General features: G+C 40.9%; 2 protein-coding genes across 2 annotated transcripts; one reads left to right on the top strand and one right to left on the bottom strand.

Annotated features, from left to right (window-relative positions):
- Positions 1-44,012: 44,012 nt before the first annotated feature.
- ndrg1.L (N-myc downstream regulated 1 L homeolog) lies at positions 44,013-73,966 on the top strand (the record flags this gene model as incomplete). The annotated part of the gene is given in 16 exon segments (NM_001094390.1): positions 44,013-44,206; positions 55,288-55,363; positions 55,646-55,681; positions 63,528-63,633; positions 63,981-64,101; positions 64,895-64,957; positions 65,857-65,917; positions 66,397-66,483; positions 66,720-66,776; positions 67,772-67,875; positions 68,114-68,170; positions 69,262-69,313; positions 70,470-70,517; positions 71,391-71,426; positions 71,520-71,571; positions 72,929-73,966. Coding segments are annotated over 15 exon segments (1,191 nt in total). The 3' UTR covers positions 73,174-73,966.
- Positions 73,967-76,406: 2,440 nt separating this feature from the next.
- Positions 76,407-123,172, bottom strand: ccn4.L (cellular communication network factor 4 L homeolog). Its single transcript, XM_018268275.2, has 5 exons — positions 122,855-123,172; positions 81,997-82,273; positions 79,906-80,163; positions 79,385-79,578; positions 76,407-77,697 (listed from the first exon to the last, which is right to left on the bottom strand). Exons 1-5 carry the CDS (start codon positions 122,900-122,902, stop codon positions 77,398-77,400), a joined length of 1,077 nt encoding a protein of 358 aa, XP_018123764.1. The 5' UTR covers positions 122,903-123,172; the 3' UTR covers positions 76,407-77,397.
- Positions 123,173-124,646: the final 1,474 nt, after the last annotated feature.

Below are 124,646 nucleotides of genomic sequence, written 5' to 3'. Positions count from 1 at the left end.
ACTTTTCCCTGCAGCACAGTCTTCAAGGGGTGTTTCTGGCACCACATATTCATCACCCCCCGTTGGACTTATTTGGCTGCCAGAAGAGATGTTTACAGGGGATGATGGGAGTTGTAGTTCATGCACAGACACGCATTCACCCTGTGGTTCCCCATGACATGTGCCTTTAGCATCCAGTTTGGCTTCAGCCCCCACTGTAACACCAGAAGGTGAAGCCCCCAGAGATGCAGAGCGCTGGTGTTTTCTGCTTTTGGGAAGAGGGGATTTAGTAGTCACCGCACCAGAACGCAAGGTACGAGTTTCCTCCTCAGCTGCTCCCGGGGTAAGTTCAGGCACTTTCTTTTGCCTCTGGGTGTTTCTTCCACTTCTTCTGGTTTCTGATGGTTCAGACTTTCTGTCTCCAGCAGTCTTTTTCTCTGCAGTTTGTTTGGCAGGGGCCTGGGCCTCCATCTCACCTGCCTCCACTTCCACTGCAGCACAATGGCCTCCACTCAACTGTGCAGGTTTCCCCACACCTTCTCCAACTGATCCAAACTCCAATGACTTGGAGTCAGAAGAACAATCCAAACTTTCCTCCAGGCTGGGCCCAAAAGCCTGAGCCTGGAGTACTGAAGCTGGCTCCACAGAGCCTCCTGGTCTTGGGCTAGTGCTGGTCATGCAGAGAGATCAGATTACACACCTGCTCTCTCTGATTGGTAGCATGAGATATGTACCTAATATATAGAGACAGAGACAAGAAGAAAGTGTTGGGTGGGTAGCACTAGTGGTGCTATGTCATTATTGCATTATTATTTTCGGACTATGGCATGTATCTATGTGGTTGCACAGAGCCCATTAGAGAGCAGGATTGGGGAGAAGCAGTATTTACTGCATTATTTTTGCCAGTTCATTAATAAGTTACAGATGTTCTTTTTATCTAAAGACCATCATGTAATTTTGGGACTGACCTGCATCAGAAATGGAGATGTTATTTAGTCAACCATAACGCCTGCACCATTACCCCAAATGTGCGATTCAGTCAATGATTCGGGGAGATTAATTCTCTGATTTGGGTTCTTTTCGTAGGCAACAGATTAAAAATAAAGGTACAGAGGTCATCACACATATAAAGTAGAATAAGGAGTTAAAGGAAAAGTAAAGCTCAACAAATGGGCTAGAAATGCTGCATATTGTGTTTTTGTGGTCTGTGCCAGCTCAAGGCAACCGCAGCCCGTTAGCAGGGAAGATCTGTGCCCCCAAATATGCCCCAGTATCCCCATATTCTGGGATGCTGTCACTTACTTGAGTTTAGGGGCCCACTCACAATATATATATATATATACATACAAATGTTTGCACTCTGAGCCATCTTTGGTTACTTTGGGTGCTGGGCCAAATACAGCATATATATTTCTCCAAAGGACAAGCACTCCTCTATATATATATATATATATATATATATATATATATATATATATATATATAATCTATAATGTGAATGTCGCAATACAATTAGTAATTAATTCAGATTCCCATTACATGGCAGAATATTTAACCATCCCTGTAGCATCAGCTTGTACGACAGATGAACCTCATTTTCTGCTGAATGATTTGTGACGACCCCCAAGCTTCGCCTCTCAGCAGCAGTCCAGAGAGCACACTGAGCATGTGCAGTGCCGCTGACGCACAAAAGATGGCTACACAAAACCCAAGACAGGGAGCTGCTGGGGGAAACTTTGAAGGCTTGGGTCATTACTGTTATAGGACTGCTGTAGGTTTGGGCAGTACAGTAAGTTTAATACTGCATTTCTAATCAAGGATTTGGTTGACCTTTAATACATTAACCTAACAATGTGCCTCAAACTCATACTAGGCTTTATCCTTGCTCAGAACGGGGTCACCTCTGCACCCACCTCTCCATGTGGACACCCTCGTAAACTGAAACCTTTGCGCCATTTTCCCCCTCTTCTATCCACTTTTTCACCCTTCTCGATTGCAAGCTCTTCTGCACCATGTACACTGCAACCTTTATCAATTTCAGGCCGAGTCCTGTTGCACGGCACTGATAAAGATAATGATAATAAGGGATATCTCGCTCAAGGTTACGTTACAGACGGGTTTGCTGCCCAGAAATCTGCCGACAGGCCGGACAATAAAACGGCATTTTATCAGCTCTGGGAAAATCTCTTTATGTTGCAAGAATTTTATAAGCAGGTTTGTTTGCTCCTGTGGAAGCAGCAGGTTTATCTGCCCCATTATTGTCGGGTTTAACCATTAACCTCAATGTGTCCATTCATTCCCACAAGCCTCCAATAGCCCCGGCGTTATCAGAACTTAATAAGTAACCAGCGCCCAATATGGGACAAATACACCTGTCAGGGACACTAAAAGGTTTATGAGAATATTGTGTTGCAGGGATGGGAGCCCTGAAAAAATGAGGTTACTGACACCCAGTGTTCTCTCTGCTGAATTTGAGCACCCAAAAAACAACCTGCAACTTATCCAGCAGAAAATGAGGTTGGTCTGTAATATAAGCTGATGCTACAGGTTTGCTGATTATTAAATTCTGATGCTAATTGCACTGGTTTCTGTGCTGCCATGTAGTAATTATCTGTATTAATTACTAATCAGCCTTATATTGTGACATTTCTATTCTATGTGTACTGTATATTGTGAGTGGGTCCCTAAGCTCAGTAAGTGACAGCAGCACAGAGCATGTGCAGTGAATCAGCAGAAAAGAAGATGGGGAGCTACTGGGGCATCTTTGGAGACACAGATCTTTACTGCTAAAGGGCCTTGGGCTGGTACAGAAGCACAAAACATCATTTCTACCTACTTCTTTAGTTAAGTTTTAGTTCTGCTTCAAGCCTTCCGAAGGGTCACCAACAATAGACAATAACTGATCCATTCCAATGGAAGCAGCCATGATTGATCAAGTGGTCAAATGTTCATGCAAGAATAACACCTTAATAAAAGATTCAGAATCCCAAAATATGAATTTGGTGCATCCCTAATCAGAGCACCCAAAGATGTACTGGGTCTAGGGTTGCCACCCGGCCGGTATTTTACAGGCCTAGCCGGTAAAACGCCTGCCCAGGCCTGGGCTGGTATTACAAATTACAAGTACATTGCCGGTAATTTGTAATACCCTTAAAGGAATTGTTCAGTGTAAAAATAAAAACTAGATAAATAGATGTGCAAAATAAAAAATGTTTCTAATATAGTTAGTTAGCCAAAAATGTAATATGTAAAGGCTGGAGTGATTGGATGTGTAACATAATAACCAGAACATTACTTCCTGCTTTTCAGCTCTCTTGCTTTCCACTGATTGGTTACCAGGCAGTAACCAATCAGAGACTTGAGGGGGGGCCACATGGGTCATGACTGTTGCTTTTGAATCTGAGCTGAATGCTGAGGATCAATTGCAAACTCACTGAACAGTTATGTCCCATATGGCCCCCTTCAAGTCGCTGACTAACTCAGAGTTAGAGAGCTGAAAAGCAGGAAGTAGTGTTCTGGCTATTATGTTACACATCCAGTCACTCCAGCCTTTATACATTACATTTTTGGCTAACTAACTATATTAGATACATTTTTTATTTTGCACGGCCTATCTATTTACCCAGTTTTTATTTTCACACTGAACTGTTCCTTTAAGAAAAAGCCATGGGCCCGCCCTCAATTTGCTCAGTACTTACCTTTTTTTCAGGTTTCTGTCCATCGTGTGTGTTGCTCCGCCCCTTTTGTGTCACTGTGCATGACTCTGCCCCCTTTATGTCATGCCCCACCCCTTTTTGTTCTCAGCCCCCCCCCCATTGGACGATAAAAATATTTAGAGACTAACTGGGTCAGACCCTCTTAAAGGGGTTGTTCACCTTCCAAACACTTTTTTGAGTTTGAGTTCCCCAGAAATAAAGACTTTTTTTCAATTAATTTCCATTATTTATTTTTTAAGTTTAAAGTTGAATGTTGGTGTCTCTGGTGTTTGAGTCTGACAGTTCAGTAATTCAGGTGCAGATTCTGAACTGTTGCAATTTTACAACATTGAGTTGATCCATTTCTCAGCAGCATCTCTGGAGTATTAGTAACTATTGTATCAATTCTAACAACTGTCTGTAATGAAACCCAGAGATTCTGCTCAGCAGGGACAAAGATAAGAAATGTATCAACTAAATGTATCAATTTAAAACAGTTCTAACTACCTTAGAAGGTGAAAAATGGCACTGTGACAAGGAAAATAATTGGAAAAAGACATTATTTCTGGTGATCTATCTGAAAACACCTAGTTGTTTGAAGGTGAACTACCCCTTTAAAGGAGAAGGAATAGCAGTTTACAATTGGGTTGCCAAAAGTTAGGCACCACCAAGTGACTATTTTTATTTTTACCTGACACCCCCAGGTCGGTGCTCCGATCAGCAGAAAACCTCACCAGCCCGGGGTTTTTCTAGGGAACACCACAGAGAGATCCTTTTCCTGCTTTATCGGTTTTCAAATTTCCCGGGGCAACTGCGAGAAGAAGCAGGAAGAGGATCTCTCCATGTTGGTCGCTAGAAGAACCACGGGCCGGTTCGGTTTGCTGCTGATAGGAGCGTCGGTCAGGGGTGTCAGGTAAGTAAAAGTACTTACTTGGGGGTGCCTAACTTTTGCCTCCCCCAAGTGTAAAATGTTATTCATTCTCCTTTAATGCACCACTGACAGTTTACATAGTCCCAAATCCATGATTATCGCCCCCCATATCATATAGGATAAGCCAAAATGGGAGGCGTTCCTAACCAAGAGTTGGCTTTGGCACCATATCTTAACCAACGGAAATACCACTTTGCCATTGGGATAAATGATCCAGCCAGGCTTCTGTCTTCCAGAGATATTGTTGGGCATGAGTTCAGCATGTGACCTTATTTTTAAATAAATCCCCATTCACCCTCTTAACCCGGCTCCACCTACAGTTTGACAGCAATTTTACAATAGTTGTTGTTTCAGAGAAAAAAAAAATGCAGATTGTTAACTGTGCCGTAAAAAAAGTGACAAACCCCTGGGGCAAACAGTAGTTTTCCATTGTAGGAAATGTACAGTATGTCTTACAGTGACATGTTTGTGTCGGGAAAGATCTGAGCGGATTTATTTTATGATAAATACATATTGTTAGATTACAATGCTCTGTAGTTTCAGGGTGCACCTCCTATCTCCTAAATCTTTAATCCTTTTAAGGGTAAACTATAGCCCCGTCTGACATAGGCTCATTATTAAGTTGGCTTATGTGGATAAATTGGATACATTCCTTCAACACTGACCCTTGTTTTGTATATACTGAGTAAAAGAAATCACTACAAGTATGCAAACACTAGTATGTGTATTTAAACTATGCAGCAAAAGCTATAAATACAAACCTGACACGCGGCTTTCATATTCAGGGTCCTGGGATCTTATGAATACCTTATTCAAATAGGTTAATATCTTGTGCCAGTAACCATTTAAGTGCCCCCTGTAACCTGCATCTTTGTACTGTTTTTTTTTTTGAGATTGAGGGTTTTTTTTCATTTTGGGATTTGTCTTTGCATGTGAAGCAATCAGTTCCTCTTTTTCTATTTGGCCATTTGTTGTAGTAATATAGAGATTGATGTGTCTGTCCCTTCTAAATGCTCTCTTCTCTCTTCCTATTAACCTCTGCAAATTTGAGATTTGAGACAAATAGATCAGTCCTCAAAGAGGAATTTCACAGTTTTTTCCAAGATTAATTAGAAACGTACATTAAACAATGAGACAATGTTATGGGCACTGTTACCCAGGTCTTCTATTTGCAATGCATTTATATATATATAGTAATACAGTATCATTTCTGCATGGCACCGGCTACTGGCACTTTACTCTCTATCCTGGTTATTATGTTTTTATTTCTAAAGCAAATATTAGTCTTTCAGGTATCGATGGGGAGATGGAAAGAGCGGCGGCAATACAAACAATTGCCCATTTCTGTACACAGAGTTGTATCACAGTCTGGATAGGAGGCCCGTCTTGATAATGTCAACACTGAGATTAAAGGTCAAAATCCCTGTACCTGAGACAGATTTCAGTGTATAAATGTGAGTGCTCAGCAGATAAATGAAGATAATAGAGGGAGACATGTCTGGATATTTTTCTCTCGCATGACAAGGGAAATAGATAGGCCTTAAAAACGTGAGCGACAGTCAAAACACTCAGCAATTGCCTGGGAGGGAGTAGTAAGGGGTAATGAGGGCCTCATAGGGCTTGCTAGTGACAGTAGGGCAAGATGTGACAGTTGCACAAGATGGTGCCAGAAGAGCAAGACCATTTAATTAAAGCAGGATGGTGACAGTTGGTCAAGGTGGTAAGTGCAGAAGAAGATTGTGGCCAAGATGGTATCAGCAGGTCAGTAGGGCAAGATGGTGACAGTAGGACACAATAATGACAGAAAGACATGACGGTAGCAGTAGGTTAAGATGGTGATAGTGGGACAAGAAGATTAGGCCAAGATGGTTACCACAGAGCAAGATTGTGACAGTAGGAAAAGATGGTGGCAGCAGAGCAAGATTGTGAAAGTATGCCAGGATGGTGACAGTTGGCCAGGATGCTGACAGAACAAGTAGGTGACAGTTGGCCAGGATGGTGACAGTTGGCCAGGATGGTGACAGCAGAGCACGATTATGAAAGTATGGCAATATGGTGACAGTAGGCCAAGATGGTGGCTGCAGAGCAAGACGGTGAAAGTAGAGCAAGTTTGTGAAAGTATGGCAAGAAGGTGACAGTAGGCCAGGATTCTGGCAGCAGAACAAGGTCATGAAAGTATGTGAAGATGTTGACAGTAGAACAAGATTACGACAGCAGGGCAAGATGGTACTTGTAACAATTTATATCATTGTTGCCCAAATTGCAGCTCTTCAGTTATTGTTGAATTACAAACACCCACCAGTACCAGAAGTCAATAAGTAGATGGTAAGAGTTGGAAAACACCTGGAGGACCATCAATGTAACAGTTCTACTTTCTATTTATAATGGTTCTTTGTAACAGACGGTCCCACCCGAGGAGTCCTGGTCAGTGTGGAATATTTATAAATGTAAAACAGATCTCTAGGTACAGGGGAGCCTTAGAAAGATATTTAGGAACCAATAATCATTGCCCTTCGTTACAAGATAAAAAAAAAAAAAGAAGCTGCGGGAAGTTGCAAAGACCAAGAAGATTCTCATGATTTATTGGATAAAGTTATTTTCCATGAGAAGTTACAACATATGCTCAGGCTTATTTACACTGACTGAAGCCTCGCGTCTCCAGTTACAGCTGCCTTAGAATTCATAGTTAAATCTGAAACATTCAAATCAAATCCTCAGACAAAAGATCCAGTAAATAAAACCTCATGACGGGACTCACGGCCCACTCACAGCCGACTCATGTGCGCCGGGGCCCAGTATGTGAATCGGCCTGTGTTGGGAATAACAAGGGGAAGTTGTCCATCCCGTTGATTAAAACAAGTGGAAACATTTTCCTTTCTTGCGAATCAAGGACTTTGTTTCAAGGGGAACTTCTCAAGTCATCTCAGTGACATATTCAAATGTGCCGAGTGTGCAGACATTTCATCTTGTTGGTTCTGGATGAGAATTCCTGTGTAGTTCTGCCTCGGAACAATGTTTAATGTTATGGAAGTTGCACCGATCTGGGAAAGGCTTTACCTTCAAGGGAAAAAAGATTCAAGGGCCACAAATAACCTGTGCAATATATTCTTTATAATACACAAGAGCCATGAATATCCTGCAAATTATATTCTTATAATACACAAAAGCCATGAATATCTTGTAAATTATATCCTTATAAACGGTGAGTTCTGATGTCATCAGTTATAAACGGTGAGTTCTGATGTCATTTTTGTCACATGACTCACTGAAACTTGTGTATTATAATAAATAAAGTACCCCCAGTTGCAAAATATGAGGATATTAGAAGTTACCTCTGAGATCCATGACCTGTATAAAAACACTCGGCCTTCGGCCTCGTACTTTTATATGGTCATGAAACTCCTCGGTAACTTATAATATCCTTATATTTTACAAGAGGGGGTACTTTATTCACTATATAATACACAAAAGCCATGAATATCTTGTAAATTATATCCTTATAAACGGTGAGTTCTGATGTCATCAGTTATAAACGGTGAGTTCTGATGTCATTTCTGTCACATGACTCACTGAAATTTGTGTATTATAATAAATAAAGTACCCCCAGTTGCAAAATATGAGGATATTAGAAGTCACCTCGGAGTTCCATGACCTGTATAAAAACACTCGGCTTTTGGCCTCGTACTTTTACATGAAACTCCTCGGTAACTTATAATATCCTTATTTTTTACAATAATCGGTACTTTATTCACTATATATAAACCGCTTTTAGTGATGTCATCAGTTATAAATGGATTCACATTTTTGTGAATTCGTGAAGTCAATGCGCTTTAAAAAAAATTCCACCGTTTTGTGAAAAAATTCTCGGATGGCAAAATGTGGAATTTCGCCGCAAATCCATGGCAGGTGAAAAAATTCGCCCATCACTAATTATAATAAATAAAGGGGTGAATTTACTAAGCGGCGAATATTTGCCAGCGACAGCTTCGCACCCATCGCTACACTTCGCCAGGCGAAAACTCGCAATCAAAGACAAGATGTGCTAGCGTTCAATTTTGTCTAGCGCAACTTAGTTAGAAGTCTTTGCTCAGGCTAATTTACATACGGTGGAAATTATTACAGTTGGACGTATATGTTGCAGCAAATACATTACATTACACAAGTCCAGGGAACCTTAATAAAATAAAATAAAGTTGTTATATTGCCCTACACATGAGCCCAGTGTATAGTTTATGTTCAATATGTCAGAAAATGTAGGGGGGAACCCGGGTACCCAAAAAAAACTTTTCAAAGACCGTTGCAGACTATCACTGAAAAAAAGGAAAAGACGCCAGCGTTTTTTGGGACTTAGAAACTAGGGATGAACCGAATCCACTATTTTGGATTCGGCGAACCCCCGAATCCTTCATGAAAGATTTGACCGAATACCAAACCGAATCTGAAACCTAATTTGCATATGCAAATTAGGGGTGGGAAGGGGAAACATTTTTTACTTCCTTGTTTTTTTTTTGACAAAAAGTCAAACCGAACCCTAATTTGCATATGCAAATTAGGGTTCGGTTCGGCAGGGCAGAAGGATTCGGCCGAATCCGAATCCTGCTGAAAAAGGCCGAATCCTGGATTCAGTGCATCCCTATTGGAAACTTTTTCCACTAAAAATATGATGTAAATAACAGAAGATTGAGGAAGATCTATATACACTCCAATTCACTTCCCCTGGTCTGAGCTGGCGAAGGCAAGTCTGGCGAAAGAGGTGACGTTCAGTAAAATCCGCATTTTAGTGATTTTGTGAAGTAACGTCAATTCGCCAGAGTGGAAATTCGCCTGGTGATAGAGTGTGAATGACCGAAGCGTCTGTCTCTTTCGCTAGCAAAGTTGCGCCAGTGCATGTTAGTAAATCGCCCAAGTGCCTGAGAACGGTAATGCTGGCGAATGGTCGCCGACGTTCGTCACTTCGCCCTTTACTAAATCTGCCCCACAGTGTCCCTTGTTGCAAAATATGAGGATATTAGAAGTAACCTCAGAGTTCCATGACCTGTATAAAAACACTCAGCCTTTTATATAGTCTAGGAGCCTAATACAGTCATATATATATATATATATATATATATATATATATATATATATATATATATATATATATATATATATATATATATAGTAAATAAAGTACCCCCTATTGTAACAGGCAATATACCCCCTATTGCCTGTTACAATAGGGGGTACTTTATTCACTATATATAGAGAGAGAGAGAGAGAGATAATATATATATATATAAAACAAGGGAAAGTTGTGCTCACCACTATTAGGCGGGGGTGCAATGAGGGTGTGACCACAAAATACATATAGTCAACTACAAGAGTCCTCTGCACTCAACCCATTATCAATATATTTAATATATTTAATGGGTTGAGTGCAGAGGACCTCCCAGCTATAGTCAGGTGATCCCACTGGTGTCTAATAAAAGGGCAGCCAAGTTTGGGAGGTTTACTTTGAAAGCAGCGAGTAAGTTGCAGGTAAAACTTAGTCCCTTTGTAAATTGTATAATGAAGCAATTGAATTCTTAATGAATCAGATGAAAATTAAGCGTAGGACTGGCCAGATATGGGATGACTTTGACGTAGTTGTTCAGCTTAAATATATTGTAATATATGGACAAACAATCCCTGTGTTGTTTAAAGGGTAAGGCATTTTTCAGTAGCTGTATGCACAAAATGTCTCTGTCTTATATATATATATATATATATATATATATATATATATATATATATAGACAGTATTAGGCTCCTAGAAATGGTCATTGCTACAAATTTCCCCTGTACGACCCTAAAGGCAGATGTTACAGTCATTTCCTCTCCAGAGAAGGTAATAAGGATATTTTATAGAGAGGAGAGTAAACTGGAGAGATCCGGTAAGACCTGAGTACATGTAACAAGGGAGGGCCCGGGGTCGCTGATGCAAGCGCTGTGTGTACGGTGGAAACGTGCGACAATCACAAGACTGAGTTTCATTCATGTTGTGCAGGAGAGAGTAAGTCTGTTTCATCAATGAGAGGAGAAGCCGTGACTAATGGGTGTGAGAGTGTGAGATGGGGCACGTCAGCCTGAAATGATACAAATTCTGAATAACTGAACACAACTTTATCATCATGATTTATAGGTGTCACTTATAGTCATTTATGGTGAAAACGCTCAGCTGAACCATGGACTGGTCTAAGGACAAATCTACAACTACATGAAATGCATTTCAGTACATTTTTAGTAAATTACAGAATGGCCAATTCTTAGTAACTTCTTACTTTGCCTTTATTTTTTAAATTTTTTTTGTAGTGTTTCAATTATTCGCCTTCTTCTTCTGACTCTTTCCAGCTTTCAAATGGGGGTCACTGACCCCATCTAAAATGCAAAGCTCTGTATTGTTATTGCTACTTTTTTTATTACTCATCTATCTATTCAGGCCTCTCCTATTCATATTCCAGTCTCATATTCAAATCAGTGCAGGGTTGCTAGGGGAATTTGGACCCTGGCAACCACATGGCTGAAATTGCAAACTGGAAAGCTGCTGAATAAACAACACAAATAATAAAAAATGAAAACCAATTGTCTCAGAATATTACTCTCTACATCATACAAACAGTTAATTTAAGGGCAACAACGCCTTTAAAGACGTTGTTCACCTTTAAATTAGCTTTTAGTAGGATGTAGAAAGTAATATTCTGAGACAATTTGCAATATGTTTTATTATTTGTGGTTTTTGAATTATTCAGCTTTTTATTCAGCAGCTCTCCAGTTTGTAATTTCAGCAATCTGGTTGCTAGGGTCCAAGTTACCCAGCAACCATGCATTGATTTGAATAAGGGACTGGGATATGAATAGGAAAGGCCTGAACTAAAAGTAGCAATAACAATACATTTGTAGCCTTACAGAGCATTTGTTTTTTTAGATGGAGTCAGTGACCCCCATTTGAAAGCTGAGAAGAGTCAGGAGAAGACGGCACATAATTAACTATAGAAAATTAAAAAATGAAGGACAACTGAAAAGTTGCTTAGAATTAGCCATTCTATAACATACGAAATGGAAACTCCACCAAAATGCATAAAAAAGTGCAATTCTAAGCAAATTTAATTTGAAAACCCCCCCATAAAACCCTGTAAATGAGCTGATACAGAAATATAGAATAGAGGAGACCTAAATCCCTGACTAGTGATGGTGAATCTGTCGCTTAGCTGAATAATTCGCAAAACGGCAAAAAAGTTTGTGAAGCACTGAAAATTCACGAAACGCATTGAAGTCAATGGGCCTCAAAATAATATAGACGTGCGTAAATTTTTGACACGAGCAACAATATTTATACGTGTGACTATTTTGTCCAAATGCATTAAAGTCAATGGGCGTCTGAATAATTTTTATGCGCTTGGCAATTTTGACATGCAACAATTTTTTTTGTTGCGGTAGGTTTTTTGGCTGCAAATTTTCAACACAGTTTCACGAAAATATTCGCGTTCGGCGAAACTTGGAAATTCGCCGTTAATCCCATGCCTGGCGATGTTATTCGCCCATCACTATCCCTGACATTTTATGGAGTTAAAAGGATGTCCCACCAGGGAAGCTATTAGAGAATTACATTCAGCAGGAGGTCAGGCAGTTTATATTGAGAGTATTTGCTCAGCACACAGGGAATAGAGAATAAACATTGGGCACTGAATGTAAATGGCTTTGTAGCTGAATGGCAGGGTTTAATGAGAGAGTCAACATGGGAGCTCTCAGCAAGCAATGCCAGATTCCATAGGGATAACGCAGGGCAGTAAAGAGAAGGTGGGACTGTATTGGGTGGGATTGTATTGGGTGGGACTGTATTGGGTGGGACTGTATTGGGTGGGATTGTATTGGGTGGGACTGTATTGGGTGGGACTGTATTGGGTGGGACTGTATTGGGTGGGACTGTATTGGGTGGGACTGTATTGGGTGGGACTGTATTGGGTGGGATTTTATTGGGTGGGACTGTATTGGGTGGGACTGTATTGGGTGGGACTGTATTGGGTTGGATTTTATTGGGTGGGATTGTATTGGGTGGGATTTTATTGGGTGGGACTGTATTGGGTGGGATTGTATTAAGTGGGACTGTATAAGGTGGGACTGTATTGGGTGGGACTGTAGTGAGTGAGACTGTATTGGGTGGGACTGTATTGGGTGGGACTGTATTGGGTGAGACTGTAGTGGGTGAGACTGTATTGGGTGGGACTGTATTGGGTAGGATTTTATTGGGTGGGACTGTATTGGGTGAGACTGTATTGGGTGGGATTTTATTGGGTGGGACTGTATTGGGTGGGATTTTATTGGGTGTTACTGTATTGGGTGGGACTGTATTGGGTGGGACTGTATTGGGTGAGACTGTATTGGGTGGGACTGTATTGGGTGGGACTGTATTGGGTGGGACTGTATTGGGTGGGACTGTATTGGGTGGGACTGTATTGGGTGGGACTGTATTGGGTGGGACTGTATTGGGTGGGACTGTATTGGGTGGGACTGTATTGGGTAGGATTGTATTAAGTGGGACTATAGAGCAGCAGCCGCCTCTCCGACATACCCACACATGAGTCAGCAGGACCAGCACGTAGCACACGGCTCCTCCAAAACAATAACCACGTGACACACCAGCAGTGACTATTAACTCTCACTATGGTATTGGCACAGGGATTCCACAACCTGCAGCTCTTTAACCCTCGCATTGTCAGCTAGAAGTTCAGTACAGGCTGCTGCTGGATTATATTGTAATGCTCCTGCCTTATTTGTGACATCTAATCCAGGGGCACAAGTACAAAACATCCTATTATAAGATGTTCACAGCCTTTATGATGTTTTCATCATGGGGGATGAAGTTTTCCTCAAAGGGTTTTCGCTCGAAAAATCGATCAATTTGAGCAATTCAAGCTTTTACCCGCTGAGAATTTGATGAATTTGAGTTTTTGGGTTTGTTAACCTCAAACTCGCTGATTCCAGTTTATTCTTAAATTATCTAATATTCAAGTTCATAGATCACATGACACAACACAACCTGTTCTTCCTCATCGTCTCGTACTGACACAGGAGCACCCAAACTCCGGGTGCAGGTGGGACACAACTTAATTTAAGGTATAGGGATCCCAATTATGGGAATAATAATAATAAATGCCACTGTTGCCCCAGCCAAAGTCTCTCACATTTTTGAAGGGGATGGGGGTAGAATATGACTCTGTCATAAGGCAAATTAACATGAATTTAACTTGAATCATTGGTTGCATGCAAAGTATTCCTATAGTCCTGCACCCTGTACACATAACAATAGCATAAAAGTGAATACAGTAGGGGTACATATAATTCATGTATAACTCAGCCTGTAGCCTTGTGTCTTTATATGGTCACAGAACAACCCCTCCGTGACTTCTAATATCCTTATCATTTACAGTAGGGGGTACATTATCCCTTATAATACACGAGTGATACTCAGAGTTCCCTGTATAACTCAGCCTTGTGTCTTTATATGGTCACAGAACAACCCTTCAGTGACTTCTAATATCCTTATCATTTACAGTAGGGGGTACATTATCCCTTATAATACACGAGTGATACTCAGAGTTCCCTGTATAACTCAGCCTGCAGCCTTGTGCCTTTAAATGGTCACAGAACCCCTCCGTGACTTCTAATATCCTTATCATTTACAGTAGGGGGTACATTATCCCTTATAATACACGAGTGATACTCAGAGTTCCCTGTATAACTCAGCCTGCAGCCTTGTGTCTTTATATGGTCACAGAACAACCCCTCAGTGACTTCTAATATCCTTATCATTTACAGTAGGGGGTACATTATCCCTTATAATACATGAGTGATACTCAGAGTTCCCTGTATAACTCAGCCTGCAGCCTTGTGCCTTTATATGGTCACAGAACAACCCCTCAGTGACTTCTAATATCCTTATCATTTACAGTAGGGGGTACATTATCCCTTATAATACATGAGTGATACTCAGAGTTCCCTGTATAACTCAGCCTGCAGCCTTGTGCCTTTATATGGTCACAGAACAACCCCTCAGTGACTTCTAATATCCTTATCATTTACAGTAGGGGGTACATTATCCCTTATAATACATGAGTGATATTCAGAGTTCCCTGTATAACTCAGCCTGCAGCCTTGTGCCTTTATATGGTCACAGAACAACCCCTCAGTGACTTCTAATATCCTTATCATTTACAGTAGGGTAGTACAGTACATTTATTATTACCTGAATCCTTAGTTCCATCCAGTGGGAACATGTTAGCGTCACTAGAGTCAGTCTCCTAAATCTGTAGAAACTGTGCACAAATCCTCCAGTAACCATGATGAATCACATCTTAGCTTGAGGGCTGATATCTTTTTATTTGTTATTGTGGAATTCAGAGTTTGCTTTGAACAAACATAAAGGCACCTGTATGATTCCCAGTGTTCCACTTTTAACAAATCTGTCTAAAACAATCTAGAACATTCCACAAGTGCAGAAGGTCATTTGGGTTCAAGTTAGCAAATGTTACACAAGTATCAACGTTCTTCTAAAGAAGAGGACTAATTTGTTCCATATATGGTTTCTAATGCTAATTATTCTTCTTGGGTGGAGTCCATGCAGATCATGACATCCAACTCAATGTATGAATTTTGCTCCACATGTATGTTGGACACAGTTGCATGATGGGACTGACACAATGAAGTTGCATGGAATTGTCTGCTGAACTGTGGCAGTAGAAGTCAACTTCCCCAATGAACAGTAGGGTTCTTCTTGTATCTCATGAGACATGTTGGACACGGTTGCATGATGGGACTGACACAATAACATTGCCTGGAATTATCTGCTGAACTGTGGCAGTAGAAGTCAACTTCCCTACGGTAGGGTTCTTCTTGTATCAAGTATCAAGGTTTAATAGACCCCTTAAAGGTATGGCAATCCAAATTATGGAGATTTAGAAAACACCAGGTCCCAAGTATTCTGGATAACAGGTCCCATACCTGTACCCAATATTTATAATCTGTGACTGAAGATGTCACTCCTATAAATGTCAGGGGCCCCAATCATTCCTCTTTCTTGTTTGTGGCTTTAGGAACACAACTCGTTGCACATCAAGACAGATCATTCCTCTGTTGGACAAAGTATCTGATCCCAGGCTCACACCTTCTGCAGGAATCTCCACTATGTACTGACATAGAACAGGTTTGGCCTCATCTGCATTTTTATTTCTATAGAGTATCAATGCAACAAGTGTAACAGTGTCAGTGACGTGTAGTGTGTGTGTGGTCTGTGTGTGTAGTATGTGAAGTGTGTGTAGTATGAAAAATTTGGTTGGCCGGGGCAGAAGGATTCCGCCAAATCCTGCTGAAAAAGACAGAATTCTGAGCCGAATCCTGGAGTCTGTGCATCCCTAGTTTTTTTGTTAACTATTGTTTATACTGTATGTATCATTCCTGGATGGATTGCTGATGTAAGCTCTTTTGGCGAGCCCAGATGTTAATGCTTTCAGAGAGTTTATATTAACAGGAACAGTTCCACTCCCACAAGAGCCCCGTGCAATGAGCCGCAGTTATCTCTGCTTAGTTATTCAAAATATTGTCTTAAACTCTTGGCAATACTCTCTGATTTGCTGCATTTCTCTGCCTAAAATGCCATTATTATTGAAAATAGTTCACAATAAATAGAGCCGTGCATTCAGCTGTAGCAGGAGGACGTTCGGTTACTTGTTTCCTACATTGAAGATCTTCCTTTATGCAGGAATGTTCCCAAAAAACAAGATAGGTGCCTAATTTGAGCTCCTAAGTAATGATAAAATCGCCTGGAGCAAACTTGTGCCAAATTTCTGTATTTCGGGGGCCGGCGAATAAATTCATGTAACACCCCCGTAAAATTCGGCAGTGTAAAAAAATTTGAACGCGAGAAAAGTCGGTCGCGTCAAAACTGTTGCGTGTCAACACTATTCGGACACCCATTGACTTTAACACTGGCATCAAAATTGACGCAGTCGTCAGTTTTAGAGTTTCGATAATTTTTCGCCGTTTTGCGAATTTCATGGGAAATTCACACATTTTTCGTCTGAGAAATTCGCCCATCACTACTCCCAAGTGGGGGGGGGGGCAGATCATTCTGAACCAACCATTTGACCCCCAGCCTATCACACCACATTGGGGTCCCCATAAAGATCCAACAGCCAGAGACACCATCCATGAAACAGGTTAGTAGAACTTCCAACTGACACACAAGGATATCGGGGCATCCAAGTGGCAGACAAGAGTAATTGCAGACACGTCTAAGGTCACTAATTTGGGTTTACCAATATACAGGCCACTTGTACTATTAGCGAGATTGGAAGGTGACCTAAGAGTACATGAAGATAATAGTCTTAGTCTACAGCACTCGTGGTATTAGCAACCAGTCATTGGTTTGAAGGACATAATGAAGGCTGAATAAGGGAAAGGCCAAAATAAGAAAAATACATCATACTATTAAGACAAGACTAAGGAAGGCATTGGCTGGACTCAGATCATGTACCAATAGGATTAAATATATTTAAATCTCAGCACAATTCGGTTTGTGTGAGAAATATGAGAGAAGCCTTTCCAAAAACAGTTCTCCATCTTCAAATCCCTCCCAAACTTATGTGCCTTGTCCCACTCTGACCCACACTTTTCCTGATCTCCACTCATTGTCCACCCATTCTCCTTTTTGTACCTTCCCTTATATAACTGCCTCTTCCCTACTCCTGCCCTGATCTAGGAGCTTCCTCCCCACTCCTTCCCTAAACTGGGTGTTTCCTCCCCACCCCTTCACTGATTTGGGTACTCCCTTCCCTGGTTTTAGTGCCAACTCCACTGATCTTAGGGTTTTTCTTTTCACTCATCACCTGATTTTAGTGCCTCCTCTCTGTTTTCAGTGCCTCCTCCAGGCTCCTCCCCTGAGCTCAGTGCATCCTCCCTGTTCTCAGTGCCTCCTCCATGCTCCTCCCCTGATCTCAGTGCCTCCTCCATGCTCCTCCCCTGATCTCAGTGCCTCCTCCATGCTCCTCCCCTGATCTCAGTGCCTCCTCCTTGCTCCTCCCCTGATCTTAGTGCCTCCTCCTTGCTCCTCCCATGATCTCAGTGCCTCCTCCATGCTCCTCCCCTGATCTCAGTGCCTCCTCCCTGATCTCAGTGCTTCCTCCATGCTCCTCCCTTGATCTCAGTGCCTCCTTCCCTGATCTCAGTGCCTCCTCCTTGCTCTTCTCCAATCTCTGTTCCTCTTCGCTTCTCCTCCCCCTCAACAACCCAACAATTAGCACTTCTGTTTAGCACTTTGTATGCAATAATTTAACAGCTTTATGGTTAATATGCTCCTTGATTGACAGCAACAACCCAATGTTAGTTTAAGTTTTAGTTTAGAAATGTGCAAAAGCGAAAACTATTTAAAACCCACAAAAGAATTGGAAATAACGAAGGTTAAAACACAAAGATAATTAAAAGTTAATAGAAGACGGAACATTCCCTTAAAATACTGCAGCACTGGAAATGAGCTCTTCAATTGCACCCAAAATAAACTGCAATGTGCCCTGTAAATACCACCTAATCCTGTGGCTCTTATCAGGAGGCAAAAATGACGACACAGCCAGTAGCTTTGTGTAATAATAGTAACTTGTTATTAGCGTGTGTAGCAAATTAACAATAAAATCTGTTCCAGCTTAAGTAAGTGTATTCCTTTTAAATATTAAGAATGTCAAGTGCAATGGGAACCCCGGGATCTCTTTGGCTCCTGTCTGCATTCCAGAGGTGCTCCAAGCTATCAGCATGTACAAGAATCCCATGGAGTTGAGATTTATAGAAACACAAGACTACGAGTGCAACACTTTTGTGTATTTATAATAATATGAGTGACAGCCAAGGCCCTGACCAGTAAGGAAAATAGTAAAAAAATACGTTAAGTTAGAGACTGTAGGCCAAGATGAAATACCTATTATCTTCCTATAATAAAAATAATACAATTTTGTGTATACATTTTTACATTATGATCTAAGGCTGATCCTACAAAAAAATAAAAGAAAAGAAACATCTACACAATGAGTCATTTTTGGACCATCTTTTGGGTACCTTCAATAACATTTGAATTTTTATGGAATGAGTGAGCAATGCCAACAAATCATTTATGGCAATATGTAAAAATGCCAAAGTACTGATTTATGTACAAATCTTAGATTTCAAAATAAAGTCTGAGTAACTTCACTTTGTTCCAATCATTTCCTTGTGTTGTGTTTAGTTCCCCGTGTGCCGTCACACTGGGAAATAATGGTTTCCATTCATGGTAACAGTTTTTCCTACAGATTAAATCTTCTTTATCTTCTTTTTTTCTGTGTCTCAAAGAAATTCTAAGTATAGAGTGCTTTAGTAAATGAGGTTAAACAAGCACAATTCATTGATTCCATCAACCCTTCGCTCAAAGAATTCCTAATGAGCTTCTAAAACTGCTTTCAGTTTGACTTCCTGACTCTCCAACACCCAATACACCAGTCTCAGCATGAACCTTGGACTAAATATATTAATAGCAGTAATATTTTATTGCTCACTCCAAAGGTAACCAACCCTTAAAATTGATCAGTTCAGGGAGCGTATTCCCACTCCCCCTGAATAACCCTTTCGGCAATGTCTACCGGGAAAGAGTTTATAGTGTGGTTCTCTTGTAAAATAAACATGGATATCATATTCCCATTAAGCTCCTTTTATCCATTGTAAACCTCTCGTATAACTCCACCATACACGTTATCAGCTTAGTTACTGTTTTCAGACTTCCTCTGGTTCCATTAAAGGGATACTGTCGTGGGAAAACATGTTTTTTTCAAAATGCACCAGTTAATAGTGCTGCTCCAGCAGACTTCTTTACTGAAATCTGTTTCTCAAAAGAGCAAACTGATTTTTTTAATATTTAATTTTGAAATCTGACATGGGGCTAGACATGTTGTTAGTTTCCCAGCTGCCCCCAATCACGTGACTTGTTCTCTGATAAACTTTAGTCACTCTTTACTGCTGTACTGCAAGTTGGAGTGATATCACCCCCCTCCCTTTTCCCCCCAGCAGCCAAACAAATGAACAATGGGAAGGTAACCAGATAACAGCTCCCTAACACAAGATAACAGCTGCGTGGTAGATCTAAGAACAGCACTCAATAGTAAAATCCAGGTCCCACTGAGACACATTCAGTTACATTGAGTAGGAGAAACAACATCCTGCCAGAAAGCAGTTCCATCCTAAAGTGCTGGCTCTTTCTGAAATCACATGACCAGGCAAAATGACCTAAGATGCACCTACACACCAATATTACAACTAAATACACTTGCTGGTTCAGAAATTAAATTTTATATTGTAGAGTGAATTATTTGCAGTGTAAACAGTGTCATTTAGAAAGAAAAACGAAACCATATAAATCGTGACATAATCCCTTTAAGAAGCTCTTTGAGTGTGTTTAAAGGTGTTCTCTATACACTTTATAGGGCTTTACCAATAGTTAACAAAATGATGATCTCCACCCTATACACCTATGTCCCCTTTCAACAAAGGTCAATACATTTATTGGCATAGCTGCTGCAGATTACCATTGATTGGTAAGGCTAGAGGAAAGATTTTGGATCCTGTAGACCTGAGCTAACCAGCTGGTGGCCTGATGTATCCCTCCTAGAGACTTCTTAAGAACTCCAATGGCTTCATGATTTCCATATAATTTGGCTTCTGAGCGTGTGTATCAATTATATTATCAATTACAATCTAATTCTGGATTATGACTGAGGGTGAAGGCCATCAAGTCCTTACCACTTGTACCAACCTCTGTGCTGAATGAGCTCTGCACCTTGTGCTGTTAGATTTAAGGAAGCCTTATAATTAAATCCTTCCATAGGCTCCTGGTACCTTAGTTCCCTCTTTTAGCTTGATTGTCTAAATCAGATGTCACTGGTCTAATGTAGGGGTCATGGCAGAATCCCACCTCCTGCTCATATATATACATCTATAGAGGCAACCAACTAGGAAACATCATATGGGTAAAATGTAAAAAAGGGCACGTTTTGCACATTTTCATTGCACTTTAACCTTGTCCTGCTATTATAAACCAGCTCAGCCTTATAAAAATATTTGTGCCACTGACTCTTATCACCAGAAGCTCAACAATAAAAGACAAATCCAAGCATTCAATGCAACACAATGGTATAATCAGTTGAGAACTGTTTGCTCTCCATCACACCCTCTCCCTGTATTTATTTACATTTATCTCTTTGCCCTGGAACACCAAGCTTATTTATGTTTTGTCAGGTGCAACCATGTCATGTTATTGATGAGAGATGTTAATTATTCATCATCACCAAGCTGCTAGACTGCTACTTCTCTGTATATACAGTAGTTAGAAGATGTAGTAAATCTAAACCAATTTCACTTGCTGGGCAATTTTGGAAACACTTTGCCTCTCATCCAAGTGGCTTCTTCAGTCCTTCCTAGAGTTGGCTGCACTAGGGCTCTGTTGCTCCATTACAGTTAACAAGTAAAGCCTTTTTTATAAACATAGATCATGATTCAGCATATGTAGTTGCAATGTAAAATATTTTGTATGGTAAACATTGTCCTGTTGCCTGTAATGCTGTTACTAAGAGCCTGCTGATTGGATGAGTTGTCCATCAGTAGAGTTGGCATGAGTTGCCCATTGTTAGAGTAACTATTATGTAACTGTTTTGCAAACTAATGAGTTATTATATAACAGAGGTAGTGTTGGTACAGCTGAGTAACCCATAGCAAACAATTAGCGGATAGAATAATGAAATCAAACATATAACTGGATGCAGTGGGCTATTGGACATAAGCAATGTAGGCTCTTAAATCTAAGGCACAATTGGTGTTTTCTCTGCCAGCATTTTTCTGCTGATGGACCTGGCCATGCCTCTAGTTATGTCTCAGGATCCATGAACTTGGCTGACACCAATTAATAGATTGTCATCTGTGTGAGTAAGCTCAAGATCACTCCCCCATTTGTTATCTAGACTGGGGAGACCCAATGTTCAGAGTATTTGGTCAAAAATATGTAGACACCTGCTGGATCCAAAACCAAAGGCATATGTATAAAGTTTGTCCTCCCTCTTTGCTGCAGAAACAGCCTTTACCCTCTACACTTCTGGGAAGGCTTTCCAGTAGCCTGTTGTGGTCTTTGGTGGTTGGGATTGTCTTCTGGTCTTACATAAGTGGTTATGCACTGTGATCAGGTATCAATTGAGAAAACTCTAAAATACTCTTAAGACAACAACTGCATTGGACTGTGGAAGTGGTCACCTTGATGGTCCCCCCTGTGATCCATTCATTGACCTAGGGCCAATGGAGTGCATTTGGACAACCTATCGCATGGGTCCATTTTTGTCCAGCCCCAACTGACAAGGTGATGGAGGTTTAAAACAGCTGGAGGAACCATGGCTTGGACATTCCTGGATTTCTCCATTCTCAGATGGAGCCTTAGAGTTTCAACATCTCCAGGGACCTCACAGTGATGGGGCATCACAAACACTACCCTGATATACTGAACATAACTGGTTTCTAATGAGCACAATATCTCTAAAGCAGTGATTCACGCTCCCTCCCATGCCGCCTATTTCCTGATCATCTTTTCTATTTATGAAGCTCTAATGGAATTCAAAAGAGAAATAAATGGTTCCTTCCCTCTTGTATTAGCTGGATGATTACCAGGCAGAACAAGATGAAAATGAATTAATATACAGAAGTGCAGACTAATTGGGTAATGTCCTTTATTTACTCATATTTTAAAGAGCCCATCTGGGAATGTGCAGCAGTTACAGATTTTTATAGCCAAGTGCCAGGCAGCAAGTTTGCAGAATGCCTCGATTCAGCCTGTGCCGTAGGTGGGACTTTCACACGCTCTGAGACAAGGGCTTCCGAAAAACAGGCAGATAAGTAATGGGAATATTTACAGCCTGGCATGCCTGCGGGACACAAAGAAACATTATTTTCATCAGAAATAGCAAAAATAGAAATAAAAGTCATGTTAGAAAGTTAATTCTGAGGTTCTGATTGGGAATTGGCCAACGTCACAGATGATGGTGGCAGTGACCCATCACTTGCCTAATGAACACCAATAATGTCTACCATAGACTAAGCATTTCCCATAATTTTTAATAATTCCATTAAAGGGGAGTCCCACAGCTGCCAAAACATTAAACACGCCTTTGACCATAAGTGCCACATGTAAATAGGATATATATATATATATATATATATATATATATACACACAGTGAATGCTGAGGGGACAGGAGTGTAAAGGGCCCAGTGTTGTCCAGACTAATGAGTAGTTCCAAACTGTTTGCAAATGTTTGATTCAAAATTGTTTCAATGTCCCTGAAGTTTGGGAATGGAGGTTTACAATGATATTAAAGTGGGTGTGGTTCAGGAATATAGAGTTAGAGCCCTATAAACCAGCATCCATCAATGGAATCTTCTTATAGTCTACAAGTAGTTTAAGTGGGCTTCTCTATCTCTCTCACTGAGAGGATCTAACCCTCATTTGACAAATCCTTTCTTCATGGGATTCCTCTTCTGAACTGAGAACACCTGCCTCATGGTATCCATTTTCACAAAGGCCTACTCCTATCCCAAAATCCAAACAAAGATCCATCCTATTTCTGAGTAGCATCTATGAGAAATAATATGGCTACTCCAATTTTAGACATTATAGGGGACCACTTGACACCCCTGTACCAGAGGAACTCAAGCAAACCTACTACAGGATTGGGGAGAGGACTTACATGAAGACAATGGTCCTACCATTGTCTTCATGTAAGTCTTCTTCTACATGGAAGGATGGATTTCTCCAGATACAGAGACTAAACAACAATTAATTATTGTCCTGTTAATTAGTTAATTGTCCTGTTTTACCAATACAGTATATGTTGAAATTGCTCATTAATTAGGGCCTCCTGGTGCCCCCCTATACCTCCTGGGCTCCAATGCAGCCGCAGGTTCTGCTTCTTCTGCAGTTACACCCCTGCCTCTGGTAGCAAAGGGAAACTCTCATGCTATATATCTGACTATAAAACAAATAAGTCCCTCACAGAGGAGTATGTTTTACTATACTCAAAGCTCCCCTTTAAATTGAGAGTTCATTGTAAATTAACTTTAATTATGAAGTAGAATGGGGGGGGTCTCCAACTTTTAATAACTGTGAGCATTATTCAAATGTAAAAAAGAATTGGGGAGTAGCACAATCATGAAAAAATGGGCAATCGACATGAAGAATTGCTTTTATTTTTATTGCTTAAAGGGAATTTACAGGTGAACGTTCCCCTTTAAAATAATATTTATGGTCCCTGTTTCTCCCATGCACTGGGAAAAAATGAATAGCTTTGTTACATAAGGGGGCAAGCAGATGTTTGTTCCTTCTGTGTGAATGGGATGCATTGTGTTTGCTTCATGAAAAGCCACATTCTCCCATCCCATCATGTGACAGTGGCCGGGGCTCTAGAACCAATCTAGGCCGGCGAGAGATGTGCTGATATGCGTCCGGGACAAACAAGGCAGCTAATTGCAGTCACACACACCAGAATAGTCAAGAGTGTTTGAGAAGGTGCCAAAAAATAAAGGTTGTTTTTGTTGTATGCTGAACTGGTGCGGGCTAATCATTTATATTTTATACGGCTGTTTACTTTGTCCTCCCTTATCTAGTTTAACTTTAACCCGCTTTATAGAATGCTGAATTATAAAAGTACGGTCTCTTGCTGCCAAATGTCTCCAATAACTCACCCATTTGTTTCAGCTGATCTGTTGTTTGCACCTACACGGGCAAATCCACCCAGATAAAGAGGGACCTGCCTTTCCACTACTATTTAAAGGTCAAGTAATATCAACAAATGAAAATATGCTAAATGCTACAGTTCCCTTAGGGCAGGAGGTCCCCAACCTTTTCTTTACCTGTGAGCCACATTGACATGTAAAAAGAGTTAGGGAGCAAGACAAGCATGAAAAAAGTTCATGGGGTGCCAAATAAGGGCTGTGATTGGCTATTTGGTGGACTGGCAGCCTACAGGAGACTCTGCTTGACAGTACACCTGGTTTTTATGCAAACAAACGTGACTTCAAACCAGGAATTCAAAAATAAGAACTTGTTTTGAGACCACTGGGAGCAACATCCAAGGGGTTGGTGAGCGACATGTTCCTCCTAAGTCACTGGTTGGGAATCACCTATCTTGCATGGGATTATGTTATATTTAAGGCTTCATTGGTTTAAGTAGGTTTAGTGTTACAGACAAGTCTGAGAGTTGAAGGTCACCAACCTCTGGCAGATCCCTAATGTACTATCCTGAATAAAGCTTACCCAACACGCTGAGATCTAGTTGCTGGCATTGCCAAATAAATAGACCTTTGCCTTACCCAGGTGGTGATCCATATGATGTTGATCTGATCTTTAGCCAACTTACATAGGGAAACAGTATAGACTGGTTGAGAAAGGTCTACTTCTACAGTCGTATACATTCTTCCCCCAAGTTTTTTTTCAATCAGCCTTACCAATACGTAGCCAAGCCACAGCTGACATAAGAGTCAGGGCCCCATACCCAGGTCAGTAAGTTACCAACTTGTTACAGAATGCGGTCAATATGGGTGTGTTTATGGCCAGATGAAGACTCTGCTGTTCTCAAACTTTGCCTGCAGATTCAAACTTAGTTCCAGCTAAAAACAAATGGGAGTTTTCAATTTGCCGTTTTCAGTTGGCCACACCCCAGGCCATGTGCCTTGTTTGATTGGCCTTGGCACCCTGGTATGTAATGAGATAAAAACCCAACAAGAAAAGTATGGAGCGTGATTATGATTGCTGTGACTAAGTTGTATTTTACAAGTCTTGGACCATCAAAATAAGTTCTAATGTCCTAATATTATAAAGTGTGGGTATGGCCTTGGAGTAAGTCTGCCCCACTAGGCCTGAAACGCACCAGGCTCTCTATGGCCTAATAAAATGCTGTTTTTACTTAATTGTTTGTTTGGAACACTTTTTCTTGGGTTATCCATATTTTTGGTGTTTAATTGTACTTTCCCCTAGACTCTGTTTATAGGGATACTTTCAGCTGGTCTTTCTTGTGCATGAGCAAAGCGCAAAAGTCGCATCAAGCTTCATTTTCCCTTTAATCAATAGCAGCAACCTTGTGAAATCATTTCGCAGAAGGTGGATCCCAATGCAGCACGTAGAATTCGGCCAAGGCCACAGACTCCCGCACATGCCTACACCAGGCACGCTACTGTCAATGGCTCATTGTTAGAGCCGGCAATTAATCTGGTCTATTCTTCAGAAGCTTCTAATCTGGGTCCCATACAATCACTACTGATACAATGAACAAACAAGGTTAAAGGAGATGTTTTTTGTACATTTTACCAGATACATATGGAATTGTTCTTGATATGGTAGGGTAGCCACTTGCCTACTGACTGGTTTTAAAGAACCTGTCCAGGACATAAATACAAAAGGAAAATAACGTGAGATTCACCTCTTAATGGTTGAATCTCGCCCTTTAGGGCAAAGACACATGCTGCTATTTCTGAAGATTAGTCGCCCATCGACAAATCGATTCTTCTTCGGGTGACTAATCTCCCCAAACTGCTTTCCTGCCTCGTGAGGCAACATTGGGTGACTTTGAAAAGGTGTTCTGAGTGCCATCCCACCAGCAATTTACATTCTAGCCGGTGGGAAGGCAGTTCAGGGAGATTAGTTGCTCAACAATTCCGAAGAATCGATTTGTTGCTGGGCGACTAATCTCCTGAAATAGCAGCGGGTCTCTGCCCTTAGTGGTTTTTATTTTCTTTTTTTGCAATGGCCCTGGAGTAGGAAGGAACTGATTTCATCCAGTTTAGTTATCCAGGAAAGAGTGTTTTGGCAACTTTATTTTCTGAAGAACATAAGGTCTCTCAGTTTGGTGTTGGTTTTTGAAGCTACAGTATCTGTATGTCCATCAATCAGTCCATATTAATTCTGGCACAGAGGAAACAAGATAACCCTTAATCCTCTTGTATAAGAACCAGTAGCAGAACCACTGTGTATAATCCCTTCCACTGATTGCTCATTAGAAACTACTGTGCCAGAAAGAAAGATGGAACTGCAATTACACCGAGAGCGGAACCTTCAGCCAGTATACTGGATCCACAGAAGAGCTGCCTTCGTTTTCACATACCACAGCAATCTGGAATGTTAAGAATATCTCAACTTTATATTTATTAAATTGATATTTATAGGAATTCAATTTTATTGCATGTGTGTGTGTGTTTGTGCATGTCGGAGGATATTAAGAATTATCAACTCCCATACATCAGTGCTATGTGGCTCTATATACAGGTGTTTTGTGTTACTATACATTTATTTTATAAGGGCCCTGGTGTTGTATTGATCTACGTACTATATAGAACTATATATTATAAGAGTCTCCACACTGAAAATACTGTACAGGTATGGGACCTGTTATCCAGAATGCTCGGGACCTGGGGTTTTCTGGATAACAGTTCTTTTTGTAATTTGGATCTTCATATCTTAAGTCTACTAGAAAATCATGTAAACATTAAATAAACCCAATAGGCTAGTTTTGCCTCCAATAGGGATTAATTATATCTTAGTTTGGAGCTTTCTGGATATCGTGTTTCCGGATAACAGATCCCATACCTGTATTTAAATACTGGTGTTCTGTAGGTCGAAAAAGTGCTATAAGGTACTGGAGTTATATGTACATATATGGAGTGTTGAATGGCCATTTGATCTTCTAGATACACCTGGAAGCCTAACTTGTAAGTCGGTTAGGGTGGGTTTTGGTGTAAGAATTGCTGTTCTAGATGTATTTACTGTTAAATTATGACCAAATGACCGATAACACCTCCTATATTTATACCCATTTCATGAACAAATTTAGGTCCTTCAAGAGGGGGCCTGACCAAAGATTAGACCTTCATGGGGACCATGTTTAAAGGCTGGACTTTCAAGCATTCAAGGAGGTCCGTGACCAAAGGTTGGACCAGCAAAGGGGATCACACAAAATGGAAAGCTGATGATGGATGACCTGATTTGGTTCATGTGACGTATTATGCTAATAAAAAACCGACTCATTGGTCAGATTTGGTTGGCTTGGGCATGGGCCACACTCAGGCTGACAAGGCATTTAATCAACAAATATGGCCAACCAAACCAAGTGGATGCCGAAATACAGTCCACACCTGCAGATACTCCATTCACATGTCTAGAAAGGGGTAAATGTTTTGTTTGTTGTCTGGTATGTCAAGATTTCCCCCCTGAGTTGCCACAGATGGTTGGAATTAGCCAAACTGCTTACTTTTATTTTTAGTTTCCCACTTGTTGTCTTTAATGTTCTTTTTTCTTTTCTCTGTGTGAGAAATCCATAGCCCTGGTGCAGTTTCTAGAAATAAAAATGACTTGCTCTAATTGCGGTTAATCCGTCTATTGTGACATTTGCTATTTCTGAGTGCAGAGATAAATGCCAGTAACAAATATAACAGCCATTATTCTAAGCAGTTGGCAAACAGCTGATGTAACTGTGAGTGCCAGAGCAGTGTGTAATGTTGTCTACAAAAATGACAGTCATTGTGAGAGCTCAATAATAGATTTATTTTAGGTTGTCTCATTGTGTCTCAACTGGCAGACAGACAAGCTCACAGCGGGTAAACAAACATGGGTGCTGGGCAATTTTTTTAAGGAATCCTAGAATTTATTATCTATGTGTACGGTAAGGTTTCACTTTACTATAATAATAATAATAATAATAATAATAATAATAATAATAATACTTCAGTGTCTTCTAATTATAATAATTAGTGACTTCTAATTAGCATTTGCAGTAGGGGTGACATTATCTCTTATAATACATGAGTGATACTCAGAGTTCCCTGTATAACTCAGCCTGTAGCCTTGTGTCTTTATATGGTCACAGAACAACCCCTCAGTGACTTCTTATATCCTTATAATTTACAGTAGGGGGTACATTATCCCTTATAATACATGAGTGATACTCAGAGTTCCCTGTATAACTCAGCCTGCAGCCTTGTGTCTTTATATGGTCACAGAACAACCCCTCAGTGACTTCTTATATCCTTATAATTTACAGTAGGGGGTACATTATCCCTTATAATACATGAGTGATACTCAGAGTTCCCTGTATAACTCAGCCTGCAGCCTTGTGCCTTTATATGGTCACAGAACAACCCCTCAGTGACTTCTAATATCCTTATCATTTACAGTAGGGGGTACAATATCCCTTATAATACATGAGTGATACTCAGAGTTCCCTGTATAACTCAGCCTGCAGCATTGTGCCTTTATATGGTCAGATAACCCCTGAGTGACTTCTAATATCCTTATCATTTACAGTTATCATTTATTTAGTTATCCCTTATAATATACAGTAACTGAGTGTATTGTCAGTGTATCTGTTGGACAGCCCTGTCTTACATCATTTATACTTTCCTAAATGTCATATCTCAGTGGGGAAGCGCTGGCAGTTCAAGTAGTTATTATATTTCAGGTTTACAACAGGTTTTACGTAGCAGCTCCCTGCTGAGCCTTTCCTAAGTGCAACTGTCATTCTGTGTTTATTATTCCAATCATGACAGAATATCCAGGTCTCCATGACCTTGGCATTGTCTACAGAACAATCTATGGAGAGGGTGAAGTGTTCCTCATTATTTTCACTCAGCCTGACAGCCCCATCAACCAGCACTGGCTCCTAAGAAAGGAAACTATGAAGGGAACGTTAACTTGCGATTTTAATCTAGATTTTGATCGGATTCTTTTCCTTCAAAGCAGAATATGATGGGTCTGTAACTAAAGAACAGGGCCGTATTTATAAACATGCACAAGTGCTGAAACTGACCTATTGGTGCTCTTGATGGAGCACAGTTGCACCACATAAGAAGTGTATAGGAAAGATCAGCACATGTTTATGTAGCGCTACATGTTACCCATGTGTTGCTCTGGGAGGAATTGTAAGCAGTGAGTTATTTTTGGGGCAGAGACAACTTTAAGAGGAAGTGACATTTCCTCCTGGAGGTTCATTGAGGGACTTTTATTCATACAGTATAAAGAACTGGCTTAAGACAGTCATTGATGTCTAGTTTTAGTCAAGCAGTTTGGTGGCTTTCAACTATGCTGTCAGGCCTCCAGTGCCTGTATGTCTGTGCTGCTGTTGATTTCGACAGACTATATTGATATGCTGGTGAGTAGATGGTGCATTGGCAGATGAGAAAGATGCTCCTCTATTCCTTCTGCAGCTTCCATTGTTTGTGCTTGGTAACCCTAATTAACAAAACAACATGAAGAGGACAACTACTTGTAGATCCAGTAGTATGGCATTCGTCCATTTGTCAAGAAGGCTGATTGGTCAGATAGAAGTGGTTCCAGACTTTTTTTTAAGTGAAAATGCCTTTTAGAATCAATTTTTTTAGATGGGGCACCACATAGCAAGGTTATAGTCATGTGTAGACGTCATTGTATTCAGAAGTGCTCATCCCCCAAATCTCGCTCTAATTGAACATCAAGCTGGTCTTCCAAGAGTGTTGTCTTCCCAACTCACTCCTAACCAGTCTGGGCCTCCCTAATCGAGGTGGGCTAACCCCACAATCTGGAAACCACTACTGTAGAGGATCAGCCACTGAACTGGAGCACTTCAACACTTTTGGGTATTGTCTGGTGGGCTAAAATGTTGGGTGCTACAAAAGATAGACATAAGGTCAATTTGTGGAAGTGCAGGCCAATGCAATTTGCCTTTGGCTGATCACCTCATAGTTGTCCTCAGCCAACCCAATATACTATTTTGTCCACTCATCTGTAGTCCTTCCCTAGAACAGTCCATTGGAAGCTTCAGCAATTCCAGTCTGTAGGCAACAAAATTCCACCCTCGGAAATCAGTCTGACTTTGTTATTGTGTTCTGCAAACAAATGGTCCGGAAAGCAAACACATTTAACTGCTCAGGCTTTGGTTGTGGTGTAACATGAGCCGTATTTCTGTTCTGTTTGGATTCTGTGAGTAATAGAATAGTTTGCAGCCAAGCGTCGCATGAGCAGTGTTACAATTTGTTTGTGCAGCGCTACAGACACAGCAGCACTAGGGATATGGAGGGGAAACTAAACTGATGAAACTGAAACATAACAAACAAAAAAGAATGGAATTAAACTGCTTCAGTACCTGAAAATATTTACCAGTAGATCTATACTGGCCAAACATTGTGGATTGCTAGTGTGGTGTTCCAGTATTGTTTAAGTACTTTCTATGTAGTGGACTTGTGGGCACAGAATACACATGAGCTCCCCAGCAATTGTGTGGGTTGGGGGCTGGCTGGGTACCTGGGTATTGCTCAAGTGTGTGGAGCCAGTAGAAAAACACTAAAATCTAATTTTATAGACCAGTAATACCCAACCTGTTGCTCCCACTGGCCTCAATTCCTAACTTGGAGGTGTAACATCCCTCCTGGGTTTGAACCAGTGACCTGCAGGTTGCTATTTAATTTCCTATAATGCTGTGCTATACAGGCAGATAGCCAAAGCCCTCATTCACCATTATTGGTATCTTTATATTATCTGGTAGTTATGGTGGCCACAGGTGCTCAGTATTAGCCATTAGTCTGGCTGTAGAACCCCCTACTTTACACTGATTCATTGCCAGTTATAAGTCAAGCGTGCTTGGTCCTAGCTGCTCTAAATACTGCTTTGTTGTTGCTTTGACTCTCTGCTCCTGTCTCCTGTAATTTTCTGGTTCTGACCCAGGCTAGTTCTTGATCTTGAGTTTGCCTCATGATTCTGCTCCTGTTATCTGGTTCTGACCCGGTCTGTCTGACTACATCCAGCTCCTTCCTTACCGGCTCCTTCCCCAGAGTATACATTTGGTGTCCTTACCTGCCCCTGTAAGAGTTACTGGATTCTCGTGCGGCATGTCCCGGTGGCACATGAATAGCTGAGGGCCAGTCCAAAAGCTTTAAGGAAAAAGAGCACGCCAAGACAGGATTCCAGTCACTCCCCTGGGGTTTGGGTTTGCCATGAAAGGAGGCAAGTTTTGGTTGCATAAAACCAGGTGTACCAGTCTCCTGTAGGCTGCCAGTCCATATAGGGACTACCAAATAGTCAATCAGATCCCTTATTTGGCACCCCAGGAACTTTTTCCATGCTTGAGCTGCTCTCCAAATATTTTACAATTGAATGTGGCTCACAGTTAAAACCCAGCTAAAGATGTTCCTAAGAAGTTGAGAAACATCACCTAGCTGATCTAGTTAGCTGGCATGGCACTACAAAGCATAGGGGAGCTCCATCAGGCAACCACCAGACATGTCTGCTTTCTATAGGGCAAGTATACAGATGTATGTGCTTCAACCACCTCACAAAAGTCCCTTTCGGTCAGAGTGCAGAGCAGTGTACAGACCTTTGCCATGGGCCAAATATACAGCAGAAGAGAGAAAAACTGCAGCACCTCTTATTTGCAAAATGTGAAAATTTATTTCAATTGGTCAGTAACCAACAGGCAACGTTTCGGGCCTGGTCTTGAGAAAGGGCAAGACCAGGCCCGAAAAGTTGCCTGTTTGATACTGACCAATTGAAATAAATTTTTGCATTGTGCAAGAGGTGCTGCAGTTTTCTCTCTTCTGCTTGATATAGGGCAAACATCCAGTTGGACCTTACTCTACAGCCACATTGGTAGGCCTGGCAGGTTCTCCCCTCCCCCCAACCTTCTGTTGTTCAACATGTGATTATTTCTGTGCAATCTGACTGGTCAACCAACAGGCCAAGTCGATCAATTCTCTAGTGATTAGATGACTCAGGTATATGCCAGTGCTACTGATCATAGGGAAAAGCAGACTGAGCACATTGACTTGCCACAGATATGGCAGCACCAACAGTACATAAATATCTGAGTATTTCATTGGAGATGGGACATGGGAGTCTAATATACACAATGCAAGATAATAAAAAAAAAAAACCCTACGGCTAGTAAAAGGGATGCCAATATAATTACCTCCTTCTTTGTTTGATCCCATTTAATTTTTAACCCAGCTTTAATTGTGCCGTTTCCCCTGAGATTCAGGTGTTGTGAATTTAGGAATTTTAAAAGTTCAATGGTTTTGTTTGCTCGGCTCCACCCAAGATGTTCGTCTCTCCAGGTCAATGGTCACAGGTCTACACAGTGGTAGGAAATCTAAGTAATAATATCAATCTTTTAAGATTATTGACCGTGCTGTGTATCTCATAGTATTTATTTTCCCAAACACCAGGCTACACCCTGCTGAACACCGGCATTAGGTCTAGGCAGACACAATATCTCTTTATTATTAATTTATTGACCCTCTGGGTAATTAATCAACAACATTAGCCTCCAGGCATGTTATTTTGATTTGGATTACTGACCCACTTACAGAGGTTAACTCGTGATCTTTATGACTCAGTAGATGACTAACACTGTGATTATAAGTGACACAAACACCCTGTTGCACACCAAACTCAGGTGCTTCTATAAAAATATATTTTTTTCATATATTAAACCATTTTTTTTCCTCTTGAAGGGCAATTTTAAATGTTTTGTCAGCAGGGTAATCAGTAAAGAGCTCCATGGGCAGAGAAGTGCTCCATATCGACTCTCATTCGGGTGCAAGTGTGGGAGCAGGAAGCTCATTTATTGGTGGGTATATTTTCCTGGGACACCTCAGAAGATATGTCAATTGTATAAGGATTGGTGTGGCCCTGATCAAGTTCAGCCATTGACCTATGGAGGGGAGATGTGGGTTCATCCATGACATGATTATGGTTCTTCTACATCCATTACATGATTATGGTTCTTCTACATCCATGGTAAGAAGAATTTCACTGGCATACAGGAATTGTGATAGCAGGGCAAGCCCTTGCAATTTTATTATGTGATTGTGCAATGTTTCAGGGACACGCCCCCTTTGTCAAGCATGCTTGACAAAGGGGTGTGTCCCTGAAACGTTGCACAATCGCATAATAAAATTGCAAGGGCTTGCCCTGCTATCACAATTCCTGTGTGCCAGTGAAATTCTTCTTACCCCTGATGTGAGGTGGCCGATTCCTCTATCGCTGAGCACCAGGATAAGAATTTTTGGGTTTGTGTGGTATGAGGCTTCTCCAAACTATTTCTCTTTTACATCCATGACATAATTATGGTTCTTCTACATCCATGACATGATAAGTGCTACGCAATATGTTGGCGCTATATAAATACATGTTAATAATAATAATGATTATGGTTCTTCTGCATCTATGACATGATTATGGTTCTTCTACATCCATAACATGATTCTGGTTCTTCTGCATCCATGACATGATTATGGTTCTTCTGCATCCATGACATGATTATGGTTCTTCTACATCCATAACATGATTCTGGTTCTTCTGCATCCATGACATGATTATGGTTCTTCTGCATCCATGACATGATTATGGTTCTTCTGCATCCATGACATGATTATGGTTCTTCTGCATCCATGACATGGTTATGGTTCTTCTGCATCCATGACATGGTTATGGTTCTTCTTCATCCATCACAATATTATGGTTCTTCAACATCCATGACATGATTATGGTTCTTCTACATCCATGACAAGGCTAAAACACTTCCAGTCTTCATTATTCTTTGATACCAGACTATCTAGGTCTATTAACCCATGGTAACCAATCAGATGTTGGCTTTGTAGCAGCTAACCAATAAATGCTACCTGTAGATTAGCTGCTTTGGGTTACTGAACTTTTAGAAAAGTTTTCATCTTGTATTAATTCTGTAAGGCTTTATCTTGGATAAATGCTGCATTGCCACTTTGCTATAACTGGAATTGTCCCAGCGAGACCAATGTTATTCTACCCCACCCCCCTGTTTCAATGCAATATAAATATGTGACTGTGCTGCTGAATATGTGCACTGGTTTAATCACAAGCACATGGTCATTACCCTCCCCATGCGATCCACCGAGAGAACAATCTGAACCATATTAATGACTTTATATGCGGCTCCCATTAGCAAGGGCAGGAGTCATAAAACTTCATGCCAATTTGGGGGCCTGTGCTTATTAGTCCATTTGGCAGCTCTGCCCCAATATGAATTCTAAATATGTGCAACCAAGCGTGCAGGAGTGATGTTTTCACATAGTGCCGGAAATGGACTTTCCTGTAAGTGGAAAATGGACTTACCTGTAAATAGAACCATCTATTATAGTAGGCCAAGAAGGCAGAAGGTTATCCGGACATTAATTAGTTCCAAGAGTTCGTATGTTCTCACCAAGTGGGGTTTCTCCTAGGTACTTCAGCTTCTCCCAAACAAATACAGGCAGGTTCACTGGCTCCTGATAAAACTGACCCTAGTATATGTAAATGTGTAAGGGAACTTAGATTGTAAGCTCACTGGGGCAGGTACTGATGGTAGAAGGAGAAAGCACGCTGAAGGTGAAACCATTACCCGGAGACTGTGGAGCACATAATCAACTGCCGCTGTTAGAGCCCAAACCACTCTGGTCACGTGGTGGAATACAATTGAACGTTAGATGCGCACCCAAAAGCTCACCATATTGCAGGATTGGACGAGTGTGTATAGTAAAATCCAAATTTATTAAATGTTCCAATAAAATCATTATGTGGAAATACACATAGAGCAGGCGCTCGGCAGGGGAGAGCACGTCTTGACGCGTTTCGTGACTGTGTTACTGATGGGAATGTGATAGGACCTTAGATTGTAAGATCACTGGGCAGGGTCTGATGGGAATGTGATATGGACCTTAGATTGTAAGCTCACTGGGGCAGGGGCTGATTGGAATGTGATAGGATCTTAAATTGTAAGCTCACTGGGGCAGGGGCTGATTGGAATGTGATAGGACCTTAAATTGTAAGCTCACTGGGGCAGGGTCTGATGGGAATGTGATAGGGATCTTAGATTGTAAGCTCCACTGGGGCAGGGACTGATGGGAACCTTAGATTGTAAGATTACTGGGGCTGGGGCTGATAGGAATGTGATAGGTACATTAGATTATAAGCTCACTGGGACAGGGATTGATGTGAATGTAATAGGGACCTTAGATTGTAAGGTCACTGGGGTAGGGACTGATGGAAATGAGTAATTTCTGTAAAGTGCGGTTGGATTGTGCACCAGCACCAGTGAGACACATCCAGCATAAGTGAGTGGGTGCTGGGGTTGCACAAAAACAAGGGCTGCAGGTTGTGCGTGTCGGCAGGTAGTCAGTACATAAGCTTTGTCACATGATGTACATAAACAACAGCGTAGAAGGTATGAGACAAAACAGGGAGTGGGTGTGAAAAAAATGATTAGTAACGGGATTTGGTGCAATAAAACCTTGTGTACGACTGCACTGACCTTGTCTCAGAGATGTGCGGGTCATTCACATCAGACCCCGTCCCAGTGAGCTTACAATCTATGGTTCCTATCACATTTATGTAAACATAAAAAGAGAATTCACTGGCACTGATAAAGTTAAAGAGGAATTTCCTTATATTACATTGTCCCCATCTTGGTACACAAGTCACCAGCCGATCCCTATACAGGTATGGGACCTGTTATCCAGAATACTCGAGACCTGGGGTTGTCCAGATAATGGTATCAAGTACTGCTACTGTTTTATTATTACAATGAAAAAGAAAATCAATTTTAAAAATCTGGATTATATGATTATAATGGAGCTTTCTGGATAACGGGTTTCTGGATAACGGATCCCATACCTGTACAGACTCAAAGGAACTTTTTGAGATAATTATAGGTGCATGGATACTCGCAGTGCTTTACGTTTACACCAATTTTAAGCAAGGTTATTGGTCCATCGATATGGGCAAAGCTGTAGACACCCTGTGTAATACCTGGTCAATGCTTAGTAGGGCTGGAATTACAGGTAGGCAGGTGCCTAGGGAGCAACTTGAAGGGGGCACTATTTGGGTGGGAAAATGACAAAGTTCAAAAACTTCATGAGCGACCTCTCTGCATAGAGCACTTGGGATGGAATGGGGGACTGATGGGAGCTGTTTCTGCAGCAAACAGTGGGCAGGGGGATGTAGGATTGGGTGTAGCCTGGGTGAAGTAGGATTGGGTCTGATGACTGCTTTTAGGGGGGTGAAGGGTAATTGGGTCTGGAGGCTGGTTGCAAGGGAAAGGGGAGATTAGGACTACTGGTTAGTTGCAAGGGAAAAGGGAGATCAGGACTAGCAGTTGGGTGCAGGGGGTGGAGAAAGGGGGGATCGGTGGCGGGGAACTGGAGCTGGCCTTGGGTCCGGGAGCTGTCAGTCAGGCGCTGAGGCTCAGATGTCTATTAGAAAGGTCATCATACAATGTTCTCCTGATGGCTGTGTATGAGACCCTTTATGTAGTCTGATCATTATTCTGATTTCACCTACCGCCTCCCAGATTGATATCTGACTGAATGACAAAACTGGGCTAAGATCTGCTCAGCTAGAAACCTTGTGATATTACTGTGTATGGCCATATTGGGACACCCATACACCTACCTCCACTTGACTCTTTAGCCCCCCCCCCCACACACTCCACTGCCACTCACACTCCCCACCAGTGGGACCTCACACTCAGCCCAGTATAACTGACATTTCAATTTCACACCCAGTCCCCATTGCCCGGTTGGCCTGCCACCACTACAATCCTACCTTCCTAGAGCCAGGTCTTCCCACAGTTTAGGGCCTGACCATATTGTCTCCTAGAACTAATGAGCTCTCAAACTCCATGGCTCAGCCTGTCCCTTAAACAAGGTTAACCCTGGGTTACATATAGAGCTGTCCAACTACATTCCAAAAATATACTGGTAGGTGGAGTGCTTCCTGATGCATTTGGCCCCATTGCGTGTCTACGTGTGCCTGGGTGTGTGTTATAGAAATCAGATTGCAAGCTGGGAAGAGGCAGGTGAAAGGGCTTCAGCCTAGGGCCTCGTTTAGGAAGTCAGGGGCAATGTGGAACGTGAACAGATAATGAAATAGAAAGTTTTATTGACGTGCTGCTGCCTCTTTAAGAAGTTCCAGTGCAGGGAGCACACGTAGCCCGTCATGTGATGCAACAAGCTGTCTCATAGCAGTTTACAAGGAGTTGCATCAACATAAATTCAACATAAACTCAACTCAAATGAATAACCCCAGGATTTCCTGAGTCAGCCACTGGCTATACACACGTTGCTTATATTCTCCATTACTAGTCTATTGTTTCTTGGAAACTCACACCAGCTCACTATGAAATCAAACTACGAACACACTTGCCCCAAATACCAATACACTGCCAGTCCTCTAGCCCTGCCACCTCCTCCCCAGTGTAAAACCAGACATATAGGAACCCACATCCTGCATGAGAGCTATTCAGCAGACTACATTGGTTTCATACAGCAGTAAGCAGCTAGATTAAAGCAAGTATTAAAATGAGCTTCTGATTTGCCCGTTTGGACAACCAATCGGATATGAGACTGGCAGGCCATTCTTTTGGCTCCAGCAGCCATTGTTGTGCCTGTTAAGGGCAGCTTCTTACTGGATCCCCTGAGAATCCCTTGCATTTGCATAATTAATAGGGAATATAGAAGATGTATATGGTGCAAGATCTGAGGCTAATGCAGTGAATTACTAACCCCGCTCCCCTCTTCTCCTGCACAAATACCAAGGCCTTGGTTACATTAAGGGATCTGCCAGATATTTTCAAACGTATTTTGCAATCATTTACATTATGCCATGAAACGAATGGGATGTGTCTGTCTGTGACCTGGAGAGATTACATCTGGAGCTTGCTGCTTGCTGCTACGCATGCAAACTGTCATTAAAGGAGAACTAAACCCTAAAAATTAATACAGCTACAAATGTCATATTTTATATAGTGAACTTATTGCACGAGGCTAAAGTTTGAGCTTGTCAATAGCAGCAATGATCCAGGACTTCAAACTTGTCACAGGGGGTCACCATCTTGGAAAGTGTCTGTGACACTCACATGCTCAGTGGGCTCTGATTGGCTGTTGAGAAGCGAGTTCTTTAGCTTTAGTTCTCCTTTAAGTAAGGGTGCAAAATACGCGCTGCTGCTATAGCCCATAGCAACCAGTTGGATGCCAGCCTTTATTATTGTGGACCCAAGGTTAAGGCTAATTGGTAGTTACGTATTATTGCTTTGCTACCCTTGAATTTGCATCATGTAGATCAGGGGACCCCACATTCAAATAGAAAAAGAGTTGCGGAGCAACAAATGCATGCAAACAGTTTCTGAGATGCGGATTGGCTATTTGGTAGCCTCTATGTGGACTCACAGCCTACAGGAGGCTCTGTTTGTCAGCATGCCTGGTTTTTATGAAACCAAAACTTGCCTCAAAAATAAGCCCCTGGTTTGAGGCAGGTTGAGAGCAACATCCAAGGGTTGGTGAACAAAATAGGTAAAATCAGATTGATAAAATCCTTTAGACCCTGGAACAACAATTGAAGCACAATGGGCACTAAACTCAAAGGTGTTCAGCAGGCATCTGCCCAATTTTATGCTACATATTGGTCAGACAGGAAGTTAAGCTGCCAACTAAGCCTGGAGGGACCTTATCATTGATGGAACCATGAGCCTTTCCTATTGCAGTTCCTCCATAACAGCATTGGTCTCGGACTCTCTGTATCCAGCATTGGAGACCATTGAACTTGACCATGATCTATATTTTTGCTTTCAGAATTGGTCTTTGTTTAGGGTTGCCACCTGTCCAGCTTTGCACCAGTTTGTACAGTTCACCCCCTATTTGGAAGCTCTTTTGAAAATAGGTTGCAACCCTATCTTCTTTCCTATTGGCACAGACCAACAAGCAACCCCCACCCCTAAATGTAATGCCCTTAATCTGTGCTTTGTTATTCCACATAACCCAACCCAACACTCTCCAGGGTCTCCTTCAGATCCTAATCATTAATTCTACATGGAGTTGGGGAAAATCTCATGAAACAAAAACCATGTAATGTTGGACTCATTTAAAGGGAGACTCCTGTTATTGTTTCCAGTGAAAACATTTCAAGCTTTTTGTTTTAAACTCCAGCAAATGAACTGGAACCAAGTAGTGGGTCACTGCTCTCCTGAAATGAAAACTGTTTCCTAAACTCTTCATGAGGCAGAGTATAACAACCAACATTGCATTTGGTTAATGATTCTTCCATGTTTAACCTTCAGTTCCATTTCTAATATCGATCATGAACACATGGAAGGTGGCACTGTAAACACAGAGCGTTTCAGTACAATGTCAACACAGGTGATTCCGTAAAACAATATCTCAGGTGAGTTTCGCTATCCATTGTGTGCCCATTGCAATCCGTATATGTATATCTATCTATATATATATATGGATCTATGATCACCAATTTTACACTTTATATGAAACTGATTGTAACTTCTAAATGGTCCAAAACCAACCAAGAACCTTGTTGAATGCCTCTATTTAGAGAAAGAAATGTCGTCTCAGAAGGACAACCTTAGAACGCTGTCAGTGGTGCTGTTAGTTGGCCAAGTGAAGGCCAGCATGTTCAACAGCATTGATATAAAATGGTGGTTGCCAAACTATGGGGCTGGCCTACCTGGGAGTACCTGGGACATTGACAGTGAGGGATAGTTAGGCTGAGATTTGGGTAGAATGCATATTTTATCTTCTAGATAGTCTTGAAAGTCCAACTTTGAAGGCAAATGAGGGTAGGATTTGGGGTGAAATTGTATTTGAAGTCCTAGATATTCTTGGAACTGTGGCTAAATCAGTACAAAGTCAGTTTCCTATATAGTTATATTTGGTATGGTCTAAACGGGCTTTGCAAAAGTTAGACATCAAAGGGGGGCTTCAACAGAACCTTCAATCAACCACTGATTTAATAAGTGATAATATTGGTGTATCAGCCATAGTTCCAGCAATACACAGAAGAGCAAATGAATGCTCACCCCCATATCCCTCTCAGTTTGATCTTCGTGCAAAGTTTCCAGGACTCTATAAAGAGCAAATAGGCTTTCTCCCCAAAACACAACCTTACTGGCTTTCAGGGCGAGCCTTTCTCTGGTCAGTCCCATGTGGGGATCAAACCTAAAGTTTGGGCACCACTGTCATCCTTTTAATATCCTCAGTCCCCCTCCATATGATCTTCACATTGGGTTATGTCTTTGTTCTGGGTACATGGTTTGTCAAAATGGTATATAAGGAGCATGTAGGGTATGTCCTTCTAAAAACCTCAGGTAAAACTATATGGGAATGCCCCCAGTGGTATGAAGGATTATATACTATTAATTTCATAGTGATTTTATGGCTCCTTAATCTACCTCACCAACCGCATCAATGTCAACCATAACCAACTTCTTCTGGTTGCAATCTCTGGCTACACATCCCTCAACTTTATACCAACATGGAGTAGGCACGTGTTGTGGCACAATACAATGTCACAGTTCTTTTTCTCTGCCATTCTCTTCTTGATCTTCTGATCTTCCCAATTTCTCTACTTCTCTTCCCCTTCCACGGGCATAACTACAGAGGAAGAAGACCCTGTGTCTGCAGGAGGGGCCCATGATGTATAGGGGCCCCATGAGGCCCTAACTCATACACAATTTCAATAAATTTTGGTTAAACAGGTCAACTTCTATACATTTTGGGTGCCTGAAAAATAATTTGCAGTGGGGCCCAGTAATATCTAGTTACCCCACTGTCCCCTTCTTTATTCTATTCCCCCCCGTTGGCTCTTCCTTACCTCCTCCTGCTGATTTATATTTTTTTACCCATTTTTCTCTCCCACATTCTTTCCATGTTTCTCTCCCAATGTTCTTTCCATATTTCTCTCCCTTGTTTTTTCCATGTTTCTCTCCAACGTCATCTTCTGATCTCCCCTCCTTTCCCCAGTTCCACTTTGCTCTCCCTCTTTCCCCCGTTACCATAGTCCCTAGTGCTTTTCTCTCCCCAACTCTCTGCTTTGCCTTTTTAGAAACCTCTCTACATTTGCCTCCCCATTTTCTCTTCTTCCTTAGCTCTTGCCCCTTTGCTTCTTCCTAACACCTCCTTCAGTTATTACTTCTCATTGCTCTGGCATATTGGCTTGTGATCCCTGTGCAACTTACACAAATCTGTGATGCAAGTGGGATACTAGAGGCCTGTTGTTGTCCCCAAATGTCAAGTCTTTATACATTTCTCAGGTCCCCCCTTGGTCTACCTTTGCCACTAATGCTACTGATTTATAATACAGAATAATATTATCTAAGCTGAAATAAATATTCTTCTAAATATCACACCAGCCAGCCAGCAGAATTTGAAGATTAAATGTTTTGAGAAGTTAGGGAAGCGATTGCCTCCTGGGAACAATACTTCAGAAAAAAACCAGATAAGAGATTCTAAAGGTCCAACATTATAAAACTTAATAAACCATAAGGCTCCCTGCTGGCCCGGAATGTTCCGCTTGTTTGCCAAGATGGCACAGCGAACGGTTCAACAGTTCAACCGCTCATTTCAAGCTCATTACAAGTAAAAAAAAAAAAAGATATTTTTTCTGCTCAGTTTTTGGGGAACGCCAACAGAGACTCTATGTATTCATCAACCTTGTAATCAGCTGGTCAGTTTTCTTGGAGACACAAAGAGAAATACTGTTTCATATCTCCCAACTGTCCTGTTTTCAGAGGGACAGTCCCTCTTTTGACAGTTCAACCCGTAGTCCCTCGTTTCTTCTGGAAAACCCAGATTTTTTCTGCACTGAACAGGCAGAAAAATAAACAATGTTTCTAATTTTTGGGAGAGAGCCCAGAACAGCCACAAGGTTCAGATAAGATACTTTCGTAACAATTTTGAGATAAGTAATTGTAACAATATAAGATAACAGGTCCCTTGGGAGAAGTGAGACTCACAGCTTAAAGGGCAATTCATCTTCATTAGCAAAACTGTAATAAGTGAAAAAGAAACACAGAAATATGTTCAAACTTTCATAACCTGACACATTTCGTATAATGAACATGGTAATTAGGGGGTGTGGATACAAAAATGGGCGTGGTAAAAAGAATTTTGTGGCGCTGCGCACAGCAACTTTTTTGTCCCTCTTTTTATTTCCCAAATGTTGGGAGTTATGCTGTTTTAAATACAGTTTCAAGAAACATCTTTAGAAAAGCATTCATTATACTCAGGATTTCAGCGGTGATGTAGCAGGTTCCCATCAGTAAGGGTAAGGGCACAACTGCCTATTCGGGGAGATTTTGTTGCCTGGCGACTAATCGCATCGACTAATTTCCCCCGAACGGCTTCGCCCTGTCTTGCGCCGGCTATAATGAAAAGTCACTTTGTATTTTGAAGTCCTCCGAAGTTGCCTCACAAAGAAACTTCGGGCGACTACGGAATACGATGCGTGTGCCATGCCGCAGACGACATTTCCTTATAGCCGGCGCAAGACAGGGGGAAGCCATTCGGGGAGATTAGTCACCCCAAAGAAGAGGCGATGAAAAGTTGCTTCATATTCTGAAGTCGCCGAAGTTGCCTCACTAAGAAACTTCGGGCGACTACGGAATACAAAGCGTTGCGCGTGCCATGCCTCAGACGACATTTCATTATAGCCGGCGCAAGACAGGGCAAGCCATTCGGGGAGATTAGTCACCCCAAAGAAGAGGCAATTAGTCGCCAGACGACTAAATCTCCCCGAATCGCCAGGTGTGTCCTTACCCTAAATGTCAAAAAGACCTGATAACAAACTATAACCTGGTGATAGAGTTTCTGTATGTGATTGGCAGAACAGCAACCAGTCTCTGCCCCTCTTCGTTACTATACTTCCCTTCATTGGCTAAAACTGGTATTAGAACTGAGCTTGGGGTCCCTGTATCACCTGTGCAAAGTGTCTGAGTCGGACTCCAAAGCAAAGAGACTCCGGGGGAAGCTGCAGGGTAGAACTTGGCTCGGCTCAGATGGTGGAGCTGCTGTACCAGTGAAGAGTTACACCAACATTATACAAAGGATCCGTACCTGAAACTATAAAGCAATCTACACCCGCAGCTATATCCTTTAATTGTGTTTTATTAACAGAAAGGAAACAGAAAATGAGCAGCAGCTGTGGAACATAAACAGCAAGAAAAATGCTGGTTGGAAATCAGAGCTTTTTTTATTTTATACATAAAAGCTGCCTTAAAAAATGGTCAGGGCTACAGAAAGAGGCAAGTACAGGACTAGTCCAATAGAGACGTGTGGCAGCAGCAGGCACAGAGCAGTGGGTAGAGCCCAGCAGGGAGGGCTATGGGCTGAGCCTGTCCAGTAGCCTGTGCCACCCACTTCCATCTCTTGCACAAGGCTCAGCCTAAGGGGAAGAACCAAAGGTGGAGTTACATGATCACATATAACCCCCAGCACCGAGCTGACGGATTAGGGGAAAAAAAAGTCTGTTGAAGTATCAGTAATACGGCGGAGAGAGAGTGCAGCATCTGGGCACCGACTCCCATCTGACTGACACGCAGAGAATTCCTGTTATATACTGAGAAAGTGCAGCATCTGGGAAGCAAATCACACACAGAGAAGCCAGACACCCTGTTATACTGCTGAGAGGCGCAGCATCAGGACACCAGGGTATACTTCTTCTTACACAGGTAAGACACCCTGCTACTCACACATTGGAATTAGGGGGGCTACTCCCCTGTCCTGTTTGAAGATCCCCTGGCAGTGCCTTTTGGCCACGGATAAATGTGATGCATCTGGCGCCTCATGTGAATTCCTTGGTGGCAGGTGAGGGGGACTTGCATGTTACACTTGTGGAGTTACTGCCTCTGCTTGGTGACAAACCCAGCAAAAAAAGGGCTACGACAGAAGTTTAAGGGGTGCAACCCTAATATATTCTATTTAAAGTGAATTAAATCCGAGTCGAGCTGGTCTGTAACAGGGAGGAACGTGATATTATTTGCAAATTGATGGGATTTCACTGGTACTTTGGGTACAGCTCCCCGAGGGGGTCAGTTTGTAGCTGAAGCAATAATCTCAGTATAGAATGTAAATAACAGTATTTCCCCCGGCGTGTAAACAAGGTAGAGGGAGACAGATTGTAGGCGGGGAAGGAAGGAATTAGTATTCGGCCGATTTAATCCTCTCCTTCATCAGATCCCTTGTCATCATCTATTTATGAGAAACGGTCAGTGTAGTACAGGCAGGGTAGAGTTAATGTCTCTTTTACACAGTGTTAGTGATTGGTCCGCAAAGTGAATATATTTACCCTGCGCCTGGTTATATTTATAAAGCTGAATAAATGTGGTGCAAACAGAACTGCGAATTATTTTTCACAACGCAAATGACTATAAGAGCTTTTTAAATATGTCGAAAATCGCAAATTGACAATATTTACGAGCACACTCTGCGACTGAATAGAGCCACAACTTGTGGTGGCGGAGAAAATATTCGCAAAACTGTTTCGCAAAGTGCGAATTTAAGTTACTGTCAACGCTATTTTTCGCGCACAACAAACTCGCACATTGGGTGCGCCCGCGCAAACTCCCGTCTCATTTGCGAAAATTTATTCACAAAAACGGGAAGACGAGCAGAGCAGTTCAATATATTAGCGTTCAGGAAAAAACATGGGCAATACAACCATTTGCGTAAAAATACGCGCCGCGCGAACTTTATAAATGACCCCCAGTGTGTTTCCTATGGAGGAGGGGTTATAGAAATTATATTTTAAATAATAACAGATCCTTATAGAGTGGGACTGTAACTCAGAGCAAATACATTGTATTGTGCCAGTCTACAAGTCTTCATGTACAGCAGCCCAGTCGACCAATCAAAATGCATTAACAAAAAAAATTGTATTTCTCAAACTCAGGTAAATTAAATCGACCCGAAAACTCAAATGGAATTTGATTTGAATTAAAAAATCTCGTTTCGAGTTTTTTCTCCGGAAAAAAACTCAAATGTCAGGAAAAGCTGCAAACACGTCTCACGTTGACTTAAACGACAATTCGCAGGTTTTAGGCAGCGAATAGTTGAATTTGAGTTCTTAAAGGGCCAGAGTGCGATACATCTCGGAAATCAAATTAAAATAAAGTTTGAATAACTCCCTAGTTGAATTTGACAGTTTTGACCATAATAAAAATGTGAAAATTTGAATTTCGAATTTTCAATTTGACCCTTGATAAATCTGTCCCTTACTAGTGATGGGGGAATTTGGGGCGTTTCGAAACGGCGAAAAATTCGCAAAACGTCGCCTTGTTTTTTAAGCCAGCGTCAGTTTTTTTGACATAGTCGCCGCCGAAAATGCACCGGTATCCAAAAAAACTGTCGCCGCCGTCCATTTTTTTGACGCCTGGCGAATTTTTGCGGCAGGTTTGCAGATTGCTACTCCTGCGCTCCCCTGCGGCTGAACGCATAAATACGGAACGCAGAGGAGCGCAGCTTCAAACGCTCGTCTGTAAGATCCCTTAAGGGGTTGTTCAACTTTAAATTAACTTTTAGTATGATGTAGAGAGTGATGTAGAGAGGGATATTCTGAGACAATTTGCAATTGGTTTTCATTTTTATTATTTGTGGTCTTTGAGTTATTTAGCTTTTCACTGCGCAGCAATCTGGTTGCCAGGGTCCAAATTACCCTAGCAACCATGTAAACAAGACGCTGGAATATGAATAAAAAGTAGCAATAACAATAAATGTGTAGCCTTACAGAGCATTTATTTTTTTTTAGGTGGGGTCAGTGACCCTCATTTGAAAGCTGGAAATTGTTAGAAGGAGGCAAATAATTTAAAAAAACTATAAAAATAAATAAATAAAGAAGACCGACTGAAAAGTTTCTTAGAACTGGCCATTCTATAACATACTAAAAGATACCACAGGAACTAAAGTCTAAAAAAAGAAAGCTTTTCAGTTATTTCGCTTTTTATTCAGCAGCTCTCTGGTTTGCATTTTCCACATTCTGGTTGCTAGGGTCCAAATTCCCCTAGCAACCATGCACTGGTTTGAATAAGAGACTGGAATATGAATTTCAGGTGTCTCTCCCAGCAACTTCTAACGTCCCAATCACACACACTAGCGACAGTTAATCTGCCTGTATTAATTTGGAACCCGGGGTACCCGGAGGAAACCTAAACAGACACGGGGGGGACTCCTTGCAGAAAGTGTCTGGGTCGGGCGCTAACTCAGTACCCCGGGCTCCCCCCATTTAGCAGCATTTGTTTGTTATTTATTCGTTGTGGGTCAGTGTTGTTATTGTGCTCATAAGGAAACACTGTGGTTTTGTAGGTGGAACTTGCCCTCTGTGTGACTGGGAAATGTTACTGTAAGGAAACTAAGTGCAGATATTACTGGTGCCCTTTGATATTTCAGATTCCCCTGGAGGTGTCAGCGTAAAATTCTACTCTGGTGATTTATGTTCTCTGACTTTTTGTTTGTGCTTTAAGGCCTCATTGTCTCTGACATTTTTCTCACCTGCATTTTTTAACATTGAGGCTAAAAAAACAAGAGTAAAAATCACATGGCATTTAGAATCGGCAGTTGACACACCCAGGACTTTGTTTTGTTATGGTTGTGGCACTTGCTGTGAATTCAAGTGTTTTTCCACCCACAGGATTTGCAGCTTGGCAATTAGGCAGCAAAATATTCCTATTTCTTGCTCTTTTGACTTTAATGGAAATCGCTCTGACCCTAACATATTGGCGATTTCCAGTTTGGTGGGCAGGCAGCAAAATGCTACAATGCGGCACTTAATGGTAATCGCTCTGGCACAGCAAGGCGCAGATTTATCAAGGGTCGAAATTCGAAGTGGAAAATACTTCGAAATCCGACCATCGAATTGAATACTGCGAAAGTCGAATTCGTAGGATTTTTTGCATCGTACGATCGTATTCCGATCGTAGTACAATTCGGACGATTTTCCTTCGAATACAAAAAACTTAGAAAGATGCCCTGGAAGGTCCCCATAGGCTAACACAGCACTACGGCGGGTTTAAGTTGGCGAAGTATTGAAGTTGAAGTTTTTTTAAAGAGACAGTACTTCAATTATCGAATGATGGAATAGTCAAACAATTTTACTTTGAATCGAAGGTCGAAGTCGTAGTAGCCTATATCCAAAAATCACTTCGAATTTTGAATTTTTCAACTTTGAAAATTCCCACGATTTCCCTTCAACCCTTTTTAAATCTGCCCCACAAGAGTCAGTATCAGTAAAGTATATAAAGAGGCAGGAGATTTCCAGCTCGGTGGGCAGGCAGCAAAATGCTACAAAAGGGGTAAAATGAAGATTTCCAGCTTGGCAGGCAGGCAGTAAAAATGCCATGAAAATGCAAATTAAAGATTTACAGCTTGCCTGGCAGGCAGCAAATTAATCACCATTAAAATCTATAAAGAGGCAAATTCGACATTCCTGCTTGGTGGCCAGGCAGCAAAAATGCTACAAAAGAGGCAAAATGAAGATTTTCAGCTTGGTGGGCAGGCAGCAAAACACTTCAATTTGCCTCTCCATCAACTTGAAGGTTAATTGTTCCAACATGGCAGAGCCAGGGCGATTATCATTAATGTCTATAAAAAGGCAAACTGCAGATTTCCAGTTTAGTGGACAGGCAGCAAAATGCTATAAAGAGGCAAATTAAAGATTCTCAGCTTGCCGGGCAGGCAGCAAATGACTTATAATTGATTAAAATCTATAAAGAGGCAAATTGGAGATTTCTGGCTTGTTTGGTGGTCAGCAAAATGATACAAAAGAGGCAAAAAAAGAATTTCCTGCTTCATGGTCAGGCAGCAAAACACTTTAATTTGCCTTTTTTTATAAACATGAAGGTTAATTGTTCTACCAGGATGATTATCATTAATGTCTATAAAGAGGCAAACTAGAGATCTCCAGCTTGGCGGGTCAGGCAGCGATATGCTATAAAGAGGCAAACTAAAGGTTTTCAGCTAAGAGAGCAGACAGCAAATCATTTAATTTGCCTTTTAATAGACTTTAATGTTAATAGTAGTGACCAGGCTAAGACAGAGTAATTATCTTTAATGTCTGTGACATGACAAAGTGTCGAATTGCAGCTTGGCCGTCTGGAAGCAAAACACTACAATTGGCCTCTTTATAAATGGCTATCTATGCAAAGATAATAAAAAATGAGGGGTGTAGGGAGCTCCTCTTTAATTCTGAAATATGTATTATTCTGTTCTAGAGATCTGCCCCCACCATGTTATAGTGCACTCTGGGGTTTTACACAAATGATGACATAATACATGAGTGATACTCAGAGTTCCCTGTATAACTCAGCCTGCAGCCTTGTGCCTTTATATGGTCACAGAACAACCCCTCAGTGACTTCTAATATCCTTATCATTTACAGTAGGGGGTACATTATCTCTTATAATACATGAGTGATACTCAGAGTTCCCTGTATAACTCAGCCTGCAGCCTTGTGCCTTTATATGGTCACAGAACAACCCCTCAGTGACTTCTAATATCCTTATTATTTACAGTAGGGGGTACATTATCCCTTATAATACATGAGTGATACTCAGAGTTCCCAGTATAACTCAGCCTGCAGCCTTGTGCCTTTATATGGTCACAGAACAACCCCTCAGTGACTTCTAATATCCTTATCATTTACAGTAGGGGGTACATTATCCCTTATAATACACGAGTGATACTCAGAGTTCCCTGTATAACTCAGCCTGCAGCCTTGTGCCTTTATATGGTCACAGAACAACCCCTCAGTGACGTCTAATATCCTTATCATTTACAGTAGGGGGTACATTATCCCTTATAATACATGAGTGATACTCAGAGTTCCCTGTATAACTCAGCCTGCAGCCTTGTGCCTTTATATGGTCACAGAACAACCCCTCAGTGACCTCTAATATGGATATTGGAACTGCTCAGAACTAATCTTTCTTTTATTAAGAAAAAAAAAACAGATTTTGGGTGGACTTCCCCTTTAAAGTTGAAATGCTAATAATGAGAAGGGGTGGAGCTGCCAGCATGACACTTACTGGTTCAGATTTAATGTTACCCCCTCTTTAATCGTTAGCTGCCTGCAGAGTAAATATCATTAGATAAAGAACTGATAGAGACTCAGTCAATATTTGCAGGGATTCAGTGTACAGAGCAGCTTTGTACATTCATCTGCCAGTTATGACTCCTGAACAATTGTAGCCAGGTCAGTGTGGTCTCTCTGATCCCCAGAACAATGGGAAGGTAACCAGATAACAGCTCCCTAACACAAGATAACAGCTGCCTGGTAGATCTAAGAACAACACTCAATAGTAAAATCCAGGTCCCCCTGAGACACATTCAGTTACATTGAGTAGGAGAAACAACAGCCTGCCAGAAAGCAGTTCCATACTAAAGTGCTGGCTTTTTCTGAAATCACATGACCAGGTAAAATGACCTGAGATGCACCTACACACCAATATTACAACTAAATACACTTGCTGGTTCAGGAATGACATTTTATATTGTAGAGTGAATTATTTGCTGTGTAAACAGTGTCATTTAGAAATAAAAACGACATCATAAAAATCAGGAGAAACTTGTTGCACCTTTCGTTTAGTTCTGCAGGGGGAAAAAAAATATATGTTTTGAGTCATTATAGATTTAGAAAATCCTATTAGAAAGTCATATTTAATGCGAACTTTAAAGGGGTGGTTCCCCATTAAGATTATTTACTAAAATTAGAATTTATCTCATAATTTAAATTAAAAAAGCTAGACCAAACTCCCATCCCCAATTTTACCTTATTTATTAATAAAATAACTCAAATTAATCCGATCGGGAAAAAACTCGACAAAATCGAGTCGGATTTTCAGGCTAAACCCAGCACAGACCACAATATGTTCAAATTGGGATAGGGACCTCTCCCGTTGACTAATACAGGACCTCGACAGGACTGAGATGACAGATTTTCGGATTCAGGCTTTTTGCAGCAATTGGGGTATAATAAATCTTGAAAAATTCAAGTTTTTTTTCCTCTGAAAATCAGTTTTTTCCCTCTGTTTTTGCCCAAAAATCCTCAACCAGAAAAAAAAATTGAGTTTAGTAAATAACCCCTTAATGTGGCTAATTTTAAGCATATTTTCCATTGGCCTTAGTTTTTTCTTTTTCATAGTTTTGTATTATTTTGTATTACTTCTTCTTCTAACTCTTTCCAGCTTTCAAATGGGGGTCACTGACCCCATCTACAAAGCAAACGCTCTGTAAGTCTACAAATTTATTGTTATTGCTACTTTTTATTCCTCATCTTTCTATTCAGGCCTCTCCTATTCATATTCCAGTCTCTTATTAAAATCAATGCATGGTTGCTAGGGGAATTTGGACCCTAGCAACCAGATTGCTGAAACAGCAAACTGCACATTTGCTGAATAAAAAGCTAAATAACTCAAAATAAGAAAAAATGAAAACCGATTGCAAATATCATACTAACAGTTAATTTAAATGTGAACAACTCCTTTAATGCAATGTGAAATTAATTCTGCATCAGCATTCATTCATCGTCAGCCCTGTAGCATTAGCATTGTTTAACAGTTGAACCTCATTTTTTGTTTGATGATTTATACCAACCCCTAAGCTTATCTTCTGAGCACACTGAGCATGTGCAGTGCCACTGACTCATAAAAGACGGCTTAATAAGATCAGAAGTTTGTATAAAGTGCCACATTTTCTTTCTTTTATTTAGTCTTTAGTTCGCCTTTAATAGAAGGAGTGGAATGTTGTTTTACTCTCATTAAAAGCCTTATCACGAGATCTGTTAAACATTCAGTGTAATAAAGGTGAGGAATTTGCAGACAAAGCATTATACTGTCCTGAAGGCGTGTTCCGCCTCACTGCAATGTTTTATACAGTTATATCATAAATCAGATATGATCAGAAAAATTTTCCCTTTCAAACTGTGTATCAGGAGTGTTTGTGTTTGTTTAAAAATATCTGTATTGCTGCTGAGTCCCAAAGATATGGAATTATGCAACAGATTGTGGCCTGCCCTGCTTTATGGCAGCTGAGATTCTAGCTATCTGTATAACAGAACATTCTGTCCCAGTGGCTGCACAGATCCTATCTGATCCCCATTGTAAGCAGCAGTCCTGTCCTGCTTTATGGCAGCTGAGATTCTAGCTATCTGTATAACAGAGCATTCTATCCCAGTGGCTGCACAGATCCTAACTGATCCCCATTGTAAGCAGCAGTCCTGCCCTGCTTTATGGCAGCTGAGATTCTAGCTATCTGTATAACAGAACATTCTGTCCCAGTGGCTGCACAGATCCTATCTGATCCCCATTGTAAGCAGCAGTCCTGTCCTGCTTTATGGCAGCTGAGATTCTAGCTATCTGTATAACAGAGCATTCTGTCCCAGTGGCTGCACAGATCCTATCTGATCCCCATTGTAAGCAGCAGTTCTGTCCTGCTTTATGGCAGCTGAGATTCTAGCTATCTGTATAACAGAGCATTCTGTCCCAGTGGCTGCACAGATCCTATCTGATCCCCATTGTAAGCAGCAGTCCTGTCCTGCTTTATGGCAGCTGAGATTCTGTGAGTCTCAGTACAATCAGCAGTGAAAGAGACAAGTCCCGTCCCGCTGTGGAGGAACAAAGCCAGATATTCATTTCATTGTGAGTAATTCCCATTTCCTTTAAATATCACATGTTCAGCCACAGTCTCCGCACGTCTCATTCTATTTTTGTAGCATTTCCTGTGTCTTTGGCTTGAGACACTTGTCCTACAAACCTCCCACGTGTTATTAAGAATTTTAGTTTTTTCAATGTGCTGAATAAATAAATAAATACAATGATAAAAAAATGCTTTTCATTTTATTACATAGCGATTTAGTTTAAATACCAAACGCTGGAATGAAGCAATTCCCAGGTGCTATTATGGGATTTGACAGCAAAGAATTTTGGGGACCTTGTTGCCATAGTTTCCAGTAGGGGAAAGAGCAGCGGTCACAGCACCATTACCCCTATTTATCTGTATCCCCGTGTCAGACTGGTTCCACATTAGAAAACAGGGGCAATAGGTGACACTACATTCACAATAATTCACCCACCTTGGCTGGTGCAGTTCTTCCCTTTATCCCGTATTGGTCTATTGTAAATTGCAGAAAAAATAACCAAAGAATAACATGAGCAGGTCGGGAGCAGCAGGAGTCAGGCAAGTGGAGAATGATAATATTGTTGCATATAAGGGTGGGATAATAAATACAGAGACCTGGTAACTGCAGGAGGCTTGGGGGTAGTCAGTATATGTGATATTATACACAAGGATCGAGGGCCCCTCCAAAGATTCAACTATTGGACCCAGTCAAAGTTATGCCCCTGATAATGTATATATTGTGCAATGCTCGGCTGAAATGCCACAGATGGGGCCATACATTTAAACAGGTGCTAATTAGATTTTGGATACTTAATTATCTGATAATGTAATGCTGAGTTACACTTATGTTACTCAGCATTTAGTTACGCTGTTCCAGAGTGATTTACGTTGTTCCACAAACATTACCCTTAGTCTGGGAGCAGTTACCTGGTTTTAGCGGCAGTTGCAGATTTCAACTTCTCTCTGATCAATTGTTTTGTTCTGTGCCCAGTTGCATTGCTCTCTGCCCATTTGCACCACTGAGCAGCCAGTTATATTGCACCCTAGATCAGTAGTAGATAGTTGATCATTGCACCCTAGATCAGTAGTAGATAGTTGATGATTGCGCCCAAGATCAGAAGTAGATAGTTGATGACTACACCCAAAATCAGATAGTTGATGACTGCACCCTAGATCAGTAGCAGATAGTTGATGATTGCGCCCAAGATCAGTGGCAGATAGTTGATGACTACACCATAGATCAGTACCTGATAGTTGATTGCACCCTAGATCAGATGGTTGATGATTGCACCCTAGATCAGATGGTGGATGGTTGCACCCTAGAGCAGTAATAGATAGTTGATGATTGCACCCTAGATCAGTAGCAGAAAGTTGATGATTGCACCCTAGATCAATAGTAGATAGTTGATGATTATACCCTGGATCAAATGGTTGATGATTGCACCCTAGATAAGATGGGTGATGATTGCACCCTAGATCAGATGATTGATGATTGCACCATAGATCAGTAGCAGATAGTTGATGATTGCACCCTAGATCAGATGGTTGATGATTGAACCCTAGATCAGATAGTTAATGATTGAACCCTAGATCAGATAGTTAATGATTATACCCTAGATCAGATGGTTGATGATTGCACCCTAGATCAGATGGGTGATGATTGCACCCTAGATCAGATGGTTGATGATTGCACCATAGATCAGTAGCAGATAGTTGATGATTGCACCCTAGATCAGATAGTTAATGATTGAACCCTAGATCAGATAGTTAATGATTGAACCCTAGATCAGATAGTTGATGATTGCACAGTAGATCAGATAGTTGATGATTGCACCCTAGATCAGATGGTTGATGATTGCACCCTAGATCAGATGGTTGATGATTGCACCCTAGATCAGTAGCAGATAGTTAATGATTGAACCCTAGATCAGATAGTTAATGATTGAACCCTAGATCAGATAGTTGATGATTGCACAGTAGATCAGATAGTTGATGATTGCACCCTAGATCAGATGGTTGATGATTGCACCCTAGATCAGATGGTTGATGATTGCACCCTAGATCAGTAGCAGATAGTTAATGATTGAACCCTAGATCAGATAGTTAATGATTGAACCCTAGATCAGATAGTTGATGATTGCACAGTAGATCAGATAGTTGATGATTGCACCCTAGATCAGATAGTTGATGATTGCACCCTAGATCAGTAGCAGATAGTTGCTCATTCAGCTTTGGAGATACATCACATTGGGCCAGAATGAGACAGTGGATATGGTCTGTGAGCAGTGAATTATTTGTCCCTTAAGACAAGAAATGGATCACCCTGGGGCCTTCCTGGTCCCTGATTTTCCTTGATTTCCTCGTGTTTCAGGTCCCTGATTTTCCTTGATTTCCTTGTGTTTCAGGTCCCTGATTTTCCTTGATTTCCTTGTGTTTCAGGTCCCTGATTTTCCTTGATTTCCTCGTGTTTCAGGTCCCTGATTTTCCTTGATTTCCTCGTATTTCAGGTCCCTGATTTTCCTTGAATTCCTCCTGTTTCAGGTCATTGATTTTCCATGTAGGTGGTGTTCCCAAGGTGTGTAAATTGGTGGGTGTTAATCAATCAATCACTGAATTATGACAGTAATAGAACTGAGCAGGAATGCGTCGGCAGATGCTTCCTGTGTCAGCTGCTTAAAGGAACAGTAACAACAAAAAATGAAAGTTTTTTAAAGTGATGAAAATTTCATGTAGTGTTGCCCTGCACTTGTAAAACTGATGTGTTTGCTTCAGAAACACTACTATAGTTCATATATATATATATATATATATATATATATATATATATATATATATATATATATATATATATATATATATATATATATATATATATATAGTTCTGCCCCAGCCCAGAGTCATGAGCACAGTTTTACATGTACAGTAGATACAGTAGCACTAACACCTGGGACAACGTGTACAAGGCCTCATAATAATGTTACAGTAATAAAGGTTAATGATTTTTTTTAATTCTGGTTTTACAATCACCTTTCACCACTCATTAACCCCGCACTGTGTGTATGTGAGTGACAGGGCTACGCTGCACATGGTATAGGGCTGCTGTATATCTAATATATGCTAACGGCAAGTCTTCCCTTCTTTTCAGGCAAACGGCTATGTCTGCAGAGATGACAGACCTGAATTTTGCGGAGGGGAGACCCCTGATGACGGATAAGGAGGATGTGAGTTTTCCTTTACTTTTATCTAATCTCTCTGCATTTATCTGATTTCTTCCTCAACAACTGAAGTCAGACATCACCCTGTTGTGTAACCAGAGTCTAGTACGGAACAACAGGGGTTGGGGTACAGTTCTTGGGGGGGTCCCACAGAACAGCAGTGTCACTGGATATTGTGTTAATAAGTCAAGATGCTGTGGGATAATGTGTAGGACAGTGTGGGTTGAGATAAGTGTCTTCCCAATAGTTAATGTGTGAGTTACAGTAATGTTGTCTTTCTATTCCCAGGGCATCACAGTGTTACTGCAGGAGTATGTCACGCAGGTAAGTGACCTTCATTCTACTCACCTAATGTTGCCCCTTAAAACCTCCCAACTGTCCCGTTTTTCGCAGGACAGTCCCGATTTTGACAGCTCAACTCGGAGTCCCTGGTTTGTTACTGAAATGTCCCGACTTTCTCTTTTATCTCCTGCACTGAACAGCCAGAAAAAGATACAAAGTTTCTGAAAATCAATTGGCTTTCGGCAGAGAGCCCAGAATATGTGACAGGTGCACATTTGTTACAATTTAAGATAAGCAAATAAACAATTGTAACAATTTAAGATAAGCAGGTCTCTTTTTGAAACTTTGACTTGCAGCTTTAGGGTTGGGGCAGACGGGCAGATTCTGGAGTTTAGTCACCTGGCGACTAATCGACTCTTCTGCGTGGCGACAATCTCCCCGAACTGCCTTCCGTCTGCCTTCCGCCTGCTTGAATGAAGAATGCACTCGCGGCGCTCCGATTTCCGAAGTCGCCCGAAGTTTCCTTGTGAGGCAACTTAGGGCAACTTTGAAAAACGAACCACTCCGAGTACCATCCTGTTGGAGTGTCTGATTCTAGCCGGTGGGAAGGCTTTTCAAGGAGATTAGTCGCCCGAAGAAGAGGTGATTCAACGCCAGCGACTAAATCTCCCCGAATCTTCGCGTGTGCCCTGACCCTTACAGAGCATTTTTTTTTTTTTTAGATGGGGTCAGTGACCCCCCCCCCTCCCCCCATTTGAAAGCTGGAAAGTGTTAAAAGAAAAAGGCAAATAATTCAAACACTATAAAAAAAAGAAAGAAATATCTGTAGAAATAAGTCAAATCAACTGGACTTGCTTTGTTTTTCTTGAAGACGTTTCACCAGTCATCCAACTGGCTTTCTCAATTCAGAATGTAGCGCTTCTATTTGACTTGACTTATTTCTACAGATATACCATGACCTGGATGAATGAGAATCTTCACAGACATATAAAATAAGAAACAATGAAAGCCAACTGGAAATTTGCTTAGAATGAGCCATTCTATAACATACTAGAAGTTAAGCACCCCTTTAATTCAGCAATAGTTGATCCACCCCCACTTGTCAGCTTGGCTGTCTGAGAATGCTGGGAGTTGTAGGAGCTGTTCCAAGTGAAGGGACAGGAGTCATTACCTTGCTGCTATATTGTTTCTGCCACTGCATTTATGTCAGCAATAAACATCTGTGACTCTTTAACCGAACTACAACTCCCAGTATCCTGTACCAACCTCTCATGGATCTCCAGCCCATGGCTGTGCTGTGATTGCTCTATAGATACTCCCAGTATCTTTAACCCATCCTGGGTTCCCTGAAACAGTAGTACCCCAGCTAAGGTCTCATATTTGCTGGCAATGGATGCTGGGAGCTGTAGTCCAGTCACAATGTTACCATTCTAATGTAATTCCGTAATGCTAATTAACTACAGTCATACCATAGTAGAGAGAACCGTATGCCATTATACCACATATTTTGGCCTATAGGTGCACAGTAACTCTTTTACAGTAAATACAGTTCATCATATACAGTAGACTGGCCTGGAGCTCTGGGTGGAGCTAATGTAAGTGCTGCTGCAGTGCCATCTGCTGGTGGTCTTGAGCACAGCCACTTGTGAAAGGAGGTGCAACTCCTAATTAGTGAAACCACAATTGCATTGAAGCTGTAGCCTTCATTTAAAGGGGATGTTCACCTATGAATTAACTTTTAGTATGATGTAGAAAGTGATTTGCAATTAATTTTCATTTTTTATTATTTGTGGGTTTTGAGTTATTTAGCTTTTTAGTCAGCAGCTCTCCAGTTTGCAGTTTCCGCAATCTGATTGCTAGGGTCCAAATTTGGCGACCTCATCAACTGATTTGGCGACCACATCAACTCCTTTGGCAACTTCATCAACTCTTTTGGCGACCTCATCAAATCATTTGGCAACTTCATCAACTCATTTGGCAACGTCGTCAACTCATTTGGAGACCTCATCAACTCATTTGGCGACCTCATCAACTCATTTGGCAAATTCGTCAACTCATTTGGAGACCTCATCAACTCATTTGGCGACCTCATCAACTCATTTGGCAAATTCGTCAACTCATTTGGAGACCTTATCAACTCATTTGGCGACCACATCAATTTATTTGGCGACTTCGTCAACTCATTTGGAGACCAACTCATTTGGCGACCTCATCAACTAATTTGGCTGCTTCATAAACTCATTTGGAGACCTCATCAACTAATTTGGCAACCTCATCAACTCATTTAGCGACCTCATCAACTCGTTTGGTGACCTCATCTAAAGAGCAGATCTACATACGTATGGTCAGCTTAACTGTGGTATAGGAAAGGGACAGGCAGGATCTTGCCACTGAGGATATTCTGCAACTACAACTCCCAGCATCCATGGGAAAACCAGTGCTGCTTCTGTCTATCAAGTAATTATCTCTACCCGCAGTAGGAGTGATACTTATTTTCGGGTCAGGTCCAAGATGACAAGATGCTGGTCCAGCCATTGTGATTACAGTTATGGACATTAATGAGCCAATCATATAATTGGTCAGCGAAACACAGTTTGAGACTCGGCTTTAAAAAATTATGCGGAAATATTTTATTTTGAGTCCAATCGTGAGCCAAACAAGGTGACTGTAACATTTCCGCAGCGGATAAAGGTCAGAGCAACTGCACAGATGGCGTCTCCCTTATCCTTCCATCAGATTAGTGAGCCAGACTACGTGCCCCCCTCCCCGGCTAGTGCCTGCTCCTCTAATCACTCTGGTGTTCTCTGCTGATACATTATGGCTACTCATCTATTACTACTGTAATGGCTCCTGAACTCAATGGATCTTGATTTTAACAATGAACTAGACCAAACACGGGTCCATTTCATTCACTAGTGCTTAATGCAATCTCACTATATATCCCTATAATATACAAGAGCCATGAATATCCTGTAAATTACATCCTTATAAACGGTGACTTATGATGTCATCAGTTATAAACAGTGAGTAGTGATGTCATTTCTGTCACATGACTCACTAAAACTTGTGTATTATAATAAATAAAGTACTACATGGATCCAGTATGCTGCAGATACTCTATAGGCTGGGCTGCAGCCTATCAGATACTTGCACCGCCCCCAAGGAACAGCAGAAGGACCATAGGCTGATCGTTCTTGAACCCGAATCTTGTCTTTAGCCTGAAAAAAAAACTCCCTGAAAAGACTCGGGGCCCAAAGGGAACCCTAAAACCCAAGGCACACGCAGAGGTTTCTAACATTTACCTACTGCCTTTTGTCCAGACTGCAAATATGGTGTTGAAATGCCTGACGTGTCCTGCAATTGCCCCTGCTGGGGCCTATACAGAATAGGGATATTTATAGGCTCAATGATTTTATGATGGAGAATTAAATGAGCTGTTTGTATAGAAATGCACTTGTACAGGGTTTTTTTGGGGGGTGAAAATACGATGAAAATTGGCAGAGCTGGCAGTTTCACTATAGCTGCCAGTTTCACTTTCCATACCTCCCAACATTTTGGAAATTAAAAAAAGGGACAAAAAATTTGGAGCGCGTAGCGTGGCAAATCTTTTTGACCCCGCCCATTTTTACCATGTTCATTTTACAAAATTTGGCAGGTTATGAAAGTTTGAACATATTTCTGAGTTTTTTTTCAGTTATTATTATTATTATTATTCAGATATAGTTTTGTTAATGATGATGAATTGCCCTTTAAGCTGTGAGTTTACCTTCTCCCAAGGGACCTCCGTATCTAAATTGCTACAATTACTTATTTGTTTGTCTCAAAATTATTACAAACGTATCTTAGTTGCACCTAGTGGCTGTTCTGGGCTCTCTGTCAAAAACCAATTAAGTTAAAAACGTTGTATCTTTTTCTGGCTGTTCAGTGCAGAGAAGTCGGGATTTTTCAGTACAAATGCGGGACTGCGGGTTGAGCTGTCAAAAGAGGGACTGTCCTGCTGAAAATGGGACCGTTGGGAGGTATGCTATAGCTGGCAGTTTCACTATAGACACTCATGGCAGGAGGGGGTTCAATTGTGCTGTCAGTTATATATTTATTAATAGCAGGAGGGCAGCAGGCGATTGTGGCAGTTCCTCAGCATCTGGTGGCCCCCCGATAGCGAGTGCTCCCAATGCACCTTGTGACCCAAGTGCCACTTCTTACACAAGAAAGGGGAAGCCCATGGACTGCCCACATGTTATCCCTTAAAGGAGCGGTTTACTTTTAAATTAATCAGTATGTTACAAATGGCTAATTCTCTGCAACTTTTCACGATTTATTGTTGTTTTTGAATTATCTGCCTTCTTCTTCTTCTGACTCTTTCCAGCTTTCAAATGAGGGTCACTGACCCCATCTAAAAACAAATGCTCTGTAAGGCTACACATTTATTGTTATTGCTACTTTTTATTACTCGTCTTTCTATTCAGGCCTCTCCTATTCATATTCCAGTCTCTTATTCAAATCAGTGCATGGTTGCTAGGGTAATATGGAACCTAGCAACCAGACTGCTGAAATTGCAAACTGGAGAGCTGCTGAATAAAAAGCTAAATAACTCAAAAAACACAAGTAATAAAAAATGAAAATCAATTGAAATTATCTCAGAATACTAACAATTAATTTAAAGGTGGACATGGCATTGGAAGTGAATATAAAATATAACATTTCAGGAACAAATCCTGGAGGCACAATTATTTGCCCTTGGATAAAAAAAAGTGCATTTTGCATCTTGCCCCTTTAGTAAATGAAGGCTTCTTAGGCAGAAGTCACAAATATTTTGGAATATATTGGGCTTTTAATAATCTTTTGGCCCAGAGATTCCCATTTGCTCCTTTACCAGTGGAACGTGTTGAAAATGATAGTTGGGTGGCAGCCAGTATCGGACTGGCCCACAGGGATGCCAGGAAAAGTCCTGGTGGGCCCAGGTGTCAGTGGCCCCTCATGCTGCTAAACTTTTGGCCTATTTCATGGCCATTCCCTATTTCTATGAGAACAAAGAGGCTAAATAGATGGAAAAATAGATTATAGTTTGTAAAGAGAACAGACTAGGAGAATAGAGTTTGATTGAGGAGATGAAGAATATTGAGTGGGCCCCTGGTCTAAGGTTTTTGGGTGGGCCCCTGGTGTCCCAGTCCGACACTGGTGGCAGCAGATTGTGTTTGTTTTGGGTCACCCACCTCAGAAGCTCCTGAAATTGCCAGCTTAGAGCCAAGTCCTGCTGGTATTTAAAGGGCATTGAGGGGATTAATGTTTCTGGGGCAGGTCCGACCCCTCTATTTCTATTATTTGGGCGTCTGAGCTGGATTTGAAGAGCATTTGTCATATCAAGAACCTTTGACACAGATCCCAGTTAAGAATATCCTCATCCCAACTGAGCTTGTTTTGCTGCGAGTCACTGACGTAGAGAAGCAGCTGCCCCTATATAAGAGCCAGAGGCCGGGGGCTCCCTCAGATCAGTTTGGCAACTCCCGCTCCTCTAACGGCTGCTCAATCTGCTTTGTCCAGGATGGTGCTGGATGTGGACGACTCTGTCTTCTATAGATCCAACGTTGTAAGTAACCACTTTTGAGAATAGTTGAAGGAATCCCATTTTGAATTAAAATTTTTTCCTATATTAGATTTTTTTTTTTCTTGGACTTCAATTGCGGAGTAATAACTGGAGAATTTTGTTCATTTTGTTCTTGTTTGGGACTTCAGTGCAATGGGTAGAACTGAGCGCAACTCTAGAGCAGAACATTAGCCAATCAGATATTTCATTTTATCATCTTATCTGCACTAGACTGATCAAAGCGAACGGTTTATTGGTGGGTCTGGATAACTGCACTGGTTTTAGCATGAACTCCACTTATAAAGGATTTGTTCCCCTTTAAATTAACTTTTAGGGGGTTATTTATCAAAGTCCGAATTTATCTCAATATTTACAAACTCGATCACTCCGAATATTTATTATTACATCTTCCCGAAAATTTGCTTTGCCGGAAAAAATAGGATTTTCAATCATTTTTTTTGGACTTTTTCATCCGATTTTCACTATTTTTTCATAATTTTCACCCGAAAACTCAGAAAACTTCAGGGTATTGCCTGAAACCCAGCGCACATCAAAAAATCATTGGGACTTCTCCCATTGACTTATATGCAACCTCGACAGGTCTGAGATGCCGGATTTTCAGATTTGGACTTTTACATCCTCAGGGTTTAATAAATTCCGAATTTTTTTTTTTAAATTTTTAAATTTTTTAGCGATTTTTGCATTCAGAGTTTAGTAAATGACCCCCTTTGTGTGCTGTAGAGACTGATATTCTGAGGTATTGACCTACAATAAAAAAACTTCTAGCAACAGCATATTAATATAATGTAACAATAAAGCTGCAATGCTTAGTTAAAGGGGTTGGTCACCTTTAAGTTAACTTTTAGTATGATGTAGAGAGTGATATTCTGAGCCAATTTGCAATTGGTTTTTCATTTTTTATTATTTGTGTTTTTGAATTAATTAGCTTTTTATTCAGCAGCTCTCCAGTTTGCAATTTCAGCAGTCTGGTTGTTAGGATCCAAATTCCCCTAGCAACCATGCATTGGTTTGAATAAGGGACTGGAATATGAATAGGAGAGGCCTGAATAGAAAGATGAGTAATAAAAAGTAGTAATAACAATACATTTGTAGCCTTACAGAGCAATTGTTTTTAATGGGGTCAGTGACCCCCCTTTGAAAGCTGGAAAGAGTCAGATGAAGAAGGCAAATCATTCAAAAACTATGGAAAATAAATGAAGACCAACCGAAAAGTTGCTTAGAATTGGCCATTTTATAACTTACTAAAAGTTAACTTAAAGGTGAATCACCCCTTTAAGTCCCCTTTATTCAATGGTAGTTAGGAAAAAGGAGCTTGTACAGGTATGAGACCTGTTATCCAGAATACTCGGAACCTGGGGTTTTTTAGATAACGGATCTTTCGGTAATTGGAGTCTTCATACCTTAAGTCTACTAGAAAATCATGTAAACATTAAATAAACCCAATAGGTTGGTTTTGCTTCCAATAAGGATTAATTATATCTTAGTTGGGATCAAGTACAAGCTACTGTTTTATTATTACACAGAAAAAGGAAATTATTTTTTAAAAATTTGGATTATTTGAGTAAAATGGAGTCTATGGGAGCTTTCTGGATTACTGGTTTCTGTTTCATGCATATTCATCTTTCTTTCTGGTTGCTATGGTCAGTGACCCTAACAACCTGCAACACTTATTTTACTAGAATAGAGAAAGTCAGGATAGAAAGAAGTATTTAGAAAGCGCTGTATGTGCTGTAAGATGTGGGGTGAGCACAGCATTGTGGGATTGAATAAACAAATTCATTGTTACTATTAGGGGTGCACAGAATTCTGCTAAAAAAGAGCCAATTCAGTGCACCCCTAGTTACTATAATACCTTATGCTTCCAGCTTCCCAGGAACAGCCATGAATCATGGGCCACAACAGAGATGGGGTGGATTTTTTGTGGCCCATGGGTGTGTGCTCTAAATTGTTTTTTTAACGGAAATTTTAAAAAGTATATGATTGAAATTCTGGATATACCAAAATGATTTGCAGTTGGTCTTCTTTTTTTGTATTATTCTTTCGTTTCTGCCAAAATGTAAAGTCCTGGTCAGGTCCTCCGCCAGCCATCTTCCAATCGCAATTCCAAGCCCTGCCAGGTTGCTAGGGTCAGTGGGACCCTAGCAACCAGATAAGAGATTAAATTCTCCAAACTGGAGAGTTTCAGAAGAACATTATTGGATTCACATTTTGTTACATTGACAGGTCTGTGAAAGTGCAGATATGGATTGTGACTGATAGATATTTTTTTCCCCTCTTGTGCAGGAACATGACATTGAGACGGCCCACGGAATTGTCCACGTCACTATGTGTGGGACGCCCAAGCTGAACCGACCTGTGATTTTAACGTACCATGACATCGGCTTAAACCGTAAGCGAAATTAAAAACGAAAGCTTTATTTAGACCTATTTAAACCGATATTTGATCCCTTTCCTGCACTGCTGGTTCCGGCTGTTGAAACTATGTAGCCAAGGCTCCCTCTTCCTTGCACAGGTTTTTCACGGATCTGATAACCATGTGACTTCTGCTACAACTATCACTGTATTTATTATTATATACATTTGTTTCTACAGTCAGAAAGAGCAGTGCCGAGAATAACAAGGGCAGATACTGCTTTTCAATAGCAATTACACGTACAAGTAACCAATAAAAACTTCATAAATGTATATTGAAAATTTGCTTAGAAATATATTTGTATATATTTTTCGTTGTTTCAGATAAAACCTGTTTCAACTCGCTGTTTAACTTCGAGGACATGCACGAAATCAGCCAGCACTTCTCTGTGTGCCACGTGGATGCGCCAGGCCAACAGGAGGGGGCAGCGTCGTTCCCAGCGGGGTAATTAACTCGTCACATGACTCCTGCAGGGCCCAGGCAATTAATGGGAACTTAATGTGTCTCGTTAGCTGGAACGAGCCTTCTGCTGCATTGGGTTTAGTGCTGATTAGTGCAATTAATAGCCCTGAGCCAAAGCGGCTTACACACTGGGTGGCCTCATGGCTATTATATTCTTTTACACGTTCTTATTCTTCATAGGGGGGTCAGTTTCCAGCTCAGAATGTCGAGGTTTGGACTTTCAGTGGGTGCTGGGAATTGTAGTTCAAAAACATCTGAGAGGCTTCGTGTGATATAAATAACGTACCACTGACTGTCGGCTTGTAATAACCCTGTAACTCATTTACAGTTAGAGAGGATCATTTAGTAACATGGGGCAAATGTGTTCCTTTGTAGTTTCCAACAGCAGCCAATAGGCAGTTAGCTTTTATTCAGTCTACTGCAGGCAGAACGCTGAAAGCAAATCAAGGATTGGTTGCTATGGGTCCCCGCAGTGAGGTAGATTTGCTCAGTGTTGCTAAATGAGCCCCAAATCCTTTGCCCAGTTGAACAATTTTAAATACTTGGGGCCCGACAGGAGAACTCCAAGGAGCCCAGACGGATGCACAGGAAAGTGACGATATATTGGAACTGTGCATCAGCCATGAACCTGTAGGACCCTCCCTGCTCTTGGGCCCCCAAAAGTCACTGAGTACTTCTCCTATAGTGATGCCTCTGCAGAATGGGTGAAACTCAGGGTTAGGTGGTTTTGAAGAAAATATGATAATAAAATATGATGACTCTTATTTTGACACAGATACATGTACCCATCAATGGACCAACTGGCCGAAATGCTTCCCGGCGTTGTCCAGCAACTTGGGTAAGAATTGTGTGCTACATTATTAGCCAATAGTATTAGTCCAGTGAGTTGGTTGCAGTTGAGATGGATAGATGACACACAGAGTTGGGTGGATAGGATGGATGGGAATAATGGATGAATAGATGGGGTGAATGGATGGATGGCTTGGATGGGATGGATGGATGGGATGAAAGGATGGATTTATGGATCAGATGGATGGATGGATGGATGGTTGGATGGGATGAATGGATGGCTTGGATGGGATAGATGGGATGAATGGATGGATGGGTTGGATGGGTTGGATGGGATGGATGGGATGAAAGGATGGATGGATGTATGGGTTGGATGGATTGATGGATGGTTTGGCTGGGATGGATGTATGGAAGAGGAGGATGGATGGCTTGGATGGATTGGGATGGATGGGATGAATGGATGGATGGAATTGATGGATGGGAGGAATGGATGGATGGGATGAATGGATGGGATGGATGGGAGGCAATGAATGAATGGATGTATGAATGAATGGGTGGATGGATAGATGGATGAAATGGATGGATGTACAGTGAGAAATCTCTAGTTTAATACATACAGTCAGCCACCAGAGGGGGGGGGTCTCTGACTAATAACAAATGGGAGAACATCTCAGAGAGCAGGCATACAAATGCCATTGGTGGAACAGGCAAACTCCAAGAGGGTATAATAATAAAAATGGATAAGGTTTGCACCCGGCCTAGTAACCCTCAGCAGCCAATCAGCAGATATCATAGACTGGTCACCTGTTTGAGAGCAAACATCTGTTTGGTTGCTATAAGTTACTAAAGGTTTGCTGGGACAAAGTTGCAGTACTGCCATAAAGAGGTTCTAGAACATTTTGTTCTTCTGCGTTTAAGAAGTCATCCTTTCCTTTCTTTATCCTATAGACTGAGGACTGTTATGGGCTTAGGAATCGGAGCGGGTGCCTACATCCTTACCAGATTCGCTGTAAGTTCTCAGGCCTTGCTGGATTGTCTATGCTGTGCCTCTGTACCCATGTGAAGGTTGCCCAAAATGTTTCCCAAAATTTAAGCATGAAAGCCTATAGGCCAGTGATGTACATGGATCGGTGTCGCATGCCCCGGCTTTTCTGTGGCCACCAGACTGCCCTGTGACTCCCCAGGCTTCTTGGATTCATATTCTGTTATTAACAAGGACAAATCAGAATGACACCAAAAATATTATTTTTTTTTTATTAATATATTTTCTTGTCCTACCCCAAACCCCAAAAGCTGGGGTCAGACTAGACTTCTTGCATGCCCCTGGGCCCTATATTTGTTTACCCAGGTGATGGCCAAATTGGGCTGATTTCATTGTTTGGATTTAAGCCCAACTATCATAAGAATCAGAACACAAGCAGCACTGGGTTTCTTTTGTTTCTTAGGTGTCTCTTCTCCCAGTTTCAATCAACTCTTTTATTCTTGCAGCTCAACCACCCCAGCATGGTAGAAGGCCTGGTGCTCATTAACATTAACCCTTGTGCGGAAGGCTGGATGGACTGGGCAGCCACTAAGGTAAGTCACATCCGCAGTGCATTATGGGTTGCCATAAACTCAGCAGCCATCTTGTTCTTTGCAGCTCACAGGAGAACTGGGAATTCAAGAAAAATATTGATTGGTTGCCGATACCAACATTCAATGTCGTCCCCTGAGAAACATACGCATTGAACAACTGCAACATATTTACATTTTATCATGAACCTGCTGCAGTTTTTGCAATTGTGGTGATTTTTTTTTTTGTGTTTCCAAAGATTTCTGGGTGGACTAACGCCTTACCTGATATGGTCATTTCTCACCTCTTCTCAAAGGTGAGTTTATTGTGTAGCAAAGGGATTCAGCCCAAAATATCTCTCCTCTGGGTGCTGACTTTGTCATCAGCTTTGTATTTCCTTTTTGTCACCCTCTGTTCCCTTATATCAGCCTTATATCAGCCTTATCACCCTTATAGATGCACCCACATGCATACTCCACCTCTGCTGGGATCCCTTATATCAGCCGTATCGCCCCTATAGAGGCACCCACATACACACCCACCCTCTGCTGGGATCCCTTATATCAGCCGTATCACCCCTATAGAGGCACCTACATACACACCCACCCTCTGCTGGTATCCCTTATATCAGCCTTATCACCCCTATAGATGCACCCACATACATACTCCAGCTCTGCTGGGATCCCTTATATCAGCCATATCACCCCTATAGAGGCACCCACATACACACCCACCCTCTGCTGGGATCCCTTATATCAGCCTTATCGCCCCTATAGAGGCACCCACATACATACTCCACCTCTGCTGGGATCCCTTATATCAGCCTTATCACCCCTATAGATGCACCCACATACATACGCCAGCTCTGCTGGGATCCCTTATATCAGCTTTATCACCCCTATAGATGCACCCACATACACACCCACCCTCTGCTGGGATCCCTTATATCAGCCTTATCGCCCCTATAGAGGCACCCACATACACACCCACCCTCTGCTGGGATCCCTTATATCAGCCTTATCGCCCCTATAGAGGCACCCACATACACACCCACCCTCTGCTGGGATCCCTTATATCAGCCTTATCGCCCCTATAGAGGCACCCACATACACACCCACCCTCTGCTGGGATCCCTTATATCAGCTTTATCACCCCTATAGAGGCACCCACATACACACCCACCCTCTGCTGGGATCCCTTATATCAGCCGTATCACCCCTATAGAAGCACCCAGAGCCAGGCCCTGCATTGTATGTATGGCAGGTATAATTATTTAAGCCTCAACTCTTCACGTTGTGTCTTTGAATCCAGGATGAGGTGCACAGTAACCCTGAGCTGGTGGAGACCTACCGGCAACATATTCTCCATGACATTAACCAGAACAACGTGCAGCACTTTGTGAAGTCATATAATAGGTACGGACCAGGATATTATGGCCTGTAATGTGCTTAAGGGGCGGAGATCATACAATAGATAAGGGTGATTATGTTATGGCATGGGATGTGCTTAAGAGCCAATCAGATTAAATATGTATATGGAATATATAAATACATATGAAGGGATAAAGGCTATGCTTATGGCATGCTTGTGGCATCTCTCAATCAAAATCCATAACTGAGTCATAATGATTTCCCTCTATTTGTCCCCAAACAGCCGCAGAGATCTGGAGATTGAACGACCCATTCCAGGAACAAACGCTGTTACATTGAAGTGAGTTATATTCATTCTTTATGTGCTGCTTCTTATCTGATAATAAAGATACTTCCTACATGTACAATCCCTTTACTAGGAAAGAGGTTGTTCACCTTTAAATTAACTGTTAGAGGCACATTCACTTAGTTCGAGTGAAGAAATAGAATTAAAAAACTTCGAATTTCGAATGATTTTTTTGGCTACTTTGACCATCGAATTGGCTACTTCAACCTTGGACTACGACTTCGAATCGAACGATTCAAACTAAAAATAGTTTGACTATAGTACTGTCTCTTTAAAAAAAACTTCAACCCCCTACTTCGCCATCTAAAACCTGCCGAACCTCAATGTTAGCCTATGGGGAAGGTCCCCATAGGCTTTGCAAGCTTTTTTTGGTCGAAGAAAAATCGTTCGATCGATGGATTAAAAACCTTCGAATTTTTCGTTTGATCGATAATTGCGGTAAATCCTTCGACTTCGATATTTGAAGGATTTACCTTTGGCAGTTGAATATCGAGGGTTAATTAACCCTCGATATTCGACCATATGTAAATCTGCCCCTTAGTAGGATGTAGAGAGGGATATTCTGAGACAATTTGTAATTGGTTTTCATTTTTTATTAATTGTGGTTTTTGAGTTATTTAGCTTTTTATTCAGCAGCTCTCCAGTTTGCAATTTCAGCAATTTGGTTGCTAGGGTCCAAATTCCCCTAGCAACCATGCATTGGTTTGAAGAAGAGACTGGAATATGAATAGGAAAGACCTGAATAGAAACATGAATAATACAAAGTAGCAATAACAATACATTTGTAGCCTTACAGAAGCATTTGTTCTTAAGATGGGGTCAGTGACCCCCATTCGAAAGCTGGAAAGAGTCAGAAGATGAAGGCAAATAATTAAAAAAAACTATAAAAATAGGGAAAAATCTATCTATTTATGATACTTTATTTGTCTCAGGGAAACATAAGGTGCCCAGATAGGGACACATACTTGCAGCACTATACTATGTCACATTCAAGCAAAGTTTCTGCTATGCCCCATCAAAACTCAAAATAAAATAAAGTATATCACTGTATTTGGGCTGTACTAACTCTGCCTGTGCTGTTACAGATGTCCTGCACTTTTGGTGGTCGGAGACAGTTCCCCTGCTGTGGATGCTGTGGTATGTTCCCATTTATTAGATTAAACATTCTGGGGGCAGTTCCTGTAGGAGACAATGACATAGGACCTTACAGGAATGTAGGAAGTAAGGGCTGTTCCTGCTGAATTGTGCTTAGTACAGAGGAATACCTATGCTGCCATAGTTTTATGGGATCTCTCTGTACAGACTATGAGCAAACTTAGGGGCTGTTCCTGCTGAATTGTGCTTAGTACAGAGGAATACCTATGCTGCCATAGTTTTATGGGATCTCTCTGTATAGACTATGAGCAAACTTAGGGGGCTGTTCCTGCTGAATAGTGCTTAGTACAGGGGAATACCTATGCTGCCATAATGTTATGGGATCTCTCTGTACAGACTATGAGCAAACTTAGGGGCTGTTCCTGCTGAATTGTGCTTAGTACAGGGAATACCTATGCTGCCATAGTTTTATGGGATCTCTCTGTATAGACTATGAGCAAACTTAGGGGGCTGTTCCTGCTGAATTGTGCTTAGTACAGGGAATACCTATGCTGCCATAGTTTTATGTGATCTCTCTGTACAGACTATGAGCAAACTTAGGGGACTATTCCTGCTGAATTGTGCTTAGTACAGAGGAATACCTATGCTGCCATAGTTTTATGGGATCTCTCTGTACAGACTATGAGCAAACTTAGGGGACTGCTCCTGCTGAATTGTGCTTAGTACAGAGGAATACCTATGCTGCCATAGTTTTATGGGATCTCTCTGTACAGACTATGAGCAAACTTAGGGGACTGCTCCTGCTGAATTGTGCTTAGTACAGAGGAATACCTATGCTGACATAGTTTTATGGGATCTCTCTGTACAGACTATGAGCAAACTTAGGGACTGTTCCTGCTGAATTGTGCTTAGTACAGGGGAATACCTATGCTGCCATAGTTTTATGGGATCTCTCTGTACAGACTATGAGCAAAGTTAGGGGACTGTTCCTGCTGAATTGTGCTTAGTACAGGGGGATACCTAGCTGTTATGGTATCTCCTAGTCCCAGCTATGAGACCTATGTTTCGTAAATTAAGCTTTAATGGATTCTACATTCTTTTATCATTGAAGTTGAAATCATTCAGTAAGTCTTGCTGTTGGTAATTGTCTGTTACAATACTGTAAATCTGGGTAAAATAAATATTTTTCTCTCTTTAGGTTGAATGTAACTCAAAATTGGACCCCACTAAGACCACCCTACTAAAGGTAAGATTTTATATGGCTCCTCTCTAGTACAGGTATGGGACCTGTTATCCAGAATGCTCGGGACCTGGGGTTTTCCGGATGGATCTTTCTGTAATTTGGATCTTCATACCTTAAGTCTACTACAGTTTTAAAATTTTGATTATTTTAATAAAAATGGAGTATATGGGAGGAGGCCTTTTCTTAATTCAGAGCTTTCTGGATAACGGGTTTCCAGATAATGGGTCCAATACCTGTATATCATATGATAATCATTATATATATATATATATATATATATATATATATATATATATATATATATATATATATATATATATAAACACTAACAGGGCCAAAGTTACAGTGAGAATAAATACATAATTGCCATCAGTTTCAATACTATGTTGCAATGAGGTCCCTGTCCTGAAGAGCTGACAGTCTATCTGTGCTGAGATCATGTGACACACTCACTCCGAACATCCTTAATAAAAACAAACTGCCCATTTATCTGTTATTTTTCTCATATAAATGACAAAGGGACAGTAAGAAATAACGAGTGGGACGCCTATTGCAGTTTATTTAGTCTTCATCCCATTTTCTTATTTATAACATGTCACATGGTGTAACTGACGGGGAGCCCCTTATATAAACAACTTATTACAGGCCCTGCCCACTAACCAATCATTCTATCAGGATGTGTCACATGGTATAACTAAATCATTAAAAGAATAGCCCGCGCTGAAACAAGGCTACCAATAGAAGACTTCCCATTGATGAACTTCCGATTACATATAAAAATATAGCAGTTGGTCTCTTTGTTAGGGGAGGGTTCCTTCATTTTTTTGGTTTTCAGCATGTTCAACGCCAATATATATCAATCTGTTTGCCTCATAGATGTCAGACTGCGGGGGATTTCCTCAGGTCATCCAGGTAAATTCCTTTTTCCTAATTTCCTTCTTTTTTTTTTTTGTAACATATTTTTGCTTAACAATCAGCTGATTTTCATTTTCTTTGTTTTTACAGCCGGCAAAACTTGCTGAAGCTTTCAAATACTTTGTCCAGGGCATGGGATACAGTAAGTACAATAGGAAATAATCCATTGTTGGGTGTTTTTTCATTTTAAGTGTTTTTTTTTCATCGGAATTCAAGTCTATAGGGAATGATTTTCCTTCCACTTGTTATAAAAACGAAAAAATATGGACATTTTCTTAAACTTTGATAAATCTGGCCCTAAATCAGTATGTTCAGACATTTTTTAACCCAATGGATGGTTGTCATAATTTTTCAAGTCAAGATCCCCCCCTTTAAGACTCAACAGAACCCAGAAACTATGGTTCTCAGATACCTGGCAGCTGATGCCATAGAATTTGAGGTTGAAGTCAAATATGAAGCTGGTTGGTGGAGCATTTCTGCCATAATTTTTCAAGTCAAGATCCAGGGCATGGGATACAGTAAGTACGATAGGAAACAATCCATTATTGGGAAAAGTTTTTTTTTCATCCTGGTAGAAATTGTATCGGAATTTAAGTCTATGGGGAATGATTTTCCTTCCACTAGTAATAAAAGAAAAAATATGGACATTTTTCTTAACCTCTGATAAATCTGGGCCTAAATCAGTATTTTCAGAAATTTTTTAACCCAATGGATGGTTGTCATAATTTTTCAAGTCAAGATCCCCCCCTTTAAGACTCAACAGAACCCAGAAACTATGGTTCTACGGTGCTGGCTATCAGATACCTGGCAGCTGATGCCATAGAATTTGAGGTTGAAGTCAAATATGAAGCTGGTTGGTGGAGCATTTCTGCCATACCCATGATGGCCGAATAAATTCACCAGGCGGGAATTCGCAGTGAATTTCCGCGTTTCGCCGCAGGCAAATAAATTAGCGAAACCGGAGAAAATTAGTTGGCAAAAAGAATAGTCGCACGCATAAAAATTGTCGTGCGTCAAAATTATTCGGACGCCCATTGATGCATTTGGACAAAATAGGCACGGGTATTAAAATTGTCAAAAAATTTTGTGCGGAACTCATTGAAGACAAATTCGCCCATCACTAGGAAGCATTCATAAGCAATCCATCTATTGGGCATATCCCAAGAAATCATGGGGTTTAGCCGAGGCAACTTCGGGCAAATATAGAAAACGCATCGCCACGTGTGCATTAGTGCAGGCGATTTTGCGCTGTAGCCTATGGAGAAAAAACGCTGAGGCAGTTCGGGAGATAGTCGCGCAAAAGACGTGGCGATTAGTCGCCAGGTGACAAAACCTCCCCGAATCTCCTCGTCTGGCCTTACACTTAAAAGTGCATATATGGCTCAGCATTTGACTAAGCACCCAGTGTGAATACAATACAGTTGGCGGGACTATAATAAAATGTATTGTCTATAATATGTTGGTTGAGATCTAAATATTCTTTCCTTGTGTTCCTTAAGTGCCTGCTGCTAGTATGACCAGACTGATGAGATCTCGCACTGGATCAGCCGCCAGCTCTTCATCCCAAGATGGCAACAGGAGTAGGTCTCATACTAACGAGGGCTCAAGGAGCCGCTCCCACACCGGAGACGGGAACAGGAGCAGAGCGCACACCGGTGATGGCAACCGCAGCCGTTCCCATACGGACACCAACAACATCAACTCTGACCAAAACAGTCCAAAATCCATGGAAGTCTCCTGCTAAGCTACGTGGCATCTCAACAACATAAACCTGCTTGCCAATTGGAAACATCCTACCCTTCCCGCTATCTGGGTTACTCTACCAGCAAATGGGGGGTTACGTTTTGATATAATCACTGTGAACTGGAAAACCTGAGGACCAAAGAGTAAAAATGAAAGCCTCTTAATGATGCATTTAGTCTTGCTAAATAACTTATACTGTTCCGGGCAAATCAGACTTAAATCCAGTACTAGGAGTACAGTTAAAAGTGGTATTAACTAAACGATAAATGGGTTCATTTGGTACCAATTCTGTAAAGCTCTAAACATGTTTGATTTCTCTTTCGGAAAATATAATATCCTATATTATCCTTTTTGACTAAAATTCTGAGAAATTGCCAGACCCTTAAAGATTTTTCCAATTCATTTTTGTTTTCTGGTTTAAAAGTTGGAGTACAATGTAAATATATCATGGCAGAGAATATTTATAAAGGTATTGTGCATTTAATAAAATTCTGTTGAAAGAGTTGATTTTTACTAAAAAAATGGTTTCTAAGACAAGGCTCTGAAGTACTGCCTACTTTTTACGTCAAATTACGCTCTTCAGAGAAAAGAAAATGTACAAAATTCGTCAGATTCGTTTCTGAAATTGATTTTGAAAATAGGTTCAGATCCATATTTTTAAATTTATTTGAAATAACATTTTTGAACGTTTTTGAACTCATTTTATTAAACCAAAAATTAATCTGATTCTATTTTGCTGTTAAACATATTATAACCTTCTTAATAATGGGATGTGGGTGTGTATTTATAAAAAATTGAAAAATAAAAATAATTTTACTTATCTAATAAAAAAATGACTGTGTTCCAGACAACAGGGAAAGTAGCAAAAAGGAGGAAAGCAACAAATACATTAAAATAAATCTGATTATTATTTTAGACCATACGCACATAGTGGCTGCTAATGAAAGAAAATGCTAAATTGATGCAAACACAGTGTATCTGTATAATTCTATTCTGTGTTCTCTAGGAGAGTTGCAATTTACCATTAATTAAATTACTCAGATGAGTCTTTAAAAATTGTGTTATAGCTCCTTTCAACATAGCTGCAGTATTTGGGTTTTGTTTCATTTTTTTTCAAATATTTGGGGGCAGATACATTTTAAAATTTCTGTAGACCTGAGGGACACTGAAGGAGCTCACTGTATATTGAAATGCAATTATTGTATTTATTAAAGAATAATAAACATTTAACTTTTCACTGGGGTGTATTTATGAAGATTCCGTGTTGTATAATGCCATTTACTATTATTTCATTTTTTTTGTTTGTCGTTCTATAATGTTTTTTCAACAATCTTTGCCTCTGGTTTTTTAAACGTGATACATTTTAAAACAGTTATAACATTTTGAACGGAAAAAAGGAGGCTTATTTACTAACATTTTAATTTCTAAAAATTTGTGGATTTTTAAAATTTCTCTAAAACTCAAAAAATGTAAGATTTGTAAAGTGTAAACACCACGAAAAACTCTAATACAAAAGTTTGTCATGTAAAAGCTGCCAAGGTCCTATACAAGTCAGTGAGAGCTGTGCTTATCCTATTTGCCCATTTTGGATCAATTTGGACTTTTAGAGGTTTTCAGATTTTTATTCCCTAGTAATTGCCCAAAAGACTTGAACAATTAGAGGTTTATGAGGCTTTCACATTTTTTTTTTATTCATGCTTTTTAGATTCAGATATTTTTATTAATTACATGGCATTCGTAATTTTAGAGAAAATTTGTTTATTTGTGGTTTTCGAAAACCTCTAAAACCACTAAAATAAGAATGTTGATAAATGAGCCTCTTATACACATAAGTGGAATTTTGAGTAGTACATATAGAATGAGACACTACTAAAACAATTTCCTGATAATTGAGATAGTTGTATAAGGAGATTCATAATTCTAGTCTGGAAAACTGAAATTCAAAAAAAACATAATCACATTTTTTCAGAGCAATTTCTTAAATCATGGGAAAATAAATGTGTTCCTTAATTGGTTGTCTATTTTTTCCCGATGTAAATGAGATTACCAAAGTGATTTCCACACACTCAGGAGTCTGTAGATTTATTATCCTGCTTTTTTAATAGGTTTACAATTTTTTACAACTTTTCCTTAAATAAAATAAAAATGTAATGATTTACATAAATACAACAAAAAACCAAAAGGAAATGGACCACATAAACATTTAAACTTGGATATTGTATGATTTGGCACACTATGGGGCAGATTTATCAAGGTTCGAATTTCAAAGTAGAAAAAGCTTCGAAATTCGCCAATCGAATTGGAATACTTCGACTTCGAATATCGAAGTCGAAGTTTTTTTACATCGAATTTGCCCATTTGCGGTCGAAGTAAAATCATTCGATCGAAAGATAAAAACCTTTGAATCGAACGATTCGAAGGATTTTTCTCCGACTTCAAAAAACTTAGAAAAATGCACTAGAAGGTCCCCATAGGCTAACATAGCACTTCGGCAGGTTTAATTTTAAGTATTTTTTTAAAGAGATAGTACTTTGATTATCGAATGGTCGAATATTCAAACTACTTTACTTCGAATCGAATTTGAATTTGAAGTCGTAGTAGCCTATTCGATGGTTGAAGTATCCAAAAAATGACTTTGAATTTCGAATTTATTTACTTCGAAAAGTCCCTCGAATTCACTTCGACCCTTGATAGGGTCCCTTGAAGGGCAATCGTAAAGAAAATGCTTCACAAAATCTTTTAAAATAAATACTTTAAAATCTAATGTTCATGTTCACATCTTTGGCACACCCATCTGTAGTTCTGAAGAATTTTGGGACAAGAAAGAGACTCTTTATAGCTCGATACTGCAAGGAACTAAAATTGCTACTTTGCCAGAAAAGCCTATCAAGGACTTGACATTGAGAAGATATTATCTTGTGGTGTTATCTGAGGTTGCATAATTTGTGCGGCAAAAACATGGCATCACACTGACAAAATGGGCAATGAGTTGCTCTGCCATTGTATCCATTCTCCAATGGGCCAAGCTTACAATGATATTTGTTGTGCCAAGATTATAAACTAAACTGTCTCAGACCCCAAGTTTCCCTGTAGCAGAGCACCGTGAGGAGCAGTACCTCAAAATAAAAAAATACATATATAAATTTTATATAAAACTGCCCTACAAATTAGTGCAGACAATCGAGTGCCAGGAGAGACTAAACATATTTAAATATAGTTGGACTGCGGCTCATATTTAAATTTTTACCCTCTTCAAAGAAAGTTTAATGGCATTGCCGATGATTCTATTAAAGAAGAATTCAGAAAGAACAAAAACACTCAGATCTTTTCATATGTACGTTGAACAATGTGAAGGTAGTAAAATATTATCTGTTGTTAAGACGCCAGGGTCAGAGTGGCCACTGGATCTAAATTTCCAGGCAATGAGCAAATCTGTCTCGTTTCACCAGAAAATTAGCAAAATTGCTGAAAGATTTGTGAAAAGGTGAAAAATTTGAAAGGCATAGGCTTTTTTTTCTCAATCCTATGAGCGTTTTTTTTTTTCATGGCAGTTTTGTCAGTGAAAAATTTCAAGGCAAATTTTTGCAGAAGTTTCATAAAGAAATTTGTTGATGACAAAACAAAGAATTTTGCTACAAATCCATGCCTGGTGAAAAAAAAATTCACTCATCACTACCTGCCAGCACTCTTTTACCTGAGGCCTATTGATTGTCCAGTCATAATGTAGACACAATCAAAACCAGAAAGGAATTCTAGGGGCCTTTACAAGTAAAAAACTTGGGATGTCCATGCCAAATATTGATTTTTAGAACCCCATTAACTCTGTTCTACTCCCAGCAGAGTTTTACAGGTAGGGAAGGGCAAATTTAATAGTATACAGAAGAAAAGAAATGGAAAATAAAAGAAAGAGGAATGAAGAAAGACTGAAGATACAGGATAAAGGAAACAACAGTTGGAATACGCAGAGAAAAACAAAAAGAATATTGGAAATTTAAAAGGAGAAGATGCATCAGAATGAAGGCTAAACTGAAGGATAAAATGGAGTGGAGGTGGTTGGTGAGCATTGTGCCTAAAGTTTCCACCCAATTCAAACACTTGAAACATTTTTCTTCATGGAATATGCCAATCCAACCTCTTAGCACCTATTGGAACTGTAGAACACAGCACTGAGGACATGGTTGTCACAGGTGGTCCTGGACGGTCGCCTCCATCACAGGCCTTCACATCAGTTCACAATCTCTGTATAATCATGATAACTCTGCAGATCTGCAAAAATGTCATTTGGTTTCCGACAGCTCAGATTACAGAAGCAAGCGTTGATCCACATGACATTCCACGTGAAGCCACTTCCATCCGGACAGTCAAACTCCACTTGGATGGTCTTCGACTTGTAGGGTATACAGCACCTGTCATCTGTGCAAACGCCACAGTACTTGGGCCTGTACGTTCTTTTGCTCAAACAGCCCGATATGGTGAAGTTCTTTGGTTCCGTTTCTCTATACACTGATAGACATTTTTTCCCTGGCTAACAAAAAAAATGCAATGAAAAACTTTATTTTAGAAGGTATCTATATGTGGTTGAGATAAAAACAAAGCACAGCAGGTGGGTAGCACATAGCCACCTACAGAACAAGTTACTTTCACTTACATAGAGCACAAGGAACTTCTTGGGAAGTTTGCTTTCTCCCATAACTATAAGCCAATGTCCTCCTTTGTAGAGACTCCAGAGAAGTAAGGGTGACAGACAGGGCCAGATCTCCTCAAATATCTCTATAGTGATACCTCCTGGCTGCTATGTACATTATTGGGCAGGGGTCCCCTATTCAAATGTAATAAGAGTTGAGGAGCAACACAAGCATGAAAAAAGTTCTTGAGGATGACAAATAAGGGCTGTGATTGGCTATTTGGAAGCCCCTAGGTGGACTGGCAGACTACAGGAGACTCTGTTTGGCAGTACATATGGTTTTTATGCAACCAAATCCTGCCTCCAAGCCAGGCATCAAAAAATAAGCAGGAAGGATAAAAAGGAGTGGAGGAAGATAGAATGTAACTGATGAGATGAGGTGGTTGTTGAGCGATGTGCCTAAGGATTTCCCCCAATCAGGACCGCCATCAGAAATCGCAGGGCCCCATACGACAAAATTTCCTGGGCCCCCTGGGCTGCACCCACTGCAAGCCCCACCTACAGGTCCACCCTCCCCCCTCCACAGGTCCGCCCCCCACCACACAGTAAAAAAACAAAAAAAATATTGGTGGCTAGGGTTCCCACATGTTAATAAAAAATAAAAAATATTGGTGGTCAGGGCCCCCCATAAAAAAACATTTGTGCCCAGGACCTCCCCATTAAAAAATATTGGTGGCTAGGACCCCACATGAGAAAAAAAAACCAGTGGCCAAAATTGGTGGCCAGGCCCCCCCCCGCACATTATGAGAAAATTGGTGGCCAGGGCCCCTTAAATGTCCATGCCTTCCCGAAGTCAGCAGCTCTCAGAAAGATGGGGGGCCGGCTAATCAAGTAAGTGTGGCGTGGCCAGGCCCCCCTTAGCCTCGGGGCCCCCTACAACTCTCCCCCCTGTCCCCCCCTGGTGGCTGCCCTGCCCCCAATGGAGATATTATTCTTCATGGAATATGCCAATCCAACCTCTTATCATCTATTTGGAACTGTAGAACACAGCACTGAGGACAATCTTTGTATAATCATGATGTGACAGAAAGGGCCAGATCTCCTCGAAGATCTTTATATGATATCTCCTGGCTGCTATGTACATTATTGGGCAGGGGTCCCCAAACTTTTTTACTCATGAACCCTATTAAAATGTTAAAAGAGTTGGGGGGCAAAACAAGGTTAAAAACAGTTCCTGAGGATGACAAATAAGGGCTGTGATTTGCTATTTGGTAGCCCCTATGTGATCTGTGTGGCAGTACATCTGGTTTTTATACAACCAAAACTGCCTCCAAGCCTGGGATTAAAAAATAAGCACCTGCTTTGAGGCCACTGGGAGCAACATCCAAGGGGTCGGAGAGCAACATGTTATTTACAAGCCATTGGTTGGGGATCACTGATCAGGGGACTATGGTTTGAGGTGGTGGGCATTAATGTCTGCACTGCTGTTTTATTTAATTGAGTATGTGTTGAACGTGACAAGTAGTCCTTTACTCTCTTTTCCTTTCCTTCTTTAGTCCCTGAATTTGAGGCTAATGTAGATGCTTACCCTTATGTGTTTGGTTATATCCACCTCACATGGTCTCATGTTGCACAGACGCCTCTCTTTGCGAAGCATGCACTTGTCATTATCGTTGGATATCCGGATGGAAATTCCTAGTCCACATGTTTTGCTGCAGGGGCTCCATGAGGTCGTCTGTACGATACAATTATTGTGCCAGGATTCACTTTCGCCTTCATATGCTACAAGGTGCAGGGCAAACAAAGAGAGGAAAACCAGATTTTGTTGAAATTCATTTATTTCATGGAACCTGTTATACAAAGCTCGGGACCTAGGGTTTTCCGGATAAGGGGTCTTTCCATAATTTGGATCTCCCTACTTTAAGTCAACAGCAGATTGCCCGCTGAAGCCATTCTAGTAAGCATACGAGTAAACAGTAAAATAATAGTAGGGGTACATTATGCCAATCAGAACCCCAAACCTAGTTATCATTTGTGCTACAGAAGCCTTGTGACCATCAGGGGCAAATGTAAAATTCTACGGCTGGCAAAGCATGATGGGAAACCCACCTGAAGAAGCGATATGACGAGGAGACGTTTTTCGGACCCTCTTCAGATCATCACATATCCACTGTTCACAGCATTTCCCGGCCATTTTGATGCGCTTGGGGTTTTGGCACCAGACCAGCGGCGGTCGGGAGTTTGTGCAGAGCGGGACACATCCTACGTCCCCATTAACACACGTGCAGTTATACTTGCAGTTGGGCTGGAAGCTCTGGCCATTCACATATCTAATACCATTGAGCATGCAGCCCACGCCAGTCATTTCTATAAAACAGGGGATAAAATGTGCCATTATGACTTATTTTACTTGAGTTGAGAAATAAGATTAAGTGTTAATGTCAAGCTTCTCTTTCTGCATATGTTTGACATCAATTTCTTAAGAGATCATACAAATGTTATCCTATCTGCTAGAAAATAAGTTGCCCTATGTACTGTATGTGGTGCATACCCCCCTTTGGGGGAAAACGTTTGGTTTAGGGCTTACCTTAGCTCAGCCATAGAGAAAAAATCAAAGAATATCTAGGATATCATTAAGTGTTCACCTTGAATCATGTTCTAATTGGTCTCCAAGATGTCAAGGAGCCCAAAATGCCTACCTGGCCCTGCTCTATTATGACCTGGTGTATCTAAGAATAGATTATGACCTGGTGTATCTAAGAATAGATTATGACCTGGTGTATCTAAGAATAGATATTCTCCCCAAATCTTTCTATAACTGCCCTTCAGGCTAGGCACACCCCCAACCAAAGCTCTTGCATTTAAATGTCCTCCAAGAAAGACTTTCAGGTGTAGCTAATAGAACAAATAGGCATTCTCCCCAAATCTGTACATAACATGCCTTCAGGCTGGGCTCACCACTCACCAGAAAAGGGCAACGATTAGGCTAATTGCAAAAACATAACAACACCGTTATTGTCAACCAATCCCTTTTTAAAATTTGATTAAAGCTGATAAAATGCAGTTCTTTGCTGAGGGAACCCATTTTCTCTGCTACTTGTGATACATCTACTGTTATGAGTATAGTAACGTATATTCTGCACTGACATTGGGCAACACCGTGATGAGGTCACCAGGTCTCCGTTTCTAATCTCCAAAAACATTGCATAAAATGCCTTCCCGCTATTGAATTGTTTTACTTCAATGTTTTCTTGGTATGAGGGCTCAGCTTGCGCCAGAGAAATTTTAGTATCTTGTCCCCAACTTTATGTCCTTCCTAAAGTGTATAGTCTCAAAACTTCTTGGTATAGAAACAGATACTCCAATGCAGAAACTGTGCTGCAGCATTTTAATCAACACAGTGTTGATTAAAATGCTGCAGCACAATTTCTGCATAGGAGTATCTGTTCCTATACCAAGAAGTTTTGACGCTATCGAATTGGTGCCTGGTACCTATTTTTGCTGTAGTTGAGACCCAAGAATCACCATACAGGGTGTTAAGGTGCCAAGTAACCCATACCCCATTAGAGAGCACCAATCTAGAATAATACTGGGGTCTGCAAAACTCAGGCAACTCTCACAAGGGAACATTACTTGCCTGTGGACTAGACTGTCATCAAGAAGTGCTTTCAGGTGTCTGTCAAGGGCCTGACCCCAGTGGGCTCCTACTGCTGAAAAGAAGGGGAGCCTTCCTGAGATATGAATGGTGTTTGGGAGGATGTTTTGGTGGCATGGCCAGGGCCAGGTAGGTATTTTGGGCCCCATGATATCTGAAAGTAGCCCTGCCAAGGCACACATCACCCAGGGCAAAGAGAGTTGCTGTACATTTCCAATTAAACACCAGATCTGTGAAAATGTAACTTTGACTTCTCCTTCTTTCCTTAAACCTTGCACCTCCTGGCAGCATTTGAAGACATTCAAGCTCAAAGCAGCCTACAAACACTATGAAATGTGCTTTGGATGCCCTCCTACCTTCTATATAGTGCTTCTATGCTTCTATATCATGGCTTTGTAAAGTCAGACCAGACCTGTGCTATTCATACCCTGACAATAAAATACTCAACTGGACATGTTGGAATACCAGTTCAGCCAACATGGGAAGAAAAAAAAAAAATATCTGCCTACACTAGGAAATGAAAGGGTAAGATATGGAAAACTTACGTCCACATACACCCACTTCGTACCTAGGACTGTCCCTGCTGTAGTCACAGTACAGTCCTTTGTGAATATCACACGTGTCGGCCTCGGTGCAGTTCTCGCCTCGCTGCTTGGCGCAGGTTTTACAGCAATCGCAGCCGTCCGTGAGTAGGCTCACCCCTGCCGGACACGTTGGGGGGAATTGTGGGCAATCGCACGGCCACTTACAGAACTGCCTCCGGGTGTAAGCTTCGGTTACGGAAGTCACAGGCGACATTGTAGTGGCGTTCTGACAAAATACCTGCGATTTAAACAAAACAATTATTATATAGCAGGTTTGATGGAAATATATCTCCAATGTCAACATAAACCTATTTCCTTATTTTTATTTAAAGGGGAACTATTGCTAAAATAAAAATTTAATATAAGCTAATATAGGGGGGGCTCCTTCCTAGCAGATGTATTAGATCTCACTCAAATAACTGATTCCAGTACAAACAAAATGTAACAAAATAACTGCCTTTTGCACAAATCCTGCATGTAGAGAGACAGGATGTCTGGTGAGTTTAATGGAGTGAGCTCTAATACATCTTCTAGGCAAAAGGAGCCCCCCTATAAGATATATTGGATCTAACTGTCAATGAATATCTGACACCCAACTGCTGAATGAAGAGAGAATGAAGAGAAACAGATGCTGAGAGAGGAATAGTGAAGATAAACTTGATTATTTCAGAAACTATACAGAATATTTAATTGATTGTATTTAGAAGTTTTAGAAGTTTCTTGTTTCATTACGATGAAGCTTATATTAAATTTTCATTTTTGCGATAGTTCCCCATTAAATTTGGTTGGAACTAGTGTAATTCTGACTCGACAGCGACTCTTGTGGCTCAGTGAGTAAATACAGCAGCCAGTTCGCATCAAATTCCAGTTAAGATCAGACCAGCGGCTGGGCAGACAAATGTATAACACATGTGTATGAAGATCATCCCAATCCTGTTTGATCTACAACTCCCAGCAGGCTGCTGATCTCACACTCCCGACACAGGGGTTTGTCCATGGAATCCCCCCCCCCCCCAGCCTGGTGATCAGTCCAATACGAAAGAGGTTAAGTCATTTTTACTGGAGAAAAAAATTGTTTTGGTTAGTTTGAGGCATTCCAACTCCCGTCTGGCATTCCATATGTATGAAATCACTAGGGGGGTTCAGATGATACATATTCTGGTGTCAAATTTTAAAAAAAAAAATCCAAATCTAAAAAAAAGAAGGGCAGAAAGAAAATAAAGAGGAGATGCAGGGCTGATCCAGCAGTACAGTGTAGTCCAGACAGACCATCGCTGCTCTGATTTACTGCACTACAGCAAATGCCAAATCTCCAACATGTCTGAGAGTAACAGGGGCTGCCATGTGACATGGCCAAATATCTAAATAAATAAACAAAATAAATCAGTTAAAGCAGCATATGGACAAGTGCCATAAAATAACACTTCCAATGGGGTCGTTAAACACATGTACTACAGACAGGGGTGTCCGGAGATCTTATGCTATTCAGCCACATGCTTCAAATAACAGTAAGGACAGCCAGCCCCCCTATAGATATTGATTAACTGTATTATAGTTGTCAGAGCATGCTGGGAATTGTAGTCTAACAGCAGCCAGAACCAGCAATGCAGAGAAAAACAGAATATGGCAGGTGGTAAGAACAGGACTTCCTTGCACTTGCCATGCCAGATTTTTAATGGTGAGGAACAGAACAAGACCCAGTAATGAATTACCACTAAAGGGGGGCACTTTTGAGCTGCTTAGTTGTCTAGCACCAAATTATAAGAGAATATTGGTCTTGCTCACGAGCACATTAAGTAAAATAGCACTAGGTGGCGCTGTTGAGCTCTCCATAGCAGAGACCTGTTTATCAGCACATGAATCTGGGCTCGTTTATGAGAGAATACTATTCAAGAATCTGACTTCATGCGAGACTTGTACTCATTCACTTCCATAGCCACATGGAACATTCAGGAATCCCGGACACCAGCTGACTCACCGTCAGAGATGCCCCTCGGGAAGCCAGGAATTCCTCCATACATTTCCCATTATACATCATAGAGTCGCAGGAAGACACATTGGTAATATTGCAGAGACATAATATGACACAGGCCTACTAGACATGACAACAGGGCACCACCGAGTTATGTGAAATGACTTTTTAAGGCCCACACAACAATGGAAGCTGCCAGTTCTTTTGGTCAAAGTTACTGCTAGTAGGCTCTCCCAGTGTTGGACTGGAGTGGCTGGAGCCCACTGGGCTGTCACCTCAGGGGCCCCCACCCCAGCCACTAACTCCTCTGCTGTCATAAACCGCACCACCAGCCTACAACCCCCCCCAACACACACACATACACCTGCAAGTTGCATTCCTCTTACTTGTGGAGCACTCTTAAAGGAGAAGGAAAAGTTAAAACTAAGTAAGCTTTATCAGAAAGGTCTATATAAATACACCAGTAAACCCTCAAAGTAATGCTGCTCTGAGTCCTCTGTCAAAAGAAACACAGCATTTCTTTCCTTCTATTGTGTACTCATGGGCTTCTGTATCAGACTTCCTGTTTTCATCTTAAACCTCCAGGGCTAGGGCTTGAGCATGCTCAGTTTGCTCCTCTCTCCCTCCCTGCTGTAATCTGAGCCCAGAGCTATGAGCGAGCAGTGAGAGACTCAGGCAGGTGATGTCACACCAAGCTAATATGGCAGCTGCTATCCTAAACAAACAGAGAGAGCTTCTAGAGCCGTTTACTCAGGTATGGTAAATCATTCTGCAGAATAAATATAGTGTTATAGCTTGCACTATTGTGGGTAATCTATTGGCAATAAACCGTCTCTGTAGCTTTCCTTCTTCTTTAAGTTGTTGGTGGTGAGGAGGGAACGAGGCTGAGCTGGCGAGTCCCACAAGGGCCGGGGCCCACCAAGTTCTTACCTTTTATCCTGCCTGACCTATTGCCTTTGCCAATTCCCATTCTTAGTCTTGCCTTGATACCTGCCAGTGCTTCAGTCAGTACTACCTACTGTTAACTCTGCCTGCACCTTAATGTTTATTCCATATTGACTTACACCTACTCTACCTGCTTCTCAGTCCAGCCTTCCCCTAGGTTCCTACTCCAGACACTTTGACCATTGACCCCTGAGGCTCTGCTGAGGCCCTGACTCATTACAAAATTATATATATATATATATCCGTTTCCTGTGTAAATGCCGGGTGCCAGCAAACATGTAATGGTATATCTGCAGGAATAGCGACACTTACGGGACTCTTCTGAAGCTTAACAAATGTGATACTTTATTGGAGACTCAACGTTTCTATCCCCTACAGGGATAGTCGTCAGGAGAATACAGAACAAACAACCAGAGACCGCATGGTCCCACAGAATTTAAACCCCCAACTGTTTCTGTGCTCTAAGTCCATTGCTAGGCAACCCTAATTAGCAAGGAATGTGCAGCAGCATATCTATTAGGAAAGGAAGGTGGGACAGTACGTTGGAAGAAAAGTGAAAAAGATAAAGCTTACACGATCCCTTAATAGGGACCTGGTGAAGGAGAAAGCCCTTACCATGCCAAATAAAAATTACCTCTCCAGGTCGTTACCCAGAGTCCCCTCTTGGACTAACTGAACAGCCTTCTACCCAATCACTGTGCAGCATAGAGGTGGGTGTGCGATATTGCGCACAGGAGTTCTTTACGTTGCTTGACAGGAGCCGGGACATTGCTAGGCGACCAGCATACGCTATTAATCGGCATAAGAGACAGAAGCGGCTTACATATGGAGTGTGATTTCCGCGGCATTGCCGAACTTTCTCACGCTGGATGTTTCCAGCTTCTTAGTCACGACTCCTCAATTCCTTATCAAACCCATGCCATTCGTCTCAGCCAAAGTTAAAGCGGAAAATATTATTAGCAGGGTACTTCCTTCCAAAATCAAATAAGTCTGCATGGGGGTATATTTTTAGCGAACGCCCTTGGGTTTATTGACCAGGTAATAATTGGTAGGTGCAAGAAGAACAAGGTAAAACCAGAAAAAATAAAAAATCAATACACAGTTGCCCTCTGAAAACAACCTCAACTATGAGTCATGCCTGATCCCCATCATCTGTGTCCAACACACTAATGTTCTTTTTTTTTTGTTATTTGAAATCTTTATTGATTTTTCAAAGTACAATTAATCAACATTATAATCAACATTGAGATTTCAACAGACCGGATAAGAAAAAGAACAGTAAGAAAGGAAAGGAGGTAAGAGGGTAAGTATTTATGGGTAATTGGAGGGATACGAGTTTTTTCTGCTTGAAAGGTCTTTGCTACCATTGTCCTGCTGTCTTGGCTATGTGCCATCATAGTTGGAGGGTGGATAAGTATTTGGAGAGTTGGAGGGTTGTTGTTTCCAGGTTTTCCATGCTTGGTGGGTGAGTCTCTGTATGTTGGCGGTGAGTGTAGGAGCACTGAGTTCTCATAGGATAGATTTGAGTCTGTTAGATGAATCAGTTCTTCCATGCTTGGGACGTGGTTGGATTTCCACCATTTGGCAATTAGGAGCCTGGCAGAGATAAGTACAATATGTGGAAAACTCACTGATGCTCTTATCACTGCAACAACAATCGCAGCAACAACAAGCGGGAACCTTCCCAGAAGAGTAAAGAGAAGAAGATGCTTCAGGAGAAAACAAGAACCAACGTTGGCTTTGGAATGGGATGTTGCACAGACAGAAGGCCAACACCAACCCTTGATAGAACAAAAGCAAAACAAAAAGTAGGTTTTCCGCCTCAATAATACACTGATCAGCATCCTACATGAATGTGTGGGATCCTTGGCTGACAATCAGAACTCCCTGAAGTTAGATCTGTTTCTAGCCTATTCCGGGAAGCAAACCAATGAAAATAAAATCTAACTTCCAGGGTGGAAAGGCTGAAGATCAGCTTGTATTGGTTCTGGATGGATACTAGTCAGAATACATGTTGGGAAGCAGATGACAAAACAGTAACGCAAGAGCCTTAGAAATGTTCCGCATATCACTGACTTGCTCGTTGTGCACTACAGAATTGGTGGCACGGAATTCATGTTTGTATTGCACTTTAAGAAGATTATGACTTTCAGAAGTTAGTTCTAGTTATGCTAGAGGAATAAAAGGCACAGAGACTGGTACCATTGCAGCAACCCCTAGAATCCAAACAGCAAGTAGAATCTATAGGTCAACTATTGGAGACATAAATATTTGCTTTGGTCAGTAGACCTGGAACAAGCGTTCTTATACCACCCAGTGAGTCAGTTTCTCCAACAGGACTGACTGATAGTTACGACCCAGAAAAAATACTTTGTAACCACCAGATTCCCCACCCAAATGTTCACATAAGAGAATAAATCTCACCAAATTAAGAGTAGCCAATAAGGTGCAGGGCATACTTGCTCAGTCCATGGGACATGAAACGCGTAGGTTACTAGTTACCCTTTTGGCAAGAACAAAACCAATTCACCACTGCTTTTATATACAGGACTTAAATGTATAAATAAATAAAATACAATATAGTGAATATATATGAATAGAATAAAATAATAAAATATCATGCATGACCCACAGTATCACTGGGTTCTGCATATTCCTAAACCGAGTAATATTTGTATTGGCCATTATGAGATATTGGTGCAGACAGTCGCTGACCTTTTTTTTTTGACTGCGTTAAATAGCGTTGGGGGAACTGGAATTTGGAAGAAAACAGGAAAATAAAAATTCACAAAATAAAAGGTAAATGGGCAGAAGAAAGGAGCGGAAGTGACTGGGAGTCTGATGTCTGGCAAAGCCGTTTGTAAATCAGACACTGACCTCTTTGTCTTTGCCCACATCAAACAAAATCACTGGCCATTGGCTTAATCTAAAATACAAGCCCAAGCTATTTCTGGACTCGCCGGTTTATTTCAGGCTTAAACCTTCCACGGCATGAGAACTACAACCCAGTTCCTATTTCTAATGCCTTTGCCACATGTGGGTATAGCAAGGCCAGAGTGAGTACATTCTTTCTGCCTGATGAAGCGCCTCTGGTTTCTATGGTTTTCAAATATTTTTTTGGAAGGTGCCTGTTATTGTAAATTAGTGCTAATTCTTCTGTGTATCCAGCTGTACTGTGCAGGTGGCTCCATGGTTTGCTTGGAACAGTTGGACTGAGCGATAGCCTATTACGCCTATGTGCCTCCCCCACCAATCCCTCATCGGGGGAATTCTGGTCTCTGTGGATTGCTCTTTTTTTGCACTTTGCACCCTGTCCTGCATTCAGTAAATTATATCCAACAATTAATGCCTTGACTGTCCGTGATGATTGACTTCTGCTCATATCAATGGGAAACAGTCTGAAACCCCTAAATATCCCCAAAAGCCGGCCTTTCAGTTGAAAATCACCCATGTAGGGTGACTCATAGAGCTTTAACTAATTTCGGCAACAGGTTGGGGGACTTTTAAAAATTAAGGCCCCTTGTACCATGGTCACAATGACTTTTAGTCTGGAGAGAAATTCATTTGGAGACAAATAAAGGACAAAGCAAAGAGAAGATCCAAAGTGTAACCAATAAGCACAAGGTAGACAGGCTTGGACTGGCCAACTGGGACACAGCGTTGGACTGGCTGGCCCCATCCGACCCTGCTGGGATACCAGGAAAAACCCAGTGCTACCCGGGCCCTGTTGTATCATTGGACAATAATGGGCATTGGGGAAAGGGGGCAGTAGTATGACAGCGGATAAGCCCACCTTGACTTTGATCTTCTCTTTGGTCTTAGGTATGACAAACTGACAGAGAACATTGACAAGGAACATTGATTGAGAGTTCATCCACACCAGGGAATAAAAATAGCTCATATCAGGGGTTATCGCATATGTTTCCTTTTATAAAATAGGATTAGCTTCAGATCATCCCACACAAGATTTCCAGATATCTCAAAGAAGAAGCAAGTGTGGATACAATCATTCCTAAACTTACAGGAACCTAAATCTTCTCTGCCAACTATGGAAACCTCAGATAGTTTGACACATGGACAGAGTGAGACTGCATGGGAAATATTCCCAAATCCCCAAGTCAGAGCAGATCCAGTCACCAGCCCCCCCCCCCACTGATTCCTTCTCAGAAGGTTCTTTACAAAGATGAGAAGGAAGGAACCCCTGAGTGCTGCAGGTCTGAAATGGGAGCTGTCCAGCACCTGAAACGGTTGGCAAGACCTTGACCGATGGACTTACAGTATGATTGAATATAACAAGGTCAGCGCCTCTCTGTTATGAGGAAGGAGGAGACCTTTCGGGAGGAGCAGAAAATAATATATAGCATGTGACTCTGCTTTACCTATTGACAGACCCTGCTGGGGGAACCGCCACATTCAAAATGGCGGCAGCTTCAGTCTTCTATAGTGTTAACAGATGCACTTGCGGAAGATTAACAGAATTGGAACCTTATTAGAAAAAAATAGAGGCAGAATTCACACAATAGCAATTAATTCAAAGAATTAGAAGTGCAAAGAGTGTATAAGGACACGCATTTGCATCCATTTTAGCGCAACTGTGACTGAATTTGTGAATTACCCTCCTCTCTTCTTTGCACTAGCCATATGCTAATTGTGTAGTGACGAGAGGCAATCAATGGGGCCCTCCACAGGCAGTTGATTACAGTAATACCCAAAAACTTGGCACATGCTTTCACACCCCAATTATATCCTTCAGCTGCTAGTGATGAGCCAATTTTTCGCCATGCATGGATTCATTCAATTCCACATCCGCGGTTTTCAAGAAACACATCCTCTAACTTTAATGCAATTGGAGTGAGAAAAAAATTGCCCATAGAATCTAATATATTTTACTCCAAAAAAGTTTTCGGATCAAAAACATTGCCCATAGACTCTAATATATTTTACTCCAAAATTTTACATGGGGGCAAATTCACTAAATTCACTAAAGCTAGGGCAAATTCGCCAGCGTGACGTCATTTCGTTACTTCGCCGATTTACTAACGGGCGCTGGCGTAAATTCGCTAGCGAAGTGGACCTACTCTAGCGCTACTTCGCACCCTTACCCCAGGTGAAGTTGCGCAATGGCGAAGGGACGTAACTACGCTAATTCACTAACTTGCGCATTTTACTGAACGTTACCTCTTGCGCCAGACTTGCCTTCACCCCCTTGACAAAAAACGCTGGCGTATTTTACTTTTTTTGGGGTGATAGGCTGAAAAAGATCATATATTTTTTTGGGTTCCCTCCTTCCCCCCTACATTTCCTAACATATGGCACATAAACTATACAGTGGGCACATGTATAGGGCAAAATAACAACTTTATTTTATTATTTCCCAGCCTTGTGTAGTGTAAAAACAAAAAGTTGCCGGAACAAAAAAGTTGCCCATAGACTCTAATATATTTTAGTCCAAAAAAAGTTGCACATAGACTCTAATATAATTTACTCCAAAAAAAGTTGCTGGAACAAAAAAGTTGCCCATAAACTCTCATATATTTTACTCCAAAAAAAGTATCCGGAACAAATACGTTGTACATAGACTCTAATATATTTTACTACAAAAAACTTTGCCCATAGACTCCAATATATTTTACTACAAAAAACGTTGCCCATAGACTCCAATATATTTTACTACAAAAAACGTTGCCCATAGACTCCAATATATTTTTCTTCAAATAAAGTCCCCTAAACAAAAACGTTGCCCATTGACTCTAATATATTTTACTCCAAAAAAAAGTCGCCGGAATAAAAAAGTTGCCCATAGACTCTAATATATTTTGCTACAAAAAAAGTCGCCCATAGGTTTTAATGTGTTTTGAAAAATTTGCAGCATTGCAAATTTTCAGCAGTTTCGCGATTTTTCGGCAAAGTAAAATGATGCAGATTTGCTCATGTGTTGCTTATATCTATATAATACACAAAAGCCATGAATATCCTGTAAATTATATCCTTATAAACGGTGAGTTCTGATGTCATTTCCGTCACATGACTCACTTAAACTTGTGTATTATAATAAATAAAGTACCCCCAGTTGTAAAATATGAGGATATTAGAAGTTACCTCGGAGTTCCATGACCTGTATAAAAACACTCGGCCTTCAGCCTCGTACTTTTATATGGTGATGAAGCTCCTCGGTAACTTATAATATCCTTATATTTTACAAGAGGGGGTACTTTATTCACTATATATTATACTGTATATCAATGCTGGCCTTAATCTCCGCTGCCCCATGCTGGTCCTGTAGCTGTCACAAACAAACAGGTTCTTTTTGGCACTCAATGTAAATCACAATGAAAGAGTGGGAAATACGGGGTCATTTACAAAGACCTTGAACAGAGATGCAAGGAATGCAGGGAGTTGTTCTCTCAGGTCTGGATGATTGGCTGGCAAAGCGTTGGCTAAGAAATACATGGCGGCACATTGCCCAGTCTTGCCAACATGGCGACATCTGCAGAAAGTCAACAGCCTATAGGGGAGCGAGGCTGCACATCCAACTGAGGAGAAGGGGTCGGGCTGAAATATAGATTTTGTTTTTAATGACATTACATTGTGTTGCCTGAATCTTGCCAAGTACAATAACTGAGGGTCTAGGAAGGGAATAATTGCAATTCCAACTCTCACGTCAAGCAAATTGGAGAAAGGTGAATCTGGGACAATGTCCAGCCCTGGATGGGTTACTAGTGTGACTTTTACTCATTAACAGGTTACGCCTTGTATTTAACCCTGTTAGATCTCTGTGCTGGTTCAACTTTAGGTTAACTTTTTTTTTAATATGTTATAGGATGTCACATTCTAAGCAACTTTTCAATTGGTCTTCTTTTTTTAAAGCTTTTGAATTATTTGCCTTCTTCTTCTGACTCTTTGAAGCTTTCCAATGGGGGGGGGGTCACTGACCCCATCTAATAAACACATAAGGCTAAACATTTAATTGTTATTGCTACTTTTTAATACTCATCTTTCGATTCAGGCCTCTCTTATTAGTCTCTTATTCAAATCCCTAGCAACCAGAACAGCAACTGCAGAATAAAAAGCTCAATCACTCTAAAACCGCAAATGATAAAAAAACAAAACCAATTGCAAATTGCCTCCCAATATGACTCTCTAAATCATACTAAAAGATCATTTAAAAGCAAACAACCCCTTTAATAGTGCAGTCGTTATTACAACTGAAGCACAAGCGCAGGGACTGGAAGCCCTTTAATTGGCTTTGTCTCCACTGTCTCTGAGAATGGAATAAAAACACGTAACGAAGGGCAATAAAAATGTTCTTGATCACAGAGCGCTACTATTCCCCACGGGAGACTTGCCTTCTCCCAGCCAAGAATTCACTGCGTAACGCTGATCAGCTTTCAACACCTTTAATAACCCCTTTCTTTAAAAGTCTTTGGTTGACTGAGAGTGGAAGTTGGTAAATAGCTCTGCTCTCATCTCAGGGCCCCGGGGCATTGACTGTACAAGCAGGGGCCTGAGGAACGGCAGCATTGAACGGCAATCTCATCTGCTGATGTCATCCTGGATTAATTAATAGCACTCCAATTACCCCCTATTCTTTCTCTTGCCTTAGGGCTGGGACACACTGGGCAATTTGGGGAGATTTAGTCGCCTGGCGACTAATCGCCGCGACTTTCCACGACCAATCTTCCCCGAATGCCTCCCCTCGCTCTGCGCCTGGCTAAAATGAAAAATCGCCTGCGCTAATCACACGTGGCGATTCGTTTTCCGAAGTCGACCGAAGTTTCCTCGTGAGGCAACTTCAGGCGACTTCGGAAAACGAATCGCCGTGTGTGATTAGCGCCGGCGACTTTTCATTTTATCCAGGCGCAGAGTGAGGGGAGGCATTCGGGGAGAAAAGTCGCTGCGATTAGTCGCCAGGCGACTAAATCTCCCCAAATCGCCCAGTGTGTCCCTACCCATAAAAGGTAAATCCAGTTATTTGTAGTGCAATAATTAGAAGCAGCACAGTGAAAAAAATTTCTGTATATCTGTATTTATACAAATGGCTGGGAATTGCCATACAGGACTCACTTGTTGTGAGCATGGAACGTTCCTTCTGCACATATTCCTGGTTAATACTGTACAGAACCAGAACCAGCACCAGACCTGAGCAAGGGATCCAAAATCCAAGCAGCTAAAGAAATTCTGATGGTATCACCCAAAAGCTGGGCTGGATATAGGATTTACATTGGGGGTTATTTACTAAACTCCAAATGCAGAAATCACGGAAAATTCGTATTTTTTTTTTTATATAAAATCTGACATAAAAAAAATCACGGATTTTTTTGGAATTTATTAAACCCCGAGGATGGAAAAGTCTGAATCTGGAAATCCGGCATCTCAGACCTGTCAAGGTTGCATATAAGTCAATGGGAGAAGCCCCAATGATTTTTTGATGTGCGGAGGGTTTCGTGCAAACCCCGGAGTTTTCGGGTGAAAATTACGAAAAAATAGTGAAAATCTAATGAAAAAATCCGGAAAAATCATGAAAATCTGGTTTTATTTCAGCAATCTGGTTGCTAGGGATTTGAATAATAGACCGGAAATCAAATTTTCGGGAAAATGTAATAATAAATAAAACCCGAGCGGATTTGATCAGAGTTTGTAGCAGAAAATATTGAGATAAATTCGGACTTTGATAAATAACCCCCATAGTCTCTGTACAGGCTACAGGCACATTAGAATACAGGTGTGGGATTTATGAATCAGAATGTTTGGGACCTGGGGTTTTACGAACAAGGGATGTTTCCGTAATTTGGATCTCCATACATAAGTCTATTTAAATTGATTTGAACATTTAAACACAAGGAGCAGATTTATTGAAGGAGAAGGATTTCCGCTTTTCGCCGCCAGCGAATAAATTCAAGAAACTCCCGCGGAAATTAGCCGGCGTCAAAAAATTTGGACACACATCGGAAAAGTCGCTTGCGTCAAAACCTACACGCGTCAACACTATTCGTACACCCATTGACTTTAACGTCTGCATCAAAATTGTCGCGAATTGACGCGGGTGTCAAAATTGACGCAGGTGTCAAAATTTGAGCATCGCCATTTGGTCATTTTGCAGAAAATTTGTGCATCTTTCGGTGAAATGCAAGAAAGTCACCCATCGTTAGATGCCACTCAAGACTTAAGGGGGCCATTTACTTTGTGCAGAACAGGGTGCAGTGTGCAAGGCCTAGGTCCCTCCACTCCATGAATACAGCAGTGCCTGCTTTCGACTGCAATGTATTCATGCTTTTGTGTCTCTTAGTGCTCTTTCACTTTCTTCTGGGGTCTCAGTAAATGACCCCTTAGACCAGTGCTGTCCAATTTATATGGTACAGAGGGCCGGAATTTTTCTAATCTACATGGTGGAGGGCCGATAACAGAAGCCAGTGTTAGCCACTCCCTGTTTTTAAACCACACCCACTGTAAACCACACCCATGTTACCGCAAGACCATGTCCACATTAATATCACACCAAAACAGATGGTTGGTGCTCACTGCAGGGATCAGGGCTGGAACTAGGGGTAGACAGAGTAGGCGGCTGTCTAGGACGCCATCATTGAGGGGGCACTTTTAACGGGGTTTTTTTTCAAGCGTTTATTAATAATTTGTTTCAGTAATCATGGTCCCTCAGTCAGGTGGAATCCCCCTCCTTCACCTTCTCCTTTTGCCGGCAAGTAATAGCTCCTTATGTGCGGTGCGGCAGTGCAGCGTGATGTGCGTATACGCGTCAATGACGTCACTGATGTGTTGGGTGACAGAGAGAGGCAGAAGAGCTGGGGGGCTGCTTGGTGTGGCTCTTGCTGCTCTCAGACTTGCACAGTTACACTGAACTGAAGACTTTCTTTCTATTACTGTAAAGTGTGAAGCTTCCTGCTGGCACAGCCACGTACAGATTGGGCTGGGCGCTGGCACAGGTACATAAATACTTGGGGGTCTGTTTACTAAAGTGCGTTAAAAATATTCGCACAATATATAGACAGAATTTTCGCCAAATATGTTATCGCCAGTTTACTAACCTGCGGTAAATATAAATTTGCGAATTTTCTTGCGCAAGAATAATTGTTCGCCAGTTATCGCATTTGCTGAAAATAACGCTACGTACACATTAACGCATGGTTTACTAAACAGCGAAATGTGCTAAAGACAAAATTAACGCCAGAATATTCGCAAACTTTTACCGCCACATATGAAGTGGCGTAAAAGTATTTTTTCCGCCAGAAAATTCTCAAGGGGCAGGAAATATCCCATAATAATGTTTTTTTTTTACCCATCATTCTTTGCTGACAGGAGAGAGATCTGTAGCTATTGCTGACAGGATGTTTTGGCTTCTGCTTCTATCTGGTGCAACAGCAGCAGTTTCAGCTCAGAGTCGTATTATTGGCAGTGGCATCACAGTCCAAGGATTCGTCAGCCTCTACACTTTTTGGTTTCATTGGGATTGGCGACATTAAACTGTGCATTTCTATGAAGCAAAGAGATTGACTGGTATCATTTCCTATGATTCTATTGGCAGAAGGGTTTATATGATGCAGACATGTTTGATTGGTGTTACTCTGGTGATGTTGTTGGATGGTATAATCATCAGTCAATAAAGTTTATAAGTTTTGAAGATGCATTTCTGGCCATAAATGTCACAGTAAAAATTGCCATAATAACCGCCATAAAACAAGACTATTTTATAGCATAAATATTCGCAAAAACGTAATTTTTCGCCAGAAAATTCGCAACTCGCTAAAATTACCGCTAACGTAAGCTGGTTCCTTAACGTAGTTACCGCAAGTGATCGCAATGACTTCTGAGCGTATCGCTGCTTAGTAAACTTAGTCGCTGCGAATATTCTGGCGTAAAAATATTCTCAGCGATAACATGCGGAAACTTAAAGTCAGATTTACCGCACTTTAGTAAACGGACCCCTTGGGGGCAATATGATGTGATCAGATTTTTAGCTGCTGCTGATACAGGTAAAGACTGGGGGCAATATGATGTGATCAGATATATTTTTGGCTGCTGCTGGTAGAGGTAAAGATTGGGGGCAATATGATGGCTGCAGGAGGGCTGTATGATGGATGGCTGCTGAGCTTGCTGGTACAGGTACAGGGGGCAGTAATATAAATGAAAGTGTTGTACATGTTCTTGCTCTCTTTATTTAAAAACCATCATGGTAAGGAGGGAAATGGTAATGCAGGACAGGGGGGCGCTGAGTGAAGCTCTTGCCTAGGGAGCCAAACTACCTTGGCCCGGCACCGGCAGGGATGTCACTCATATGTGAAAAAAGTTAAGTCATATTAAGACATACCCTTAAATCTATATGCCTCCTCCTCCCCTGTGTATAATACAGTACCCCAACATATGATTAAACACCTTAGGGGCCACTAACAATAATTTTAAAATGCTAACAAACCCCCAGAACAAATACCAGGCTTACATTCCATAGGGATCATAGGTCAGACAGAGTTTGGCAAACACAGGGTGCAAAGAGCAGGCAAAGTATGAGACACACAGGGAGCACAGGGAAGACAGAACAGAGCAGGAGACAGGAATCAGGAGCAGTCTAATATGTACTACATACAGTGACAGTGCTGGTGCCCCATTAGCATTTTGAATAAAGTGTGAACAGGTGAACAATGTGGCAGTTTCAGTCTGGGTCTCAGGTGTGATCAGTAAAAGCCTTTAGGGGTGTGAAAAATAGAGGTGTCACAGGTGTGAACAATACAGGGGATTAGTCTGAATTTGAGGTTTAAACAATGCAGGGGCCAGTTAATCTCTGTAGTGATAAATTTTAAATTTTACGTATGGTAAACAGACACAGCAAGAAGATTTTGATATGGAGGGCCACATAAAGGGGGGTCGCCAGTTGGACAGCCCTGTCTTAGACTAATAGGAGAGCTGCTCTCGGAGCAGCCAATACTGACGAAGAACGAGAATCACCAGCCCTAACATATGGGCACTTACAGAGTCTTTTCCTTTAAAAAAATATATTAAAATGATCAATACTGCACATTCAGACCAATAAAAAAGAAACATACTGAGCACAAACACGCCGCTCTTAGCCTTGGGTCATCACATATATTATATAGGAATGTCAGGCATATGGAAGGGAACACTTACTGTAACAGCACAGGACGATGAAACATGTCATTTTATTAATATTTTTTTTTTCATTCCATTAAAGTTTAAGATAAATATCCCCTTTCCCACAGATGCCTTCAGGTGGTACCGGCACTAAGTATTCTGGCTGCTGTTACTACAGACACGACTTTGGAACAGAAGAAATGAGTGTTGGGATAAAGGCTTGTTATACACAAACACCTTTTAGACTTCAGACATGGTAAATACAACAGCCACAGGCAACACTTATCAGATAATTATCTGTATTAAATAAATCCTTGAATTAATTAAGTGTACAGAGTGTGGGTATCAATGGTACATTCCCTACTTGGAATAGAGATCCTAGTGGGGTGTCCAGAGTTCTGTAATTTTATTCAGTTTGTCCATTAATTACCAGGAGGAGGGTATTGTGAGTCAGGTATCAGTGTTTGCTAATGGCACACAATTAATTCCACCCTGGATGTGGCAAACTGGCACTTGCGGAGGCCGATTTATCAACATTCTTATTTTAGTGATTCTAGAGTTTTTCAAAACTACGATTAAACGCTATTTCTCTAATATCACGAATGCCTTGTGATTTATTAAAACATCCGAATATAAAAAGCGCGAACGGAAAAAAAAACGCAAACTGAAACACTAAAAAATACCCAAACCTCTAAAAATTCTGTTTTTTCTGGCAATTACTAGCAAAGAAAACACAGAAAACCTCTGAATGGCCAAAAAAAGGACCAATAGGATCAGCGCAGCTCCCATTGACTTCTATAGGATCTCAACTGCTTTTGTATTAGAGTTTTTCGTGGTTTTTACACTTCATAAATTTTGAATCTTAAGAGTTTTAGAGAAATAGAAAAAACACCAATTTGTAGAAAAAAACAAATGTAATTTGTAAAAAATAGAAATTCTAATGTTCATCAATAGTGATGAGCGTATTTTTTCGACAGCCATGGATTTGAGCCAAAATTATGCTTTTTGCGAAACTGCGGCAAAAAATTGCTGTGGAAAAATTTGCTGCAACAAAAAAGTCACCATAAGAAAAAATGCCCATTGACTTTAATGCATTTGGACAAAAAAGTCGCCATAAGAAAAAATGCCCATTGACTTTAATGCATTTGGACAAAAAAGTCACTAGAGTTTTAGAGAAAAAAATTGATTCACGATAGAAATTAGAATGTTTTCAAATAGTGATGAGCAATTTGTTTCACCAGCTATAGATTCAAGGGGAAATTCCGCATTTCACTAAACTGCGGCAAAAATTCACCGTGGAAAAAATTGCTGCAACAAAAAAGTCATAATGACAAAAGTGTCGCCATAAGAACAAACGCCCATCGACTTTAATGCATTTGGACAAAAAAAAAGTCGCCACAAGAAATATAACAAATGTTGCTGTAAAAATAAAAATGTTGCCGCAAATTGACTAGATGAATTTTTTGCTGTTTAGCAAATGTTTTAGCAATTTTTCGGCGAAGCCAAACTGGACAGATTTGCTCATCACTATTCATAAATAATATTCAGTGTTGAATAAGAATAAAGTTATACACCCGGGATTTAAAAGTAGCAGCCACTTATACTTAATGCAAACATCCATAATGGAGAAGGACCTAGGGGTAATAAACTTGACTGTAGAAAGCAATGCCAGTCAGCAGCTGCAAGGACAAAAAGGGTTTGTCTTGTATTAAAAGGGGCATAGATTTCTGGGAGGAGGGGGTCATTGTTCCGCTTTACAAAACACTGGTAAAGCCCCCTCTAGAACTTGCAGTTTTGATATAACTGAACTAGAAGAAGGGCAAAGGTGGTATAGAAAGTCTCAGGTATAGAAGAAGACTGATGACCATATAATAAACTTTCTGATGCCACTCAGTAATTCCAAGCAGAAACAGAAGCATCCATTCAGATTAGAAGAAAGGAGGTTCCATCTTAAGATGGGTTGTTACAGTGAGAGCTGAGTAGAAAGTTGTAGAATACTTTTTCTGACCATCAGATACCTTCAAGAATGGGTTGGATGCCTGTTTAACAAGGAAAAAAGCACCAGGTCACTGCAATTAACCATTAGTACAAAGTTGATCCAGGGACTGGTCCAATTACCCTCTTGGAGTCAGTTCTACCTCTGAGGCAAATTGGAGAGGTTTCAGATGGGCGTTTTCCTTTTCTTTGGATGAAGTTGGACATGATTAATTAAGGACTTGAACTTGATGGACATGTGTCTTTTGTCTACACCATCAACTATGTTACTGTTATACATTGGGTAAAGGCATCTCTGCATAGTTAATAATTAGAGATTTTGGGTGGAACTGTATTGAACTATGTATTCTAGGGAGTTAATAATCTATTTTGCAGTGGTTCTTCCCCAGGCCAACAGCTTTAATTCATTATATTTAGTGCATGACAAGTTCCAAATTCAGCCTTTCCATACAGTGTACCTGTATCTTCTCTCTCTCTCTCTCTCTGGCTACCGATCCTCCAGCAAATCCCTCTCTGCTAAGTCTATTTACAATTCCTAGAAAGGAGAAAGTTTCCCTCCTGGCTCTGTGATGTCAATCTGATTTCTTTCAAGAATAACATTCCACACGTGTTCCAATTAAACTCTGTAACCCTAAATATCTGCTTTTCTAACAATTAGGAGAGAGCACTTTCTGTAGATACAGTAGAGTATCTTGGAAACAGGAGAGAAACCATTTCAATGTGGGCAACCCTCGGCCATCATTGCCCTGGAGCCATCATTGCTGTTAGATGTGGTGTCACTTCTCCCTTGAGCTGGATTTGGGTGTCCTCTGGCAGAAAAACTATGTCCTATAAGAGCATCACAGGGGTCCCCAATCCAGAGTAAAGGAAATGTCAGCAGATTCAGCTTAGTGCCATCAACATTTCTCCTAGGCTTCCAGTAGCTCCAGAGACCCCACTGTTGCCACCTGGTGGTTGTGCAAGTATTATTTTGGGACTGGCTGTGACAATCAAGTCTCACATACCAGAGGATTATATTTGAAAATATTTCAAAATATTGGGAAGAATGTGATGAACATCTATCAAGACGAAGATGAATGATCTCCAGTGTGAGGATTCTAGAAAGTCACAATGAATTTATGCAGTCCACTCATTTGTAAGAGATGTCCCTGTTATTGATGATGTTCTGGTGAACTTACTCACAGAGAACATGTCAGGGTGGGACTGGTCTACCAGAATACAGGGAGTGTCCTGATGGCCCTTCTGTAGGATAATTTCCCTCAGTGAGACACCAGACCCAACTGATCAGTGGTAACTGTACCTGCCCTTAGTGGTTTTACACTACTGCCTGGGGTAATACTAAATTAAGTCAACTATAAGTAAAAACAGACTTCGATTTTTTGTGATCACAGAAAAACCAGTTCCTTCAAACATCTCACTGAAGGACACTGCACTCTGTTTTACATAAAAATTATAAGAACCATTTCCTATTTACATGACTTTCGATAATATTTACCAGAAAGTCCAACCTCGCCCCAAAGAGTTGTGCCAAGATGATAATTGGCTGTAGACAAGATTATCAGACAGTAGACTGCCAAGACTGTGAGAAAGGCTGGATCCTTTTAGTCTGTGTCACGATGACCCCCTCCACCAGACAGTAATTTGTCAAGTTTTGTTGATTTGTACACCTCAGATCTACAGATAGAACAAACAAAGAATTCTTGTGTAAAGAAGTGATTGTTAATGTTAGTGAAATACAGTATATCTGCAAAGGAGCAAAGCACATTTGCCCCTACTATAGGAAGGCCCATGATGGGTTAGACATGCACTGTGGGAAGAAGGTCATCACAATTTGTCCAGGAGGGATTGTGGGTAAAAAAATGAAGGTGTACAACGGATCTAGATCATAGAGTAGATGTTCTCAAAGGTCTCATTAATAAGAAGTCCCCTGAGGTAAGGAGAGCACCTCAGTGAAGCTCAAGGAGAGGTGCCCTAGTGGTTACAAGCAAAGTAGTGGACAATATACAGTATATTATAATATTACAGTGTTGTCACCCAATTTCCATGAAGGCATACCCCCTACAACATGGTGATGAGCGGGAGCAGTGACTCAATGATCAATTATCATTATCCCTTATAATACATGAGTGATACTCAGAGTTCCCTGTATAACTCAGCCTGCAGCCTTGTACCTTTATATGGTCACAGAACAACCCCTCAATGACTTCTAATATCCTTATCATTTACGTAGGGGGTACATTATCCCTTATAATAGATGAGTGATACTCAGAGTTCCCTGTATAACTGAGCCTGCAGCCTTGTGCCTTTATATGGTCACATAACTCCTTGATGACTTATGATATCATTATAATTTACGGTAGGGGGGACATTATCCACTATACTTTTCCTAATAAAAAATGTATAAACCTATTCCACAATTTACATTTAGTATTTAGCTGGTCCAGAGGAAGGTAAAAAATGTCCACATAGAAATCAGATTAATCTGTGAATCACCCCACTATAATATGTAATAAATTAATACCAGCAGCCTTGGTTACTCTGTTTTGCTAGCGAGACATCCAGCCTTTTCCTGTAACTAAGGTTCCTGCCAATATAACTTCACCTACTGCTACATTCCAAAACATTACTGTTTTACTGAGAAAAAGAAGAACCTTTAAAAGATTTAATGGGATTCCTCTGTGTGTTGTCCCAAGGCCTATTAATAAAGAGATACAATGCTTTCATCAGACTGACCAGGCACCCCTCCAATTCCCAGTTGGCCCTGGAACCAATGAAGATGGAAGTTCATCTTCTTATAGGCACTAGTAGTGAGGGACCATATGGACCACTGGATACAGGGTATCTTCTCCTGCCATTTGTCCAATGAAGTTTGTTTTGCTTCTCCAACATCCAGTCCTGCAGTCGGACATAATAACCACATAAATCAATAAAGATTTGGAGTGAGTCTACTAGAGGCACAGATTCAGCAGGAGAACAGTGTGCCAACCACAACGCCAACCACAGCCTTAGTGATCTCAGCATTACTGAACTACCATGAATTTTCCATCACAGAGGGATAAAAAACAAAAAGTGGAACTATCCATTCATGGAAATGTTTGCTACACGGGGACTTCATGGCTTCATGCACAGTAATGAACTATAAATCCCAGGCTCTGTGTGCCTCTTGCTCTGGAACATTAACACCACAAAGGCTTGATTTAGGTGCCTGCTTGGTCTCTCTCTTCATTCCTATATACAGTATGTTACATTTCTGTTTCTGAAAATGTAATATCCTCAGTATTTTATGGCCTGATATTATTATCTATGGCAGTGATCCCCAACCAGTGGCTCATGAGCAACATATTGCTCCCCAACCCCTTGAATGTGGCTCCAAGTGGCCTCAAAGCAGGTGCTTATTGTAGAATTCCAGGCTTGGAGGCAAGTTTTGGTTGCATAAAACACATGTGTACTGTCAAACAGAGACTCCTGTAGGCTGAGAGTCCACGTAGGGGCTACCAAAAGGCCAATCACAGCCCTTATTTGGCACCCACAGGACTTTATTTTATGCTGGCGTTGCTCCCAAACAAATGAATGTGGCTAATGGGTAAAAAAAAGGTAGGGGCCCCTGATCTAGTGTATCTGCAAAATAAAACCTCTTCTTTAAAACTAGGTATTTGGCTTACAAAGCCATCTTGTCATTGGAAGGCAAGAACCTTACAATCTAGAGTCTTCAACTGTTGCAGGTGGCTAGACACTTGCCACACCTCATGGCTTGAAGATCCAGAAAAATGAGCATTGCAGAGCTAGTTCAGGGAGGAAGATGTACAGGTATGGGACCTGTCATCCAGAATGCTCGGGACCCGGATTCCGTAATTTGGATCATCTTACCTTGTCTACTAGAATATCACGTAAACATTAAATAAACCCAATAGGCTGGTTTTGCTTCCAATAAGGATTAATTATATCTTAGTTTGGATCATATACAAGATACTGTTTTATTATTACAGAGAAATATGGAAATAATTCTAAAAAATGTAGATTATTTGGATAAAATGGAGTCTATGGGAGATGGCCTTTCCGTAATCCAGAGCTTTCTGGATAACGGGTTTTGGGGTAACGGATCCTATACCTGTACTAATTATTATGTATTCATGTATAATGAATTCTATCATTTGAATCTCCATACTTTAGGTCTTAAAAATACAGTAAACATACAATTACCTCAATAGGCTGGTTTTGCATCCAATTAGAATTAATTATATCTTTGGGTTGGGTCAAGTACCCAACAAATATTTTATTACAGAGAAAAAGGGAACCATTTTTAATATTTTGAATTATTTTATTAAAATGAGGTCTATGGGAGACGGCCTTCATGTAATTTGGAGTATTCTAGATAACGGATTTCCATATAACGGATCCAATACCTGAACTGAGCAGGGCGGCAAGTGCAGTAAACAAGTAGCAGGCAGAAGTAATGGAGAATTGAGGGAGAATTCATAAGTAAGGTTCAGGCAGCCACAAATACATGTAGGTTTGGCAAGAATGTGCTAAATTCATTTGTCTCATCCCATTTCAGTTTATTTTAAATAATGAGGACATTTCCAACGCGGCCTCAAATATAACAGAAACCTTTTTCTAAATCCACCACCGACACCAAGTTCTTTCCTAAGTCAACAACCTTAAGCTACTTAATAGTCACTGCCTGCCAACACAACTCTCCCGGGCAGTTCACTGCACTTCTCACCGATTCCACCATGGTGTGGGCATTTTCCTTTCTATCTCCTGTGCAACCCAACTGATGGAAAGTCAACCAACCCTTTTTGGAAGCAGAAGAGTTTCCATGGGGACATTTGGGGTAATAAGTGATGCAACGTTTTAGTAACCAAAAACAACCAATCAGATGTTTGATTCCAACCAGGAGACCAGGGAATGGTGCATGCTGATTGGTTGTTACAGGATTCTAGAGTTGGAGGAAATGTTGCCCCTGTTATTACTTTACATATAAACCCCTATCAGTTGTGTAGCCCTATCTGTTGTAGAAATGCTAATAAGGGCGAATTCTTTACTTGTCCTCACACTGGGCAGAAGGTAACAGTAAGACCAAAAAATTAAAGTATTTTAAATGTTTGAAAATATTATGTCCTGTTGCTCTGCCCTGGTAAAACTGGTGTGTTTGCTTCAGAAACTGTGTATCCTGTGCTTGAATGGCTGCCCCCATGGCTACACAGCAGCTTGTTTATATAAACTATAGTAGTACTTATCTGTTATCTACTGTGTATCCTGTGCTTGAATGGCTGCCCCCATGGCTACACAGCAGCTTGTTTATATAAACTATAGTAGTACTTATCTGTTATCTACTGTGTATCCTGTGCTTGAATGGCTGCCCCCATGGCTACACAGCAGCTTGTTTATATAAACTATAGTAGTACTTATCTGTTATCTACTGTGTATCCTGTGCTTGAATGGCTGCCCCCGTGGCTACACAGTAGCTTGTTTATATAAACTATAGTAGTACTTATCTGTTATCTACTGTGTATCCTGTGCTTGAATGGCTGCCCCCGTGGCTACACAGCAGCTTGTTTATATAAACTATAGTAGTACTTATCTGTTATCTACTGTGTATCCTGTGCTTGAGTGGCTGCCCCCATGGCTACACAGCAGCTTGTTTATATAAACTATAGTAGTACTTATCTGTTATCTACTGTGTATCCTGTGCTTGAATGGCTGCCCCCATGGCTACACAGCAGCTTGTTTATATAAACTATAGTAGTACTTATCTGTTATCTACTGTGTATCCTGTGCTTGAATGGCTGCCCCCATGGCTACACAGCAGCTTGTTTATATAAACTATAGTAGTACTTATCTGTTATCTACTGTGTATCCTGTGCTTGAATGGCTGCCCCCATGGCTACACAGCAGCTTGTTTATATAAACTATAGTAGTACTTATCTGTTATCTACTGTGTATCCTGTGCTTGAATGGCTGCCCCCATGGCTACACAGCAGCTTGTTTATATAAACTATAGTAGTACTTATCTGTTATCTACTGTGTATCCTGTGCTTGAATGGCTGCCCCCCATGGCTACACAGCAGCTTGTTTATATAAACTATAGTAGTACTTATCTGTTATCTACTGTGTATCCTGTGCTTGAATGGCTGCCCCCATGGCTACACAGCAGCTTGTTTATATAAACTATAATAGTGTTTCTGAAGTAAACCCACCCGTTTGTACATTACATAGTCATTCCTTTAAAACACTTTCATTTTTTGGGTGTTACTGTTCCTGTAAATATTATCAAAAATATCTATATACAATGCAAAATGCGAGAAGGGTTCCTATATGCATGGATACCAATCGGCGAACAAATAATACCTACGTGCACCTTGTGCTTTGGATAATAAATGTGCTCAATCTCTTGGAAGAAGCACCAGGTGACTCCTTGTTACTTCATATTCTCCCTGTCTTGCCCAATAGTGACGTTGCTTCTCCCCTGTCGGAGTAAGTAATGGACACGAGGCAACAGATAAAAGACTAGGAGTGATTGGCAGTTTTTCCATCCTTTTGAAGTTGAAAAGGAACCCTGTGTCTCCCAACTGTCAATTATTCCAATATCTCAGGGCTGCCTGTCCTTTAACACAGAGAGAAGGTAACAACACAATGACTCTAATTGACTTACTAGTGTAGCCAAGGGTTACAGCGCTGATTGACAGGCGCAAAGAATGTACCGGGAACTTCATGACGTGACACCTTAAAGCAGCTTTTTGGAATTCCTTAGCATGGGGTTCATTAGAGCAAAGGGACATTCTCTTGCTAAGGCAGTACAGTAGAATCAGGACACACTATTTCATCAAGAAAACGAAAAATGGGCTGCACCTCCATGTAGATAATTAAAAAGTCCACCTTTATTATTGACAACTGGAAAATACATAAGAACAAGTAGATGTATCATTGCCTGACGCGTTTCAGACTCATCTAGTCCAAAGTCATAGGTTAATTAATCTCCAAAAATTCTACTGGCTTAATGTAATACAAAGTGGACTTTACTATTACTAGGCCTGTTTTAGGCTTTTTATTATATTGCCTTGTATGTTACCAGAAATTTTTACTACTCAACTGCTGCAGTCTATACAGGCCTGTCAAAAAAGGGCCAAGGTGCTGGAATATAGCCCCCAACTCCAAAAGGCACTCAGATCAAAAATTCAAAAATATATTTCCAGTCAGTACTTAAAGTTAAAAAATTACTCTTTATTTATCGTAAATATTAAAAAGTAGGCATACAGACCAATTGATGCTCCGCCTTACGCGTTTCGCACCCACAGGCACTTATTCATAGGCATTACTGTTGTTACGTTTGGTCACAAAATTTATAACCCAGGAAATCCCTCCCCAAACGTTAAAACCAATCACCTGTTGCCACCTCACGTTTCTTTTCTTAAAGCAACATACATATCAATTTGGTTTCTTTATTTTCAAATTGATATGTATGTTGCTTTAAGAAAAGAAACGTGAGGTGGCAACACGTGATTGGTTTTAACGTTTGGGGAGGGATTTCCTGGGGTATAAATTTTGTGACCAAATGTAACAACAGTAATGCCTATGAATAAGTGCCTGTGGGTGCGAAACGTATCAATTGGTCTGTATGCCTACTTTTTAATATTTATGATAAATAAAGAGTAATTTTTTAACTTTAAGTAATGACTGGAAATATATTTTTGAATTTTTGTATGTTACCAGGTCATACATAAAGGGTGGGTTATGGGGGAGTGCATTTAAAGGGTGGTTTACCTTTAAATAAACTTTTAGCAAGTTATAAAATGGCTAATTCTAAGCATCTTTTCAATTGGTCTTAATTTTTTCTTTTTTTATACTTTTTGAATTATTTGACTTCTTCTTCTGACTTATTCCAGCTATCAAATGGGGGTCACTGATCATCATCATCATCATCATTTATTTATATAGCGCTGTCAAGATACGCAGTGCTTTACACTGATCCCATCTAAAAACAAATGCTCCAAAAGTATTGTTATTGCTACTTTTTATTACTCATCTTTTTATTCAGGTCATCTCCTATTAATGTTCCATTCACTTCTTCAAATCAATGCATGGTCGCTGGGGTAATTTGGACCCTAGCAACCAGACTGCAAATTGCAAGTTCTTGAATAAAACTCGAAATAACTCGAAAACCACAAATAATTAAAAAATAAAAAATAATTGCAAATTGTCTCGGAATATCACTCCCTACATTACTATACTAAAAGTTAATTTAAAGGGGAACAGAGCCGTTAAAAAAAATTTCCAATGGATGTCGTAGAGCTGACCTATTGTCACTCAATAAGGATAAAAATGTATCATATATTACATATATTACTATTCAAGGCTTTAGATGTAATATTAATACTATGTTGCAGGTTCCAGGTTCAATTCCCACCAAAGACAGAATCCGGCACAGCTGATGTATACAGCATGTTACTGGCTGCCGACATTGGGAGCCGCAGTGGAAGCTGTAAATATAAATAACCAAAGAGCGACTTTCTGAGTCTAAATGGCTGCATTTAACTTGTAATATGGGCAAAGAAAAATACATTTTCTTGCAGTCTGTTTAGACTCTCTGGTTGCTTGAGTTACGAAGGTTAAAATATGATGGATTTAATAAAAGAAGATTAAATAAATGTTTTCAACCAAAAAAGTCTTGTAATATTTCCCATATGTCCCTCACAGGCCACTGTCACGGATCCATGGCTCCCGCGGTACCTATAATCAGTGCCATTCACTCGGCCTTACACATTCATAAGCTTCACCGCGGCCAGAGGAGGCCCCCGTCCAAGAGAACATGGACTTCTGCCATGACACCTCTCTATTCCTGCAGTTCTCGATCCCTGTAGAAAACTCTAAAAAGCTAATCTTTGCTAAATACGTTTATATTATACATATTTCATCTTTATTTCTTATCTGCCCATTTCAGGGGATCCTTATAGAGAGATATTGAAGCTACAGGAATGCTGATTAGTGCACAATATACAAAATGGAAGTTGTTCAGTTTGCAGATTAAAAACCCTGATGAGCTCCATCAAAAACGTTACACTGCCCATGAATGACAAATTACTTTGCACCCGGAGTCACGAAAAACAATTGCCTCGTGTGCCATCACCCTTAGGTGCAAACTTTTCTCATTCCTGGAACTAATTTATACATATCTCATTTATACCATTTTACAAAACAGAGCATTGGCGTGCAGCCTAGACTTAGATAGACCTCCTAGTTGGTTTTCTGTAAAGCCATTCAAATAATTAATCTATATAATTTACCGTAGGGGGTACATTATCTCTTATAATACATGAGTGATACTCAGAGTTCCCTGTATAACTCAGCCTGCAGCCTTGTGTCTTTATATGGTCACAGAACAACCCCTCAGTGACTTCAAATATCCTTATCATTTACAGTAGGGGGTATATTATCCCTTATAATACATGAGTGATACTCAGAGTTCCCTGTATAACTCAGCCTGCAGCCTTGTGCCTTTATATGGTCACAGAACCCCTCAGTGACTTCTAATATCCTTATCATTTACAGTAGGGGGTACATTATCTCTTATAATACATGAGTGATACTCAGAGTTCCCTGTATAACTCAGCCTGCAGCCTTGTGCCTTTATATGGTCACAGAACAACCCCTCAGTGACTTCTAATATCCTTATCATTTACAGTAGGGGGTACATTATCTCTTATAATACATGAGTGATACTCAGAGTTCCCTGTATAACTCAGCCTGCAGCCTTGTGCCTTTATATGGTCACAGAACAACCCCTCAGTGACTTCTAATATCCTTATCATTTACAGTAGGGGGTACATTATCTCTTATAATACATGAGTGATACTCAGAGTTCCCTGTATAACTCAGCCTGCAGCCTTGTGTCTTTATATGGTCACAGAACAACCCCTCAGTGACTTCTAATATCCTTATCATTTACAGTAGGGGGTACATTATCTCTTATAATACATGAGTGATACTCAGAGTTCCCTGTATAACTCAGCCTGCAGCCTTGTGCCTTTATATGGTCACAGAACAACCCCTCAGTGACTTCTAATATCCTTATCATTTACAGTAGGGGGTACATTATCTCTTATAATACATGAGTGATACTCAGAGTTCCCTGTATAACTCAGCCTGCAGCCTTGTGCCTTTATATGGTCACAGAACAACCCCTCAGTGACTTCTAATATCCTTATCATTTACAGTAGAGGGTACATTATCCCTTATAATACATGAGTGATACTCAGAGTTCCCTGTATAACTCAGCCTGCAGCCTTGTGCCTTTATATGGTCACAGTACAACCCCTCAGTGACTTCTAATATCCTTATCATTTACAGTAGGGGGTACATTATCCCTTATAATACATGAGTGAGTAGATCACTAGTGTAAAAGATATTCAATGCATTTAATTTCCATTATTCTGTTTGTGAATGGATGCATTATAATTCTGGGTTTATTGTTTGGATATCATGTTGCCAGTTTTATGTCACTGCTGTACACTGATTGGATATGGATATTTATGATGATGTGAAGAAGCAATGAGTTGAATACACCCAGGAGTAAAGCCACAGAAATAAACGAGGATACTAGTGATTCCTTGGTTACACCAGAGATCTGGAATGTGTCTGGGATCTCAGCTTCCCTTGGTCCATTATTCAGAGTTCACTTTAGATGCTGTGAGTTTCCCAGACATAAGAACACCGGCTTCATTAACCCGAGAGAACTCATAACAGACAAAGAGAAAGGAAAATATTCTTGAGATTAGTCACAAAACCACTGCTTTATCCTATGACTGTACTGTACCAAAACATGATGAATAGGTTTAAGCATTACCCAATATCTCATCTATGAGGTCATCTTCACTTGAGGAGTTAGGAATTCTGATGAGGACAAGTGTACCACGTGCTTCTTCGGAGGGACATTTTATGACCCTGGACAGAAGGGCACTAAGGAATGCAAACATGCTCACGCAGAGACGAGCAGAGTTGACCTTCTCTTTCTTCACAGCCTCCACCTCCAGTAACATTAAGGCCAAGTGCCGCCTATAAATAGGGTTGCCAAGTTTTCTGGAACAAAATGCCAGCCTTCCTAAATGTTTACTTTTCTTCCCTAATTTTTAAATGGGCATGAAGCATACTTTTAACCAACCAGACTGGTAAAATAACAGCCAGATAGCATTCCTGCCTGCATAGTGCACTCCACCTCTGCCTGCCCTGACCATTTACCGGTATACAGGACCCCACCTCTGCCTGCATCAAACACTAGCCTTTATCCTGGACCCCACCTCTGCCTGCCCTGACTATTGGCCTGTATACAGGACCCCACCTATGCCTGCCCTGGCCATTGGCCTGTATCCTGGACTCCACCTCTATCTGCCCTGACCACTTGCCTGTATACTGGACCACATCTCTGCCTGCCCTGACCATTGGCCTGTATACAGGACTCCACCTCTGCCTGCCCTGATCATTGGCCTATAATCAGGACACAACCTCCCCCTGCCCTGACCACTAGCCTGTATCTTGGACTCCACCTCTGCCTGCAATGACCACCAGTCTGTATACTGAATGCCATCCACCTAACATGAGCAGGTTCTATTCTCCTCCCCTTTTCTATAGACTGTGCATGGCACTATTTATTGGTGATACCCAGCATATGGGCTACAGCTTAATAACACCTGGCCTGTTGTTTACGACAACTATAATGGTTACAGGAGGAAACATAAAAGTTGTATTTATTACCATCTTAAAATTTTTGATTTTACAGCATTGTTTAGCTCATCAATATCTATTAACAAAAAAGTTGCCCTTATCCACCTTTTATACATTTTCTGGAGCGCGGCTTTGCCTGGTCCTGTTCACTTGGGCAGAATCACATGACAGAGGGAGCTACACATATTCTGCACATTCTGTAATACAACTGTATAGAATTCTCTCTAGAACATTCCAGTCTGAACAAATCTTTCTCATTAGCTGTATGGTAACTAAGGCAATGTCTTCCTCTGTCACAGTTTTTAAACCTACAAGGTGCATAGCTGAGATTCCAGAGCCGCACACCCTCCCATTACGGAGGCAGGTCTAGCTCAGCACATAATCATCACGTAAGACTAATCACCTGACAGAAGCATTTAATCTTTCCCTCATCACTTACAGTTACTTTGTGTTCACCTGCAGTTCCACCTGAACTGAGGCCATTGCTGCTAAATCTATTTGCTTCTTATTAATAAAAAGTCATTACTATTTGTATTAACAATGGAAAGATATTGTTCATCATGCATTACATTAACTGTCCTTCAGACACCTTCAGAGCCCAAGTGAGAATTCTTTGTTTCACTAAAAATCCTTGCAAGTCATGATAGAAGACACTGGAATGTAATTGACCCATTGGTGTCTCCTGCCGATATAATAATATTGAGCCTTTTGTATCATGTCCAATGGAAAATTAAGCTGGATGTCAAATTTTCTTTTGTTTTTGTTAGCAATAAAGCTCTTCCTCAGCTTCAGATATAAATAAGACTCCATTGTCCTGATCATCTGACCACCATTTCCTTATTCTCCTCCTGTTATTATTCCTTATGAGAAGTTGACCTATTAGCAAAGGAATAATGACCTTCAAACCCAAAAAAAAACCTGCCAAAATAGCACCCTACTGCTCTGCTCAATGACTGTTTGAGGGACACAGTGGTCATTTATGGCCAGTATTGTCTACTAAGTTGACCAATTGTAAGAAATGTAGCTTACTGGACATCAGTGGGGTCAACTGTCCACCTTCATGACTGATACTTGTTTGTTCTCCATTTTTTAATTTTGTACGTTACCCTTAGCATAGTGACCCGCCAAATGGGAATTATAATTCAGAAACAGAAGCAATATGAATATGGTATCCATTGAACAGTCCATAAACAATACACTGTGTATTTTTACATATAACCTTTGTTTTTGCATCAGCTAAATCACTATGATGAAATCAGGGTGGGTCCATGTTGGAGCAACATATGGATGGGGGAGAATGCAGACCAAAGACCAACAAGGCATCAAAACGTAACTTATTGACTTGGTCCTCAACCAATGATGAGTAGGGTGCACAAAGACTCTAACAAAGAATTATAGTGGTTTTAGTACCCACAAACCAAACACAGGGACCACTACAGAACGAGAGAGAGAAAGAATGAGAGAACATCCTATTAGCACCATTGCACACTGTCTGTATAAGGCAAATTCCCATTGGTGAAGGGACAGTCTGGCAGTAAAACCCTCTAAATATGTCTGCCTCTCCAAAGCCTTTATCAAACCCTTTCTAAACATATTAATAACTTGTCTGATTTTGTTTTTGATGGGACCTGTCCTTACAAGAATCCCATTAGGCTTTGAAAGAAGCACAATACTCGGTTTGGTGCAATTAGGCAACACACCCTTCATTAAAGGAATGACACAAGCCAGATGCCTAATGAGTGAAATTCTAGCTGACGGAAATTAGACAGATATTAATGGAAAAATTACTTTTACAAATGGATTAAAATGTAATCCACACAGACCACAGTGAAAATTATCCCACTGCTGCATTGGAAAGAAATGAGAAGCATCTGAACCTCAACATAATGCTCTTGGCATTCAAATATATGCATTAAGGGGGTTATTTATTGAAGTACGGATGCCAAAATCACGAAAAAATTTAATTTTTCTAGATTTATTATACCCCGAGGATGGAAAAAAGTCAGAATCCAAAAATCCGGCATCTCAGACCTGCCAAGGTTGTATATAAGTCAATGGGAGAGGTCCCTATCCTACTTGGAAGTTTTTGTGGTAGGTGCTGGAATTAGCCAGAAAATCAGACTATTTCGGACTTTTCGGGCAGAAATCTGAAAAAGTCATGCTTTTCAGGAAAAATCCCGAAAAAAAATCTGAATTTTACTCGATTTTTTCGAGTTTGTTCCAGATCCCATTAAATTGTGATTTTTTTTAAGGTCCAATCATAAATTCTAGTTTGGTTGGACTATTTTGATTAAAATAATCAGAAAAATTCAGACTTTTAATTTTTATAAAAAGGCCCTAAAATCCAGAATACTCTACCTTCCTTTGATTTAGGTAAATAGGAATCATTTGGTCCCTATATACAAGAGGTCCCTATCCTTGTCTTCTTCCAGTATTCCAGTATTCTCTGGAGCTCTTACTGAGAAAAATATTAGTGGGTGTTTCTCTACTTTCTTTCTAGTAAAACAGCGGCATTTCTGTCTTGCTTTATGGCAGGGATTCTAGAAGCAGAGCTCCAGAGTCAAAATTAGCAGTGCAGATAATATAAACAGACAGACAGTACTGCTTTCAATAATAATGACATTTACAAATAACTAAGTACACATGGCAGCAAACTACTAAGAACTGAGGTTTGGGCAGTCTAGCATGTTTATCTTGGCAACGCTTATTTCATATTGTCCTACACATTGCAGCATTTTATGCAAAATTAAATAAATAAGTCCATTCAATGAAGCGATGTAGAATGCATGCTGAAATTAGCTTAAGATTCCATGTGCCGAGAATGCTCAGTAGAGTTAATCCTGTACTGCAAAAATTGCCATAAGAATGGATTTTCCTGGAAGTGTTCCAAAAGTAACATATTACCCTTACAGCAGAGATCCCAGAGTAACTTTGGATGGCACCATAAATGGCCCCATAGAGGACCCCAGGAGTAATGCTGAATGACACCATAGATGGCCCCATAGAGGGCCCCAGGAGAACTGCTAAAACAAATGATATGGTTCTATTGCTTTATGGTAATCACTGCTCTACATTCCTTTCCTAGAAAAAAGAAATCTGTTTTGCAGCGCCGAGATAGAATCTCTTGCCCAAGGTCACACATTCTTTGTAGGCAGCTTTACACCTGAGCTTTCTATGCACAGCACTCAAAACAATGGAGGTTTTCTCACTTCTACCTTTCGCAGAATCGAATTACTACTCCGTGCCAAGAAGCTGCTTACACTTGGCACTGGTTGTAGTACGTTACAACTGACAAGCTCTTTTCGTACATGAAGTGCTTTGAAAACCATTGTTTTCACAAGGTTTCACGGAAACATAAAACTTAATGCAGCTAATATCCCTGTGTTATGAAAACATGAACATTTTACCCCAAAACTATGTCAGTCAAAGGGGTTTTTTTTTTAAAGCAAAATGGAATGCAAAATTGCTGGGGGCGACAATTGTTAGACACCCATTCCCCCGTGATTCTAGACACTTTCTTCAGACCTGAGCTGATGCACCTCAACTTCTAAAAATGCTCAGCCCAGGGCACTTTTTTTCTTAGCGTCTCACTACAACACTTTTCCAGTGCCTCGTCATCCTCTGTGCTTGTGCGTGCACTATACAGAAATAGAAAATCAATACGCTGTACATATGGACCACATTGGCATAGAGCAGTGGTCCCCAACCAGTGGCCTGTGAGCAACATGTGACCTCAAAGCAGGTGCTCATTTTTGGATTTCTGACTCAGAGGGAAGATTTGGTTGCATAAAGACCATCCATGTGTACTGCCAAACAGAGTCTCCTGTAGTCTAACAGTCCACATAGGGGCTAACAAATAACCAATCACAGCCCTTATTGGGCACCCCTAGGAACTTTTTTCATGCTTGTGTTGTTCCCCAACTTTTTTTAATATTTATGTGGCTCATGGCAAAAAAGGATGGGGACCCACTGGTGTAGAGAATGCTGGGGCACTAAAAGATAATGGCAGCACAAAGCTGAAAAGAAAATTCCCCTGTGCTGTTGCATTTTTGAAAGAAACCAGCCCAGCCCGGTGAGTTCTGATGTCATCAGTTATAAACGGTGAGTTCTGATGTCATTTCTGTCACATGACTCACTGAAACTTGTGTATTATAATAAATAAAGTACCCCCAGTTGCAAAATATGAGGATATTAGAAGTTACCTCTGAGATCCATGACCTGTATAAAAACACTCTGCCTTCGGCCTCGTACTTTTATATGGCCATGAAACTCCTCTGTAACGTATAATATCCTTATATTTTACAAGAGTGGGTACTTTATTCACTATATATATATATATATATATATATCCAAGGCTGGATTTACATAGCAGATACCCCAAGGCCCGCTGCTGTTCTTCACCCCTGTCCCCTACCTTTGTGCACATGCACAAACTTTCAGCATTGGGTTCAGAGGATTGGTGATTGGAGCACAGAAAAATAACTATTGTATCTACTGCAAATCCCCAGTGCTTCCAAACCAATGTGGGTGTGGTTGGGTGGCATGCTGCCCCCCTAAAATTCTGCTGCCCTAGGCCCGGGTCTTTCCACAAATCCAGACCTGTAGGAACCCAAGGGCCTGTGCCAAGGCCTGCAGCTTTTAGGGCATTACCCTCAGGTGCCTATATAAGTGAATACATTTTTATAAGTGCATTTCTAAAAAAAAAAAAAAATCCAATCCCAGCCACCATGGGACAATCATACCTCCCAACTGTCCCGTTTTTAGAGGGACAGTCCCTCTTTTGACAGCTCAACACACAGTCCCTCGTTTGTACTGGACAGCCAGAAAAAGAAACAAAGTTTCTAACTTAATTTAAAACAGATAAGATACTTTTGTAACAATTTTGAGATAAGCAAATAAGTAATTGTTACAATATAAGATAACAAAAAAAAAAAAAGTGAAAAGGAAGAAAGACTTCAGAAGATTAGCTGCAAACCATTTACTCCAGGTAGTGGTTTTACGACAAGCAGAGTTGCAACTAGGGGTATGCAGAAGAGGCACTTGCCTGGGGCACAAATCTTGGGGGACTCCAGGCACGTAACTTCCCTATTCCCTACCCCTAGTCCGGCTGAGCAAATTCCACTGTCCAACGTTAAATCGCACCTGTTTTTTGCGCACGCTTATGGTCACGCACATGTACATCTGGATTTCCTTGGGTGCCTGTCTGGCCCCGCCCTGATGACAAGTTTTGGGTCAATACCCAAATATACGTAAAGGTGAAGGAAAGGTTAAAACTAAGTAAGCCTTATCAGAAAGGTCCATCTAAATATACCAGTAAACCCCCAAAGTAATGCTGCTCTGAGTCCTCTGTCAAAAGAAACACCACATTTCTTTCCTTCTATTGTGTACTCATGGGCTTCTGTATCAGACTTCCTGTTTTCATCTTAAACCTCATTGCCCTGGGCAAGAGCATGCTCAGTTTGCTCCTCTTCCCCACCTTCTCTACTGTAATCTGAGCCCAGAGCAGGGAGAGACTCAGGCAGGAAGTGATGTCACACCACATTAATACTGCAGCTCCTATCCTAAACAAACAGAGAGTTTCTAGAGCTTTTTACTCAGGTATAGTAAAACATTCTACAGAATAAATATAACATTCTAGCTTGCACTATTGCAGCTAATCTATTGGCAATAAAATGCCTCTGTAGCTTTCCTTCTCCTTTAATCAAGTGTTTTTCAAACCCAATGGCACATATGGATAGAACTATAGTAAACTTGCATTAATACTTTCAGTAGCAAAACTAGGAATCTATAGATGAAAGATTCAATATGTTGTACCGATGGGACTCCCCTGAGATGGAATGTCCATGATATCTTTCATCTCAAGTCGCTCCACCAACATATACTATTTTGTGTAAGTCACATATATCCCATTTATGCTCAGGCCTCGTTCATTTCAGAATTGGCGTCCCTTAAAGTGGACCTGTCACCTACACATAAAAAGCTGCATAATGAAAGTCCTTTGCAAATTAAACATGAAACACAAATTATTTTTTTCATTACAACATCCATACCTTTTATTAAGGTGTTTAAATATCTGAGCTGTCAATCAAATATTATCTGCCCCCTCTATTGCCTGAGGCATAGAGGCGGAGCAGTCAATTACTTTCACTTTCCATTCAGCACTTCCTACATATCACTGCACTTGTTGCATTGCCCCTTCCCTCCCCAGGCCCTATAATTATGTAGGACACTGTGTATGGGCATTAGGTTCACAATTCTCCTGCTTACACAAGATTTTGGGGTGATACACAATTTATCTTAATACCCGTGTCCAAAAAATGGCTGCTGCGTGCTTGGCGTGATAGTGTAATTCCAGGAGTGAAGGAAACAACATTTAAATTATAAATATAGTGCAAGTAAAGTTTATTTTGCTCAACTAACATGATAGAAAAGAATTTGGAATTGTTCCATAGGGTGACAGGTCCCCTTTAAGTAAAAATGTTGTTATGGCATTAAACAGATGGACAAAATATCATTTTTTTTTTTGCATTGTGACAATTACCCTGTCAATCTCGGGACCTCCACCACACTCATTCATCCCGCCTCACAGGAAGGGACCCCTAGCCTGCATTTTTAACGCTACTGTAAAACATGGCCAGACAATACTCAGAGTAACCATAAAACTACCAGTCCAAAGACTAAATCTACTCAGGTATTTAAAGAACACATGGGTGCCCAGATGTGAAAACGTTGAAATAGATCATATTTATTAACTGAAGGATCAGCATATCTGGGGGTTTAAGTTTGTAGCAAGTCAAGCAGGTTATCTTGAAATCCATCAATCTCTCTCCAGTATAATTCTGATCATGAAAAAGAAATGAAAGGGGTTTATTCACCTCTCACCAAAATATAATATATGCTGCAAGCAAAACGCCTAGTCTGGGAGATATTCTCTTCCACAGTTATTGCAGTTTAAATTAATTGGAAAATAGGGTTAAAAGAATAGTTTGGCCACCTTATGAATCCACCTGTTTTATACAGTCATCTTCTGCACCATTGTCTTACAGGGCATCATTGGTCAGTTAAAGTTATTGCCCCAATTTTGGCCACATCAAGATCACACACAGCCCTCGCATAATGTATGTTGCCTGTACCATTGCTTCTTCTAAAGCTCAAACTCTCACGTCTCTTATTAAGAAGGATTTGGGGGGTTTGTGGATAACAAACTGTATAACTCTAGGAAGAGCCAGTCAGTGGCTATTAAAGGAAATAAAGTGCAGTATTGCATAAAAAGACATTCATTTGAGAGATGAAAACACAGTTTTGCCTCTTTATAGATTCATTTTAGATGAGGCATCAGGGCTCCAGTCCTTAAGAAGAATATTAAAGAGCTGGAGAGAGTGCAGTGACCTCATGGCTGGGGTGTATGGAAAGCATTTTAGGACATCATCAGGAGAACACACACTCCTGCATTCACTCTCCTAACTGCAGTCACACCTCCATGCTGCCCACATTTGCTGTTGCAATTCCCCCCCTCGTGGATCATTCCTCAGCCCTCCCTTCTCAGCCCTAAGTCCACCCTCCTCAGCTATCAGCCTGGCTTAGGAGGAGGAGGGAGGTCTGAGAAAGGAGGTCTGAGGAGTGAGAGAGGTCTGAGGAGGGTGGTCTGAGAGCTGAGGAGGGAGGGCTGAGAGCTGAGGAGGGAGGGCTGAGAGCTGAAGAGGGAGGTCTGAGAAGGGAGGGCTGAGGAATGATCCAGGAGTGGGGAGATTGCAACAGCAAATGTGGGCAGCATGGAGGTGTGACTGCAGTTACTTCGGATAAGTGAGTATAATAAGAGACGAGTCTGCATACTTCTTCTTTAGGAGAGTGAATGCAGGAGCGTGTGTTCTCCTGATGATGTCCTAAAATGCTTTCCGTAGGGGTGGGGGCCTGGGGCCCCTAAGGTCCAGGACTTCCCCAGTCTGACTAAATTGGTAACAAGAATGGAAGAATGAAACTACAAGGAAAGACTGTTTCCCTAGCGAGAAAGACCAGACCAAAGCCAACAGATGTCAAGAATAACCCCTGTAGTAGTAGGGGTTTTGTGTTTAAGAATATAATTATTTTGATGTCAGGACTATTTGTGCTACACTTTGCTAAAAACTATCCAAAAACTATGAGTTCCACTAGTTGCAACCTAATGATCCAAAAGCCAAAAGCTACTCACCCCTACAGCTTTACTAGGAATTTAGACCAAAGTGGAAACTGCCTTTGGCTGTTGCTAAAAGAGCTTACACTCGCTAGCAGTGCTGTTGCTTTTATCTATGGAGGACGTTGTGGTTAATCTAAGTGCAGGCAAGCAGTATGACAGCTCCAAGGGGCAAATTCAATAACTTGCGGAAATTCGCCAGCGACGGCTTCGCTCACATCTCAACACTTCGCCAGGCATAGATTCGCCAGGACAATGCTAATTCACTAAAATCTGAAGTTTCGTCCAGGGCGCCGAACTCTGGACAAGTTGCACTAGCGTTACTGCGCCAAGCGAAGTGAAGTTGTGCTAGCGTTGGCTAATTTGTATACGGCGGGAAGTTAAAGCTGAATGGACGTATCTGTTGCAGCAAATACATTACACTACACAAGTCCAGGGAAGCTTAATAAAATAAAGTTATGACATTGCCCTACACAAGAGCCCAGTGTATAGTTTATGTTCCATATGTTAGGAAATGTAGGGGGAAAGCCGGTTACCCAAAAAAAAATGTACGGACTTTTGCAGCCTATCACCCTGAAAAAAGGAAAAGACACCAGAGTTTATTGGGACTTAGAAAAATTTTCAACTAAAAATTGAAGAAGCCCTATACATTCCATTGCACTTCACCTGGTCTGTGCTGGGCAGGTAAAGTTGAGTCAAAGGCGCATCTTAGTGAAACTTTGCCTGTATGTAGGTATAACTTTATTTGTAAAGTGCTGTTAAGGAGACGCAGTGCTGTACAGTGCATAAAAGCACAATATATATATAAAAGTATACATGGGGGAGACAAATCACATAATAAATATATATACAGAATCATAGGACAAAGAGCTTAAGTGCTATTTGGTAAGAGACATAGAGGGAAGGAGGTCCCTGCCCCATTGAGCTTACAGTCTAAGTGTATGGGAGGGTAACATACAGGTACAAATTGGAGATAAAAAAGTGCACAAGGTAAGGCATAGTCAGTAGGGACAGGACTAGGCTAATGTTCTAGTGGTCCAAAAGGTAGGCTCTTAGTTTTGAGATTAAGAGAGGATTCCTTACGGAGGATTTCAGGGATGGAATTCCAGAGGGAAGGAGCAGCAAGATAGAAGGGTTTGAGAGGAGAGGTGGCAGTGGATGTGGATGGTGTGAAGAGAAGGTGACTCTGAGAAGAGCGGAGAAGACGACCAGGAACGTATAGTGAGACAATAGAAGAAATCTAGTGTGAGGAGCAGAGGAGTGAAGGGCTTTGAATGTTAGTAGAAGGGTTTTATATGTTATCCTTTGCTTTACAGGCAGCCACACTAAGGATTTTAGTTGGGGTTGAGCAGGTTCCCTTTTAGGAGAGAGCAGAAGGATCCTGGTAGCAGAGTTTAAGATTGATTGGAGGGGAGAGAGATGGGAGTCAGGAAGACCAGTTATGAGGACATTGCAATAGTCTAAACGGGATAAGATAAGGGCATGAATTACTCCTGGCATCAGAGTGCAAAATAGCGCTACAGTCTATCTCCTTCGTGTGACTCTCTGCAGCTTTCCAATGGGGGTCACAGACCCCATCTCAAATCAAATGCTCTGTAAGGCTACACATTTGGGGGCACATTTACTATTGGTCGAATATCGAGGGTTAATTAACCCTCGATATTCGAACCTCGAAGTAAAATCCTTCGACTTCGATATTCGAAGTCGAAGGATTTACCGCATTTCGTTGATCGAACGATCAAAGGAAAAATCGTTCAAAGGATTTTAATCCATCGATCGAACGATTTTCTTTCGATCAAAAAAAGCAAGGAAAGCTTATGGGGACCTTCCCTGTAGGCTAACATTGGTGCTCGGTAGGTTTTAGGTGGCGAAGTAGGTGGTCGAAGTTTTTTTTAAAGAGACAGTACTTTGACTATCGAATGGTCAAATAGTCGAACGATTTTTAGTTAGAATCGTTCGAAGTCGTAGTCGAAGGTCGAAGTAGCCAATTCAATGGTCGAAGTAGCCAAAAAAAAAGTATATATTTATTCTAATCCTTCACTCGAGCTTAGTAAATGTGCCCCTTGTTACTTCGTATTACTCTTCTTTCTATTCAGGCCTCTCCTATTCATATTCCAGTTTCCTATTTAAATCAATGCATGGTTGTTAGGGGAATTAGGACCCTAGCAACCAGATTGCTGACATTGCAAACTGGAGAGCTGCTGAATAAAAAGCTAAATAAGTCAAAAACCACAAATAATAAAAAATGAAGACCAACTGCAAATTGTCTCAGAATATCACTCGCTACATCATACTAACAGTTAATTTAAAGGGGAGCAATCCCTTTACGGTTATGCATCCGTCACCATGTGATGTTTCCAGATTTCCGAGGGGCATTGCTGCGGGAATATATAAAGCATTACTATACATCATTGGCAACACAATTTACATTTTGTGGCTTGTCTTTTTAGTGGCCCGTCAGCCTCCTAATTGAAATCACTGACAGATGGAATTGCAGTTCCCAAATAAACACATTTTCTAATTCAGCTTCCAAGGACAATAAAAATGTGTTGCGCTCAAGGTTCCTGGCCGAATCCCTCCAGCCGGTGCCACGTGGGTGAAGCCACTGCCACTAAGCTCCTTAGTATTAAAGGGATGAGCTTCAGCAGAGATGGCAGTTAGACTGGACAACACTGATTACCCACCCCCACCCCACAACTGCCATCAGAATATTTCCAACTTTTTTTTAGATTTGCCCCTATTATGTCTGTTATGGGTCCATAGATCACTTATTCTTGTTACATACATACGCTTAACCCCTTGTATCCTGGAGTCTCAGTGAGCTACTCTGGGATGTATATAAAGTGAGCTACATATAAACAACTTCACCCCCATTCCTGCTGTAGTGTCATTGAGCTTCTCCAGTACCATAGTTAATGGGACGGTCACATACTGTATTTAACCCTTGCTTTCTAAAGTCTCAGTCAGCTATTTAAGTGCTGCAAAAGAACTGAACCTTCACTTACTGTACGTGACCCTTTCAGTGTTAGTGAATTACTACAGTAAAGTGGTTAATGGGTCCTTTACATACTGTACTTAACCCCTTGTCTGTTTTAGTCTCAATGAGCTACTCCAGTGCTGTTGATAATGGAAGCTTCATGTGTGATCTTTAACTCCTAAACCGCTGAAGTCACATTGAGCTTCTCATGTGCTGCAAGGAATGGAGCCTTCACATACTGCACTTAACCCTATTCCTGCTGCAGTTTGAATGAGCTTCTTGTATGCTGCAAAGAATAGAATCTTCACATACTGTACTTAACCCTTTTCCTGCTACAGTCTCAGTGAGCATCTTATATGCTGCAAAGAATGAAGCCTTCACATGCTGTACTTAACCCTTTTCCCACTGCAGTCTCAGTGATAATGAAAGCTTCATGTGTGATCTTTAACTCCTAAACCGCTGAAGTCACATTGAGCTTCTCATGTGCTGCAAGGAATGGAGCCTTCACATAATGTACTTAATCCTATTCCTGCTGCAGTCTCAGTGACCCTCTTACATGCTGCAAAGAATGAAGCCTTCACATACTGTACTTAACCCTATTCCTGCTGCAGTCTCAATGAGCTTCTCATGTGCTGCAAGGAATGGAGCCTTTACATAATTAACCCTATTCCTGCTGCAGTCTCAATGAGCTTCTTACATGCTGCAATGAATAGAACCTTTAAATAATGTACTTAACCCTTTTCCTGCCGGCAGTCTCAGTGAGCTTCTCATGTGCTGCAAGGAATGGAGCCTTCATACACTGTACTTAACCCTATTCCTGCTGCAGTCTCAATGAGCTACTTTAAAGTTTTAAATAAAGGTGCCTGCACACGCTCTACTTAACACCTCTCCTGCTGGAATGTTGCAATGAAGACTTTGCCTCTCAGCCTGTGCCCATGCAACTCACCTGGCAAATGCTGCTTGCTGCTAAAATCCAAATTGGGAGCCACCTCATCACTGGCAGGCAGACTTGGATACATTGATTGAAGCCAGACTGGGTCCCCTTGGGTGCAGATCCCTCTGGGGCAGAGTCATGAAGTTTCCCTTCACTGACACATACATAAAGGCAGATAAATCCTTTTGTCTCTTTCTTTTACTGTCTTTTTTTTTTTTTTAGACAGATCTGACGTCAGGTTTAAGGACAAACCCTGCATTTTCCTTTTAAGACACTTTCCCGGCCTCCTATTCTGCTCTCCCCACCTCCAGGTCCCTGTTCACTTTGCTCTGCCTGAACTTCCTTAAAGAGACACTCACCCCTCCAGTGCAGTAAAACTGTGATCCACGCGATTCTCCTTACCTTATTCTATCAGCGGAGAGGCAGAACATCATGGGGTTGTTTATCAAAGTCTGAATGCCAAAAACTCGAAAAATGCAACTTATTTTTACTATAAAATCTGAATTTTTAGTGGAAAAAAAATCTGCCATCTCAGACCTGCCGAGGTTGTATATAAGTCAATGGGAGAGGTCCCTATTGTATTTGGAAGTTTCTGTGTTCTGCGCTGGAATTAGCCTGAAAATTGTTTTTAGCTCTAATTCCCGTTTAAGGCTATTTTGAAAGCACATTAGTCTTGTTGGACTCTGCATTAGTAAATGTATTCTTTGCAACATACAGCCAGCAATGAAACAATGAAGTCGATTAAAGCAGAGCGTAAGCCCCGATGGGTGAATATGACCCGTATCGATTTGCAAACATTTGCAAAATTCACCAAAATGCGTTGTCTATTGGCGTAAAAAAAATTGTCACGCAATGCAGGGTCATCAAATTTTTTTAGACACGTGACAATTTTTTTTCACTCATTGAAGTCAATGGGCGTCATTTTTGTTGTGAGATTCGGTGAAAATTTTCACTTTCAGCCCAATGTAAATGGAGTTACGGCCTCCCTTATACCCCTTATACCCTTTAGATCTCCCAAGTCTTGGCTCATACATTCTGGGGCCAGCTAAGAATTAGATAGGATTCACTCTTTTTTTCAACCTCAGCTATTATGTGAATATACCATATTTCCTCAATTAAAAAAAACAACAACACATTTTTAGTTTATTTTAGTGTAATTCGACTAGGGAATAGTCCAAATTGATATAAGTTTAAAAATATATGTAAATTCGAATTTCAAACTTTATCATGTACTGTAACTTTAAGGGGCCCATTTACTTAGCTCGAGAGAAGGAATAGAAGAAAAAATACTTTGAATTTCGAATGGTCGAATATGGCTACTTCGACCATCAATTGGCTACCTCGACCTTCGACTACTACTACGACTTCGAAGTAAAAATCGTTCGACTATTCGACCATTCGATAGTCGAAGTACTGTCTCTTTAAAAAATTCTTCGACCCCCTAGTTCGCCACCTAAAACCTACCGAGGCCAATGTTAGCCTATGGGGAAGGTCCCCATGGGCTTCCTAACAATTTTCTGATCGAAGGAATATCCTTCGATCGATGGATTCAAATCCTTCGAATCGTTCGTTTCGAAGGATATAACCGTTCGATTATTCCTTCGATCGTTCGATCATAGGAATAGTGCTAAATCCTTCGACTTCGATATTCAAAGTCGAAGGATTTCAATTCGGCAGTCGAATATCGAGGGTTAATTAACCCTCGATATTCGACCCTAGGTAAATTTGCCCCTAAGAATTCGAATTCGACTATTTGCCATCTAAAACCTGCCAAATTGGTGTTTTAGCCTACATGGGACCTCCT

Source organism: Xenopus laevis, chromosome 6L (genome assembly GCF_017654675.1).
Source record: "Xenopus laevis strain J_2021 chromosome 6L, Xenopus_laevis_v10.1, whole genome shotgun sequence".
Taxonomy (NCBI): domain Eukaryota; kingdom Metazoa; phylum Chordata; class Amphibia; order Anura; family Pipidae; genus Xenopus; species Xenopus laevis.
Note: the sequence above shows the minus strand (reverse complement) of the source record. Positions and strands in the feature narration are given on the sequence as shown.

Excerpts from the sequence above, each read along its gene's own strand:
- ccn4.L (XM_018268275.2), bottom strand. The coding sequence starts at position 122,902 with ATGAGGTGGCTCCCAATTTGGATTTTAGCAGCAAGCAGCATTTGCCAG. Across the intron at positions 80,164-81,996 it reads CGAAGTGGGTGTATGTGGAC|AAATGACTGGCGTGGGCTGC; the intron begins GTAAGTTTTCCA and ends CCTGTTTTATAG. Across the intron at positions 79,579-79,905 it reads TCGTCATATCGCTTCTTCAG|CATATGAAGGCGAAAGTGAA; the intron begins GTGGGTTTCCCA and ends TGCACCTTGTAG.